Source organism: Mustelus asterias, unplaced genomic scaffold, assembly GCF_964213995.1.
Source record: "Mustelus asterias unplaced genomic scaffold, sMusAst1.hap1.1 HAP1_SCAFFOLD_600, whole genome shotgun sequence".
Classification (NCBI taxonomy): Eukaryota; Metazoa; Chordata; class Chondrichthyes; order Carcharhiniformes; family Triakidae; genus Mustelus; species Mustelus asterias.
In genome coordinates this window covers 132,501-245,000 of record NW_027590550.1, presented here as the reverse complement: position 1 = coordinate 245,000, position 112,500 = coordinate 132,501, and the positions used below count along the sequence as shown (strand labels likewise).

The 112,500-nt window shown below is 47.0% G+C and overlaps 1 protein-coding gene across 2 annotated transcripts; it reads right to left on the bottom strand.

The window, feature by feature from the left end:
- Nucleotides 1-4,685: 4,685 nt before the first annotated feature.
- On the bottom strand, nt 4,686-64,664 carry LOC144487119 (RNA-binding protein Musashi homolog 1-like). Of its 2 annotated transcripts, none has more exons than XM_078205178.1 (7): nt 64,569-64,664; nt 57,499-57,539; nt 57,018-57,099; nt 56,737-56,821; nt 42,268-42,309; nt 4,857-4,949; nt 4,686-4,753 (listed from the first exon to the last, which is right to left on the bottom strand). In XM_078205178.1, exons 2-7 carry the CDS (start codon nt 57,533-57,535, stop codon nt 4,739-4,741), a joined length of 354 nt encoding a protein of 117 aa, XP_078061304.1. In that variant the 5' UTR covers nt 57,536-57,539; nt 64,569-64,664; the 3' UTR covers nt 4,686-4,738. The 2 variants fall into 2 exon arrangements, with proteins under 2 accessions (XP_078061304.1, XP_078061303.1); XM_078205177.1 differs by lacking the exon at nt 64,569-64,664 and adding an exon at nt 57,846-58,143.
- Between the last annotated feature and the right edge of the window lie 47,836 nt (nt 64,665-112,500).

Sequence of the window (112,500 nt, the reverse complement as noted above, 5' to 3'; positions counted from 1 at the left end):
CACACACACACAGAATGACACACACACACAGAATGACACACACACACAGAATGACACACACACACAGAATGACACACACACACAGAATGACACACACACACAGAATGACACACACACACAGAATGACACACACACACAGAATGACACACACACACAGAATGACACACACACACAGAATGACACACACACACAGAATGACACACACACACAGAATGACACACACACACAGAATGACACACACACACAGAATGACACACACACACAGAATGACACACACACACAGAATGACACACACACACAGAATGACACACACACACAGAATGACACACACACACAGAATGACACACACACACAGAATGACACACACACAGAGAATGACACACACACAGAGAATGACACACACACAGAGAATGACACACACACAGAGAATGACACACACACAGAGAATGACACACACACAGAGAATGACACACACACAGAGAATGACACACACACAGAGAATGACACACACACAGAGAATGACACACACACAGAGAATGACACACACACAGAGAATGACACACACACAGAGAATGACACACACACAGAGAATGACACACACACAGAGAATGACACACACACAGAGAATGACACACACACAGAGAATGACACACACACAGAGAATGACACACACACAGAGAATGACACACACACAGAGAATGACACACACACAGAGAATGACACACACACAGAGAATGACACACTCACACACACAGAGAGACACACACACTCACACACACAGAGAGACACACACACACACACACAGAGACAGAGAGGGGGAAAGAGAGACACAGAGAGAGAGACATACAGACACAGAGAGACATACAGACACAGAGAGAGAGATATACAGACACAGAGAGAGAGAGAGAGACATACAGACACAGAGAGAGAGAGACATACAGACACAGAGAGAGACATACAGACACAGAGAGAGAGAGACATACAGACACAGAGAGAGAGAGACATACAGACACAGAGAGAGAGAGACATACAGACACAGAGAGAGAGAGACATACAGACACAGAGAGAGAGAGACATACAGACACAGAGAGAGAGAGAGACATACAGACACAGAGAGAGAGAGAGACATACAGACACAGAGAGAGAGAGAGACATACAGACACAGAGAGAGAGAGAGACATACAGACACAGAGAGAGAGGGAGACATACAGACACAGAGAGAGAGACATACAGACACAGAGAGAGAGACATACAGACACAGAGAGAGAGACATACAGACACAGAGAGAGAGACATACAGACACAGAGAGAGAGACATACAGACACAGAGAGAGAGACATACAGACACAGAGAGAGAGACATACAGACACAGAGAGAGAGACATACAGACACAGAGAGAGAGACATACAGACACAGAGAGAGAGACATACAGACACAGAGAGAGAGACATACAGACACAGAGAGAGACATACAGACACAGAGAGAGACATACAGACACAGAGAGAGACATACAGACACAGAGAGAGACATACAGACACAGAGAGACATACAGACACAGAGAGAGACATACAGACACAGAGAGAGACATACAGACACAGAGAGAGACATACAGACACAGAGAGAGACATACAGACACAGAGAGACATCTACTGCAACTCAGCCCCTCATATTGAACTCAAAAGGGATAAAAAGTGAAAAAGCAGCAACTGAGAAACAGAGAGCTTGTTTTTATTGAAAATCATCCCAGCCCTGACTAAACACACAGTATTGAGTACAACACCCATACCTCTGAAATATGAGAAGCGGACAAAGAACTTGTGCTTTTTGTTCCTCGATGTTTTGAGAGGAATTGCAGTAAATTGTTCCCCCCAATGTTCCTATCCCGCTGCAATCTAAATGCCACGGCATTGATCCTCTCTCTGGTACTTTACCAGACTCTGCCCTTGCGGCCACATAGCTCATCACTGACAGGCTCCTCTCCAGGTCATCAGCAACCAAGGTGAAGATATGGTCATCGACCAAAATAAACTGGGGACTACGTCTCTCACAAAGGTTAAAACTAGAAGATTGAAGATTAGGATTTAAATCATTTTAAGTTCTGTCCGGGGCTCTGAAGAATGGGTCAGCCTCCACAACCTTCAGAAAGGATGTTGAAAAACTGAGAAACAGACAAACCATTTTCCGTCGATCGCTACTTCTATTGAAAATGTAAACGCACACGTAAAGAACACACTTACGATTTTTCTACAAACAGCGGGAATCTTCCCCTTAGCTCTCATTCAAACCGCAGTTTGATTATCTCTCAGCTTTTCTTGTTCGTTGTGTGAGAAGTGAAAAATTTTTTTTTGGAAACAGGAATTTAAAAACACTCCTGAAAAGACTAGAACGAGAACAAGGAAAGCAGCAAACAACATTTTTGAGTGAAATTCTAACCAAAACTAAAGCTAAAATGTCACTAGAGTCTGTGAACGAAAATTACTAGACTAGAACTAAGACTACAGTTTCTTCCAGAGAGTATGGAGACTAAAACTTGAGGCTCACAAACTATGGACTAAAACGTAAATGATTTCTAGGACTAAGACATTAACTGTCCTTCACTACCTCACCTAAATGGTCATTTCTACCAGAGGCAGCTATGCCAAGCTTTGCCAAGCTGCCTCTGGCTCCGGTTGCTGTGGAAACCATCCGGAATGTTAGGGGAAGGAAGGCCAGTGGATTCCACAGCAGCCGAAACAGGAACAACAACTGCACAGGGAGCCGCTGGCTATTGGGCACCCCCCTTCCCCTCCTGGATGGAGTGAATTGGCCATGTGGTCAAGGCGGTTGGGACTGAAACTTACCCTGTCCTTGGAAAAAAAATTCCAAACCCACACTTGCTGCCTGTGTGGTGGGGTGCTGGCTCAGCAGTGGTAGCACTGGGCAACTTCTCTCTCTCCCTGGCAGAGACTGAGGCCAACTGCAGCCTCATTATTACTGGCTAAACCCCCCTCCTGTTCTGCAATACCTCACTGAACCCCACCGTCAAGAGGGGCAACTGGGGAAGGACGAGCAATCCTTCGTCATTGGCTATGACTGCCTGCACTCCCATGGTGACCGACGGTCAGTACGGACCTGGATGAGTCTGACAGGTCATCTTGCCGATGGGTGGCTCATTGTTGACGTGCTGGCCACAATCATCTGTCCGCTAACACCAAAGGCATTAAATCATTAAGTCACCCAGCGAATTGCGAAGCCCAACTCAAATTGCAAAGAAACAAGGCCGCATTTCCAGATGGGCAGCCCGCTACCCGAGTCCTGTTCACCCATCAGGCCTCGTGCATCATCTCGAGCACCTCATAAATTATCCAGTGTTTGAAACACCTTATTCAGGAGAGGCGAGGGGGAGCGTAGGAGGGCACGCTGAATGGGCCTCAGGCCACTGTGATTTAGTAAGTCACCAGCACAGATCATACAGGAGGAGGATGCAGTTTCATCTCACTGGCACACAAACCCATGCTTTCCAAGCTGCTCCCGGCAAAATTGCCGAGACCCTCAACCCCACTTTCAAATCATCTTCGCGGCACTCAACCTCCTCCAGCCATATGCTCCCGGGTGCACATGCTTTCGTTCTCTGCACCGCCCTCAATAAACAAGTCAATGTTTGGGCCCCTTCCCTCGGGAACATGTTTCATGAATCCCTGTACTGTAATACACAACCTCTTCCAAATCCTGCTCCCTCCCACCCACACAACCTGCCCTCTCTCGACTGCATTTTCAACATCTGGCCTGTTTGAAGGCATCTTCATTTGTGCTCGGGGGGGGGGATGATTACAGAATTGAGAGGGATAGCTGATTTAAACTTGGGTTGTAAAGAAAATTGTGGAAATGAGAAGAGTTCAGCCAAACACAAATTTAGCTACGACATCACTCAACGGAAGAAACTGGAGTTTCAAGTGGTATGTGTTCCATTTATTGGCCTGGTGCAATTGACTTGAGCATTAAGTTTCTTTTTATAAACCTCCCTCAAATAAATGTCAGTCCAGCCCTACAGCAGGGTCTCGGAAGAAAGGGAGCCCTGAGACTTTAATCTGACAAAAGGATTTACTATTCCTTTTGTTGGTTCTCTGGAGCGACACAAAAGAGCCCAGCAATCCATTGTTAAATCTCATGATACCCACGTTCCCATTGGCCAACAGGCAAGTGTTCACAGCCCCTAATTTGTATCCAAAAGCTGTCCGAGGCGCCATGGAAACCAAGGAGATTAGGAGTGGCTGACCAATCGGGACGGGACGGCGGCTGAGGGGTGGACAGTCATCCCAGACAGTTGAAGGTTAAGTCTGAGTGGCAGCAATTCTACTTGTGCCCATTGCTTTCGCATTCCCCTGGAGAGCGCGCAGGAGAGTTTGCCTATTCTCCTGTCACTTCTGACCGGCTTGCGTGCCAGCGCTGAATTGAGCCCCGAACAAAAGAACCTGTCTGTGACTGCTCCCTCTCGTTCTGTCACCATGGTGACCGTGGCACCAACAGGGAAGGTTGGGCGGGAGGGGAGGGGGATTGGGGGTGGGGGGGTGGTTGTGTGCGGTTGGGGGGGGAGGAGGCTGAGTTTGGTGGGGGGGGGGGGGGGGGAGGAAGTGGCGGCAGCGGCTCTGAATGCAGCTGCTCAATACACAACACTAAAAACGACAAGCACCAAGACCCTTTCTTCTCACCTTATTCTGGGGGTGGGGAGGAGGGGGGCCCACTGCACAGAAACTTCATGCTTAACCTGGAAAAATCTGCAGCAAGAGAAAACGGCATGACCCAGATTCGAGGACGGATGTGAACAAAAAAAAAAAAATAATGAATGCAAGACGCAGCCAAGGCTCGCGTTTCACTCACCTTTCCAAACTGGTCGAAATACTGCTTGACATCCTCCACTGTGGTATTTACAGATAATCCGCCCACAAAGATCTTCTTTGTTCTGGTCACCATCTATTGGAAAGCAAATGGATTCCAGTTAAAGTGGCCATGCTTCTCACCGAACTGCCCGGAAAATCAGCCCATACTATCCAACACAGTAAAAGACACACCAACAATCAAGACTGCAAACACACAGTTCTCTTGCCAGCAACCGTGCTGGCATAGCCAACAAGGAAAGGAAGAATTTGCCTCTGTATGTTTTCATATACATATGTGTCAATTAAATACTTTTGAAATGTGGTCACTGTTGTAATGCAAGAACCTTGACAGTCAATTTGCACAAAGCAAGGTCACACAAACAGCAATGAGATCATCTGCTTCAGTGGCAATGTTGGTTGCGGGATAAATATTTCCTTTTATGACCACCCGAAGGGGGCAAGTGAGGCCTCAGTTTAATATCTCAGCCCAAAAGGTTCCCCCTCTGACAGTGCAGCAAGAGGAGAGGGTCAGGCACAGGTAATTACATCCCCTCCAATAGCCACAATATAATGTGCCACCAGTATTAACCCGACAATGTCAGAAAACCCAGGATACCTCAATGGCCTGAAGGTAGGGATGGGGGAAATGGAAGGAAAAAAAAACAGCACAGGCTCCTGCTATGTGATCATTCCTGGCACATGCTTGTCTGGATGCTGGGTGGGTGGCTTGGCCACGAGAATCCCATTGGCCAAATAGCTGTATAACATGTCAAGATTGGCCACAGTAACATAGAAACCCTACAGTGCAGAAGGAGGCCATTCAGCCCATCGAGTCTGCACCGACCACAATCCCACCCAGGCCCCACCCCCACATATTTACCCGCTAATCCCTCTAACCTACACATCCCAGGACTCTAAGGGGCAATTTTTAACCTGGCCAATCAACCTAACCCGCACATCTTTGGACTGTGGGAGGAAACCGGAGCACCCGGAGGAAACCCACGCAGACACGAGGAGAATGTGCAAACTCCACACAGACAGTGACCCGAGCCGGGAATCGAACCCGGGACCCTGGAGCTGTGAAGCAGCAGTGCTGACCACTGTGCTACCGTGCCGCCCGTCCTGACACACGTCGAGAATCAGAGAATCTCTATGGTGCAGAAAGCAGCCATTCGACTCATCGAGTCTGCACTGACAACAATCCCACCCAGGCCCTATTCCCGTAACCTCACGTATTTACCCTGCTGGCCCCCCCTTGACACCAAGGGGCAATTTAGCATGATCAATCCACCTAACCTACACATCACAGTCCAAAAATGTGCAGGTTAGGTGGATTGGCCGTGCTAAATTGACCCTAGTGTCAGGGGGATTAGCAGGATAAATATGTGAGGTTACAGGAATAGGGCCTGGGTGGGATTATGGTTGGTGCAGACTCAATGGGTCGAATGGCCTCCTTCTGCACTGTAGGGATATGATCTTTCGAGTGTGGCAGGAAACCGGAGCACCTGGAGGAAAGCCACACAGAGACAGGGACAATGTGCAGACTCCACACAGACAGTGACCCGAGGCAGGAATCGAACCCAGATCCCTTACGCTTTGAGACAGCAGTGCTAACCACTGTGCCACCGGGCAGCCCGATCAGGAACCCCAATTTCGGCAGAGACGGCGTGAGTAGATTTTCTTTCTGAAACCGTTAAGACAGCAGCAGCCCCAGCTGCGCAGATCCCTCTCTGACTCGCTCCGTAGTGGAGAGACACAGGAGAGCCCCGCCATGCCCTCTCCCTTCCCCCGGTACACACTGTAACCTTTCATCAGTTATTAGATAAGAGAAACTGGGAGTGGGGAACCGAATTCTGGCAAATTTCCTTTCATTTGAAAATAAATAAAATACAAAGCAGCATGATACGAGAGAATGCATCAAAAATTAACACAATCATCAATTAGCACATGAAAACTGTTCTCTTGCTGAGCAGAGATGAATCAGTAGACACTTTCCACTGAAAAGCTATTTAGATGGAAATTTATCATTTAGGAGGGCAAGTGCTGAGCCCTCTTTCTAACACAAGGCCACATTAAAGGCTTGTGCACATTTTGCTCCATTTTACTTCAGATTTCAGGAGAGTCAAGCCCAGACACTGTCCGTGTGTGTTCACAACGCATCACAGCCTTCTCCACCTCCATGGGACAGGACGGTGGGGGGGGGACGGGGGGGGGGTGATGTTTCAGCAGAATGGGGACCAAAGCACCGTGTGCAAGGGGCACGCTCACCGGACTGTCTGACAAGGAGACCACATGACAAGGCTCTAGGACTGGCTCCTCCTCCACAATCAGGCATCTCTCTCTTCCCCCTTCCTCCCCCCCGTGCGGCTCCAATATCCATCGCTTCTCGTTTGCTTTGCAATGCCACATTCGGCACAGGGGCTTGTCCTGGGCACTGGGAGATTAACGGCAGCATTACGGAGCCTTAAATCTACACTTAATAGGATGGAGGGTTATAGGTAGGCCTAAAAGGTAGGGATATGTTCGGCACAACTTGTGGGGCCGAAGGGCCTGTTTTGTGCTGTAGTGTTTCTATGTTTCTTTCTTTCTATGTTTCTAAATGAGGTGCAGGAGGTTTGCAGGTTCGATCCCAAGCCCACCCCGAATTGGCCGATCTCCAAACACACTAGGCCTCGGCACCTCAGGGTTAAGGAAGTGGGGAGGCAAAATCAGCCAGGTATCCTCCTCTGCCCCATCTGGTAACTACTGCTGTAGATAGATTTAGTTGATATTCTCAGGTAAAAGCCTACACACAGATAATAGGGCCTCAGGCCAAGTGATGGTGGAGAGCTGTCACCCCACTCGCCTCGTACCTCAACAAGGAGGTAATGAGAGTTCAATTTCTTCAGGAGCACTTTCAGGTTTAGACCAGGTGCTGCACAAAGTCAGAGCACCTCAGGTCTCATCATCTTGACTGAACTTCAGGCCAATTTTAAAAATCCCAAATAAATTAATTTCAGACCGCATGCCTCATCGACCACGGCCTGAGGGCACGTCCGCAGGGCAAGGGGGCAGTATGGGCAGCACATTGTGGTGTCCGGGGAATGGGGCAAGCACTTCAGCCCCATCAGGCTCCACAGGAATTTTGTTGCACCATGTCTCAGTGGTAGTACTCGACTCCGAGTCAGAGAATTGTGGTTCAAGTCCCACAGCCGAGACTGAGCAATAACTCTGACGGACACTTCACTGCAGCCCTGCATTGATAAGAGGAACTGTCTTTTGATTGAAATATTAACCAAGCCCTATTGTCCACTCAGGTGAACTTAAAATCATAGAATCCCTGCAGTGCAGGAGGCCGCCATTTGGCCCATCGAGCCTACGCTGACAACAATCCCACCCAGGCCTATCCCCGTAACCCCACACATTTATCCTGCTAATCCCCCTGACACTAAGGGGCAATTTATCATGGCCAATCAACCTAACCCACACATCTTTGGACTGTGGGAAGAAACCGGAGCATTTGGAGGAAACCCACACAGACACGGGGAGAACGTGCAGACTCTGCACAGACAGTGACCCAAGCCGAGAATCGAACCCAGGTTCCTGGCACTGTGAGGCAGCAATGCTAACCACTGTGCCACCGTGTCGCATTGCACTATTTTGGAGGAGATTAGGGTGGTTTGCTATTTCTTAATTCAGCACCTAAAACAGGCAACCTGGTCTTCACATTATAGTGTTGAGATCTTGCTGGATGCAATTTAGCTACCACTTTTTCCATGTACATCAGTGACTACAAACATACATGATTTGCTGTAAACCACTTTGGATTAGCTGGAGGTCATGAAAAGCGCTTCACATGTGCAAATTCTTTCCTTTTTATTCAAAAGAGAAAACAATCTTTTAGTGACACAGAATCAGCAGCAGGGTAGGCCCAGAGCATTTTCCAGTCCACACAATCCATTTGATAAACCAAACGACCTAACTTTGGGGCTGGCTTCTTTCATGCGCCCTTGGACAGCAGGGTCTCTGAGACAGACATGGCAAGACTTAATTTATATTCCAATATCTCCAGGAGACAATGCTAGGAAAAATCGACAAGAGATCAAACTTGTTATCTCGCTAAGATCTGTGCCCAGTGTAATCTGGACCCGGTGACCTGAGAGGATTTCCTGTTTGAAACCAAAAACCACACAGCTAAGGGTCAGTGGACAGGCACGCACACTTATGTTCATTGCAGAAGCGGTCTGTCTTGGTTTCCCATTTTCTTGCTGATATCAAGCAGTAGCTGCAGCTTTCAACTACATCACTTCAATACAAGGCAGCCCTATCGCAGGGAGTGGGTCAAAAAATACAAAAGGGAAAAACAAACACAAACTCAGGCTTTGAGCTGAAAAATTCAAACTCCTGTCGTATGTGTAACTACACGGAGTGATGTTCTGGATGAAAGGGAGCACGACTACCAAGAAGGAAAGAACACAAACAGAAGACAGGAAGTTTCTTTTCAAAATAATTCCCCTTTCAGGCCCAGAGAAATGTATGGCAGGAGAACACTGTCAAAAGAAAGGATGGTGCTTGCTATTCTGGGACTGCGCATGGTGTTCATCAATGACACGTCCTGTCGTGGCGTTCAGTCTCAACATCAGGACAGTAAACAGCCACTGCTCCTGTAGATCTACTGGGTCCGTGAGGGAAACACATTGATCTCTTGGACTGTCTGACTTACACTGCCATACCTGACCCAAGTTGCCCTTATCCAGGTGTTGCCCGAGATAGTGTTGCACCGTCTTTCAGATGTGGCAGCGAGCCATCTGCCCTCTCAGCCAGACATAAAAATCCCAACACATGATTTAAGAAAAGTTGGGGAGTTCTGTCCCGGCCAATATTTACTCTCAACCAACAGCTATCATTCTGTCATTATCATAGAATCACAGAATCCCTACAATGTAGGAGGAGGCCACTCGAGTCTGTACCCACCACAATCCCACCCAGACCCTATCCCTGTATCCTCACATATTTACCCTGCTAGTCCCCCTGACACTAAGGGGCAATTTTCCATGGCCAATCCACCTAACCCACACATCTTTGGAGTGTGGGAGGAAACCCACACAGACACGGAGCGAACCTGCACACTCCACACAGTCACCCGAGGCCAGAATTGAACCCAGGTCTCTGGCGCTGTGAGGCAGTAGTGCTAACCCACTGTGCCACCTTGGCGCTCTAAAATCATAGAATAGAATCCCTACAGTGCAAAAGGAGGCCATTCGGCCCATCAAGTCTGTACCGAACACAATCCTACCCAGGCCCTATCTCCGCAACCCCATGCATTCACCCTGCTAATCCCCCGACATTAGGGTCCATTTAGTATTATCACGTGGCTGCTTGTGGGATCGTGCTGTGCGCAAACCCATTGCTATAATTCCTGCAGTCCAATAGGTGATATATTGGTTGCAAAGCACTCAGATATCCTACGGTTGTGAATGGCCTTATGTAAATGCAAATCTCTCTCTCTCCTTACTGCATGGAAGATGTTGATGTTGTACTGCAGGGGGAACGGCTGACATTCTCAGGAGCATCCTAGGCTATGGTATAAACACAGATAGTAAGGTCGGCAGCCTTCCTTGGTAATTTTGATTCATATTTAACCTCAGGTGACTATGAAGCAGGGTAGATAAGGCAATAGGACACTGGCACAGGGAGATGGGGTTAAGTGATCCCATGGCAATTTTTAAACATCGGGAGGAGTTGTCCTCAAGTCCTACACTTCCTCCCAAATCGACCCCATCAGAGACAAATTAACCAGTCTTTCATCTTGCTTGCTGTTTCTGGGAACTCCAGTGCATGAAAAATGACTAATGAACTTGCCTGCAAAACAGCAGTGAAAACCTTCAAAACTAATTATTTGACAGCAAGGATGCAAACGCCGCTGTTGTCTATAAACTCTGGACTCCTGAAGGATCCAGGGGATAGGCTGTACATGGTGGGTGAGGTGGGAACAAGAAGATCGAAGGGCTTGCTGACCTTGGTTGGTGATGGAGTTATTAGTTTCATCAGTTTTGTACCAACCCTCACTCCTCAGTTCTGGTATTAAACAAATTGCTGTGGAACAAGAAATTAGTGCTCTTTGAGTGGCTTAGGGGCAAAGATCAAATGAACCAAGGGAAATCATCTCCCTCCCTCAAGGAAGGATTGATTATGATTCACAGAAGCTTTTTTTTCCCAGCTATTTCGCACCAATAATTTCCTCTCTGTTCTGCTCCTGCTACCTTTGACTCCATGTTGATACATCATTTATTCATCATTTATGCATCAAGCTCGATATTTAGGGGCAACAAGGCATTTGACTGGGGGCAGCATCCAATCCTATTCATATCTATCTACCTGCTAAGAAACACTACGAAGATCACTTAATTACACCTGCTTCCAGCTCATGCCTCAAAACAAATGTTTGTTTTCTTTCCTATTTCAAGTCTCAGCCATGCTATCCTCAGCTTCAGCCCCCAAATTCCACAGGATACAAACACCAACTCATCCAAACTTTTGGCCTCTATATCCTGTCCTCCTCACACTTGCTCACCCCTATTCACTCCCTGCCACCAACACACTGATATTAGAGTTCCTACACTCATTATAGAAGGTTCCTCCACATACACACTAACCATCCTGCTTCTACAACCTCCATGCTTCCAACCTACGCTTCAACCTCTGGGCCCCGGTGAATTCCCACCCCCATGCCCCCACTCTCCCCTTTCTAATGGCAGAGCCTTCAGCCATTCAACCCGGTGTTCTGAAACTTCCTACCAAAATCCCACCTTGCTTCTCCCATAGATTGCTAGAGCCTGCTTTTGGCTTGCCGAACACAAGAAGCCAACAGATAGGAAACGTTCAGTTGACCCATCGAGTCTCTAACTTGTCCATCATTGCTCAGTGTCCATTACTCCCTGGTGAAACAGACGTTCATGTTAAGGCACTCTATGTAGCTGGTGCTGGGTCTCAGGCTGGTGACAAATGGCATCTACTTCATTGGGAAAGGGAGATGCAATCAGGAATGCCTCATCACAATCCTGCAAGAGGGCATCAGGTGAAGGTAGGATTAGATTCTGCTGCAATGACCATCCATTCCTCTCTCCATTTCCCCCCACACAATTCATTCGCACCCCCCCCCCCCCCCCAATCCAAGAACCCTCTTGCCCCCAAATCTCCCCATGGCAAAATATCCCAACAGCGATACCTTCTCAGCAAAGATGCGGGCATTCGCGTGAACTACCCGGTAACGACCAGTAAAGCATTGGCACCTTCAGGTGAAAGTTAGTGAAAAAGAGAGGGGGGAAAAAAAACAAAACTTAGGTTTTCTGTCCCTCCATCCACTCAACTGCACAGTGGCACAATGGTTAGCTTTGCTGACTCACAGCGTCAGGAACCAGGTTCAATTCCGGCCTTGGGTGACAGAGTTTGCACGTTCTCCCCGTGTCTGCGTGGGTTTACTCCGAGTAATCCAGTTTCCTCTCAGTCAAAAGGTGTGCTGGTTAGGTGGATTGGCCAAGCTAAATTGACCTTTAGGTGTCCCAACATGTGCAGTTTGGATGGATTAGCCATGGTAAAATGTGTGGGGTTACAGGGATAGGGCAGGGGAGTGCACCTGGGTAAGAAACTCTGTCAGAGAGTCGGTGCAGATTTGATGGGCCGAATGGCCTCTTCTGCACTGTACAGATTCTATTCTGTGATAAATGATACCAGTGTCATACCAAAGTCCGACAGCTTGTCGTGAGAACCCAAGATCAGATTGCAGTGAGAAGGTGAATTTTAAAAGAGCAGGAATGTGATATGGAAAGGATAAATTCATAAACTAGGTTTCATTCACAGGTTTCAAGGCTTTATCCTAACAAGTCTATTTGATGTGTCAAGGAATGCCTAGGAGGGGTTGGAGCCTGTGGCCACTGAACAGATCTGCTGAAAGAGAGACATCCCTCACTCTCAGGCCACAAGCGAGAAGGAGATTTATAGGAGGATGCAGACTGATATAGCAGAAACAAGAGTCAACGAGAAAACAACACCATTCTTTCAAGAGCAAAATAAATGCCTTTAAAACTGGAAGCAAGATAAACCAGAATGCCAAAAATCCACTTTTCCAAGTAATCCTGCCTTCACTAATATAAACACCACATTGCGTTAGGGAACTGGAGCTGGAGCTGGATGAACTTCGGATCATTCGGGAGGCAGAGGTGGTCATAGATAGAAGCTTCAGGGATGTAGTTACTCCGAAGAATGAAGGTAGATGGGTGACGGTGAGAGGGACTGGGAGGAAGCAGTCAGTGCGGGGATCCCCTGTGGTCATTCCCCTCGGCAACAAGTATACCACTTTGGATACTGTTGAGGGGGACGACCTACCAGTGGTAAGCCACGGTGACCGGATCTCCAGCACCGAGTCCGTCCCTGTGGCTCAGAAGGGAAGGGGGGAGAGCAGGAGAGCAATAGCTATTGGGGACTCGATAGTTAGAGGGACAGATAGGAGGTTCTGTGGCAGCGAAAAAGACTCACGGATGGTACGTTGCCTCCCGGGTGCCAGGGTCCGTGATGTCTCGGACTGTGTTTTCAGGATCCTTAAGGGGGAGGGGGAACAGTCACAAGTTGTGATACACATCGGTACCAACGACATAGGTAAGAGAAGGGACAGGGATTTAAAACAGGAATTTAGGGAGCTAGGGTGGAAGCTGAGAGCCAGGACGAACCATGTTGTCATCTCTGGTTTGTTGCCGGTGCCACGTGCTAGCGAGTTGAGGAACAGGGAGAGAGTGCAGTTAAACATGTGGTTGGAGGGATGGTGTAGGAGGGAGGGTTTCAGTTACGTGGATAATTGGAGCACATTCTGGGGAAGGTGGGACCTGTACAAACAGGACGGTTTGCAACTGAACCAGGGGGGCACCAATATCCTGGGAGGGAAATTTGCTACGGCTCTTCAGGGGGGTTTAAACTAATTTGTCAGGGGGATGGGAAAACGAGCTGTAGTCCAGAAGCCAGTGTTGAGTGTAGTGAGGCACTGAGGAGGGTATCAAGGTTGCAGGAGTGTACCGGCAGACAGGAAGGTGGGTTGAAGTGTGTCTACTTCAATGCAAGGAGCATCCGGAATAAGGTAGGTGAACTTGGAGTGTGGATTGGTACTTGGGACTACAATGTTACGGAGACATGGTTAGAACAGGGACAGGAATGGTTGTTGGAAGTTCCGGGGTATAGATATTTCAGTAAGACTAGGGAAGGTGGTAAAAGAGGTGGAGGAGTAGCATTGTTAATCAAGGATAGTTTAACGGCTGCAGAAATGCAGTTCGAGGGGGATCTGCCTACTGAGGTAATATGGGCTGAAGTTAGAAATAGGAAAGGAGCAGTCACATTGTTAGGAGTTTTCTATAGGCCCCCAAATAGTAATAGAGATGTGGAGGAAGAAATTGCAAAGCAGATTATGGATAGGTGTGGAGGTCACAGGGTAGTTGTCATGGGTGACTTTAACTTTCCAAATATTGATTGGAACCTTTATAGGTCGAATAGTTCGGATGGGGCAGTTTTTGTACAGTGTGTACAGGAGGGTTTCCTGACACAATATGTGGATAGGCCGACAAGAGGTGGGGCTACATTGGATTTGGTACTGGGTAATGAACCGGGCCAAGTGTTAGATTTGTTTGTGGGAGAGCACTTTGGAAATAGTGACCACAATTTGGTGTCTTTCATTATTGCAATGGAGAGGGATAGGGCAATATGGCAGGGTAAGGTTTACAATTGGGGGAGAGGTAATTATGATGCGATTAGGCAAGAATTAGAGAGCATAAGATGGGAACAGAAACTGTCTGGGAAAGGCAGAAATGAAAAGTGGAGCTTGTTCAAGAAACAAATACTGCGTGTCCTTGATAGGTATGTCCCTGTCAGGCAGGAAGGAAAAGGCCGAGTGAGGGAACCATGGTTCACAACAGAGGTTGAATGTCTTGTCAAGAGGAAAAAGGAAGCATATGTAAGGATGAGAAAACAAGGTTCAGTTGGGTCACTTGAGGGTTACAAGGTAGCAAGGAATGATCTTAAAAAAGGGGCTTAGGAGAGCCAGGCGGGGGCATGAGAAGTCCTTGGCCGGTCGGATCAAGGAAAACCCCAAGGCTTTTTACTCTTATGTGAGAAATAAAAGAATGGCCAGGGTGAGGTTAGGGCCGGTCAAGGATAGTAGTGGGAACTTGTGTATGGAGTCAGTAGAGATAGGAGAGGCGATGAAAAATACTTTTCTTCAGTGTTCACCAAGGAGAGGGGCCATGTTTTTGAGGATGAGAGTGTGATACAGACTGATAGGCTGGAGGAGGTAGATGTTCTGAGGGAAGATGTATTAGCAATTCTGAAAAACCTGAGGGTCGCTAAGTCCCCTGGGCCAGATGGAATATATCCTAGGATTCTTTGGGAGGCAAGGGATGAGATTGCAGAGCTTTGGTTTTGATCTTTGGGTCCTCACTGTCCACGGGGATAGTGCCAGAGGACTGGAGAGTGGCGAATGTTGTTCCTCTGTTCAAGAAAGGAAATAGGAGTGACCCTGGTAATTATAGGCCGGTTAGTCTTACTTCGGTGGTCGGTAAGTTAATGGAAAAGGTCCTGAGGGATAGGATTTATGACCATTTGGAAAGATGCAGCTTAATCCGGGATAGTCAACACGGATTCGTGAAGGGTAAGTCATGCCTCACAAATTTGATTGAATTCTTTGAGGAGGTAACTAAGTGTGTAGATGAAGATAGAGCAGTTGATGTCGTATACATGGATTTTAGTAAGACGTTTGATAATGTTCCCCATGGTCGGCTCATGAAGCGAGGAGTGTGGGATAGAGGGAAATTTGGCCGATTGGGTAAGTAACTGGCTATCTGATCGAAGACAGAAGGTGGTGGTGGATGGAAAATTTTCAGACTGGAGACCAGTTACCAGCGGTGTACCACAGGGATCAGTGCTGGGTCCTCTGCTATTTGTGATTTTTATCAATGACTTGGGGGAGGGGGCTGAAGGGTGGGTCAGTAAATTTGCTGATGACACCAAGATTGGTGGAGTAGTGGATGAGGTGGAAGGCTGTTGTAGGCTGCAAAGAGACATTGATAGGATGCAGAGCTGGGCCGAAAAATGGCAGATGGAGTTTAACCCTGATGAGTGCGAGGTGATTCGTTTTGGTAGGACAAATTTGAATGCGGATTACAGGGTCAACAGCAGGGTTCTGAGGAATGTGGAGGAACAGAGAGAAATTGGGGTTCATATCCCCAGGTCTCTGAAGGTTGCCACTCAAGTGGATAGAGCCATGAAGGCGGCCTATAGTGTGTTAGCGTTTATTAACAGGGGGTTTGAGTTTAAGAGCCGTGGGGTTATGCTGCAACTGTACAGGACCTTGGTGAGACCACATTTGGAATATTGTGTGCAGTTCTGGTCACCTCACTATAAGAAGGATGTGGACGCATTGGAAAGAGTGCAGAGGAGATTTACCAGGATCCTGCCTGGTTTGGAGGGTAGGTCTTATGAGGAAAGGTTGAGGGAGCTAGGGCTTTTCTCTTTAGAGCGGAGGAGGATGAGAGGCGACTTAATAGAGGTTTATAAGATGATGAGGGGGATAGATAGATAGAGTGGACATTCAGAGACTATTTCCTCGGGTGGATGTAGCTGTTACTAGGGGGCATAACTATAAGGTTCATGGTGGGAGATATAGGAGGGATGTCCGAGGTAGGTTCTTTACACAGAGTGGTTGGGGTGTGGAATGGACTGCCTGCAGTGATAGTGGAGTCGGACACTTTAGGAACTTTCAAGCAGTTATTGGATAGCCACATGGAGCACACAGAATGATAGGGAGTGGGATAGCTTGATCTTGGTTTCGGACAAAGCTCGACACGACATCGAGGGCCGAAGGGCCTGTACTGTGCTGTACTGTTCTATGTTATAACAACACATGCCAACCCAGAAAGCGAGCAAAAACTGAATTAGTAACCCCTCTACCCCAAAAATAAAGCAGCTAACAACTCGGCCCAAAACACAACCAATGAAAAGGAGCAAGTATGCTGAAAGTGCGGTGGGACACAGGCTTGTTAATTAAGCTGCTTAGAATCCAACATTCTTTGACTTGCTTCAAAGGGGAGAAATTATCATTCAGTTCATGATAACCTACAAGGGAATACAAGGATTGAAGGCGCAAGAATTATTTTCAAAGATGAGGCCTGGCAGTTCGCAAAGGTATTTCAGCTCTTTGCCATGCCACACCCCCCATGCCACCCTGCTACATCCCACCCCCCCCCCAAATGTACCTTCTGTAGCCCAGCTAACACCAATGTTCACAGTAACAACCTTCTCACCATCTAGACTTTTTACTTTCTATTTTGGTGGCCGCTACTGCGTGTGACTGAATTTAGCTTGTGTTCTGTGGGTGAAATGCCTACTGCCCTCTCGGCATGGTGGCACAGTGGTGAGCACTGCTGCCTCACAGCGCCAGGGATCTGGGTTCAATTCCTGGCTTGGGTTACTGTTTGTGCAAACTTTGCACGTTCTGCCCGTGTCTGCGTGGGTTTCCTCCCACAGTGCGAAAGAGGTGCTGTCTCGGTGCAATGGCCAAGCTAAATTCTCCCTCAATATATCCGAACAGGCGCCAGAGTGTGGCAACTGGGGGATTTTCACAGTAACTTCATCGCGGTGTTAACGTAAGCCTACTTGTGACACTGATAAATAAACTTCAGCAGCTTTTATGCAGTTACAGCAGGAGGAGGATATAGGCATCCTGGAACACCTGGGGAGGGCGGGGGGCAGCCCAATCATAATTTCCAGCCACAACAAACAGAAACATAGATGAGAGGAGGCAGCCATTTGGCCCTTCGAGCCTGCTCCGCCATTCATCACGATCAGGGCTGACTGTCCAACTCATTAGCTTAATCCTGCTTTCTCCCCATAACCTTTGATCCCATTCGCCCCAACAAAACACATAGTAACTCAAAGCACTGACTGCCGATAGCAAACATCTGTCGAACACGCTACACCCTTCATCAGGACACACAATCTGGGCTGGAGTGCAATTAAATCATAGAACGAACACCTCAGGCAGCGGCCATTCCAGCCCATCCTACCTCTGCTGGTTCTACGTAGGAGTTATCCATTTGGGCAAACCCCCTTGCTCTTTTCCCACGCTCCACAGTAAAGTTGCCGGCCGAGCAGAGATACAGTTAGAGTTTTGCAGACCTTGCAATTTAAAAAGTGCACAGAATATCGCTTCAGATGGCGCTTAAAATAGTTGAGAGCTTGTTACACACGTGCAAGGGAAGGACCTGCAATAGATCTAGGAATGGAGAGTTGTGCCGCTAAATCTGTTACCAACCAACATGATTTGAAGTTCGTGCAACTGGGATTTGAAAGTTCTGCTCGTGACTTTTGACAACAAATTCTGAATAATGTAGGTAGGTGGGTGTCGTGTCTGAATTACTTTGGAGTGTCGGTTGTAAGCTTAAGGAGAACTTCCTTCCTGAATGAAGCAGGCTGACCTCTGCCCTCACCTTCCCCACCCCCACCCTCTGTCGAACATCCTCCAAATGGACTCACTCCCCCCTCCCCCACTGCAACCCCTCTGACCACTCGGGAAAAGTCCTTCAGCTTTGCAATTGGGGCGGGGGGGGGGGGGGGGATCAACTCCTGTTGTTTAATTAGAAATGCAATTACCAATGCACTGTGGCTGCAGTGTATGCCATTGAAGGAGACATACTTTACAACAGTTCAAAACAAGTTACTTAGACTACCTTTTCCTCCCCTGCAAGCTTTGTCACAAAAGGATAAGAACAGTAATGTCATGGGAGTGGCCATTACCTCTTAATGCGCACACCATCCGCCCTGACTTGGACATAACTCATACCAGGCTCTCATCCCTACCAAACACCATCAGGCCAACATCAACTAGGACTGTCTCACGGCAACTAGGAGGGGGGGGGGTCGCAATAAATGTGGCTGAGCCAGCATTGTCCACATCTGGGGTGGGGGAGAGGGGTGGATGGACTTTTGTTAAGAGAAAACAGGACAACATCCTCGGTGGGTTGCAACACTCTCACCTCTTGTCACAAAGTCGTGGGTTCAAGCACCACTCCAGAGACCCAAGCACAGAGTCCAGGCCGACACTACTGTGCAACACTGAGGGAGGGAGTGCTGGCGTTTGGGTGAAACAGACTGCCCCTTCTGCCCTCACAGGTGGGTGTGAAAATTCCCATAGCTATTCAAAGGACGTCTTTCATCCTTCAGCCAACAGCATTCAAACAAACAAACAAAAAAATAGGCTAACTCATCATTGGTCTTATTAATGCTTGCGGTTGCCAAGTTTACCTCTAACACAATAATTGCTACACTCAAGCTATTTTATAAGCTGTGAGGGGGTGTCCCACTGTATAAATACATATTTTTGCCGATAACCTTGCCCGTGGCTGGGATTCTCTGGTGCCACTGCAGTGAATGGCGTTTTGGCTGAGTGCCAGATTCTCCATTCTCACTGGCAGTGGGGCAGGAAAGGATGAGATCAGAGAATCCCGTCCTTTTGTCGTTAGTGCGCGAAACTGGAGAGTACTTCTCGAGAGGAGAAGATAAACAAGCTACTTTTTCTGCTCACTGTGCTCTCTTACTGAAAAATACATGCACCCAAATCAGGAGATAGAACCTTCCAAATTTGCTGTTCAGTGCACAGCTGCCATTTTGGGTCTCCAAATGCAAGTTGCCCGCACTCAAGAGATTGGGTTACTTGGTAATCCCCTACTTAAAAAGGTAGTTGTTTGTTTTAAAATACTCCTTTTCTTAAAAAAAAGAGAAAAGCTATTCACGCTTTGCTTTGTTTGAGTTTCAAGTTCCTAGTGACTCACCAGTTTGCGAAGTTGCTGAGGAGCCTGATGGAATCAGACTAGCGAGTGTACGTTACAAGTCTTTGTGATGTAAGCAAATAGACCTCACCTGACTGACTGAGTGGAGGAGGACACTGCAAAATGGGTCGAGTTGGCTTTTTAAAAATCACTAGGCCCATAACAATTCTGTAAAATACTTGTTTTAACATCATAATCATTATTTTAAATTGAGTGCTTCAATCATCCCAATAGCTGACTTAATTTAATGCTACTTCTGTGAGTGCACAACCACCGACTAGTGTCAGTGGGCAAATGCTATTTTTATTGCAGGAGATTTTAACCAAAGGTTTGGAAATCATGATTCCATCTGTTTTTCTGCCGAGAAAAAGCTTTGCTTCTGATATACAAAGGGCTGCTATTCTCTCTATATTTACAGTGTCTGAATAAGTCCATTTTTATTCAATTTTAAAACCAGGACTTTGGGGATTGCATTCTTCAATTCTGCTTTCCTATATATACACACATATATTCTACGAAAACCAAAAGCGTTTGCCACAAACCCACTCCATTTAGTTGACATTTCACTGGCACTTTTCTTTCAGTGAATCAATGCTTTATTGTGACAGGACAAACATTTATTTTCACCTTTAAGTCAAGAAGCGTGAAATAATATTAGGCTCAAAATATAGAGATGTAACAGTGAACTAACAGTCAGCTGATCATTCCCCATCCACAGGGTGGGGAAAAATAGAAGCAGTTCCATAACAGCATCTCACACATTTGTCACATTCTTTCACCAATACTGAAAGACCAAAAGCAACCGTCACTGGCAAGGTGCATTAAACATTGAAGCTTTTGGAGGTCATTTCTATTCCATTTGTAATGTACATGAGATCCTCTCTCTCTCTCATCATATTTGGCACACACTTTTCTGAAGCTGTGTTACTCCTTCAGTGCTACAACCAACCAGGCTCTGGTTTACTTTCCTGCTGTCCTTTTGAATCTGGTTTTAGTGGGACAATGGGCACACGGGGCGATTAATGTGTGATTTCTTAACCCACAAAACTACAGGGTTCAAAAGCAACTCTGGAGAGCAATAAAATAAAAGCTTCCTCTATCTGCTGACCGCACACAGGTCCCATGCAGAGTTTTGAACAGTCTCAAACCTATGTATTACATCCTGAAAAAAAAAAATTGAGAGTTAAGACATTGAGGCAGAGTTTTATTTTGAGGCTGGTGGTGCCATGGGAGTCTCTCATACAAACACTGGGTTGGACAAAATATTCTATTCCACAACCTGATGACAAAACAATCCACCAAAGAAGAGATCTGGTTTTACCAGCATGGACAAAGGAGTGCGGAATTAAAACTGGTGGCATCATTGTTATGCAAATACGAGCCAGTTCAATTTTTAAGTGTGTGCAATAATCAGAGAAACACAAATCCCAGATGTTCTGAGCAGTTCAGATCACTAAATGTCGCGATTTAATCTCTGGTCTGTGTTGTGTCAGCCGGTATCAGTGGGTCCTGCTGCCTCACCAAGAACAAAAGCCTGAATACCAGAGGGCCACCAGCACTTACGGAACTGTACCCCAGTGTGCCTGGCTGTCTTCACTGCAGACAGGGCCAGAGAAGAAATGCTGGAAGGGGGGGAAAATCACCAGCTTGTGATCCAGAACCAGAAACAAATGGGTGATTCTTCCAATCCAGCACTGTCGCTCCTTCTCTCCCAAGCTGAGTTTACCAGAAATAATCTTCATATTATCCTGGTCTCTCCAGCCCAACACAATAGGGCTGGAGCAATAGGACCATGCTGCTACCAACCGAGCATTTGGGGGGCATGGGGGAAGAGAAACAACACAGGAGGATGGGGAGAGGAATAGCTAGCAGGTCAACACAACTTTCAGGACAGAACAAGGTTTCTGCTAACATGCAGTGTCGCACTTCAGCGCACTCCCTGCTATGGAATAGGACATCCTCCCATTCAATTCCCCCCGACCCCCCGCAACACACTCCAACCTTCCCCCACGCCCCCGTCATACCCCTTAAGAGTAGGTTTCAAGGTAGAATTCAGACTTCCCCCACAGAGACAAGGGAGAAACAAACCAACCAGCTGGACGTATCAACATCTCCACATAGTTCCAAACACAGAGTAAAGGAGCAGCATCATTAGTGAAGCTCTGGAAACAAGTCAGAGAGCTCTCTCAGCACAGTGCTGTCAGGAGACCCAAAGAGGAAAGGAGCTAAGCAGCATTACTACATTGGAAGCATCCAGTGGGGAGACCACTGCTTCCCTCAGCAAGCTCCCTGCCACCAAAATAACACTGCCCGTATCAGCAACTTCCAGTGCAGTGCATGCCAGGAATGGGCAACAAATGCTGGCCCTAGCCAGCGACGCCCACATTCTGAGAGAGAATAAACCAATGCTGCAGGGACCAAATCTTTCAGCATCACTGTCTCCCCCATCTCATTGTGCAAATCCCAGAATGGTCCCCAGCTCTTTATTCTTGGCTGTGCCACTTCTATTACGTGAGTGTGTTGATAAGAGATGTCCAAAACAATAACAAATATTATTCAAATAAATGAATATTTTGTTGATAGAAGCACGAATGTTGGAGGGTCCTTGACCCACTGATACAAAGGGACCATTGATGAGGCACTCATGCATGTTTATGTACTAATCACACTGAGGGCTGGTTCCTTGCCTATCATTTCTCCCTCTCCACAAATGAATTTCCTTCATTTAATTAAATTTTCACCGTTCTTTTCTGTAGCTCCGTTCTTCATGTCTTCCTACACAGAGTATTCAGCCACAAGCAGCTTCATATTAGAATCTGATCCCCTCCTTACCCAAGGGCCACAAATGCCTCCCAACAACTGGAGACCCAGGCAGCGGTGGTCCACCTGATGTGAATTCATAAACCAGGAGAGCAGGAACTTCCCTGTGGTCCAGGAGGGAAAGAACATCCACTGGACCTTGGCACATCAAATGAGCAAACAAAACAGCTATAGCGGCACAAACACCAATCTAGAAGCAGATAACTGCATCTAAGAGCACAAGGGTGCAGAAAGCCACGAGGGAGAGGGAAAACGAAAGCACAGGTGAACACAGAAAGGGAGCCAAGACACAGGGAGAAACAGGAAGGGAGAATAGTCCACTTATGCAAGCCTGACACAAACAGATGTCTTATCCACAGATTACCCTAGCTAACCTGCAAGGCACACCAAGGCAGCTGGGGAGACACAATCTGCTCCATCTAGGATCAACCACTGCTCTGTACTTAAAGGACATAGGTACGTTGCCTAAAAATAGAATCTAAGGCACTTCCTGGTGCACTGTGCATTAAGTAAGCACAGTGCTTAGCGGTACGCTGATATCAAGCTGAATGACATTATGAATATTCAATGATCATTTCAATAATTGATACAACTATTCTATTACAAATCTAATCAGCTGCACAGTCGGCAGTGCCAGCCTTTTGACAACTCGTTCTTTGAAGTTCCCCAAACATGGAGATGAACGTTTTATTCCTGGTTTTCGAGCAGCAGCTCAGTTCTGCTCTCATCTCCACCTGCCCTAGCCTGACATCACCCATAAATACCGGCAGTCCACTTTAACCTCACACAGGTAGCTCTTCCTCAACCTCGACAATGCTACTGGAGGCTATTTGACCATGTGGGGCGTCACTGCTAGGCCAAATCAGGTCCTCAATCTGATATTGTTATGTATATATCCCAGCTGTGGTCACTGGATAACTATCAGAAAGGGGAAACAGCAACTAAATTACTTTTATCTTCCACTGCACTTCCCTCTGAAGCCTGAAAAAGCGCACCAAAGTATTACATTTCAATCCAACTCAGAGATCTGTTTTCCTTATCATTGAGCAAGCAGTCTCCTCCCAGGTTTCCTACCAACACCTTGAAGAACATTGTGTAGAATGTTAATAGTTGGTTGTTGTTAAAGACACACAGGAAATGGATATTGTTCGACTAAGGACTGAGGACACAGTCTGTTACCCCTGTAAGAGGGGACTGTTATTTATTTTCATTTGTTTAGTTGTTGCTCTCGAGAGCATGAAGAGAGTCACTTGGAAGGCTGGGTTAGCAGTTAGGAGGCAGAGATCTGTGATGCTGGACCCTGTGAATAAGTCTACTAACAAGGATCCTGAGTGGCTTGGATCCACGGAAGAATGCCAGCAATTCCCCATTCAGACTTTAATCTCAATAAATCTTGTTCAGCCTTCCATCCAATGCAGTTGAGATTCCACCTCTAAACACTAGCATAGAGGTACAAAATATAATTAAGGTGGCTAATGGAATGTTGGCCTTTTCTTCAAGGGTCTAGAAAAGCGTGTGCTTTTTATGCCGCAGTTGTATAAAGTTCGGGTTAAACCTCAGTTAAAGTACTGAGTTTAGTTCTGGACACTGCATTTCAGGGAGGACATATCTATTGGCCTTGGGGGGTAAGGTATGCAGTAATTTTGTTTTTAATTCATTTGTGGGATATGGGGCATCGCTGGCTGGCCAGCATTTATTGCCCATCCCTGGTTGCCTTTATTCAGAGGGCAGACTAGACCAGACCAGGTAAGGACGGTAGATTTCCTTCCCTAAAAGGACATTAGTGAACCAGGTGGGTTTTTCTAACAATCGACAATGGTTTCATGGTCATCAGTAGATTCTTAATTCCAGATTTTAAATTGAATTCAAATTCCACCATCTGCTGTGGCGGGATTCAAACCAGAGTACTTAGAGCGTTAGCGGAGTTTCTGGATTAATAGTCCAGCGATAATACCAATAGGCCATCGCCTCCCCATCTGAAAGGGTTAAATTATGAGGACGAGGTTTATAGACTAGGATTGAACTCCCTTTAATATAGACGATTAAGAGGTGATCCAATTAAGGTATTGAAGATGATTACAAGAGTTGATAATGTATGTGGGGAGAAATTATTTCCTTTGGTGGGGGAATCTAGAACAAGGAGACATAACTTCAAAATCAGAGCCAGGTCAGTCAGGGGTAATGCCAAGAAGCACAACTTCACACCAAGAGTTTTGGAAATCCAAGAAGCTGTGGAGGCTGAGTCAATGGAAAAATTCAAAAGCGAGATTGATAGATTTATGTTTGGTAAGTCCATCAAAGGATTTAGAACAAAGAGAGGTAAAGAGATACAGGGAGGTACAACCATGATCTAATTAAATGGCAGAGCAGGCTCAAGAGGCTGAACTGCCCATTCCTCCTCCCATATCCATTCCTACGATTGCATGGGGGAAACTATGGGCCCAGATCACATTCTCCATGATGCCACTCCAAAACATTGTCCTATGTTTTCAGCAACCGTTGCATCCAATTCCAAATCACCAAAATACCAAAGCTATTAACCAACTGGAGCTTCCAATTCACTACAACATAAATGTACCATCAAATTAATCGTACCCAGATAGCAGAATATTTGAGAGTTAAAGACATCATGCTGCATTTACAATGACTCTCTCCAAGCATAGCATTCTCACCACTGAGTCAGGAGGTCATGGGTTCAAGCTCCACTCAAAGAGCCTTCAATACATAATCTAGCCTGATACACCAGAGAACTGGAAGAGATGTTGGCCAGAATGTTACCACCATTCACGCCAGGGGGTTTTCCTATCCCGCTGCAGTGAACGGAGATTTGGCTGGGCAACGGGAGTGGTGTGAACGGCCGGTAAGATCTCGCCCATTGTCTTTCTAATGAGACATTAAAGCAAGGCACCACCAGCCTTCTCCAGGGGCCACACATCTTCCTCGGTGCTATTTTGAAGGCCAATGAGTTCTACCCCATCCTAGTCAATATACATCACCCAACAAAACAATCTCATCTGAATGTTGCTTGTGGAGTCTTGCTGTGCATAAACTGGCTGCTCTGTTTGTTACAACAGTGACCATACTTCAAAAGTACTTAACTGGCTGTAAGGCACTTTGAACATTTTGAGATTTGTGAAAGGTTCTACATAAATCCAAGTCTTTCTTTTCTCTCATGATATACGATTATTGCAATAAGCATCTGAGGCAATGTACTGTTTTTTTGGCTCTTTGCTCTCACTGAAGACACAAAATTTAAAGGCACAACTTTTATACTGTGTCTATTGCACTGCCAGTCTATGTGAACAGCCCAACAGTGTGGGAAACAGTGAAACAAGGCTGAGTGGAGGATGATGAGAAAGGAATGATGAATGGAATGCCACTGTTTATTTTACCTTGCTTCCCATGGCAACCAATATTGAGCTCAGCACGTCCATAAAGGTTAAGGATGTTGGAAGCACCATTAATCTCCCATTCAATCCTCTTGGATGTGACTAGACAATGAATTCTCCAAATGATTCAAGCTCCCTTGCGCCCGACACCCACCCCCAACAGTCTTTCCGCTCCCAAAACCACTGTTTTCTTTTCCCTACAGTAGCCCCAATGTGGAAACTCAGGACCCTATATCCACCAACTCCAATATGCCTCTTCAATGAGGCCACAATTTCCTTGACAAATTACAAAGTTACCCCGTGCTCAGCTAAAAAGGACTCGGATTCCTAGGCAGCCACGGTCAGCTTTCCCCAAGTTCACTAGGTTTTGACAGTCCATTCTAATGGCTCCCTCTTGAGCTGTGAAGCAAAATGAACTGAAGTGCTGCCAAAATATAATTTTACAATCATATACATTTCAAAATGTGGGAGGTTCCAAAGAAACCAAATGGAAGCAGCTAGCATTCCTCCCACCTTCCCCCCCCCCCCCCAGTCATTCCCTGGTTTCCAGTCCGTTGCCAGCAGAGAGGATGTCATAATGTGTGCTTCACGTGTGCTGTAAATAGTCACAGATGTCACTGAGCCAGATTAAGCCATAGCGGCTTTTGATATGAATCAGCCCAGCCAACCACAAATCGATGCACTTAAAGACTCACAATCAGGGCAAACGGCAGCCAAACGCACACATGCAAGCCAAACGGCACGCTAAACGCCACTGATTATTAAGATTTTATGAAATTTATCTCGTTACCAGCACTGTCCCCGAATGTAAAGTCACCATCACTGGTCAGTGTCCATTGTTTATGGAGATTTTAATTATGCCCCCTGTACTCCATTCTCAAGAATTATTCCTCAGTTTTCCCCCACACTACCTCCCCCTTCTGCCCCAGGTCTTCCCCCCACTGTTACTTTATTAAACAGACACAGGAGGTAGAAACTCACTTCACTGCCATCCAAGCTAACAGAACGGGGCTGTGTGTGTGTGTGTGTGTGTGTGTGTGTGTGTGTGTGTGTGTGTGTGTGTGTGTGAGTGTGAGTGAGAGAGAGTGGGGTGGGGGGGTAATGTATAACCTTCCTTGTCTGTACACCAGGCAGTATATTTACTCACTGAAGGAAGAGAGACTCATCACTTTCACTCTGATTACCCTCAGTAATGACTCATTACTGCGAACTGACCTCACTCTTCGCTTTCCTACCAAGTACAGTGAGACTCACTGTCTCTTCGAATGAAACAGCCCAGGAAGAATTAATAGATACAGCCCCACAGGAAAGCACAGTTGCTGCAGTCATACAATGCGGCTGTCAAGGTGGTTTTACAGTGAAGAGCTGCTGACAGCAGACACACAGGTTACCCCCTCCGCCCCCCCCCACCCCACCCACACCCTGCTGTTGACAGCACTGACATATATAAAAAAGGGCCTGACCTGCAAAGATCCAATGCATAAAAGCCCTGTGAAAATACCTGTAGTTTAAGCTGAAAGCAAAGTGCAAGACTCTCTTCCTTTCAGCAAAAAGAATGTTCAGTCCTCCGGAGTGGGAAGCAAGGCAAATGGAGCAAAACATCTCTGTTTGAGCACTGCTCCTCAGCTAGAGATTTTATTATAAAAGGAAAAGCATCACTCCAGGCATAGTGGGAACATTCTCTCACTTGAGTCATGCGTTTAAGACCTATTCCAGAGATTTGAACAGTCTACACTGACAGTGCACAGCCTCCATTTACCTCCTCTTTTCCGGTTGTGCTTTATAAACTTAAAAGAAATAAGCTGAGACAGAGAGAGAGACAGAGAGAGAGACAGAGAGAGAGACAGAGAGAGAGACAGAGAGAGAGACAGAGAGAGAGACAGAGAGAGAGACAGAGAGAGAGACAGAGAGAGAGACAGAGAGAGAGACAGAGAGAGAGACAGAGAGAGAGACAGAGAGAGACAGAGAGAGAGACAGAGAGAGAGACAGACAGAGAGACAGAGAGAGAGACAGAGAGAGAGACAGAGAGAGAGACAGAGAGAGAGACAGAGAGAGAGACAGAGAGAGAGACAGACAGAGAGACAGACAGAGAGACAGAGAGAGAGACAGAGAGAGAGACAGACAGAGAGACAGAGAGAGAGACAGAGAGAGAGACAGAGAGAGAGACAGACAGAGAGACAGACAGAGAGACAGAGAGAGAGACAGAGAGAGAGACAGAGAGAGAGACAGACAGAGAGACAGACAGAGAGACAGACAGAGAGACAGACAGAGAGACAGACAGAGAGACAGACAGAGAGACAGACAGAGAGACAGACAGAGAGACAGACAGAGACAGACAGAGAGACAGACAGAGAGACAGACAGAGAGACAGACAGAGAGACAGACAGAGAGACAGACAGAGAGACAGACAGAGAGACAGACAGAGAGAGAGACAAGAGAGAGAAGGAGAGAGAGAAGAGAGAGAGAGAAATGTCAACGTTTTTACCATCCCAATTTAATTTCTTTAAAAGTGACTTGAATTTTGAAAGCAAACAGTCCCTTAAGGGTAGACAGATATGAAAGCAGGACCAGGAAGGAAAGAGGGAAATTGGTTTAAGGGGTCTCAGGCTCTTTGCCATTGTCCCTGGGAGGGGAGTAACGGTTAAAAGGTGAAAGCAGTGACAGTGGAACAAAGGAAGAGAGAACCACATTTTCCCCCACATCATTCTTTCTCCACCCTCACTCCTCCACCCCGCCCCCCAAAATGAATGAGGGAGCACAGATTTATTGTCATTGGCTGAATGCAGCAAAGGCGACTCGCGGGAAAACTTTCTCGCAGCCTCCGGCTGCACTGCCTGAGAGGAGGCAGCTTCAATCGAGATATCGCAAGGAAATTAGACTGTTGTCTGAAAAGGAAGAACTTGCAGGGCTATGGGCAGAAGACAGGGGAACAGAACTAGGTGAACTACTCATTGGGAGAGCCAGTGCAGACACGATGGGTCGAGTGGCCTCCCCTCCTTCTGCGCTGTAACAATTCTGACATTCTACGAATCCTGCAGTACGGGAGACTCAAAGAATAAGCACAGAGGTAGTGTTACTGGACTAGCAATCCAGATGCAGACACAAGCTCAAATCCCACCACGCCAGGTGGGGAGAATTTAAATTCTATCAACGAATCTGGAATTTAAATAAACAAGTCTCAGTGACAGCTGCCATGAAACTACTGGATTGCCGTAAATAGCCGTCGGACTGCCTCACATCCTTTAGGATGGGGAAATCTGCCATCCTTACCTGGACTGGTGTACAACACAGGACTCTGGACCCACAGCAATGGGGCTGACTCTTCACTGCCTTCCGAAAACGGACTAGCAAAATTGTATCAAACAGCAACAGAGTAAAGCACTGTAGGGTATACCTTTATCAAATGAACTATGGTGGCTCACCACCACTTCTCAAAGAACTATTAGGGATGGGCAATAAACGCTCACATCCCATGTTTATATAAATCTGTGGGACACAAGCAAGTGCTCTCAACTATATTTTTTTATTCATTTGTGGGACATGGGTGTCCCTGGCTGGGCCAGCATTTATTACCCATCCCCTAGTTGCCCTTGTTCAGAGGGCAGTTGAGAGTCACATGTAGGCCAGACCAGGTAAAGATGGCAGATTTCCTTCCCTAAAAAGGCCATTAGCGAACCAGATGGGTTTTTCCAACAATCGACAATGGTTTCACGGTCATCAGTAGATTCTTAATTCCAGATATTTTTTTATTGAACTCAAATTTCACCATCTGCCACGGCAGGATTCGAACCCGGGTCCCCAGAGCATTAGCTGAGTTTCTAGATTAACGGTCTAGCGACAATATCACTAGGCCATCACCTCCCTCTAATTCATAGGACCCCAATGGTTGCGGGTTCTCCCTCCCAAGGAATGAGGGTTTCTGATTGAAACACATCAGCACAGCATGTACGACAGCTCGTACAATAACGTAGACTGTGGGCATGCTTACAATGCCAGTCACATCCATCAAGGTTCACATCTGGGCAAGACACGGGAGGGGGTGGGGTTGCTATGAAACCATCCCCCCAGCAAGTGTCAGCACCTCAAGATGGGGAGGAGAGAAAATGAGGCAGCGACATATCCGCATTTTTAAACATGCAGCCCCAGTTAAAAATGAGAGAAGCAGTGGACTGGGAACAACTTCAACAAAGGTCTGCAAATACAGACACAGAAGAAGCTATCAATAATGAAGATCAAAGGGACGTGGGGTGGAAAGAGAGAGAGAGAGAGAGATGAACACTTTAGCATTATACACAGGCTGGTGGTTTGCTTTGTTTCCTATTTGAAAGCTCAGCCAAACAGTAACTTGCCCTGGGGCTAGTTGGCAAGTGGAAATTTCCATCCCGAGACATAGGTCCAGGACCCCAATTCCAAATCAGCACTCAGATGGTCTTTAAATTGAAGTATCTCATTCAGAGCGAGGAGGGGAGGGGGGGGGGGGGGGGGGGGGGGGGTGTGTGTGTGTGTGTGGGGGGGGGAATGCCAGCCTCCACAGCTGGGCTCTGAATAGAACAGCACTCCGCAACATCAAAAGAAATAGAAGAACGCAGTAATCCTCATTTATGAATTCCAGAATCCAATTTCCTCTCTCGTCTTTCAAGTTCCCTCAAACAATAGCTGCCTTGGTCCAAGTAAAGCACAGCTTCATTCTCATCTGAAGCAAAGGCAGATCTGCATGCAGCCATTAAAAGTCTGCCCATGACCATCGTCAGCGAGCCAGACATACTTCACCCTCATCAAAACCCCAGGCCCCTCTCCACCTGTGCACAATGCCAACCTTCGCCAAACTATTGCCACTAATGGGATGGCATCACGAACACCCCCCCCCCCCCAACTCATCCGTACTCTCAGAACTGAAGGTGGGACACTCCAGGGCACAGTCAAGAGACTGAAACCCAACTAAAGTCAAAACGCCAGCTGGGGTTTTGAAAAGATTAAACCCCACAAGTTGGGAGGGGGGCGGGGGGGTGGAATGGCAAGTGCATGCATGTGGGAACTTGAATGATACATGAGGGAGGTTGGGAGGAGGAGGCTCTTGTGGTGCAATAAACACCAGCATAGACCAGTTGGACTGAATGGCCTGTTCCTGTGCTGTTAATTCTGTGTAATGCTGTGTAAATGAGCTCATTCCCATCTTCACAACATCCGCTCAAGTACTTTCCAGCTTTTAATTGTAGCGCGACCCCAGCTGGTCGCCCCCTCCCTGTCTCACCGTAATCTTGCCTCAGAGTCACAAGGTTCCAGGTCCAAGTCTCGAACACAAAAATCAAGGCCAACACTCCAGTGCAGCACTGAAGGAGTTTTGCACTGTCGGGGGTGTTGTATTTTGGAAATGCTATTAAACAGAGGTCTCTCGTGTAGACGTAGAGGATCCCACTCACGCATTTTGAACAGCTGTGGATTTCCCCTCCCCCAAGCCCATCGGCCCTGGCCAATATTTTTTATTTCTCGATTTTCACCACAAGAAACACAATAGCTGGTCATCAGCATTTGCTGCTTGTGAGAGCCTGTCGTGTGTAAATTGGCTGCTGCACTTCCTGTATTACAGCAGTGACTACACTTCAAAAAGTTCAGCACTGACTGCACGACGCATCGAGACATCCGGTGGTTGTGCAAAGCCAACAGCGGGCCTGGCCATGTTCAGATCATTCATCAGTGGGAAGGAGGCTTGTATGGAGCATAAACACCAGTCAAGGCTAGCTGGGTCAAATGATTTGTTTCTGTACGGTAGGCACTCTGTAATGCAGACCAAGCTCTGACCTTTCTGCTCTGTATGCAGCTTTGATTTGGACTCGCTAGGTGTCAGCCACCATCATGATCCAAACATTGACCCGTAGCAAGAGGAGAGAAACGTAAACCCTTACACCAGCATAAGCCTATATATAGGACTGAGCCAAGAACACACTGCATGCTATTAGCTTACCAATTGAGAGTGCTGTCATCAGGATTTCAGTAAAAGGTACAGCGATCAATAATAAATTTTCATGTGTCATACCCAACCAACTGCAAGAACATTCATAACTCCAAGATTTTTGTCCTTCCAATCTTGGACAGTCTGTGAGGAGCACTATGAACTGCACAATGCCAGGATAGAATACTGGCACTCTCAGGTTTGTGAACAGTTGTGGTGAATTGAGCATCCCACATGAAGGTTACAGACACAACATTTAAAGTTTGAGCAACTTTTCCTACACAGAAGAAAAGCAGTGGCAACACTGGGTTAAGAAACACCCACAGTATCATAGAATCCTACAGTGCAGAAGGAGGCCATTCAGACCATCGAGTCTTCATCGACTACAATCCCACCCAGGTCCTATCCCCATAACCCCACGCATTTATCCTAGCTAGTCCCCCTGACACCAAGGGACAATTTAACATGGCCAATCCACCTAACCCGCACATCTTTGGAGTGTGGAAGGAAACTGGAGCAACTGGAGAAAACCCTTGCAGACACGGGAATAATGTGCAAACTCCACACAGACAGTGACCCAAGCCGGGAATCGAACCCGGGTCCCTGGCGCTGTGAGGCAGCAGTGCTAACCACTGTGCCATCGTGCCACCCGTCATCAGCCATGTTTACTCAGGTCACTGACCAAATTATCTAGTGTGTTACCAAACTGTACCCCACAGTAAATCCCCTGAGAAACCTAATGTGTGTGGTGCACAACACTTCACATGCCTCTTCAGTTTAAGGACATAGAAACATAGAAACCCTACAGTACGGAAAGAGGCCATTCGGCCCATCGAGTCTGCACCGACCACAAACCCAACCAGGCCCGACCCCCATATCCCTACATATTTACCCACTAATCCCTCTAACCTACGCATCTCAGGATACAAAGGGCATTTTTTTTAGCATGGCCAATCAACCTAACCCGCACAACTTTGGACTGTGGGAGGAAACCGGAGCACCCGGAGGAAACCCACGCAGACACGAGGAGAATGTGCAAACTCCACACAGACAGTGACCAAGCCGGGAATCGAACCCAGGTCGGAGCTGTGAAGCAGCAGTGCTAACCACTGTGCTACCGTGCCGCCCCAAGGACTGATGCCTCTCTGCAAGCTTGCAATCCATTTCTGGATTTCACAATGGACGATTTAATCTTGGATCTGAAGCCTCCGGGCAGGCCGCTTCCTCTTTTAACATTCCTCACTCCTTTGGAACAAGTGCCTCAACTTTCAATCAGCCTCTTGTCAACCCAGTCCCTGCAGAGATTTGAAACTCGTGGTGACAGAGAAGCCTGGGGCTGGAAACCAGTCCTTCCAATTTTATGGTTCAACTCACCATCTGGGTAACATGCAGGCCAGGAGGATTTCCGTGAGGGCACGGAAAGGAGAGGGTCATCAGAAACTCTCTACCGATGGTCAGTAAAAGTGCTTCATGGCTGCACCACATTGACCAAAGATGCAAGCTAAATCATGATTCTATACCCAACCTTAACCAAGGCCTTGGTGAGCACAGTGCCACTGGATTTCTAAGTTATTTTGAGAGAGTGAAGCAAAAGCAAACGGAATTCCTGCTGGACAGAGCATGCACAGATGCCAGGTGAAGGCCAATTAGGCCCCAGCTTTATTACAGAGCCCAAGGTGAAACAGTCCCAATGACATTCACTGGGCCCACCCAGGAGAATGATCATGCTTGCAAGGGAACAGGGGTTGTCCATTACCTGTACAATGCTAGTCAATGAGTCAGCATCCTTGGAGCAAGATTATAGGGTAAAAGAGAGTAGAAAGACAGAGCAGTTGTGATGAGTTGAGGTCAGGACTGGCCAAAACGCCAGAGAGAGAGATGTGAAGTGTCGATGACTGGGTGACAGGAAGATGGGAGATAGGAGAGAAGAGCCTCAAAGAAAGAAAGGAAATGAGGAATTGAGGGTTTAGTTCTGCAGTGCCATCAAAATGCACATCGACCTGACCGAGGGAATCTAGGTTACGCAAATACAAGAGATTCCAAAATCACAGTCTCAGATCCTTTGGTCTGATGAAGTCAACTTGTAGCCATCAACTTGAAGTCAGGGCGTCATGGTGATAGAATGGTTAGCACCTCAGTGCCAGGGACCCGGGTTCAGTTCCTGGCTTGGGTCACTGTTTGTGTGGCGTTTGCACGTTCTCCCCATGTCTGCATGGGTATCTTCCGGGTGCACCGGTTTCCTCCCACAGTCCGAAAGACATACTGGTCAGGTGCACTGGCCATGCTAAATTTTCCCTCAATGTACCCGAACAGGCGCCCAAGTCTGGTGACTAGGGAATTTTCACAGTAACTTCATTGCAGTGTTAATGTAAGCCTACTTGTGACTAATAAATAAGCTTTACTTATTGATGATTCTGCCTGCTGCTAGTCGGCTGTAGAGAGGATGTAGTGGCTGGCGCTATTCGAAGGACAAAGTATGAGTTGGCACACAGCAAGTGAAGGTTGTCCAGTGGAATCTGAAGACTGAGGAGGAGTGGAGAGTCAACCATCAGTCAGAGGTTGATCCAAGGACCCAGTGGAAGAGTGTGACGGCCAGCAGCATAGAGTAGTGAGCACCAGAGGAGTGAAGGCTGTGGACCAAGAGCAATGCAGCCAAGAGCACCAGGGGAGGTGAAGGATATGTTCACGGGGTCCAAAGAATATTTAGGAGGAGGCACAGAGCAAGTATAAGATCAGGCTCGAAGAGCTGGTTTAACCCAGTCTAGCAAAAGCATTCTGAAAGACAAGTGGAGTGGAGTAGAGCAACATCACCTGCCATAGGCAGCATGCAGACAGCAGCAAGACAGAGGATGACAGGAGAAGGATCCAGCAGCAGGAATGGATTAGAAGCAATTCAGCGCAGAGTGAAAAGATGCAGCATTGGAAGGGAAATGCAGCCCATAGGAGCAAACTAGGCAGCAGGGAAAAACCGAGCTATCAACAACTCAACCAACAATAATTGGGGGGTGGGAGGGGTGAGTCTTCTAAAAGTGTTCCATACAGATGCCAGACTCGGCCAAGTGACTGACACATCCAGGTCTTCTTTAGCTCGACTGACAGCTGAGGCCATCAATTTATTCAGAAAAGTTCACAGATATACAATGTGTTTTGGCACACAGAGGAGCCAAGTTAAACTGAATAGCTGATTACACTGGTATGCAGAGGCTGAGGTGGGTGTTCAAGACACATTTTTATAAAAGAAAATCAGAGACCCGAGCACAAAATCTAAGCTGCCACCCAGTGCAGTAGTCCAATGTTGGCCTGTTGCGTATCCCTGATTTTAAAATCATTCCATCACTGGTGATTGTGCCTTCAGCCAAGTCGAGCCAAAGCTTTGGAATTCGCTCCCTAACCTTTCTGTCTCTTTGTCCTTTATGACACTACTTAAAACCAACCCCCTTGACCAAGCTTTTGGTCACCGGTCTTTAATATCTGCTTTAATGGCTCAGAGTCAAATATTTTTGATAACACTCCTAGGACACGTTAGGATGTTTTATTGCATTAAAGAGACTTTATAAATTGCAGGTTAGTGTGCTGAGCGGGTGCTGCACTGTCATAAGTGCTGTCTTCCGGAGTTGTTAAACCAAGTATGTGCTCTCAGGTGAACGTAAACATAGAAACAAGAAGGGGTAGGCCATTCGGCCCTTCGAGCCTGTTCTGCCATTCGAGCCTGCTCTGCCATTCATTACGATCATGGCTGATCATCAAATTCAATATCCTGATCCCCCCTTTTCCCCAAATCCTTTGATCCCTTTAGCCCCAAGAGCTATATCGAATTTCTTCTTGAAAACAGAATCAGTAAAAATCACATGGGACCATTCGAAAGAGGTGCACAGGAGTTCTCTCTCATCTCCTGGCCAAACACCATGAGGTCTTATCTTCTGTAGTAAACTTTTATGCGGCAACTTATTGAATGCCTTTTGCAAATCCAAATACACCACAGCTACTGGTTCAACATCCTCAAAGAACGTTGTTAAATTTGACAAACATTATTTACCTTCCACAAAACCATGCTGACCCACTGCTGAAAGGTAAGATTAGGCTGGGTAGCTCTTCATCAACCGTCAAAGACACAATGGGCTGAATGGCCTCCTTCTGTGGTCATAAACTTTCTATGATTTTGATGAAATATTTATCCCTCAGTCAAAAATCACAAAACATGATCTGGTCATCACATTGCCATTTGAGAGATCATACAGTGTGAAAGCTGACTGCTCCATTTCCTACCTGCACTTCAGAAGTACTTCAGTGGCTGCAAAGCGCATTTGGGTGTCTCAAGGTCTTGAAGGGTTCTATCTAAATGCAGGCGCTTTGGGTGAAATTTTGTCAATAGCACACCGTTCCCAAAAGTGGAACTAGAAGTTGGCACCGCTTCTGCTCTCTTGTTTTTCACTTTCCCCACACAAACACTATTAAAATTTAAAGTGTCAGCAATGTGCACAGGGGACGTGTGATTCTTCGGTGGGGGAACATTTTCAGTGGTGAATCCTGCCATCGGCTGACAATGCAGCAGTTACAGGTGGACTAGTCTCCTGGACAATCAGGGAGGCTCTGCATCATAGCTGCCCAACTCCAGTGCCACCAACACTAGAATTAACAGTTACTTGTTTTAAAAAACAAATTTAAACCTCTCTCGTCAATATTTTGACCTTATTTGTGTGTGCATCATTGTTATTTGTTGAGACTAGCTTAGATGGAGAGATTTAAAAGTACTGGCACACTTTGTGGTTCACACGCAATGATAGTTACAGGGGAATTAGGGACATTTCCTTTATTGTGGAAGAAACAATGTTATGTTTTTGTGTTCACTCTATGTTGACTGTTCATGTTGGTGTCAAGTGTTGTAGTTGCCAGTGTGTGGGATATTACAGAGCTTGTAGGCTCAGCTGGCCCTCTCTCCTATGCATTGTAAAGGAGGTTGTCCAAGATCACACTCAGCAGGGATAACTAAAATGTTGTAGGTGATCTCGGAACCCTGCAAGGACTCTGCCAGCCAACACCCCGAGAGGGACCCACGTTTGAACAGCAATGACGCTGCTCTTTTGGGCCCTTCATTTTCTTACCTTGACTGACTGCAACCCCATCACACCCTGGACTCCAGACCCATCCATGCCTCCGATAGGTGAGGCAAGGGGATCAGACTATACACCACACGGAATGAAAAAAAAACAACACCTGGAAGCACTGAAGGTGTAATAAAGATTTACAAGGATGATACCAAAACAACGAGGTAATAAACATTAGCTCAGGCTGAGGTTCTTTTCCCTGGAAAACAGAAGGTGACCTAATGGGGTCTTTAAGATAATGAAAAGCTTAACGGTGTATATGCAAAGAAGATACTTCCATTTGTGGGATGACCCAAAAACCAGGGAGCATACTTAGAACTTGGTCACAAATAAATCCAATAAGAAATTCAACAGAAATTTATTTACTGAAGCGCGGGGTGTTAAAATGTAGAACTTGCTACCAAAACTAGTGGATGCACAATGGTGGCAGGGTCAGATTCAGCCGTGATGTCCAAACGCAAGTCCCTCACCAGCTCTACACACTACGCATGAGCAGCTGTGCAGCAGCCTGTGAAAGCCACCATCTACTACTGCTGAAGTACCTGTCTCATAATGCTCATCGGCCTGGAGGCCTCATTAAATTTAGAGGTCCTCACATCATGTCACCTTCACATTGTGCAACTGGACTCAGAGGAGTCCTTGGCTTAATGGTGAAAATAAACATCGGGGCTCCAGATTTCAGCCTAGTTCACAAACTCTCCTCTTTTCTCATCAACCTTCTTCTATCGTATTCTGAAAATGTCGGCCAATTTCAACTTTAGTCTGCAGGCAATGGGTTCATGTCCCATTCCAGAGACTTCAGCGCAATCTCGTCCGACATTTCAGTGCAGTACTGAGGGAGCAGCATGTGAAAGATCCCATGGAACCATTTCAAAATCAACACAGTTATGTCCTGGACTACATTTATACTTCAACCAACACCATTAAAAAAAAAAGAAACAACATTTAAAGAAAAGCAAAATGCTGCGGATGCTGGAAATCTGAAATAAAAACAGAACACTTTGGATAAACTCAGCAGGTCTGGCAACATCTGTGAAGAGAGAATCAGAGTTACCGTTTTGAATCCGTATGACTCTTCTTCAGAACTGAAGAGGGAAGAAATGTGATGGGAGTCATACGGACATGAAATGTTAATTCTGATTTCTCTCTCCACAGATGCTGATGAACCTACTGAGTCTTTTCAGCATTTTCTTTTTTTATTACAACAGATCTCAGTGTTTGTGATTTTTTTAAGCTGCGTACACATTGGCCACTGGGTTTGCCTGCATGAAGGAGAGATTTCTTATCTTTGGGATTTTCTGCCCCAGCAGGCTTTGGATGCAGTCAGTATTCAAAGCCTATTGGAGTCTTCAGGATAAAGGGAATATGGGGCTAGGAGGGGAAAGTGGAGTTAATGTAGAAGACCATAGCCTTATGGACTGGTGGAGCTGGCTCATAGGGCCATATGGCCTATCCCTGGTGACTATATTACAAAACTAATTAATTGGTCGTAACGCACTTTGAGATTTTGAGAATGTGAAAGATATGTAAAAAGTTCCCTTTCTTTCAGGACCACATCCCCTGTCCCCACAATCGGATCAATGAGAGGATACCTTGATTCAGCAGTCACGCCAACCCCATCCCTCCCAAACCTAGCACTGGTTCACTGTTCAACCACAGGTGGCACCAGGGCAGTGCTCCATCCAGTCCTTATGCAACACCCATGGATACACGTTCCCAGCAGGGGCTGTGGACTAAAACCTACAAGGAATCTAAATTCATGCTCAGCTCTCTAACCCAGGGATGTAGTGAGCAAATGTAGCAGCAACCCTAGCAGTCCCCTGGCTGAAGCCAGTGTTTTGTTATTTATATGGTCACATCCTTAAGATGCTAAAACACTCCCAGCACCCTGGACAGGTTGCATGATCAAACAAAACCGGACACTGAGCCACAAAGATGTTGGGATGGATGACCAATAAAAGGCTTTAAGGGAATATGGGGCTAGGAGGGGAAAGTGGAGTTAATGTAGAAGACCATAGCCTTATGGACTGGTGGAGCTGGCTCATAGGGCCACATGGCCTATCCCTGGTGACTATATTACAAAACTAATTAATTGGTCATAACGCACTTTGAGATTTTTGTTTAAGGCTTTAAAAGGCTTTTTAAAAATGCCTTAAAAAGGAGGAAAGATGGAGAAAGGTAAAGAAGCTTTGGCAGCTGAATTTACAGCCAATGGAAAACAGGGATACAATGCTTTTGGGGACATAGTATCTAATCAATGTTTGTATGCAAGGTTACGCAACGTACTAGCATGCTGGGTTATTGCAGGAGTATCCATCAGATGTCAGCAAGCAGTAGCTTTTATGACAAAGTCTTCAGTAAACATGTAATTTTATTACCAATTGATGAAAAACTGCAACTGAAAACTGTTTCTGGTGAAAAGTGTGGAGATCAAGGATGCTATTGTCATCATTTGCACCTTGAGCTATGATCTGAAATGCACTGTCTGAAAAGACAATGGAAGCAGATTCAGTAACTTTCAAAACAGAATTGAATAAATACTTGAAAGGGAAACTTGTACAGGGCGATGGTGAAACAGTGCATAGGCGCAAGAGGCAAACTGGCTGCCCTCTTTTGTAGAGACCCAGATAGTTATTGAAGTATAGAGAGGGAGCAAAATGGTAGGTACAGTTCCTCGAGTCTTATGTTATTGGTCTTCCTATTGAATTGATGAGCCTGAACCTTGAAGAGACTTCCCCTATGCCCCTCCACCCCTGGATTACAAACTGTGACATATTGAAAATGCCCCTTTGTTACCTGGTGCGCAGCACAAGAATCAAGTGGCAAGTTCTTGGTGTTCAGCCACACAGCTGTGGCAGCTAAGCCACCACTTTAGTATGGGCGACATGTCACAAGGAGCTTGTAAGCAGCTTCCGAAAACGCTTATCAGCAATTAGCCACCAGCGTATTAAGGTAGAGAGAGGGTCCCTACAGAGCAGCAGAGCAAACAAACTCAAATGCAATTTGACTGGAAACAAAATGAGAGAATTAAATTACGCAAGCCCCTTTCCAAGTCAGCGAGGTCTCAATGCAAGCAGTGGTAACCAGTCTTACAATGAAATAGCACACAGTGCCAACTCTCACTGAGTACAATGCCAGGGGGCCTTTTAAAACCAACATCGCGTTTCCATAACCTCAGAAATCTACAGCTTGCAAGTTTCACAAATTAGAATGTACAAAAATCATCAATGGTGAGAAGGTGACCTTTCTTACAATTGAAGCTCATCCCTACTCAACTTTTGTCATCCATCCATCCAGCTTCATTTTGTCCAGAAAGGCAAAATCAGGAGCAATGCAAAACCTGCTGCCAGCCTGTTATCATCCACCTAATACCGCCAAGATCGGCTCTCTACCAAATAGACCCAGCAGGTTGTTTCACATATTTATCATTCTTTGAAAGAGCAAACTTTTTTTCTACAATATTGCTGCTCCATATGCCTCATGGACCTCTTCCACACTCCTGCCACAACTCCTCAGGGCACCAGCAGACGCAACAGGAAAATGGTCATGCTGCAAAGCCAGGTTTTACTGGCCGACCGCACACCCCCTCGATTACGTGTCACACAAAGTTAATGAACAGTTACTAAACTCAGGCCAGGGAAGAGGATATTTACTGGGGAGTGCCAATAACTGTTTGTAATTAAATTAAGCTGTCAAATACCATGTTCTGCTGCATTGGTGAAGTGGGAAAAGGGGGCAGGACATATCCAATCGCATTAGTTACTCCTGAAGGTGTTGACTGATATGGAGGAACAGTTCCACAAGTACTGACGGACCTTCCGCATCCTACTCAAGTAGCACTCTTCCTGTGCAGCCTTGGCCAGGGTATCTATCCTTTTGAAAAACACCATGAATTTCCCCATCCACTGGAGGTTGTCAAATTCATTGCAGAAACCCTGGTCTCAGGGTTACGTGGTGTCAGAGGAATCACAGCGGACAACAAACCTGTGCCCACATGGTATCTGTCCCCATGAACTGCCCACCAGAGCTTACTGGACAACAACCAGAAGCTCACATCATGTACCTTTTGAGCTGCAACTTCAAATCTGATGATCTTAACCATGAACTGTGTTTTTATTATGCTTTCTGAGCGATTTCTACAAGTTGCATAATGATCATGGACCATCCAGGCGACTGTAAGCATTCAGGAAAGCAGACCATTTTTGACATACTAATTATTGTAGCCTATACTATTGAGCCAAGAAGCACTCTAGACAGAAAGGCTCAGCACCTCACCACACAGTGCATTCACCCACAAGTCAAGCAGTGGTTTTCAAACCAAGTAGCCATCAATGGACCAGGTATAGAAACTTCACCCAGGCTTATAGACATCACATTGGCTCAATTAATCATTGCATTCCTGACCTGCTAATTGGTATCAATTCTTTCCCTTTAGCATGGAGCCCAAGCTTAAGGATTCCCCTCCCCAGCTCACCTTCTGTTATCTTATTACAGCTGAAATTAACAACCTCTTTCTGCACTGGGAAAAGAATTGATCAATTATGTGCCAAAACACACTACACTGAAAACCAGGTTTGTTTAAACATTCAGCCAGGTCAAAGTACTGGTCACATTGGATTCTGTTTTTGGTCTTTCTTCCAACTAGCTGGGTGGAGCTAGTGATGCAACAGTACTGACCTGAAATGTTAACTCAGATTCTCACTCCACAGCTGCTGCCAGATCTGCCAAGCACTTCCAACATTTTTTGTCTTTAAATCACAGCGCCGCTTGGATCACTCCTACTTCACTAGTTCCCTTGACGAAAGTTGTGGTCAATTCAGAAAATGAAGACCACATGGGTCCATTTTGGTAGCGGAGGTCATCAATGGGGGCGGGGGGGGCTAGAATTTGGTGGCATTGGAGGAACCCCCAGACCTCAGGCGTGAAGCCTCCCATGGTGATGGACATTGAAGGCTCAGAGACATGGAGTGACAATGGGATGACATCTCAGAACAGAAAAAGGAAGAGAGAAGTGGGAGGGGGGGGGGGGGGGGGGGGGGGGGGGGAGAGAGAGAGAGAGAGAGAGAGAAGAGAGAGAGAGGGAGAGAAGAGAGGGAATCAGAGTTATACCCCCTGACAACTATGTTTCACCCGCTTGGTGCTCTGCAGCTGTTGTATCAACACAATCCTTTGGTGGTTGGGAAAACTGGGACACGTGGAAATGTGATATCACTCAGCCAATCCCTTCGTTATAGTCTCTAAACAAGGTCAGAAGAAAAAAAAATACACATACACTAAGAAAGCAAGCCAGCGCTCATAAGGCTCTTACCTTTGGTTGCGCTCGACGTGGAAAAGCCACTTTAGGATCAATCTGTATGGAAGGAAAATACAACAAAAATTAAACATGCAGTTGGGAGGTGCTGCAAGAATCACGCTGCAAAACAAGAGAAATGGAAGTTCCTCTCTGTCAGCAAAATAAATGGAATCATGACCCCATTAAAAAGCTATTGCAAAACGGTTCCTGGCTAATGTAACCTGATGTCAGCTGAATGCAGCGTCCTCTAAAATGCAGAATACAGAGAAGCTGATTTTCTCCCCCAGTAGGTAATGTCACAAATGTACCCTCTGGTTTGTCACACGCGAGTGTTAATAGTGAAAACATAGAACATAACAGCGCAGTACAGGCCCTTCGGCCCTCGATGTTGCGCCGAGGTTATCATAAGGCTGAGGTAGTGAAATCACCGTCCTCACCCGACACCTACGGCCCAAGAATGTCATGAGCCACGTAGAACAGGTCCTCCATCATCCATGGGGTGGAGTGGATGGGAAGAGACTATTAAATAGTCTTAAAACTAATGTTACCTTGGCTTCCATGTCTGGAATTTTAATGTAGAAATCATGTAACCATACAAACCCAGAAGGCCTTTCAGCCCTTCAGGTCTGTGGCAGTTCTTTGGTGGGACAATCCAGAGCTAATCCCACAGACTCCCCAGTTTCCACAGTAAGTTCATTGCAGTGAGAGTGTAAGCCTGCTGGTGACTAATAAATAAACTTTAAACATCTTTCTCAGTTTCTAATAATTATGCACTATTCCCCAAATAAATGAAATGGTCTCTGCCTCAACTGCTCTCTGCAACAAAAATGTTCAATATTTTCAACTTTTCTTTCTCTGCCACTTATATAGAAATCATAGAAATCATAGAAACCCTACAGTGCAGAAGGAGGCCATTCGGCCCATCGAGTCTGCACCGACCACAATCCCACCCAGGCCTTACTCCCACATATTTACCCGCTAACCCTCTAACCTACACATCCCAGGACTCTAAGGGGCAATTTTTAACCTGGCCAATCAACCTAACCCGCACATCTTTGGACTGTGGGAGGACACCGGAGCACCCGGAGGAAACCCACGCAGACACGAGGAGAATGTGCAAACTCCACACAGACAGTGACCCGAGCCGGGAATCGAACCCGGGACCCTGGAGCTGTGAAGCAGCAGTGCTAACCACTGTGCTACCGTGCCACCCATATATATACTTTTCTCTCAATCACTTATATACATACACTCTGCTCCTTAGTTGAGGATGTGTAGAGGCTCTCACTGTTGCTGTGAGTGAGTGCATAATACCAACTGGGATTGGGTTGGATGATACAAAGAATGAAACATGAGTAATGATCGACACCAGCCACTGTCCACCCACCACTTCCCTCAATCCATGCAAAGTTCCAAAACTACATCAACTGGAATGAGTCACATCAGCCTTCATGGAATTGGCACATCAATCCATCGGAAAAATTCTCCAAGATGGGTGCATCGCCACTGACCTTCATTCTTCAACAGTCTTGCTGCAAATTACATGCGTGCAGGAGCTCCGTTCTCTCATTTTCACTCCCGCAAATATTGCACTTACAGCCACATCACTGTGCATGGCAGGCATGCTCTCCTATCCAGTTACATGCAGTAGATACCATAACCCTACAGCCACTGCTAATATAGCATGCCTTGTTCACCACCCACCCCATCAATTCCCATTCATGGCCAAGCACTCAGCTGCCTTGGCCCCAAGTTCTGAAATCCTCTCCCTCCACCTCTCCCCTCTCCTATTTAAAAATCCTCCTTAAAATCTACCTCTTTAATAAAGATTTTAAGTTACCTGCCCTACTTTTTTGTGGCTTGGCTCAATGTCAAGTCTTATTCTGAGGCAGCTTGGGACACTGTACAAGATTAAGGCACTATACATTTGCAAGCTGTAATGACACTACTAAAGTCTTGCTTTTTGATGAGGGTTGGAAATGCAGAGGGCTTCAGTGGATGAAGAACACTCGACACCAATGCCCAGTGTCAAACTGTTGGCATGGGATATCCCAAGAAGCCACCTCTGCATCAAATGACTTTTCGATCACAGATATGTTGATGTGAGGATACAGGGCATGGGGAGGCAGGGGTTGGCAAATGAAGTGACAGTGGGTCATTACTTAGTTGCAATCAAAGCAATGTGGATCCCTAATCACAGGGAGCTGGTCCTGAAACAACCAGGAAAAAGGGTCAGGGTTTTATTCTGAACTAGCAAAGAAAACTTGCAGCTGGATTTATCAAATCAATACGATAAGTTCTCCCCGTGTCTGTGCTTATGGCTAAACAACAAAAGGACCCTGTGCTGTTATATAACACCACATACTGCCCCGTGATTCGGGCAATACAGGAAATCCACTGGTATTTTTAAAATAGCTCCATGGGCAAGAGGCCTATCTGATTTGATCCTGGCCTCTTATGAGCCAGAATTCAATACTCAGCAGCTGCCAGCTAGTTGAGGCGCATCTACAGAATTTTACGTCTTCCTATCAAGATTCTGCTTCGTCAAGAGAGGAAGGACAAGCCATGGATTATCTCAACTTTCTTTTCCATGAAACAACTTTCTATATTCACAACCAGCTGCAGAGTGTAATAGTTGCCGGACAACCTATTTATTCAACTTGCTCTTGGTACCAGACAGAATGACTCAATGAACATATTTAATTCAAAAATAACCTGCCAAACAGTTTGTATGTACGTCAGTTCAGGGAAAAACAGTGTCTCACGATGTTCCCACAAGTCAAGCCATCTCACCAGAACTTTCAATGTGTAGGCACGGGGCCCACCGTGTTCCCTGTCAAAAATCAGAGACACCTCCACACGGAGCCTGGTTCCTGCATTCCTCAAGTCTCCAGTCAGGAATTTCTTAGTCAGAAGTGAGAAATTCCTGACAAGACTTGCGCGCTTAAAAGGTCAGTATTTGAAGGGGCTGCGAGGGACATCCACTTTCAGTTGTGTCTACAGTGACCTGGAACATAAACCTGCCTGACTTTATTTTCCATGACTTGCTCAAACAGACCCTTGCTGTTTGTCATTTTCATAAATGACCTGGATGAGGAAGTGGAGGGATGGGTTGGTAAGTTTGCTGACGACATCAAGGTAGGTGGTGTTGTGGATAGTTTGGAGGGATGTCAGAAGTTGCAGCGAGACATAGATAGAATGCAAGACTGGGCGGAGAAGTGGCAGATGGACTTCAACCCGGATAAGTGTGTGGTGATCCATTTTGGCAGATCCAATGGGATGAAGCAGCAGTATAATATGAAGGGTACCATTCTTAGCAGTGTAGAGGATCAGAAGGACCTTGGGGTCCGGGTCCATAGGACTCTTAAATCGGCCTCGCAGGTGGAGGATGCGGTCAAGAAGGCGTACGGCGTACTGGCCTTCATTAATCGAGGGATTGAGTTTAGGAGTCGGGAGATAATGCTGCAGCTTTATAGGACCCTGGTTAGACCCCACTTGGAGTACTGCGCGCAGTTCTGGTCACCTCATTACAGGAAAGATGTTGAAGCCATTGAAAGGGTGCAGAGGAGATTTACAAGGATGTTGCCTGGATTGGGGGGCATGCCTTATGAGGATAGGTTGAGGGAGCTTGGTCTCTTCTCCCTGGAGAGACGAAGGATGAGAGGTGACCTGATAGAGGTTTACAAGATGTTGAGAGGTCTGGATAGGGTAGACTCTCGGAGGCTATTTCCAAGGGCTGAAATGGGGGTAGGTACAGAGGAGATGTCAGGGGTAAGTTTTTCACTCAGAGGGTGGTGGGTGAGTGGAATCGGCTGACGTCGGTGGTGGTGGAGGCAAACTCGTTGGGGTCTTTTAAGAGACTTCTGGATGAGTACATGGGATTTAATGGGATTGAGGGCTATAGATAGGCCTAGAGGTGGGGATGTGATCGGCGCAACTTGTGGGCCGAAGGGCCTGTTTGTGCTGTGGCTTTCTATGTTCTATGTTCTATGTGTTCAAACCCCACTCTTGTAGCGAGTTAGCTGACCTCAGTAGGTCTAAAATGGGACACTACAGCTGGTCTCAGACACAAGAGCAGGCTATTCAGTCTCTCGAGCTTGTTCAAGAAACCCTAATCTAATGGAATCGGAGAATAAGGGTCCATGGTCCCCCAGCTATTGTCTAATGAGGCGTGCCAAGAATAACCAATAGAAACTCTAGATTCATCTGTTCTTTCAAATTACTGTGCTTCTAACCAATAACCTTTGCCTACCGCACACTGCCAAGTTGCTTGTGGGCAATCTGGTTGGCATTTTGTACAGAGCCGAGCACAATGAAGTAGGGTCAAATTAATGGATGGCATCGTGCTTCAGACACAGCGAGGCAGGACAATCAGGGCAGAAAGAGGACACTAGGAATGGGAGTTTACCGAGGTTATCACCAGCAGCATCCAAAAGATAGTAATTTCCTTAATTCATGGGCAGCACAGCTGCCTCACAGCTCTAGGGACCGGGTTCGATTCCCAATTTGGGTGACTGTCTATGCGGAGTTTGCACGTTCTCCCAGTGTCTGTGCGCTATTTTCCTCCAGGTGCTTCGGTTTCCTCCCACAGTCCAAAGATGTGTAGGTTGATTGGCTATGCTAAATTGCCCCTTTAGTGTCCCAAAATGTGTTGGTTAGATGGATTAGCCATGGGAAAGCTGTGGGGGAGTTATTAGTCATGGTAAAGGAGTGGGTAAATAGGGTGGGGCGGGGGGGGAGGGAGGGGGGGAGGAGTGTGCGGGAAAGAGAGCCTGGGTAAGATACTCTGTCAGAGTCGATGCACACTCGATGGGCCGAAAGGCCCTCTTCTGTAGGGATTCTATGATTCAATAAGGAACAGCAACCACTAATGAATAACCAACAGTAAAAATGGAGTCACCAAAGGAAAGCTTCCTCTTCACACCCACTCACTCCAATGGGTTACCAATAATATGGGGTTTAGGGCCTGGTTCAGTTCACATCCTGTGTTAGTCTGCCTGACTTGACGATGGTTAAAAAAAAGTTACATCAAAATTTCCAGTTATATAGATTATAGTGGGTGCATGATTAGATTTTAAACCTGTATAATAAATAAACTTAACTTTGCATATTTTTGATTTCATCATTCAAAAATATAACTAAATATCACAAGCATTGCGAGATTCTTTCACACACATGAAAATAATTTGTTGAATACCCTGACACTTATGTATTATCTGAAGATTATTTCCTGAATTGCCAACTACCTTAGGTTAAGCGGGCCCTAAGGCATTGAAGCCTACAAAATTGAGTATCTGTAAAAGAGGAACATCTCTCAATGCTCAATGGTGCAATACTGAGAAAGGCTTTTTAAGTTGGTGAAGCTGGTCATTCACCTCTAACCTCGAGTTCCCAACCCTTCTCGATGCAGCGCTCCCTCGGTACTGCACTGGAGATTATGCAAACAACTATCCAGTCAATTTATGGGAATAAAGTAATAAATACACATGTTTAATTATCGAACTAAATTTTGAGCGGCACGGTGGCACAATGATTAGCACTGCTGCCTCACAGCGCCACTGACCCGGGTTCAAATCCAGCCTTGGGTGACTGTCTGCACGTTCTCCCCGTGTCTGCGTGGGTTTCCTCCAGGCACTCCGGTTTCCTCCCACAGTCTAAAGATGTGCAGTCTAGGTTGATTGGCCGTGGTAAATTGCCCCTTAGTGTCCAAAGATGTGTATGTTAGGGGGATTAGTGGGGTAAATAGGTGGAGTTACAGGGAGAGGGCCTGTGTAAGATGCCCTGTCAAGAGAGTCGGTGCAGACTCAATGGGTCGAATGGCCTTCTTCTGCACTGTAGGAATTCTATCTTGCACAGAGGGAAAAAAAAGTGTTGTATTCCGGGGGATCAGTAGGAATTTTATAAGAGGGTAGGGGTATCACAAAAGCAAAAAACTTGAGACACCCTAAATGAGTTACTAGCTAATATATACCTCAGCTCAATTTACCCAGCTTTGCTTCAAATCTATTACCTAATAACACTATCAATCTCAATGCTCCAATTGACACAGCGTCCTTTGGGAGGGGCAGGGTTGAAGAGAAAGTTGAACAAGATTTCCCCAACTCTCACGTGTGAAGAAGTGATGCCTAATTTCACTTCTGAATGGCTTGTCTCCAATTTTAAGGTACACACCCCCCCCCGCAACCAAAAAGTAGTCAAGTATGAGTCAACCCATGCTTCTGCTGCTGTCCACTCTCTGCTGACCACTGCACAAGTGTGGACATTAAGTGAGAACAAAGGGCAGGATTCGGCAGACACCCACTGCCTGGGCTTGCGCATGAAGTGAAATCACTTGGGCGAGTCAGCTCGTGGGCAAAGTAAGACAGCAGCGTGTTAAGAGTCAGGATGTAAAGCAGCAAATTTTCCAAAATATTAAATGTCTGTCCTGCGTGTTGTCCCACAATGCAATCTTGACAATGTGTAGTGAGCCTTGGGATGGTCAAGAGTTAATGAAATGACACAACGGTAGCAGCAAAAAGTCCGAGAAAGTGCCGAAGCTAAACCAGTTTGCATCACATTCAGTAACGGACACACTTTTTTTTTTAAATCTCAAAATTAAATTAAAAAAGCCTTTATGCCTGCAATGCCTCATCAGCAAAACAAAAGCAATCTGCTATCTCAAACTTAGGTGGAGGTCTCGCTGATTACTGTTAAGCTCAGCTCGTTAAAACCAACAGATTTTGAGCTCCTGGCATTTGAAATAGGATTTATTTTTTCCTTTGGATGAAGAAACTATTTATTAGCTTTCACTGTGTTACCATAGGCACAAAGAACTGGTCAAAATACCCAGGAGAGCCCATCGTCCCTGAAGCCATTTCACCTTAAAAACTAGGAAGTTGCGGTTGCCAGGATTGGCACTGTTCTGGTTTTATACTGGTGCCGTGCCCGGTAGTTTGTGGACCGATAAAAGTCTGGCACTCAGGTCTACAAATTCTCAAAGAATCAATTGTTGGATAACTAGATAGATTTCTCCTGGAATCCTGAACTGTGCTAGTGAAACAACAAGCTTACAATTGTCTTTAAACACAATCGTATGAAACAGAAATCTGGGTGTGCTGAAAAAGAACTGTTCAATAGAATGGTTTCAATGTAAAAATAGCTTTTGTAGGTCAAACAGAAAGGAGATTAGATCCTATTAAAAGGGCAGAATCTGAGTCAGATGAATCTACCAATTTTTAATCAATGGAAATCCATATTGTATCTACGTTTCTTACAAACATGTAAGAATTGGGTTTTAAAAATACAATTAGGGTAACCCCCTGAACATTCCCCCCACCCCAGTTTCCAAAATCTTTGAGTCTTTTACTGAAGGACGGTTCCATAGACGGTACTTCACCCAAGGCCATTATTTGTGTGTGAGCCTCAAAGATCCAAAGGATGGCACAAATCTTCCTAATCCTGTTCTCACCAAGTGTCCAGTAGAGGATGCAACAGAGCAAACAGAAGCCGATTGCTTCCCACCCCACTTTCCCCTCCGCCCCCACCCCCCGCAACCTAGGAATGCTGTGGCCGACTGTAGAATCTACAAGACTCTCCCCAAATCCCAAGATCTCCAAACTCAGCATTGACCTTGGGTTGAACCAGGGACCTCACACAGCTGCAAGGCTATAGGACAGAGTCTTCGATTTGCCTCCATAATCTTAATTCAAACTGGATTGCCGTGCACAACGGACTACAAACAGGTCTCTGGAAGGTTCAAAATGTTGATTTAATAAGATCTCAAGTGGAGGAAAAGGTCTGCATTGCAGCCTCCACCATTCAGGATGAGGAGGAATAGAAGTGCAAGGTGTCTAAAGGCTCAATCTGCACTTCTCCTCCTAATCCAACCCCCAGTCATTGGACAGCCTAATCATTAAACTGGCTCTGGTATCAGATAGAGTGAATCAATGAACGTTTATGTAACATTTGTTATTTTTTTTAAATGCTAAACAATTTCAATACCCACCAGCCCACAGAAAATACAAACATACATCTACATTTTAAAATAATCATGCAGAGATTTTCAAAACAATTCCACAGATCATTCCAGGTCACTTCATTATCAAGCAAACAAAGGCTCACGTCGACTTCCATTGATACACACTGCGCCATTTTTGTAGCCTCAGGTTTAGGTCAGTTGCAATACAATTTATCGATGCTCTATAAGTCATATGAAAATTAATCCAGATGCAACACACTGATGATCCTGACGCAGTGAAATACAACTCATGTTGCCACTTCAGCCAAGACGATGCATTATTTTTCCCTTTGACTGTTTTTTTCCTCATATATCATCAGGTGGTGTGGAGAGCTGTCCCAAGTCTACACTGAGTTCATGGTGGGATTACAAATGACAGGGAAGAGAGAGTTGAACAGGGCTCCCCTGTTGCAAGGGAATGGCTGTGTGGACATTCAATGAGGTGGAGGGACAGTGGTTTAGTGAGGCTGAAGTGGTTTCGGGAGCCTCAACACCGACTCTATATACATGAAGCCCCATAGCCACAGAAACCTCATGCTGATTCCCATCTACCCCACCTCTCTTAAGCTGATGAATCAATATTCCTTCCTGTCAAATGCCTGAGTGTATCCTGAGCAGGGACTTCAATGCCCATCACTGAGAATGGCTCAACAGTCCCACCACTGACCAAACAGGCTGAGCCCTGAAGGACGGATGAGAGAAGCAACACAAGGAGAAAAATTGCTTGACTTTATCATCAGTCATCCAACTATCCCAGATCCATCTGTCAATGACTGCACTGGTAGAAGTGACCAGAACACAGTACTTATGGAGGCCCTGGCTTCACATTAAAGATTCTCTATTGTGCAGTGTGGCAATACCACCTTACTAAATGTAATTAACAGATCTAGCTACTCAACAATGAATACCTGCGAGTTATTTTCGTTCTTGGGATGCGAATGCCACTGGCAAGGTCAACATTTGTTCCCCAACCCTAGTTGCCCTTGAACTGAGAGGCTCACTAGGCCATTTCAGGAGAGTCAACCACATTGCCGTGGTACTGGAGTCACATGTAGGTCAGATCAGTTTAGGACAGCAGATTTCCTCTCCTGAAGGACATCAGTGAAGCAGATGAGTTTTTGCATCAATCCGGGAGTTTTCATAACTATATAAAGAGACTGGCATTTCATTCTAGGCGCATTAATCAATTGAATTTAAATTTCTCCAGCTACTATGTTGAGATCTGAATTCATGTCTCAGGAGCATTTATCCAAACCTCTCAGTAGATTAGTAACATTACCACTGTGCTACCATAATGCATTCCTCCATTAATGTGGAGATGCCGGCGTTGGACTGGGGTAAACACAGTAAGAGTTTTAACAACACCAGGTTAAAGTCCAACAGGTTTATTTGGTAGCAAATGCCATTGGCTGTGGACTTGCGGAATCTCACTGGCTGTCCTGTCTGGAGACAATGCACATCTCTTTAACCTGTGCTTAATGCTATCTCCACTCACATTGTCTGTACCTTTAAGACCTGGTTGGCTGTAGAGATTTGCATTCTAATCAGTATTCTGTAACTTGATTTTGTGTCTCTGTATGCCCTGTTTGAGAGCAGATCTCCACTCCATCTGACGAAGGAGCAGCGCTCTGAAAGCTAATGGCATTTTCTACCAAATAAACTTGTTGGACTTTAACCTGGTGTTGTTAAAACTCTTACTGTGTTTCCTCCATTAAGCCAGAGTTTCAACAAAGAGTAGAGAATCCACGTCAGAGCAAGGCTAGCTGGCATTCTGTGCCCATCCCTAATTCCCTTTGAACTGAGAGGCTTACTAGGCCATTTCAGAGGCTATTAACCACATTGCTGTGGGTGTGGAGTCACATAGGAGCAGGAGGAGCAGTAGGCCATTCAGCCTGTTGAGCCTGTTTTGACACTCAAACAGATTACGACTGATCATCTACCTCTACACTATTTTTCCCCACTATCTCCATTTGCCTAGATGTCAATGGTATCCAGAAATTTCGGTCTTGTACGTGCTCAATGATTGAACTTCCACACGTAGGCCAGACCAGGTAAGGATGGCATGTTTGCTTCCTTAAGGAACATTAGAGAAGCAGATGGGTTTTTGCAACAATTCACGATATCACGGTCACCAGTTTCATTATTGAGTTATTAACTGAGTTCCATCAGCTATCGTGGTGGGATTTGTCATAGCCTTGCAAATTTTCTTTTTCAGATAATGATCCAATTTCCTCTGGAATTCTGGAGGGAATTGGTTCATTGTCAGAGGAAAAATTGCAGGGCTATGGGGAAAAAAAACATGGGAGAATCTCTGGATGAATTGCTCTTACAGACAGCCAGCAAAACATGACAGGCTGAATAGCCTTCGTGTGAGCTGTAATCACTCTATAATTCTATGAACCCCTGTCCCCCAGGCCATTAGCCTGGGCTTCTGGATTACTAATCCAGTGACAATACCACTACACCACCATCTCCACTGATACAAAATGCACCTGAACCCATCCAGGTTTCGGCTAAATAATTGGCAAGTAGCATTCACACCACAAAAGATGTCAGGCAGAGAGTCGTGCCACCACCCTATTGACATTCTAGTATTACCACTGCCAATCACCCACCCCACCATCAAAAATACCTTGGGGTCAGCACAGATCAGAAACTCAACAGGATCAGCCACATGAATACCAATGGCTACTAGCAGGCGTGAGGCTGGATATTCTGCTGTGCCTGACTCACTATCTCTCTGCCACCAAGGTGCAAGTCAGCAATGTGATGAAACACTCGCCACTTGCCGGAATGCGTACAGCTGCAACACCACCACCCAGAACAAAGCCCATTTCACTGGCAACCCATCCATTAGCTTAAATATCCACTTCCTCAACCACCGGCACATCAAGTCTGCTAAGTGCACCAAGGCTCACCAAGGCTTCTTTGATAATATCTCCCACACCCAGAAGAATAACGACAAGTAGACAGATGGGAACGCCATCTTCAAGTCACACATCACAGAACCAGTACGCTGCAGAAGGAGGCCATTTGGTCCATCATGTCTGCACCGGGCCTTCAAATGAGCATTATGGCTTAGTGTCATTCCCCTGCCTTTTGTTTCTATTCAAGTAATCATCTAACGCCCTCTTGAATGTCTCAATTGAATCTGCTGCCATCACACTTCCAGGCAGTGCATTCCAGGCTCGAACCACTCGCTGAGAGAAAAAGTTTTTTCTCGCATTACATTTGCTTCTTTTGCAAATCAGCTTAAATCTGTGCCCTCTCATTCTTCATCCTTTTACGAGCGGCAAGTTTCTCCTGATCTACTCTGTCCAGCCCCTTCAAGATTTTGAACATCTCTATCAAATCTCCTCTCCGCCTTCCTTCCAAGGAGAACAGTCCCAATCTATTCTCATAACTGAAGTTTCTCATCTCCAGAACCATTCTTGTAAACGTCCTCTGCACTCTCTCCAATGCATTCACGTCCTTCTTACAGTGTGACGCTCAGAGCTGAACACAATATTCCAGCTGAGGTCTAACTAGTGTCTTGTATAAATTCAGTATAACCTCCTTGCTCTTGTACTCTATGCCCCTATTGATAAAGCCCAGAATACTATATGCTTTATTAACTTCTCTCTCCACCTGTCCTGCCACCTTCAATGATATCTGCATATATACACCCAGGTCCCTCTGCTCCAGCACACCATTCAGAATTTTACCCCATATTTAATATTGTTTCTCCATGTTCCTCCTACTAAAAGATGCATCACCTCACTTCTCCGCAGTGAACTTCCTCTACCACCCAACTGCCCACTCCACCTTGTCTTTCTCTTTTTGAAGTTCTACACTGTCTGTCTCACAGTTTGTACTGCTTCCAAGTTTCATCTTCGGCCTTGGAAGTATGTCACCATCTCTTCAATGTTGCCAGGTCAAAATAGAATCATAGAAACCTTACAGTGCAGAAACAGGCCATTTGGCCCATGAGTCTGCACCGGCTCTGTCAGAGCATCCCACCCAAACCCTATCCCCATGTATTTACCTTGCTAATCCCCGCTAACCTACACATCTTTGGCCATGCTAAAATTGCCCCTTCATGTCCTGTCATCTTACCCACCCATCTTTGGACTGTGGGAGGAAAACAGAGCACCCAGAGACAACCCATGCAGACACGGGGAGAACGCGCAGACTCCACACAGTGACCGAAGGCCAGAATTGAACCCGGGTCCCTGATGCTATGAGCAGCAGTGCTAGCCACTGTGCCACCGCGTAGCCCCTATGCCTTCCTACCTAATAGTGATGTGGGTGTACCTACACCACAGACTGCAAAATAGTACAAGGTAACAGATCACTACCATCTTCTCAAGGACGATAAATACTGTTTTATCAGCAACACCGTCAGAAAGCACCCCATAGGCAACAAGTCCACTTGCATGCATCTTCAAAAAATATGCATAAACATTCCCCATTGAATGAACCACTGAAGGTCACCTAGTGATGGAGGAACCATATCCTAGTAAGCAGTCAGTGGAGGGGAAACTAAACACAAAGCTTACAAATTTATTTTTCATTTCCTGGGTTCTCACACTAACTCTAGGCACAAGGCTGAGTCCAGGACCTTGTCACAGGTCATGTCAGTACTACCATGTTTCACTGCCTTCTGGCACAACCCAGTAACTCATCACAAGTCCTCCTTAACAGTTAACTTTCCCTAGCTGAACACAAGCCTTACTTTTTTTCTGGCAACTTAGTAACTGCTATGCTCAAGTTGATTTTCTACCAGAACTAAAACTAGTTTATTCGTGGATCCACCAAGGTGGTCACTGCTGAGTTAAACTGAACTCAGATTCGGTGGCCTAGCCCAAGTAACTTGATAGCAAACAATTAAAATCAAGTACCCGGGCCAGAAAGAGAGGATACCAGAAAGTCTCAAGATCCTAATGATTACCTTGGAAGCCCAGTTGGAAAGCACATGTCTGTGGATGAGGACGTCATATAAATGTCATCTGTCATTCAACAACCCAGCTCACACATGAAGAATTGTTACTTGGGCAAAATACTTGATGATGGCTGGCATCTGCCTTGGCAGGGCAGGTCAGAGCGAGTGAACAAGTGGCCTCAGTTGTGATGATCTGAAAGGCTGCTGGAAGTGGATAGAGAATTGAACCTATTCTTGGAAAAGGAAATATTTCTTGGAAAAGGAAATATTTCTTGGAAAAAAGGAAAAGGACAGGGTGTGGGACAATACGAATAGCTCTTTCAAAGAGTGACGTAGGCGCAGTGGGCCAAATGGCCTCCTTCTGCATTGTATCATCTCATGGTCTATATACTACACATATCAGTTTGACACTGCTATCCTATAGGCATCGTTCTACGCAATAGTCCACTCTGGAAGGCCAATGAATTCTCTGATCTTTATTAACACAGAAAAATGTGAGATAACTGGCCCAGAAACCATAATACTCAGGAAAAGGAAAACAGATGATAAAGGGATAGAATTTGTAATATCCTTCTTACCACTCCCCACCCCCTCCCAATCACCTCGACGGGTCATCCTCAATAAACTGAAAAAGCAGTGAACCGTTGAGCCGATTTAGAAGCAAGGCCGTCACTAAGTAGATTAGTGAATAAGAGTGTAAAACACGGTGTGAAAGAAAGGGGGGAGAATGTGACCTGGGGAAGAGAAAGACAGAAACTAAATCACAAATGCACTCCAAATCCACCCTATTGGGCATTCCGCACTGATCTACTTGCTGCCAGGAGACAATCTCCAGTCCCAGTTTAATCATCCCTGCTACACACAGACCTTGCCCTGCATCCTGATAAAAAAAACCTGTACAACACAATAAAAATGAAATAAATCCCTGCGCTGGAGTCATGATAGCACTTCACAGATCCCTAATAAACAGGTCTTTACAAAAGGAAACAGGTTTCCATTCCCCTCCCAGTCCAAGAAAGTCGGTCATCTTGTTAATATCACTAAGTACTGGTCTGATGAATGAATGCTGACCTATTTAAGATTCCCACTCCCCCCCCCCCCCCCCCCGCCAGCAGCCCCTGTTGCCTTGCCAACGATCGCCGTGGGAACGCTCAGGCACTCTTCTTTCTTTCTCTCCAACACCCCCCACCGCCCCCCCCTCCCTCCCAATCCTAAGTTTCTCTCTCTCCCTTTCTGGATTTTACACACTGTACTATTTAACCAGCTGGATCTCTCAGTGTGGGAAACTTGGGACAAACATGCGTGGATTGTAAAGCAAACACATGACGTGGGGCTCAGTGTCTCTCGTCTTTGCAAGACTCAAGAATGAGAGGAAAAAAAGGAGGGGGGGGGGGCTATGTAAATCTCAGAAACCTGCCCTGTGTCTGTGGCCATCTCTGTTGTGTACCAGCAATCTGTGCTACTGTGCATCAATCTTACTTACACAACTATATGAAAATTACTTGCATTTCATTTGAAGAGGGGGGGGGGGGGGGGGGGAGAGAATTGAAAACACAAAGTGACCTACCGTCTTAGAATCTAGCTCATGCCTCGGTTGTGCGAGAACTTTATCTACGCCCGTTTGGTCAACAAAAGTGACAAATCCGAACCCTCTGAAAAAAGCAGAGAAAAAAAATAGAAAGGGAGCAATCCACAATTTTTTTTTAAAAGTCTTCTACAAGGATCAATAAAAAGATACATCGTGTAACAATCACCTATTTTAGAACACCAAAATTAAACATTCCCCGAAGTTTGCGAAGAAACAGTGTTTCCAAGTAGCAAGTAAGGCAAGATAGTCAGCTCCCTCACCTTGACCGTTTTGTAACAGGATCCCGCATCACCATGCACTCCTTCACATCTCCAAATTTACAGAAATATTCCTTAAGACCTTCTGTTAGAGCAGGGAGGGGGGGGGGGAATAGAAAAATAAATAAATAAGAGCAAAGCAGACCTTGTGAGAACACCTCAAAAAAAACTATTTACAATTCAATTCAAAATTTTAAAAAACTACGTATAGATGCACTAGGGATCCCCAGATTAAATTTTAAAAATTGCTAGACTGACACACACACAAACACCCGTCTGTCAAAGGCAGAGAGTGTGATTCCTGCTCAATACTAAAAGCTACAAGGTTTCAGAATGCAATCACAACGATGTATATACGCACACCAAGAGAGAATTTTAAAAAAAATAATAATCGCACACAGTAAGTATTTGGATTGAATTTCAGCAGAAGTTTTTTTTTATATTTTAAAAAAAAAGTTGGGAGGTGTATCAGGACCTGCCTTACCTTGCGTGGTTTGCCAGCTCAGTCCCCCGACGAACATTTTGCTAAAAAAATATGAAGAGAGAGAGGGGAAAAAAAAGACAAAGACAGAACTCAGACATGGGATTCGGCCATGTTGGCACCTCACACACACATTTAAAAAGAAAAAAAAGTAAGTTGGGCCGTTAACCCAAAGCACCTTTTTTTCCCAGAAAGTCAACACTACAGTTTAAAATCTGAGGAGATTAGCTATTTTTTTTCTTCTTTTCCTCTCAACATTAACAAGCAAATGTATTTTTTTTTCGTTATTTTTCTCTTTTCAGAAAGCTGAATTTATATTTTAAAAATGAATTGGATTTGAGCTCCTGTACCAGGGATCGTGCTGAGAGTCTGCACTGAGCACCGAGTTGGCTTGGTTAGCGTCCGCCTCCATGAGCTTCCAGTCCCAGCCAAGGCGAGAAGGAAGGGCGGCCCGCTCAAGCAGAGGTGGGGGGATGCACACAGGGGAGGGGAGTAAAAGGGGGGGCGGGGGGTTGGGGGGGGGGGGAAAATAGAAGCGAGAGGATCGTCAGTGGCGGGCGGGCGGCAGGCAGGCAGGGAGAGAGGGAAGGGGCAGCCCGGCCGAGTGGCTCCTCATGACCCGGCCTGAACCCCCTCCCCCTTCTCCCCGCCTGGGCCCCGCCCCCTTTCTCCCCGCCGCCGGGAAGGGGCGTGGCCTCCGGGGGGGAGGGGGGAAGGGGGCGGCGAGGGTGGGTGGGGGTGCCCCATAGCCCCGCCCCCTCCCCCCGTCTCCCGGGGCAACCTGTGATGTAACAATGGGCAAGAGCGCGCCCTCAAAGTTGCAACTTTTATTTTATTGTTGGATTATTTTCCTCTCCACGTGGGTTGGATATAAGGCTGGATTTTCATAGAAATAGGATGTTTCTTTCTATATATATATCGCCCTCCTCTTTTAATAGAAAAAGGATGTTACTTTCTATATATATCTCAGGAAATGGACAATATCCAGGTACAATGGCATCTGTATCCAACAATAACTGTTACATTTACACATCAGCTACCCGAGATGTTACTCTTCCCATACTCTGTGTGTCTAAGGTGGTAGGGGTGGCGGGGGGGAGAGTTGCTTTCTTTTATGGTTAATAAGTCAGACCCATCTCTGGGCATTTCTTTAATTACTGGCGGTAAGGCTTATTCAAGTGTCGTCCTGTGGGTGGTCCATTGCTACTTGCAGATGGAGAGAGAGGAAGGGGTGGCACCTCCTGTATTGGTCAGTTAGAATGACCCTCCCCCCCCACATCCCATCCCTCCTCCCCCCCCTCTCCCACCCCCATCCCATACCATCCCTTCCCATCCTTCTGCCACCCCGCCTCCCCGCGAGAGAATTAGCCTCTAGACTTCTTCTCCCGGTCGATTCGGTAGGAGTGGGTATTTTTGAAGTACAAAGACAAACTGAAGTGGCAGATTCCCCCCCCCCCCCCCCCCCCCCAAAGATAATAACGTTTTACCGCAGCACAAGCATTGGTCACTCTCCTGTATTCATACTCGCCCGTATCCAAACCCTCCAGAACAAAGTCCGATTGATAACCTGCCTCCACTGCCCCATGTTCATATATATGTCACTGCTAGGGTTTATTTTTAAAAAGCAAACATGAGAATGGCTTTTATCTTCATACGATTGCGGAAGTGTGTTTTGAATGTTCAGGTACCCTGCTTGCCCGAGCGTCTATGAATTTTCCGTGTATAATGGTTGCAATTAAATTTCTACGGAATCTTTACACGTGGCATCTCACTCATTACACAGTAATGGGGAGACTGGCTTTTGAAACCGTTCGCGATTTGAAAGGTGAAAGGGATGCTGAGTGCATTAAATTTCAAAACTGCAACCACGACGATCCTAAACCGTGAAGGACCGGCCTCGGATGAAACAACCCATAACACTCAGGAGTATATATATATATTTCAACACACTTTCCTATCTGCGTTACGGATTATATTTAAACCAGGGCGTTGTATTATGGAAATGCCTCAATTTTATGATCCCTGTGACCGGTTGTGTGTTCCCGGCAGTTCCCCAGGAAAAGCTTTGTTTTGCAGGAAGGTTTAACTGCTGTTTATTTATTGTTAACTGAGCGAGATAGAATTTGACTTTCAGTCGGCGCAGTGTCATCTGAAGATATAAACACTCGAGACCTTGCGAAAAGTTAAAGCGATAGATATTCCAATCGAGCATCGTCTCAAAGATGTACAGCTGACCTCATTTTGTCATCTTCACTTTCAACAAAAAAAAACTTAGAAAAACGATCTGGGTGTTTACAAAAAAAAAAGGTATTTCGGTTTACACTAATCAATGGCACATGATGGCTGATAAAACAAATCTCTGCCCCTGTCTAGCTCATTTGGAAAGGTCACTCTTAGGAAGGTAATCAGCTAAAAGTAGTTGTAGGACCGCAGACTAAATAGGATTCACACCAGCGCTCGTCTCACCGGATATAAAGAAAGGATAGTCATGTAAATGATCCGATAGCGGTAGTTCCGGGTGCCCTTCACCTTTTTAATAGGTGACCATTTGGAGCATTCCACTCATTCAAGTCTTTTGACAGAATGCGCACTATTGTTCAAACAAGGAGCGGTTTATTTATAATAAATTCACAGCCCCTGGGGTGGGAAGAGGGGTCGAAGACGGACACACACACAGACACACTAAGCTTTGGAACTTGTCAACGGCCGTTATGTTAGAGAGGGGCAGAAATGCTTCCACATGCTTTGGCCAATCGTTTACAAAAGAGTGGGGAGAGAGAGAGAGAGTACCAACAAGGCGGACGAAAGGACGGAGCAATTTAAAGTTTACACATGTGCAACAAAGAGGCAGAGGACAAACCATCAAAATGTAACCTGGGGCTGTGCGCCACAGATGTGGAGAGAGAGAGAGAGAGAGCAAGCGGCAGTTCAGAGAATGCTTCCCTCCCCTTACAGGCCATATGTCAAAATAATGTTTCGCCCCTCTGCAAGCTTAAAAGATTATTTAAATTTTGCACACCAGGGCAGTTTGTTTATTTATTTTCCAAATCAGTGCTGTGTCCTTCCGGATTCAATTGTACCTTTCAACCTGATTTGTGTTTTGTTGGCAGGCTGCTGGCGGATTGCAGGAGGTTCGTTGGGGAGAGTGGAGTGGGTTGAAAAGTGTTTTTGTATTTTAACCGTGGGGCGGTAAGACAGCCCCTCATTCCGCCCAGTTTGACCACATCGCTTCACCAAACTGTGTTGGCGCACATTAAGGATTAAGGGTCACATGGCCAATGTAAAAGCGTGAACCCACTATATTGATTTACTTGCATAACTCGAAAGCTGCCTTCAGAAACACGAGGCCAAATCAGAATGAACTGCAAAGCCCAACAGTAATGAATAACACCCTCTAAAATAGGTCTTCCTAGATGTTCTCAATTCTTTTTACCATATTCCAATACATCCTCAAGTGCCTTCAGTTTTCAGAGGCAATAATTTGATGCATTCTAATTTATTTTGTGCTTCACTGAGGGAGAATGTGGAGGTTTACCCGAGCAGATGGAATTCACTTTGGTTCCATTGATACACATTGAATTTGATCTCCTTCCACTGTTTATATTCACCTTTGCCCCAAACACTGGACGGTGTCAGATTACAAGCAGATGTATGCATTGCGTGTGTGAATGTGCAGGGGAATGGGTGAGAGGAGTGTTGGGGGAGGATTCAGACCCAGGTGTTTACTTCTGTCAGATATCATTTTGTCCCATCCTTGGTTTAACATCCCGTGGCATTCTTTAATATTTGCAGTTTCCCTCCTTTACGGGAGGATGCCATCTTGTACTGTGTCATTGGCCTGGCTGTACCTTGTTCAAGTGACCACTGAAAGAATGTGCATTTGCCTAGCGCCTTTTGCACCCCCAGGAGCTCTCAGTGTGCCTCACAGACAACTAAGTACTTGTTGAAGATACGGGAAACTCACAAAATTAATGGACAGGGAAAAGGACCAGCTGGACCCCAGCCCTTCCCCACATCCATAGCTGGAGTGTCATGATTAGACATGATTAGCCCAGGCACAACCATATAGCCTGATGGAGATACAATATAAACAGACAACAACTCCGAGCCAAAGAGGGAAAAGAACATCTGAAAAATCCAATTCAGGCAATTGAAAATTGTCAGCTCATCGCCAGAACGGCGCGGTGGCACAGTGGTTAGCACTGCTGTCTCCTCGTGTCTGCGTGGGTTTCCTCCGGGTGCTCCAGTTTCCTCCCACAGTCCAAAGATGTGCGGGTTAGGTTGATTGGCTATGCTAAAATTGCCCCTTAGTGTCCTGAGATGCGTAGGTTAGAGGGATTAGCGGGTAAAATATGTAGGGATATGGGGGTAGGGCCTGGGTGGGATTGTGGTCGGTGCAGACTCGATGGGCCAGATGGCCTCTTTCTGCACTGTAGGGTTTCTAAGCTTTCCAACTGTTCCATCTCACAGCACCAGGGACCCAATTCAATTCCCGCCTTCGGTCACTGCTTGTGTGGAGTTTGCATGTTCTCCCCGTGTCTGCGTGGGTTTCCTCCAGGTGCTCTGGTTTCCTCCCACAGTCCAAAGATGTGCAGGCCATGCTAAAATTGCCCCTTAGGTTAGAGTGGAATAGTTAGGTGAATACGGTGGAGTTTACTGTGATAGGATCTGGGTGGGTTGCTCCAGCAGAGAGTCAGTGCAGACCCGATGGGCCGAATGGCCTCTTTCTGTGCTGTGGGGTTTCTACGATCTTTATCTGTTTTATGGTGTTTGTTGAGGGGTGAATGTTGGCCAGGACATCAGGGAGAATTCCCCTGTTCCAATAGTGTCACAGGACAATCATCTGAGAGGGCAGTGAAGCCTCAATTTCGGACCTCATCTGAAGGCACCATCAACTGCAGCAGTCACTCAGCACTGAACTCACTCACCAATCTGAACTATATATTCAAGTTGCAGGAGTTAGACTTGAAGCCACAATCTTTGGATTCTAAAGTGAGAGCTCTTGCCCCTAAACCAAGCGTACAGGCGTTCTGTACAGGCACACACAAGCTATCAGAGAATAAGGAGCATCACCGCCAATCATTATGCAAGATTGCAGAGACCACCGAGACCCAAATTTCCCCTCCTTACAGCAGGGCCATTGACCTGATTCCCACTGCCATCTCTTTTGAGATCAGTTAACTCAGCACTCACAGAGATGTGTACAAAATTATGAGGGACATAGATAGATAGGAAGATAGGGGTCAATAACCAGGGGGCATAGATTTAAGATCAGGGGCTGGAGACTTAGAGGGGATTTGAAGGAAAAACCTTTTCAGTGGTGGGAATCTGGAACTCACTGCCTATCGGGGCGGGAACACTCACAACATTGAAGAAGCATTTAAATGAGCACTTGAAACACCACAGCATACAAGGCCATGGACCAAGTGCTGGAAAATGGGATTAGAATAGATAGGTGCTTGATGGCCAGGACAGACATGATGGGCTGAAAGGCCTGCACCAGGCTGCTCTCTTATGCACCAAGTCCCATGCAGGAAGGGTAGTAAGTGTAAAAATGACAATTTTAGCATCTTAACAGAGAAACTAGAAGCAGGAGTAGGCCATTTGACCCTTCGAGCTTGCTCTGCCATTCACCTTGATCATGGCTGATCATCGAATTCAATATCCTGATCCCCCCTTCCTCCCATATCCCTTGATCCCTTTAGCCCCAAGAGCTATAGAATCTTGTTTTACTTTTGCTACATCTGAATCCAGGAAGTACATTTACTGTCTGTCATCATCAAGCCACACTCAATGGTCATCCCAGATGAAACAACACCATTTGTACCGGTCATTTTAACATCCTTGGGAATGTGTTCTGTGCAATGATGATCAGAACGTTCCAGTTTACTGCAGGTTTCTCCTGTAACATTTTTACAACTTTGATTGTTTTTCACACACACGTGACCAGATACTTTGATCCATGTTCTTAAAGAAAGACTTGCACTTATATAGCGCCTTTCACAACCGCAGGGCATCCTAAAGTGTTTAATGGCCAAATGAGTTACTTGATAAAGCTTTCCTCCTTATCAGCAGTGACTCATAGCCTCTGTCATTGTGGGCCTGCAGTCAGCCCACAAGACATCTCTCCCTAATTCTTTCTGCCCGTTGCTCTCCCTGCTTTTCACTCACTTCACCCTGCAACCTTCTCCCAGTCTGCAGATGTTTCTCTTTCCCCCCCTCTGCTCCCAAATCCCTGGAAAATTAAGCGGGCTGTATAACGAACAGGTAGCCGATCCACTGCAATCTGTTTTGTGCCCACACTCCCACACACAAAATCATAGAATCCCTGCAGTGCAGAAGGAGGCCATTCGGTCCATCGAGTCTGCACTGACCACAATCCCACTCAGGCGCTATCCCCATAACCCCACGTATTTACCCTAGCTAGTCCCCCTGACACTAAGGGGCAATTTTAGCACGGCCAATCAACCTGACCCGCACATCTTTGGATTGTGGGAGGAAACCGGAGCACCCGGAGGAAACCCACGTAGACACGGGGAGATCGTGCAGACTCCGCACAGACAGTGACCCAAGCCGGGAATTGAACCCGGGTCCCGGGCACTGTGAGGCAGCAGTGCTAACCACTGTGCCACCGTGCTGCCTAAAAGTTGAAAGAGAATCAGAAAATCATGCAAGGAGGGCATTTATTCTATTGGGCTTGTACCAAAAGAGCTATCCAATGAGTCCCACACTCCTGCTCTTTCCTCATAGACCTGCAGTTTGTTTCCCTCTTCAAACATATTCCCAATTCCCTTTTGGAATATGCTGTTGAATATATTCCCACCACGCCTTCAGGCAGTACACTGTGTATATTTTAACTATTGGGGCAGCGAATCTGGGGAGTGCCCTAAGCAGCTCTCTCTACCTGCTTTCTTTCCCTCATTTGAATATAATCAGCGAGTGACCTACCCCAGATAAACACCCCAGAGCAGCTAGCTGGATTTAACTTGTCGCAGTTATCAGCCACTTTGGTGGCTGGCCTCACGGTGTGGTGGACAGCTCCAAACCCCGCAGAGAACTCATTTAAAACTTACCTTTCCTGGGCCTCTGGGGCTGTACCTCAAATGAAACTGGTGAGAGAGAACACCATAACAGACTGTGGCCTTTACTGTCCTAAACTGACGATCGAGATCTTGTGCCCATCATAGGACCTGATTTGTCTATTAATAGGAACCTACCACCAGGAACATGAGGGCTGCCCAATGACAGGTTCCATGTCAAAATAGCAACAGCCAGTGTCTCAACATTAACAACAGCTTACATTTATATAGCACCTAATGGAATGACCCAAAGTGCTTCACAGGAACATTATAAAACAAAGTTTGACACCAAACCATATAAGGAGATATTCAGTCAGATGACCAAAAGCTTGGTTAAAGAGGTAAGTTTTAAGGAGTGTCCTAAAGGGGGAAAATAATGTAGAGAGGCACAGAGGTGTAGGAAGGATATTCCAGAGCTTAGGGCCAAGACAAATGAAAGCACAGCCAGCAATGATGGAGTGTTGAAAACCAAGGATGCAAAAGAGGCCAAGATTAGAGGTGTGCAGATGCCTCAGAGGGTTGTAGGTTTAGGGGAACTAGAGAGGGGAGAGGGCATGGAGGGATTTGAAAACAAGGATGTGAGTGAGAAACGCAAGATCTCTACTACCTAGAAAGACAAGGGCAGCAGATGTTTGGGAACACAACCATAGAACGGGCTGAAGGGCCTGTTCCTGTGCTGCACTGCAAAGCTACAGTTTAGAAAAAGGTCATTCAGCCTATTGTGTCTGCGCCAGCCAAAAAAAAGGAAAAAGAAACTAGCCACTCACCATCTGCAAGTCCCTTATCAAGCCAGTCACCTTCCTGACTTGGAAATATATCACCATTCCTTCCCTGTCGCTGGGTCAAAATTCTGGAGCTCCCTTCCTAACAGCACTGTGGGTGTACCTACACCACATAGACAGTAGCATTTCAAGAAGGCGGCTCACCAGCACCTTCTCAAGGGCACTGAGGGATGGGTAATGAATGCTGGCCCAGCATTAAAAAATAATTTTTAAAAATCGAGTCATTGCGGGACCGGGAGCCAATGTAGGACGGAAAGCACAGGGATGACAGAGGAATGGGCCTTGGTCGAGTTAAGACACAGAGGTTTGAATGACTTTAAACTTATGGAGGCTAGAATGTGGGAGGCAAAGCAAGAAATGTGTTCGAATAGTCAATCTCGAGGTAACAAAGACATGGATGAGGGTTTCTGCATAAAATGAGCTGAGAAGGTTGAAATCGGGCCTTGTTACAGAGGCAGAAAATGATAGTCCTGGTGCTGGGACAAATATGAGATGGGAAACTCATTTTGTGATCACCAAATGTAACACCAAGGCTGCGGATAGACTGGCTTGATGTCGGACAGTTGCCACGGGGAGGATTGGAGTTGGTAGTTAGGGAGTGGAATGTGGAGCAGGCTCCAAAAGCACTGGCTAGTAACAGGACAGTAAGCCTGTCAATCCAATCTTATGGCTGTAACTGCTCTGCTAGCACTAACAGTTAGAATTGCCTGCCTAACTCTCAGGTTTCCAGCGTTCATGTATCTCTCTTCCTCTTACTTTCACACACACTGTCTCTTTGTTATGTTCACCATTCTCCTGCTTTTCCCAATCTCTTGAAGATAGCTGTTGATACTAAAACACTACACTTCACCTTTCTTATTACCATCAACAGCTATAGAGGAAATTACTGACAACACAAGAACTCTTACCTCAGTCACAATGCTTGTTTGTGTTTTATAGCACATGTTATCAGCTTCTGTCCCACACTCAATTACATTGGTTGCTCTTCCAGCAGACCAGATTGTAGATGTATTTCCTGGTGTGGCATCGAAACACACAAACCATAGGCCACCAGTTTGATTCTTGGATACGCACTGAGAGAGGTGATCTCAGTGGGGCGGCGAGGGGTGGGGAGGGGAGAAGGGGTGATGTGGAGGGAGTTTTGGAGGGAGGGGAGAGAGGGTGTGGGGGAGGGGGGGTTGTACTGACATGTCACATTGGAAGGAGAGGTTGTGGTCATCAGCCTGGGTCGGAACTCCTGACTGAGGGATCTGGTGGCCTGGCTGGAAAACACACAGCTGAGGTTCTCGGCTGTAGTGAGGAGTGAGTTTGGATAGCGTTTCCATGACACCCTCCACTTCTCCCCCCCCCAACCCCCCTCCCCACCCACTACCCCCCACCACCAGCACAGCCCTCACCCCGCAGAAATCGACAGCCTTTAACCATTCACTGTGGCTCAGTGGTTAGCACTGCTGCCTCACAGCTTCAGGGACCCGGGTTTGATTCCCGGCTTGGGTCACTGTCTGTGTGGAGTCTGCACGTTCTCCCCGTGTCTGTGTGGGTTTTCTCCGGGTGCTCCAGTTTTCTCTCACAGTCCGAAAGACGTGCTGGTTAGGTGCATTGGCCATGCCAAATTCTCCCTCAGTGTTACCCGAACAGGCGCCAGAGTGTGGCGACTAGGGGATTTTCACAGTAACTTCATTGCAGTGTAAAAAAAACTCTTGAACCAGAAGGTGAGGAACACATCACCATGTCTGAGTCTCTAACTAAAGCTACTGAGAAGTTTACTCATGCCGGATACAGTTCCCTAAGTTCTCTACTTGCTGTTGGGTACAATTCCATGAGATCTTTAACTCATGTTTGGTACAGTTCCAGGAGTTCTCTAACTTGTGTTCCGACTGTTAAACACGGGGAGAACGTGCAGATTCCGCACAGTTGACCCAAACCGGGAATCGAACCCTGGTCCCTGGTGCTGTGAGGCAGCAGTGCTAAGTTGTAACTACTTGCTCCCCTGAAATGGAGATCATACTTTGTCCCGAGTGGAACATATCGCATCTAGTAAATCCACAGAGAATAGATGCATATTGGTAGTGCCAAGCTTAGGAGTGTGCGCATTTTTGGAGTTGAACCAATGAAAACCACACAACCAGCACAGAGCATGATTAATAAATCTCCTGCTTATTGTCCAACAGGGACCACTATACCCATGAAGGCCTCAGCCTAGATAATCCTGAGCTAGAATAGCAGCCCCTGCACATGGTTTAACCCTCCAGGTGACTAGTTGATCATAGAGGTGTCCTGGCATACAATGAGCCTGTTTGTTTCAAATACTGGATCACCAAGTTGGGTACAGAGGGTCAGAGCAGAATTAAGAATTCTTAGGACCCTGGCTACCAATCAACATTCTGCCCCCTGCCCAAAACCAACCTCCATTCTATGCCAATCTACTAAACTATTTCATAAAATACATTAAGATACAGGCCTGTAGAATATTTATATGTTGCATTAAAGCAAACCAAATGATATGCTACAATTCATATTTGCAAGGTTCCCCAGGAGGCCAGGTAGTAATCTGCCCCTGCAGAAGGTTGATGGTTGATGTAGATCTGAACTTCCATCACCCAACTGTGACACTTTGGTGCCACCGTGCTTGTTTCCACTCACACCTCTCCCCCCCACTCCCCTGAGGAGGATAGACACACCGAAGGAATGGCCAATTGGTTTGGAACCCACAGAAATATACCCAAGCTGAGGTAGAGAAAACATGGAACTGTACCCAAAGCAAGTTAAAGAACTCATGGAACTGTGTCTAAAACGAGTTAAAGAACTCATGGGACTGGACTTAACATGAGTTAAAGATCTCATGAAATTGTACCAAACAGCAGGTAGAGAACTAAGGGAACTGTACCCAACATGAGTTTAAAAAACTCATGGAACTTTACCTATTCTGATTTTAGGAAGGACAGACAGAAAGGAAATGGTGGTGAAGTTGCATTGTTGATTAAAGAAGATATTGATACAATATTCAGGAAATGTATTAGCACAGACGATGTGGAATCCTTATAGGTTGAGTTAAGAAATACCAGGGGGCATAAAACATTTGTGGGGATGGTTTACAGACCACCAAACTGCAGTAGTAATGTTAGGAATAGCATTAGAAAGGAAATCGGAGATGCATGTGTTAAAGGAACATCCGTGATTATGGGTGACTTTAATCTGCATATAGATTGGGAGAATCAAATTAGTCACAGTACAATAGAGGAGGAATTTCTGGAGTGTATATGGGATTGTTTTCTGGATGAGTACGTTGAGGAACCAACAAGGGAACAGACCATCTTGGACTGCGTATTGTGCAATGAGAAAGGATTAGTTCACAATCTAGTTGTGAAAGAACCCTTAGGCATGAGTGACCCTTAGGCATGATAAAAATTTTTGTCAAGGTGAATAGTTGGGTAATTGATTCTGAGACCTGGGTCCTGAATCTCAGTAAATGGTATGAGACATGAATTGGCCATGATGGACTGGGAAACATTACTGAAAGGAAGGACAGTGAACAGGCAATGGCAGGCTTTCAAGGAACGAATAGGTGAACTCCAGCAGTTGTTTATTCCCATTTGGCGTAAGAGTGGAAAGGGACCTGTGGTCAAACCGTGGCTTACAAGGGAAATTAGAGATAGTATTAGATTCAAAGCAGAAGCATACAAATTGGCAAGAAAAAGCAATAGACCCGAGGATTGGAAGCAGTTTAAATTCAGCAAAGGAGGACAAAGGGATTGATTAAGAATGGGAAAATAGAATATGAAAGTAAGCTAGTGGGGAACATAAAAACTGACTTTAAAAGTTTCTATAGGTATGTAAAGAGAAAAAGATTGAACAAAATGAATGTAGGCACCTTACAGTCAGAAACGGGAGAATTCATAACAGGGAACAAAGAAATGGCTGTGGAACTAAATTCGTACTTTGCTTCTGTCTTCACAAAGGAAGACATGAATAATGTACCATAAGTTCTGAGAGAAACAAGTTTTAGTGAAGAGCTGAAGGAAATCAGTATTAGTAGAGAAATGGTTTGGGGGAAAGTGATGGGATTGAAGGTGAATAAATCTCCAGGTCCTGATAATTTTCATCCCAGAGTACTTAAGAGAAAGCAGGGAACTATAGACCAGTGAGCCTAACATTGGTACTGGGGAAGTTGCTAGAGTCTATTCTCAAGAATTTCATAACTCAGCATTTGGAAGGCAGTCGTATAATCAGACAAAGTCAGCGTGGATTTACAAAGGGGAAATCATGCTTGACGAATCTATTGGAATTCATTAAGAATGTAATGAGTAAAGTTGACCAGGGAGAACCAGTGGATGTGGTTTATTTAGACTTTCAGAAGTCTTTTGACAAGGTCTCACAAAGCAGAGTACGATGTAAAGTTAAAGCGCATGGGATTGCGGGTAGTGTCTCGAGATGGATGGAAAGCTGTTTAGCAGATAGGAAGCAAAGAGTTGGCATAAACGGGTCTTTTTCTGATTAGCAGGCAGACTAGTGGGGTACCATAGGGATCAGTGCTAGGACCCCAACTATTCACATTACATATTAATGATTTAGAAGAGTGAACTACATGTATTATCTACAAATTTGCAGATGATACTAAGTTGGGTGGGAGGGTGAGTTGTGAGGAGAATGTAAAGATGTGAGTTGGACAGGCTGACTGAGTGGGCTTATGCATGGCAGATGCAGTATAATGTGGATAAATGTGAGGTTATCCACTTCGGTAGCAATAATAGGAAGCAGGTTATTATTTGAAAGCATGTAAATTGAGAGAGGTGGACACTCAGTGAGAACTTGGTGTCCTTGTGCATCAGTCATTGAAAGTAAGCGCACAGGTAGCAGACAGTAAAGAAGGCAAACGTGTGTTGGCTTTCACAGTTAGAGGATTTGAGTATCGGAATAAGGATATTTTACTGCAATTGTGTAGGAGTTAGACAAGGTAGATTCAGAAGTAATGTTCCCGATGGTGGGCGAATCCAGAACTAGGAATCATAGTTTGAGGATAAGAGGTAAACCTTTTAGGACTGAGGAGAGGAGGAATTTCTTCAGCCAGAGTGTGGTGAATCTGTGGAATTCACTACCACAGAAAGTAGTTGAAGTCAAAACATTGTGTGATTTCAAGAAGAAATTAGATATAGCTTTTGGGGATAAAGGGATTAAAGGATATGTGGGGAAGGCAGGAACAGGATATTGAATTTGATGATCAGCCATGATAGAACTGTACCTAACACAAGTTAAATAACTCATGGAACTGTACCGAACATGGGGTAGATAACTCATGGAGTTGTTCCCAACACAAGTTAAATAACTCATGGAACTGTACCTAACACAAGTTAAAGAACTCATGGAACTGTACCTAACATGGGGTAGAGAACTCATGGAATTGTACCCAACACAAGTTAAAGAACTCATGGGACTGTTCCCAACACAAGTTAACGAACTCATGGAAAAGTACGCAACATAAATTAGTATCTGCTGGGGAGTAAAATCAATGATGAATTATATGTAATAAATCCTTTTTGAATTTTATAACAACTGATAAATCTATGTGTTTTTTCTGAGTTGTTTGCACTGTGATTTCAAACAACAAATGAAACGCTGCTGCATACAGAGGGAAAGTGATGCAGAGAGACAGTGATACCTCTCGTTGTTGTCAGTTGGGGGAAGAACTCTGCATTGAGCTACGCCTCAGCGTGCCAGGAACACTGCTTTGTTTATGTCTCAGCAGTCAGGCAAGTATAAACGCTTGCATTTCACACTTTGCCGGGTTGCTTATGGTTAATGAAGGCGTTCCCTTCTCTTTTGCAAAGCTTTCTTTTGTTACCTTTCACTTGAGACTGCCTGCTTTGTTTCGAAGCCCTGATACACCCAAGCAAGCTGCACACTCAACAAGGACTTTGACATGGCATTGGGACCATTCCATCTTGCAGAATGTTCAAACATCAACAGGCAAAATGCCGAAAAGGAAAGCAAAATATAATGTTTGAGTCTAATGTTAGTGCTCCACTCTCCACAATGTGTTATTGGAAATGTTTTCATCATGGCTCATCATGCACTCCTGAAAGCGATTTGTAGCCTACTTAGGTCTTCCAATCTTAAAGGCCATAAAGGAAGATACCAAACTGTTATCAGTGTTTCTGTTATCACTTATCAGGAAGCTTTGTCATCCTATGTGGTCTTTAGAAGTGTTTGGCTATGGATTCCCATCATTGCTTTTACACTTTGAGTGGCTGAATGATAAAGATGAAGAGTTCAAGTTAGGTTCCTGCGCTATGGGAGTTACTGCAAACAGGTATCAGCTCTAGGTGAGTGGTAACACTTTTTTTCTGCATCAAAAGACTGTTCCATCCAATTCCACTCCAGAGTTAATGTACTTCGCTGACACTCCACCACAGCATTAAGGACGTTGTTGTTTGTAGGAGACATTAAGCTGAGGCTTTGCCTCCCCTTTTAGATGGAAGATCGCATGAAGATGAGCAGGATTTCTCCTGACGCCCTGGCCAATATTCATCCCGCAACCAAAAAAGCACAGAATTATCAGCTGTTTATGGCGGCTCACTAATTGCTGCCCTACATTGCAACAGTAACTACATTTCAAAAGACTTAGGGCGGGATTTTCCAGCCACATTCACCCCAAGACTGGAAAATCCTGCCCGAAGTCAATGCACCTTTGCATGATCCGTCCTCGCCTGCTACCATTCCAGTGGCGGGCGAGACGGGAAAATTCCACCCTTAGTGTGGCGTGACAGACTTTGGGACATCCTGAGCTCCTGAAAGTGGTTATATAAATGCAAGTTCTTTATTTCTTTCTTGATGTTGGTCTCAGCCAGGCAAGTCAGCCAGGCTTCCCATTCCTGATTATTATCCAGTGACCTCTGCTGGGAATATAGGGGAATATGCTGGGAAATGTAGGGATATGTCCCCCAGTAAGAAGTCACCACCTTGTGAGGAGGAAGACTGGAGAGACAATTGGCAAGAAAATTCATCGACGATTTTTAAAAAAACATCATCCACGGTGTGGAGTTTTACAGCTAACACCTCTGAGTGGGTAACTCCACAATGTCTTATGGACCAAGATGATTGAAGGTTTTTTAAAAAAATATTTGTTCACAGGATGCGGGGGTGGGCACGGTAGCACAGTGGTTAGCACTGCTGCTTCACAGCTCCAGGGTCCTGGGTTCGATTCCCGGCTCGGGTCACTGTCTGTGTGGAGTTTGCACATTCTCCTCGTGTCTGCGTGGGTTTCCTCCAGGTGCTCCGGTTTCCTCCCACAGTCCAAAGATGTGTGGGTTAGGTTGATTGGCCAGGTTAAAAATTGCCCCTTAGAGTCCTGAGATGCGTAGGTTAGAGGGATTAGCAGGTAAATATGTGGGGGTAGGGCCTGGGTGGGATTGTGGTCGGTGCAGACTCGATGGGCCGAATGGCCTCCTTCTGCACTGTAGGGTTTCTATGATTTCTATGATGTGGGCGTTGCTGGATGGGCCAGCATTTATTGGCCACCCCTAATTTCCCGTGAGAAGGTGGTGATGAGACGCCTTCTTTAACTGCTGCAGTCCACATGCTGTCGGCACTGGCCCACTGTTGGGATGGTCTCCACTGGGGTGAAAGTGGGAATATTATAATGGTTCGACATCCCGGTCTGAAAATTAGCCAGGTTGGTTGCTCCTAATCTTGAAAGGTGCTATATAAATGTAAGCTCCCTCTTTTCTTCCATCAATGACTCCTTGCTGTAAGCAAATAGATGGATATGATGAGAACAGGCTCTGGCTTAGCTGTGATAACTATTATGGTTGAACAGCCTGCTAACATTCACGGTCTGAGATCAAAGAAGAAATGTGGCCACAAAGAGCTGCCGACACCTACATGGAGTCATACAGCACAGAAAAGGCCATTCGGCCCATTGAATCTGCACCGACAATAACTACCACTAAAGCCGCACTAATCCCATTTTCCAGCACTTGCCACATATCCTTGAATGTTATGATGTTTCAAGTGCTCATCCAAATACTTCTTAAAGGTTGTAAGGTTTCCGGCCTCCACTACTTTCTCAGGTAGTGCATTCCAGATTCCTACCACCCTCTGAGTAAAAAACTGTTTTCTCAAATCTCCTCTGAATCGCTTGCCCCTCACCCTAAAACTATGCCCCTTCATGATTGACCCCTCAACCAAAGCAAACAGCTGCTCCCTATTCACCCTCTCTATACCCCTCATAATCTTATACATCTCAATCTTGTCCCCCCACCCCCGCCTTCTTTGCTCTAGAGAAAACACTCCAAGCCTATCCAGTCTCTCCTTGTAGCTCCAATGCTCCATCCCAGGCAACATCCTGGTGAATCTCCTCTGTAGCCCCTCTAGTGTAATCACATCCTTCCTATAGAAAAGGCCCGGTATATCACGGTAGCACAGTGGTAGGGCGGCACGGTAGCACAGTGGTAGGGTGGCACGGTAGCACAGTGGTTAGCACTGCTGCTTCACAGCTCCAGGGTCCCGGGTTCGATTCCCGGCTCGGGTCACTGTCTGTGTGGAGTTTGCACATTCTCCTCGTGTCTGCGTGGGTTTCCTCCGGGTGCTCCGGTTTCCTCCCACAGTCCAAAGATGTGCGGGTTAGGTTGATTGGCCAGGTTAAAAATTGCCCCTTAGTATCCTGAGATGCGTAGGTTAGTGGGATTAGCGGGTAAATATGTGGGGGTAGGGCCTGGGTGGGATTGTAGTCGGTGCAGACTCGATGGGCCGAATGGCCTCCTTCTGCACTGTAGGGTTTCTATGATTCTATAGTGAGGTGACCAGAACTGCACACACTACTCCAGCTGTGGCCTAGCCAATGTTATGTACAACTCCAACATTACCTCCTTACTCTTATGTTCTATGCCATGACTGATAAAGGCAAGTGTCCCATATGCCTTCTTAACTATCTTATTCTCCTGTTCTGCCGCATTCTGTGGATCTGTGAATAAGTACCCCAAGATCCAGCTGTTCCGCTGGGCTTCCTAGTGTCCTGCCATTCATTAAATACAGGAGAGAAACAATGAAAAAACGAAAGACTTTTAAAAGTGAACAGGAAGAAAGGAAACCTTTAGTGAGAGGAAGCAGATCAGAGATTTGTGTGGGAAAGGCAGACTTGGGGAAAATAATTGTTGTTGGCAGTGTATTATCTCTTAGGTGCAGTGCCAAGAGTAAACAGTGTGTAGTGGTTTCCCTCGCCTACAACATCTGCTGTCAGGGACAGAGGTAGTCTAAATAATCACCGGGTTACAGTGACTGACCCGACTGAAATAGGTCACAATCAGTCTTCTACTGTGAAGGAATCCAGCACCTACAGTAGTCGAGTTCCAGCAGTTGTCAGGACAGACAGTGCTTCTCAAAGCAGAATAAGATCTTGGCAAGTTCTTGTGGTAAAGTTGAATCTCACTGCAGTAGGTTAACGAGACTCCATTTGTAAGTCTGAGATCGCTGTGCCAAGAGAGGAAAGAAGCTTCTAAAGTTGCTCAGTCGCCTAGTTGAGTTTTCAGGTTTGCTGATACTTTTTTAACCTTCCCATCTTCCATGTTTTCACTCACCTTCTCCCTTCCCCCCCCTTTTTTGGTAGAGTTTCTGCATCCAGACTCCACTGCAGAATTCTCAGCTGAGGCAACCCCTCCCCACCACCATCCCACCCCCGACACCCTCACCATCACCTCTCGTGGCCTCACTTTAGACATTCCAGTTTAAAGTTTATTTATTAGTGTCACAAGTAGGCTTACGTTAACACTGCAATGAAGTTACTGTGAAAATCCCCTCATCGTCACACTCCGGCACCTGTTCGGGTACACTGAGGAGGAATTTAGCATGGCTAATCCCCCTAACCAACACGTCTTTCGGACTGTGGGAGGAAACCGGAGCACCTGGAGTAAACCCACGCGGACACAGGGAGAACGTGCAGACTCCACACAGACGGTGACCCAAGCTGGGAATTGAACCCGGGTCCCTGGCACTGTGAGGCAGCAGTGCTAACCACTGTGCCACCATGTTGTGATGCAGTCGTGTACCCCACAAAGCAGCCAAAAGTTCAACTCCCATTCTGTGATGTTGGTGGATCAAAGCCAGAGTGGCTGAGTTATCTGACCAGGGAGGGGGCCCTAGGATAATTCCTTGCTCTGCAGTGATGGCTCTTTGGTGGATATGTAGGGACCTTAGGTTACAATCAAATCAGGCTTGCCGCGATTCTTCCTTGACAGAAATGAAGGTGTTTGCACAGCTCTCAGTTCCACTCTCAGTTCCCCAGATAAAGAATCAGTCCATACTCACTGAACTGCCATGGCCACTGGGGCAGGTCAGAATCTGCGTATTCAGCAGCAAGCAACTCACTTCCAGACTCCCCTAAGCTTCCCAAACATCTACAAGGCCAAATGTCAGGAGTGTGATGGAATACTCTCCACTTGCCTGGAAGAGGAAACAAGGAGCGAAGGCCTCACCATGCCAACTGGATAGTGAGGACAGCAGCTGCTGTAATGCATGGCGGTGTGGGGTGGATGTTGAGGCTTGGCCACCCTCCAGCCGCTGCACCACATCGGGATGAGAGGGGATGTTAGAGTGCAAAGATGGATAACATTGCGAACTCTCCCGCTCTCTCTTTCTCTGGCTCTGTTTTCCTTGTCCTCACAGACTGAGGATGGATTTTGGACTGGAGTCATTTCGGGTAGCAGCGTTCCTGATCACTGACGCCGAGGCAACTAAGCACCAGGGCCAAACCAGGCATGACCCTACACCACAGGAGCCGGAACCCGAAGCTCCGGGGGCTGCTGCAGAGGCTCAAAGGTCAGCCGCCCATCAGGCTGAGGAGGGGGCAAGAAGGCAGCGAGACCAGAGACCCCGGGTCTACAGGGGACACTGGCATTTTGAGGAGCTGTCGGACCTCATGTGCCACAGAAGATTACACAGCAACTGTGCCAGGTTCTCAATCAACTGGGAACCGAGAGGAGGAGGAGGACACCCACTCCCAAGGTCACCATCACCCTTGGTTTCTTTGCCACTGGATCTTTCCAGGGAGCAAGGGGGACCTGTGCGGAATCTCACAATCATCATGCACAGCTGCATCCACCAGGTCACGGATGCCTTTTATGCCCGGGCATCAGATTACATCAGCTTCAACCTGGACAATGCCCATCAGGATGCCCGGGTTGCAGTGTTCAGTGCCATCGCCGGGATGGCCCTGGCCCTGGGGGCGCTCAATGGCACACATATCACCCTACAAGCACCATCTCATCATGGAGTGCCCTACATTAACAGGAAGGTGTTCCACTCCCCAAATGGTGTGTGACCACCAGCTGAATATCATGCATGTCTGTGCCTGTTATCCTGGGAATGTGCACAATCCCTTCATCCTGGAAATTTGGAGGTGCCTGGCGCCTTTGAGGGTCTCTGTCGGATGAGGGGTTGGCTAGTGGAGGATAGCGGTTACCCGCTGAGGTTGTGGCTAATGATGCCTGTGTGGAGACCACAGACCGAGGCAGAGGACCGAGGTTACAATGAGGCTTACTTTGCCACCAGGAATGTTATCGAGCAGTGCATAGGCATAGGCTCTCTAGAGATGTGGTTCAGACGCTTGCTGTGTGCTCCACAACTGGCACAGCAGTGGAGCGACATGGTGACGGAGGAGAGAAGGAACAGGTGGTCTCAGAGACCAGGAAGACAGCTGGAGATAGGAGAGTCGTCCACAGTGAATTAGTTTTAATTGTGAAAGTATACATTTGGTGCCCCTTTCTCCATAACTAACACATCTATACTTCACCTGTACCAACTCAGTGCTCCTGCAACTTCTTAAATTTGAGGCCTCCCACTCCTTCTAGGTGTTCCCCAAGTCTGCACATTCGAAGTGGAGGCGGCCTGCTGCTTTCCATACCCCCTGGCCTCTGATGCCCTGGGCAGGCAGCCTCTGGAGGGCCTGGACCTAGAGGGGACCGACCTAGTTTCAGGTGTCCCTGTTCTTTCTGATTCCCACTAGATGTGCCAATGTCAGGAGAAGGGGGGATTCAGAAGGACTGGAGAATGCTAAAGTGCCCCCAGGGGAAAGCCCCAGGCTGTGCTCCAGCACTTCCTCCTCACTCGGGGTGCCTGGTGACCCCCAGGTCACTCCATTGAACGGAGGGATGGCTGGAGTGAACTCCAGATGCCTCAACATCATCTGGCGATGCCAACCCTGAAGGCCCTCCCATAGTCTGAGCTATGTGGGCAATGCCCTCAGCCATGGTCTGGTGTGACTGGACCAAGCTCTTGAGCACCGCTGAAATGTCCATCTGGGCTTTTGACATGCCTATAAGAACGCTGGACATGCTGTCTTGGCCCTCAGCGGTGGACAGCACAGAGTGAGCCAGGCCTTGGACATCATCAGTTATTGCTCTTGGCCCAGGCTCTCCACTGCGGCTGCCTCCTTTGCAGTGTTGGCCTGGGTTGCACACATTGCTGGACCATCTCACGAAAGAATGCTTCTGGACTCTTCCAGACTGCCTTGCAGTTGTAGGAAAGTCTGAGACACCTCCTCCTGATAAGCATGGCTTTGCTTCTGCATCTGTAGCTGTGCTGGGGTGAACTTTTCCAGAGGAAAAGACCGTAAGGAATACAAAAGCTCGCGAATGTAGCCCACTCCATCACACAAACCAGCCTCCCATCCATTGACTCTGTCTACACTCCCGCTGCCTCGGCAAAGCAGCCAGCATAACATTGGCTGTGCATCGCTGGGGGTGGGTTGGGCGTGTCAGACATATAGAGAGATTTTTGGGGTCGGACAGAGAGAGGACATGTCCCCTTTTCTTCGTGCTCTGCCACTTTTCTTTCAGCTCACGTCCAACCCTTGTTGCTCCCCGTGATGCCTTGCCTTTATCCTGTGGCTTGTTGTCTTCTTGCCTCCTGGGCCTTTTTCTTATATATTATATATTATTATCCGTGTTAGTTTTTTCTTGTGTGGGGTGGTGTGTGGGGGGTACTGTACTGTGGCAGAAGAGAAGGGATGGGGGGTGCGGGGAAGGACAAAGGGAAACAGGGTGATGGTCTGCTTCTGTCATATCTTAGGTGGTTGCGGAGAGGTGGTTGTTGAGGTGGTGTGTGTTAGGAGGAGAGGGCTGCTAGGTTGGGTGTTTACGTGTTTCCGGGTGCTGGGATGGATGTCCAAGCAGTGTATATGTTGGAGAGTTGTTTTTTTGGGGGGTTTCTTGGCTGGGGAGGTCTCTGTTGCTGAGTCAGATTCTGCTTTTTTCTGGGAGGGGGAAATATTTTGTTAGTGGGTGGGCTATTGATGGGGTAGTAGGTGGGCTACTGGGGGTGGGGGGAGCAAGAGGTATGTTAATACATGTGGCAATAATAAATCAAGTCAAATCAAAAGGATCGATACCTGCCTTGGGGTCAGCTTTTTCCAGCCAGCCAGCAGTTCTCTGCATGACTGCTCGCCTGGTGTTTCCAACTTGCACCCAGTGCATAGCATCAGTTGTGTGGTACTCACCAGAAAGTGCCCCAGAAGCCTGACCACTGATAACGGCACAGTGGCACAGTGGTTGGCACTGCTGCCTCACAGCGCCAGGGACCTGGGTTCAATTCCTGGCTTGGGTCACTGTCTGTGTGGAGTTTGCACATTCTCCCCGTGTCTGCGTGGGTTTCCTCCGGGTGCTCCCCTTTCTTCCCACAGTCCAAAATTGTGCAGGTCAGGTTGATTGGCCATGATAAATTATCCCTTAGTGTCGGGGGCCTAGCTAGGCTAAATATGTGGGACTACAGGGATAGGGGCTGGGTGGGATTGTTGTCGGTGCAGACGCGATGGGCCGAATGACCTCCTTCTGCACTGTAGGATTCTATGATTCTATGAACACTTCTCAACCCTTCCAGCCTCAGTAAGGCAGCAATGGTTGATTGTCATCAGGGGTTCTGGCTTTGCTGGCAGGTTTCTGCTGCCTTCACCTACCCACTATGAAACATCAGATACCATGACTTTGCTTCTTCTATTTGCATACCATTATCACAGACCCCAATCTCTGAACGTGTATCACATGCCACAGTGGAATCCAGCAGTGGAGCCCAGAATTGGGAATGGATCTCGAACCAACTCCACCCCCCCCCCCCCCCTCCCATATCTGCAGGCCTCAGGAAGAATATATGAGTCTGGGAGGGAATGGGGAATAGCTTCATCAGAATGATACCTGGGTTGAAAGGGTTTACATGGGGGGACATGTTGCATACTGGGCTTGTAATCCTTTGAGTTTAGAAGATGAAGGTTGATATATCTGCGGTGTTTAGGTGCTTAAAGGATCTGATATGTCTTCAGTCTCTGTTGGAAGAACGTAAGAATTAGGAGCAGGGGTGAATCTAGACAGCTGTGCTGCCTGCCCAGTGGAGTTGAAACCACAATCAGATCAGCCATGATGGTGGACCAGACTCAAGGGGCTGAATGGCCTACTCCTGCTCCTGAGTCCTATGTTCCTCAGGGTAGAAACATAGAAACATAGAAGATAAGAGCAGGAGGAGGTCATTTGGCCCTTCGAGCCTGCTCCGCCATTCATCACAATCATGGCTGATCATCCAACTCAATAGGCTGATCCTGCTTTCTCCACATAACCTTTGATCCCATTCGCCCCAACTGCTATATCCAGCCGCCTCTTGAATATATTCAATGTTTTGGCATCAGCTATTTCCTGTGGTAATGAATTCCACAGGATCACCACTCTTTGGGTGAAGAAATGTCTCCTCATCTCTGTCTTAAATGGTCTACCCCGAATCCTCAGACTGTGACCCTTGGTTCTGGACACCCCCACCATCGGGAACATCCTTCCTGCATCTAGTCTGAGGTCACGTACCAACCGACTCAAGAACAGCTTCTTCCCTGCTGCTGTCAGACTTTTGAACGGACTTATCTTGCATTAAGTTGATCTTTCTCTACACCCTAGCTATGACTGTAACACTACATTCTGCACTCTCTCGTTTCCTTCTCTATGAATGGTATGTTTTGTCTGTATAGCGCGCAAGAAACAATACTTTTCACTGTATGTTAATACATGTGACAATAATAAATCAAACCAAATCAGATCAAAATCAAAATCAAATCTACCCTGTCTAATCCTGTTAGAATTTTATAAGTCTCTATGAGATTACCCCCTCATTCGTCTGAACTCCAGCGAAAACAATCCTAACCTAGTCAATCAAGGGGCCATTTGGCCCATTGAATCTGTTTTGCCATTTGATAAAATCATGTTTTTTTTTTACTTATTCACTCAAGGGATGTGGGCTTCACTGGCTGGGCCAGAATTTATTATGTGGAGATGCCGGCGTTGGACTGGGGTAAGCACAGTAAGAAGTCTCACAACACCAGGTTAAAGTCCAACAGGTTTATTTGGTAGCACAAGCCACAAGCTTTCTGAATGCTGCCCCTTCATCAGGTAAGTGGGAGTTCTGTTCACAAACAGGGCATATAAAGACACAAACTCAATTTAAAAAAATAATGGTTGGAATGCGAGTCTTTATAGGTAATCAAGTTTTAAAGGTACAGACAATGTGAGTGGAGAGAGGGCTAAGCACAGGTTAAAGAGATGTGTATTGTCTCCAGCCAGGACTGTTAGTGAGATTTTGCAAGCCCAGGCAAGTCGTGGGGGTTACAGATAGTGTGACATGAACCAAGATCCCGGTTGAGGTCGTCCTCATGTGTGCGGAACTTGGCTATCAGTCTCTGCTCAGCAACTCTGCGTTGTCATGTGTCGTGAAGGCTGCCTTGGAGAATGCTCACCCGAAGATCAGAGGCCGAATGCCCGTGACCGCTGAAGTGTTCCCCAACAGGAAGAGAACACTCTTGCCTGGTGATTGTCGAGCGGTGTTCATTCATCCGTTGTCGTAGCGTCTTCATGGTCTCCCCAATGTACCATGCCTCGGGACATCCTTTCCTGCAGCGTATCAGGTAGACAACGTTGGCCGAGTTGCAAGAGTACGTACCGTGTACCTGGTGGATGATGTTCTTACGTGAGATGATGACATCTGTGTCGATGATCCGGCACGTCTTGCAGTGGTTGCTGTGGCAGGGTTGTGTGGTGTCGTGGTCACTGTTCTCCTGAAGGCTGGGTAGTTTGCTGCGGACAATGGTCTGTTTGAGGTTGTGCGGTTGTTTGAAGGCAAGAAGTAGGGGTGTGGGGATGGCCTTGATGAGATGTTCGTCTTCATCAATGACATTTTGAAGGCTCCCGAGAAGATGTCGTAGCTTCTCCGCTCCGCATTTATTGCCCACTCTTCATTGCCCTCGAGAAGGTGGTGGTGAGCTGCCTTCTTGAACTGCGGCGGTCCATGTGGTGTAGATACACCCACTGTGCTGATCAGGTTGTGGTCTCAACTTCACTTTTGTACCCCTCCCCCGCAACCCCCTCCCCATCCATAACTTTGTGAATCAAAAATCTGTCTCACTCAGCCTTGAATACACTCAATGACCCAGCTTGGGGTAGAGAATTCCACAGATTAACGACCCCCTGAAAGGAAAAGGCTTCTCTTTATCTCAATCTTCAATGGGAGACCCCAAACATTTAAATTGTGTGCCCTGGTTCTAGCCTCCCCCACCAGGGGGACCATCCTCTCAGTATCCACCCTATCAAGCCCACTGAGGATTTCATATGTTTTAATAAAATCACCTCTCATTCTTCTAAACTCTAGGCCTAACCTGTTCAACGTAGCCTCCGAAGGAAACCCCTTCGTCCCAGGAAGCAGTCAAGTGAACCTTCTCTGAACTTAATACAATTATATACTTTCTTAAGTAAGGGCACCAAAACTGTACACAATACTCCAGATGCGATCCCACCAATGCCCTGTACAGCTGCGGTAAAACTTTCCGACCTTTATATTCCATTCACCTTGCAATAAACAACAACATTCCATTTGCCTTCCGAATCACTCGCTGTACCTGCACATTGACCTTTTTAGATCCATACATCAGGATGTCCATATCCCTCTGTACCATTGAATTCTGCAATGTCCCTCCATTTAAAGAGTATATTTTTCTATTCTTCCTGCGAAAGATTCACGTCTTCCCACATTATACTCCATCTGCTAATTTCTTTGCCCACTCACGTAACTTGTCTATATCTTCCTGTGGAATGTTTTGTACTCTTGACAACTTACTTTCCTACCTATCTTTGTGCTGCCCATCAACTATTTTAGCCACCGTACATTCAGCCCCTTAATCCAAGTCATTGATATAGATTGTAAATAGTTGAGTACTGATCCCCGCAGCACTCCACTGGTAACATCTTGCCAACCCGAAAATGATCCATTTATCCCTGCTCTGTGCTTTAGAGGAAGGGGAGATTTACCAGTGTAATATCAGGGATAAGGAACTTCAGTCCTGTGAAGAGATTAGCAAAGTTGGGATCGTTCACTTTCGAGCAGTGAAGGTTAAGGAAAGATTTAACCAAAAGTGTTCAAAATGATGAAGGGTGGAGTATAATAAATAAGGAGGAAGTGTTTCCGTTGACAGGAGGGTGCTGATTTAAGATCATTGTAAAACAACCAGAGGGAAAATGAGGAGCAAAACCTCTTATACAACAAGTCGGTGCGATCTGCCAACACCGGAAACTTTAAAAAAAGAGAATTAGATAAATGCTAAAAAGAAAAGTAACGGTACGGAATGGAGAAAGGGACAGGAGGACTAATTGGGATAGCTCTTTCAAAGAGCTGACACCAACATGATGGGCCAAATGGCCTGCATCTGCTAGAACGGCATTTTTCAAAGTGGGGGTCATGACCTGCTCATGGGTCATGGGGATGTTGAAAATGGGTCACCAGATACCCTGTTTGTAAAAATGCAGAATGTTCTGTGATCCTGTTCAAAACATGGCAAGATATTCCGTGATCCTGTTCAAAACACGGCGAGATATTCCGTGATCCTGTTCAAAACATGGCGAGATATTCCGTGATCCTGTTCAAAACATGGCGAGATATTCCGTGATCCTGTTCAAAACATGGTGAGATATTCCGTGATCCTGTTCAAAACATGGCGAGATATTCCATGATCCTGTTCAAAACATGGCGAGATATTCCGTGATCCTGTTCAAAACATGGCGAGATGTTCCATGATCCTGTTCGAAAGAAAAGCGGGATGTTCTGTTTACAGCGCGCTTTTTGTAGAAGGCGGAATGACAATGAGGATCTCTCGACTCAGATGATGACATAGTCAGCTTGAAGAGAAAAGAGTTTCCTATTGCTGATACAATTCAAGTTGCATGCGCTTTATGAAAGAAAGAGATAAGAAGGTGAATTTTTAAATGTACAGTAAATCCCATTTCCATTGCCACTGTAGCAGCAGTACTGCTGCTTGCCTGGTCAGTGGGTCAGGAGGGGCGGCCATTTTGTCAAAAGAGTTTGAAAACCCCTGTGCTAGAAGATTCTATGTGCAAGGGGGAAAACTGTAAAGAGTCAAAGCAAGTGTGCACACCATCAAATAATCCCCGGGTAGGTGTTCAAATGTACATTTCCAGTGTCAAGCTTCACTCCACTGGGAGTATATATCGGGAATGTGCTCATCCATAAGTTTCCATCCACAATTTGTGAAATTATCACTTCTTTGTAACTTCACAGAACTGTGAACTTACTTGTTATCTTGCTTGTGAGAGTCTAAAATAACAACACAAGGCTACATCGTTCTGCGGGAGGAGACGGGACACTCGAGTTATGCACATGGGGTATAGTTCTGGGGGGACTCTGCAGAGTCTGGAGTGGCGGATCAGATCAGAATGGATTCCTCCCCACCCTATCCCTCCGCCGGAGAGGCTGGGGAGACTGGGGAGTGGGGGTGTGGTTGGTTTGCCATTACACTTTAAACGGGGCCCTCTCCAGGTCTGCTGTCACTGTCAGCCTCTATCCCAGCAGGCTCCAAGGCTGCCTGGCAACCCAGATGCTAGCAGGATGCAGTGTCAGCTGCAGCTGATGTCACCCTGTTGGCATCTGCTCATCTGTGCTAAGCCCAGCAAGCCAGTGGGAGCTGCCTTGTTATGAGGAGCAGCGTATTCAGTGGGTACGGTTGTGGGGGAGGGGGGGGGGTTAGCGGGAGGAGGAGGGGGGGAGGTGGGATATGGAAGTACTACAAAGACCTGTCCTGCAGACACAGGTGCCAGGCCAATGCGGAGTGGGGGAGGGGAGAGCTTCATTATTTCCATTGTTTGGAGGAATTAGGTCATTAGCCCATAATTAATCGGGTGCTGCTGTCATACTGATAGGTGACTGGCTGCAACAACCACTTCTCCCCCGAAGAATCACTCCTTACTGACATGGATTCTACAAACTGGTGACAGATTAAGAGTGCATTCCATTTCGAACAAATCACGGTGCGCGCCTAAGCTTTAAATTGATTGGGATTAAAGGGGCCACTGTCCAAATATCCACTGCACCACCTAACGGGAGGCAGTGAACCACACAGATCGGGGGGAGGGGGGCGCTTTCACAGGCCTGATGCTCCATCGATTAGAAATACTGTGTGTTCCTCCACCCACAGCAACAACAACTGGCGTCTATAAAGTGCCTACAACATCCAAAAGGACGTCACACAAAGGTAACGGAGAGAAAGCTTCAAGGCCAATGTCTGAAGAAGCAAAGACGACATGAGGAAGATTTCTCCCGCGCAGCGAGTGGTGAGGATCTGGAACGTGCTGCCCAAGCGTGTGGCAAAGGCAGATCCAATCATGGCTCTCAAGAGAATTGGATAATTATCGGAGGGAAAACAATGGGCAAGGAAAGGAATTTGGTGAATTGCTCTTGCAGAGGGCTAGCACAGACACAAGGGGTCAAATGGCCTGCTTCCTGTGCTCTAACCATTCAATGACTTTCATTTAGGTAACATCTTGGACCAAATATTTCAATGCACCTTTTACAGCCAATGAAATATTTTTGAAATGAAGCCACTGGCGGAATTTTCTGGCCCTTTTCTGGAGGCGGGGCGGCTCGCCATTGGTTGCCCGCAAAATCCAAATCCATAGAACCATACATTCCCATCAGCGCAGAAAGAGGCCATTCAGCCCATCGAGTTTGCATCGACTCTCCAAAACAGCAACCCACCCACCCACCTCCACACCCCTATCCTCCCCCAGCCCCACCCTATCCCCATAACCCTGTGCATTTCCCATGACCAATCCACCTAACATACCCATCCCTGGATACTAAGGGGCAATTTACCGTGACCAATCTACCTAACCTGCACATCTTTGGAGTCATGATGTGGAGATGCCAGCGTTGGACTGGGGTGAGCACAGTAGGAAGTCTCACAACGCCAGGTTAAACTCCATCTTTGGGCTGTGGGAGGAAACCGGAGCACCTGGAGGAAACCCACGCTGACATGGGGAAAACATGCAAACGCCACACAGACAGGGATCTCCCAGACCCACTGATGTCTATGTGATAATACATGGTTCGCCAGTCCCGCTGCCAGGGAAGCTGCCCTGGGTGGTTGCCTTCAGCGGGACTGGAAGATCCCGCTAGCGAGAAGGACGAGAAAACCCACCCACTGTTGTAATGTAGGAAAGGTAGCAGCCAAATGAGTGCACAGCAAGCTCCCACAATGTGATAATGACCAGATAATCTGTTTTGGTGATGTTGATTGAGGAATGAACACTAGGGAACAAGAAGGACACCAGCGATAACTCTCCCCTGCTTTTCTTCAATATAGTGCCATGGGATCATTTACACCCCCTGAGAGGGCTAACGGGGTCTCAGTTTGATATCTCAACTGAAAGATGGGTATTTAACCATAGTCCATTCGAGAGAGAAAATAGCTTGAGGGACACCATTCTGCAAGCATGGGGAAAGCCTACATCAACTAAAAGACAGCACCTCTGACAATGCAGTACTCCCCCATTACTGCGTTTTCTCGGAATTTTCCTATCCCGCACACCACGGGAATCGGAGCAGGCAGGACACAGATTATGTAAGGGTCCATTGACCTCAGGTGGGATTTTCTGATCTTGGGGCAAACACGGCGGGAAAATCCCGCCCCATGGAGTTGGACTTGAACTCACAATCTTCTGACTCAAAGGGTCTTCCGTTCTCGGCGGCTGTCTCACTTGTTGCCTGAGAAAGTGGCGAGGCTCCCTCTGATTCTGAGGAGGAAGGCCCTGCTGTATCTTCTGCCCACCAGGCAGTTAAGTGGACAGCGGCAGGGCTTCCTACAGAATGAGGCTCCTGCCTGCCAGCCAAGAGTTGCCAAACATTCAGAGGCCAGCAGCTCTTGCACTTGGCAACGCCACGGAAGAGGGCATGGATGCTGCTTGAACAACACTCCCCCACCCTCCCCCCCAGTGGGGGGGGGAGCCTCATGGCGTTGTGCTTGGGGAGGAATGAGTGGGTGGGCATCAGCAACCATCTCCCTGCCCCGTATCACAGCAGTGCTGTAGCAAGGGCAAAAAAGGGATTGGAGAAATTCAGACATATAGTTGTGTAAAAGATGATACAGATATGCAAGATGATGATGTATTTAAGGACTTTGGAGTTGAAAGAGAGCTCAGAGAGGCTGGGAGGTCAGAGAGCTGAGAAACTAGAGAAAGACATAACTTTAAAGTAAGCTTGAGATGTCCATAAAGACAGGGGGGGGGGAGGATTGGAGCCCATGTTAGCTGCCAACGTAAATGGCAACATGGGCCCAATATCTTGCAGCAGTCAGGAAATGAGATTCTTGCTGGCAAGATCTCATTTCCCAATTTTCCACACCCCTCACCCGTAACATAACGAGGTTCCTGCCCAGAAAGAACAGGAACGTAATTTCAATAAATGTTAATAAATTTACATTTTATTAGAGGGATTCCCTGCATTGTGGAAAGGGTCAAGAGCTTCAAGCTTTTAGGTGCCCAGATCACCAACAACCTGTCCTGGTCCCCCCATGCTGACGCTATAGTTAAGAAAGCCCACCAACGCCTCTAATTTCTCAGAAGACTAAGGAAATTTGGCATGTCAGCTACAACTCTCACCAACTTTTACAGATGCACCATAGAAAGCATTCTTTCTGGTTGTATCACAGCTTGGTATGGCTCCTGCTCTGCCCAAGACCGCGAGAAACTACAAAAGGTCGTGAATGTAGCCCAGTCCATCAGGCAAACCAGCCTCCCATCCACTGACTCTGTCTACACTTCCCGCTGCCTCAGCAAAGCAGGCAGCATAATTAAGGACCCCCTGCACCCCGGACATTCTCTCTTCCACCTTCTTCTCTCGGAAAAAAGATACAAAAGTGTGAGGTCGCCAACCAACTCAAGAACAGCTTCTTCCCTGCTGCTGTCAGACTTTTAAATGGACTTAACTCGCATTAAATTGATCTTTCTCTACACCCTAGCTATGACTGTAACACATTCTGCACTCTCTCCTTTCCTTCTCTATGAATGGTATGCTTTGTCTCTATAGCGCGCAAGAAACAATACTTTTCACCGTAAACTAATAAATGTGACAATAATAAATCAAATCAAATCAAAAATGTGTTCCCCCCTCATCGAATAGCCATATCCCGCTGACGTGACTTCACAACTTGAATCAGTCGAGGGGAACACGCCGGGGAGTGTGGTGGGTGACGCCAAGGCGAGTATAACCTCCGGGGGAAAGGGCCGTGCCCGGTCAGTGCTCTGGCACCACTCCCTGGCACTGCCAGCCTGGCAGTGTTAATCTGGCACAACCCTGGCACAAAATGCTCTAAACTCTGGAGAGAAAACACAGCTGTGCAGCTGGAGAGCTTCCGCCAGTTTCCTCACCTCAGCCAGAACTCTGTGCACTGAGGGGAAGATTCCGCCCAAGGTCTAAGTATCGAAGAGGCAGCAGAGTGAATGAGCAGCGAGGGCCTCCCCTCTTTGTCAGCCATAAAAATCCACAATGAAATGTGTTCAGGTCTGTCTCAACCCAGTTTCTGCTGTGCATGAAGTTTAAGTTTATTGATTAGTGTCACAAGTAGGCTTACATTAACACTGCCATGAAGTTACTGTAAAAATCCCCTAGTCACCACACTCCGGCGCCTGTTTGGGTACACTGAGGGAGAATTTAACATGACCAATGCACCTAACCAGCACGTCTTTCAGACTGTGGGAGGAAACTGGAGCACCCATAGAAAACCCACGCAGACACGGGGAGAACGTGCAGACTCCACACAGACAGTGACCCAAGCCGGGAATTGAACCCGGGCCCCTGGCGCTGTGAGGCAGCAGTGCTAACCACTGTGCCACCCTGCTGCCTTAATAATTGGAGCTTATTTGTATGATGTAGACAACCTCACCTCTAGAGCCAGTTTCGGAAATAGGAAGATCGTGCTGATGGAATCTCAATTGGGTCAAGGCTAGAGAGACTAGAGGGAACTTCCTTCTTCAACTCTCTGCCCAGTGACAGACCCGACCCATGGCACCGTGACCTCCATGATGGGTGCAATCCCATTTTTACAGGCATGTTGTAGCCTGGAGCTATGGACAGTGACAGAAGAGGCAACAATTTATTTTCATCATGTAGCTGACCAGGAATCTAGAGGGAGCTTTACTCTGCATTTAAACCCATGTTATGTCTGACCTGGAAGCGCCTGAGATTGAAATGAGGCTAAAACAAAAATATGCTGGGAGAGAAACTTGTATTTTGGGTGCTGTGAAGGTCTGAACAGGTTAAACAGAGCATTGAATATCCAGAACTGTTCCGCTCATTACTGATGATGGGTTTCGAATAATATATCTTTACTGGATCTTAATTAATTTACTGAAAGTTGGCAACCCTCCACAACAACATGCCAGTTCATGACTGGCCCGATTGTCTTTCCACCTCCTTAACATTACAGCACTTTTACCAGTAACTCCATTGGCTGGAAGAGATGATTTCAACTTGGCATGCAGTCTATCAATGCTTCAACAATGCTGCCCATCCACTGAATTGCCTCAATTATCTTGTTCTTAATCTCGGTCATTTTCTGATGCCCGTTTTGAAACTTCCTGTTATCTCAATGAATTTGCACCCCCCCCCTCCCCTCGCACCCCCCCCCCCCCCCCCCCCCGCACCTCATTTTGTCCCCTAAAATCTAACTTATGCCAGGATATGTCTATCGTGGGGGAGCTCCAGGGATCCCATGACAACACAAAATGGTGAAAAGTTTAAACATGCCGAACCTCCATCTCGTAACCATTAGGAACTGGATGTTTCCCTAGCTCAGTGGAGAGATATAGTTAGGCCAGAATGGCAATAACTACTTGACTACACTCTCAGAGAATAGCCTGGAGTGAGTCCTGGTGAATATTTCACTTATTAACTCGAGGCAACCATGGCAACCCTAGCGCCAACGTTAATGAGGTAACTTCTGGGCACAAATCAGGTTCAAGTACAATGATTGTGAGGTGCGTTGAAGGCTATGGGTGGGGTGGGAATGGTGAAGACAGGGAGAGGGGAAAGGCTGGGAAACAGGAGAGAAGAATTGGGCAGGGAAGGTGTGAGGAAGTGGTGGGAAAGGTTGAAGCCGGATGGGAAAAGGGGAGGAAACACAACAGCAACATTTCCTGCTCCCATCTGCTCCCCTTCTTTGTGTTTCTGTATCCATTTCTTGCACCAAGCTTTCCCATAAAAGTTTCCTAATTTCACATTTATAATGGAAACTTTTTATGTAAACGCATCATGCTGCAGTTACACCCTCCTGCCAGATGTGATGCAGTAGTTTTGTTTTGCAGAGTTGCAACAAGTTCTACTTTGCTAAGCGCTATTAGACAATCACAACAGTGCAGAAGGAGGCCATTCGGCCCATCGAGTCTGCACCGACCACAATCCCACCCAGGCCCGACTCCCATAATCCCCATGCATTTACCCTGCTAATCCCCCTGACACTAGCATGGCCAATCCACCTAACCCGCACATCTTTGGACTGTGGGAGGAAACCGGAGCACCCAAAGGAAACCCACGCAGACACGGGGAGAACGTGCAGACTCCACACGTACAGTGACGCAAGGTTGGAATTGAACCTGGGACCCTGGCTGGCGCTGTGAGGTACTAGTGCTAACCACTGTGCCACCATGCCACCAATAGTCAGTTTAGTCAAAGAATGCTGTAAAATTAAGGACAGACTGTGCATGAAGGGAACTGAAAAATTTCTGTCCAATCATCCTCTGCCCTCTAAACCACCTTTCACCCAAAGGGCAGCTCAGGAAGATCTTTGTACTTGAAGCTGATTTGTGCCCAGAAATTATTTCATGAATATTGACGCTAGAGTTGCCATGGTTGGCTGAATAACCTTCAGTTAAAGTGAAATATTCACCAGGACCACCCCCAGGCTATTCGCTGAGAGTGTAATCAAGTAGTTGTTGCCATTCTGGCCTAACTATACCTCTCCACTGTGCTAGGGAAACATCCAGTTCCTAACGGTCAGAGGAGAAGGATGTAACAGGAAGAGGATAGTAGAAGAGGGGAGATAGAAAAAGCAGGATAGGAAGAGAGCGAGGAGGTAGAAGAGGATAGGAGATGTGGAGAATGGAAATGGGGCAAGAAAGGGATAAGAAGGGGCAGGAATGGGGAGACTGGAAAAAGTGACAAAATTGTCAGAGATCCATCCAACTTCCCACTATCATCAGGTCGGAAGTGGGGATGTTCACTGATGATTGCACAATGTTGAGCACCATTCACAATTGCTCACATACTGTAGCAGTCTGTCTCCATATGAAACAAGACCTGGACAACATTCAGGCTTGGGCTGATAAGTGATAAGTAACATTCACGCCACAGAGGTTCTCTCCTAAAAGAGAGAATCTAACCATCTTCCCTACATATTCAATGGCGTTACCTACACTGAATTCCCAACACCCAGGGGTCACCATTGACTAGATACTAAACTGGTCCAGCCATATAAATACTGTGGTTAGAAGAGTACTTCAGAGGCTAGGAATTCTGCGGAGAGTAACTCACCTCCTGACTCCCCAAAACCACCAACAAGCACAAGTCAGGAATGTGATGGATTATTTTCCACTTGCCTGGAAGAGTCAAGCTCCAACAACACTCAAGAAGCATGACACCATCATAGGTCGGCACAGTGGTTAGCACTGCTGCCTCACAGCGCCAGGGACTCGGGCTTGATTCCCGGCTTGGTACACCAGCTGTGCAGAGTCTGTACGTTCTCCCCGTGTCTGCCTGGGTTTCCTCCGGGTGCTTCAGTTTTCTCCCACACTCCAAAAGACGTGCTGGTTAGGTGCATCGGCCACGCTAAATTCCCCCTCAGTGTATCTGAACAGGTGCTGGAGTGTGGCGACTAGGGGATTTTCACAGTAACTTCATTGCAGTGTTAATGTAAACCTACTTGTGACACTATTACATAAACTTTAAACTATCCAGGGCAAAGCAGACTGATTGATCAGTAATGGCAGCACAGTGCCAGGGACCCGGGTTCAATTCAATTCCAGCCTCGGGTGGTTATCTGTGTGCACATTCTCGCACAGTCCGAAAGACTTGCTGGTTAAGTGGATTGGCCATACTAAATTGCCCTTTAGTGTCCCAAGATATATCTGTTAGGTGGATTAGCCATGGTAAATGTGTGCGGTTACAGGGATAAGTAAAGTTAAAGTTTATTTATTAGTTGCAAGTAGGCTAACATTAACACTGCAATGTAGCCACTGTGAAAATCCCCCAGTTGCCACACTCCGGCGCCTGTTCAGGTACACTGAGGGAGAATTTAGCATGGCCAATGCATCTAACCAGCACGTCTTTCAGACTGTGGGAGAAAACTGGAGCACCCGGAGGAAACCCACGCAGACACAGGGAGAACGTGCAGGCTCCAGAGTCGGTGCCGATTCATTGGGCCAAATGGTCTTGTTCTGCACTGTAGGAATTCTATGAAGTTAAACTATTAGGAAGACTTTTGAAGAGTATTTGACTTCTTTGGGGTTAAAAACATTAGTTTAGCCAAACTAGTTAAGAAATACAGTAAAACTCCACTCCTCCCTCCCCCCCTGCAACCATTCCCCTCCCCCCTCGCGCTCCCCTCCCTCCTCGCGCCCCCCCCCTCACGCCTCCCCCTCAGCCATTCTCCATGATAAGAAATCATAGAAACCCTACAGTACAGAAAGAGGCCATTCGGCCCATCGAGTCTGCACCGACCACAATCCCACCCAGGCCCTACCCCCATATCCCTACATATTTACCCACTAATCCCTCTAACCTACACATCCCAGGACACTAAGGGCAATTTTTAGCATGGCCAATCAACCTAACCGGCACATCTTTGGACTGTGGGAGGAAACCGGAGCACCCGGAGGAAACCCACGCAGACACGAGGAGAATGTGCAAACTCCACACAGACAGTGACCCAAGCCAGGAATCGAACCCAGGTCCCCGGAGCTGTGAAGCAGCACTGCTAACCACTGTGCTACCGTGCCGCCTTATATGGGCTCTTTGAAAAAGCTACCCCTGATGTCTCCAGCTCTGGAGAGATATTTTCAATACTTCCCTCTTACATTGAGAGTCACTGAAGTGGCCTTAGTCTTGCCCTTCACTTTCCCCCATCTCTCTATTGATTATCCCACTGAGAGTCTTTATAACCCATGATTTTGAATGAGAGTTAGGGGCAATGGCTTCTATTCCCAATTGAGGGAGATTGTGGTCTTTAGACTTCATCCAAATCAGAGGGGTTCCCAAACTCTGGTCATTCACCATCCCTACTGAGACTTTAAAAACTCTTTCATGTGACCTTGTCATCGCTGGCAAGGCCACCGTTTGTTGGCCATCCCTAATTGCTCTTGATAAGGTGATCGTCAGCTGCCTTCTTGGACAGATGCAGTCCATATGCTGTAAGTACACCCACAGTGCTGTTAGGAAGAGAGAGTGAGAATGTTGACCCAGTGACAGTGAAGGAAAGGTGATATCGTTTGAAGTCAGAATGGTGTGTAGCTTGGAGGGGAACCAACAAGTGGTGGTGTTCCCATGTCAGCAGTCCTCGCCCAGATGACAGAGGTCATGGGTTTGGAAGGTGCTGTTGAAAGAGCCTTGGTGAGTTGCTGCGGTGCATCTTGTATATCATACTCGCTGCTGCCACTGTGTGTCGGTGATGGAGGGAGTGAATGTTTAGTTTGACATTTGCATAGTATGGTGTCCTATTTGCAACCATCCTGTCAGTCCTCCCCCACCCTCCCCTGCCTCCATCTCTGAGATTTCTGTCGCTAATAAACAAAAACATTGGAAGAAAATGGAGGAAAAAAACACATCATTTTAATGTCCATATGATTTTTCTTCTGGGTCACCGCAGCAATTTCTGGAGACTCCAGGGAAATCCTGAATGGTTGACAATCCTATATCTCACTCTTCCTAAATGAGAGCTGTAAACCTTTGGACAGGAACAGGGGTGGTGCGGGGTGAGGTTGGCAAGAAGGCTGTTAGAATGAGTTGTAGTTCGTGATGACTGGAAGTGAAGGTCACCTCCAGACAAATGTGACGTAATGCATTTTGGAAGGTCTAATACAGATAGGAAATATACAGTAAATGGCAGAACCCTTAAAGGTATTGATAGGCAAAGGGATCTGGGTGTACAGGTACACAGGTCACTGAAAATGGCAATGCAGGTGGAGAAGGTAGTCAAGAAGGCATACGGCATGCTTGCCTTCATCGGCCGGGGTATTGAGTTTAAAAATTGGCAAGTCATGTTGCAGCTTTATAGAACCTTAGTTAGGCCGCACTTGGAATATAGTGTTCAATTCTGGTCATCACACTACCAGAAGGATGTGGAGGCTTTGGAGAGGGTACAGAAAAGATTTACCAGGATGTTGCCTGGTATGGAGGGCATTAGCTATGAGGAGAGGTTGGAGAAACTTGGTTTGTTCTCACTGGAGCGATGGAGGTTGAGGGGAGACCTGATAGAAGTCTACAAGATTATGAGAGGCATGGACAGAGTGGATAGTCAGAAGCTTTTTCTCAGGGTGGAAGAGTCAATTACTAGGGGGCATAGGTTTAAGGTGTGAGGGTCAAGGTTTAAAGGAGATGTACATGGCAGATTTTTTACACAGAGAGTAGTGGGTGCCTGGAACTCGTTGCCGGGGGAAGGTAGTGGAAGCGGATACGGTAGTGACTTTTAAGGTGTGTTTTGACAAGTACACGAATAGGATGGGAATAGAGGGATATGGTCTCCGGAAGGATAGGGGGTTTTAGTTAAGTCGGGCAGTATGGTCAGTGCAGGCTTGGAGAGCCAAAGGGCCAGTTCCTGTGCTGTAATTTTCTTTGTTCTTTGTAAGGTCGGCAAGGAGAGAATTGGGGAAATCGAGTATCAAGGGGCAAAGATTGTGATTTTTGGAGCAGTGGGAAGAACAGAGTAAACATCTAACCAGGTGTAAGAAAGTTGTCTTGACAATGCATCAGATAATGGAATCAGCGGTACGTTAAGTAACATCACCTCTGGATGTAGCCAGTGGACATTAGTTCCCAAGATGGTCTCTGTCCCTGGACTGGGTAGGAACAAATAGTGTTCAGCGACTGTTTTTTTTATTCATTCATGGGACATGGGCGTCGCTGGCTGGCCAGCATTTACTGCCCATCCCTTGTTGCCCTTGTTCAGAGGGCAGTTGAGAGTCAACCACATTGCTGTGGCTCTGGAGTCACATGTAGACCAGACCCGACCAGGTAAGGATGGTAGATTTCCTTCCCTAAAGGACAATTAGTGAACCAGATGGGTTTTTCTGACAATCGACAATGGTTTCATGGTCAGCAGCAGATTCTTCATTTCAGATATTTATTATTGGTTTCCTATAAGAGGTACTCAGGGATAAATTGTATGTGAATGGATGAAAGGACATAAAATGAAGTCAAATAATTTATTGACAATCACTGTCTGGGGTCACATACACAGAATTACAAAGGGGTGGCACAGTGGTTAGCGCTGTTACCTCATTGCGCCAGGGACCCAGGTTCGATTCCCAGCTTGGCTCACTGTCTGTGTGGAGTTTGCACGTTCTCCCCATGTCCGGATGCGCCGGTTTCCTCCCACAGTCTGAAAGACGTGCTGGTTAGGTGCATTGGCCATGCTAAATTCTCCCTCAGTGTACCCGAACAGGCGCCAGAATGTGGCGACTAGGGGATTTTCACAGTAACTTCATTGCTGTGTTAATGTAAGCCTACTTGTGACAATAATAAATAATAAAAAAAGAATGTACAGCATCAAACAGGCCATTCGGCACAACAGATCCTTACTGGTGTTAATGATCCACACAAACCTCCACGCAATGTATTTCAGTTCGCCCTATAAACAGATGCAATTATTATGTCCCTTCTGTATATCCCTAGCTGCCCCTCACATGCATTTATATTATTCACCTCAACCACTCCCTGTGCTAGCGAGGTCCAAATTCTTATCAACCTCTTGAGCAGAGAGGTTTCTTCATGTTGGGTTTATTACTGATTATTTTATATGATGCAATCTCTAGTTTTGGACCCTGCCACAAGTGGAAATAGCTTTTTTCGAATTCTTCCACAGGATGTGAGTGTTGCTGGCAAGGCTGGCATTTGTTGCTCATCGCCATTGTCTTTGAAAAGATTGCGGTGGTCATCCCACCTTGTCAATCTTTCTGACTAAAACAATTAAACTCAATCAAGTTAACTGAGGGATAAATCAAAAAGGGGCGGCTCCCAAAAGGGGGGGAACCACCCGAAACAAAAAACAAAGAGGAAAGGAACTTAAAACATCAAATTAAAATGTGATTAAAGGAGTCAATAATACACTCCAGCCCCTGCGGTGCCCAGTGGGCACGGTAGGCACCAACAGTGCCCTCAGACACCGCATGCTTTACTCTGCAGGAGCACCCGGCTGCGAAGGTAGCCACAGTAGAGGGGTAGATAGTGGGTCAGGTGACCCCCTCGGTCTCCCGCTGCCTGGACCTGTTAATGGTGAGGTTACACTTTGTCTACATCTAGACTGTGATAATCTCTCCAGGGCCAGTCTTGCGATGTCACCGCTTTTTTTTAATGTAAAGAAAACGCTGCATCTGCGCTTAGAGCAACACAATTCCTGCGCTCTGGGCCCACAACACACAGTCCAGCCTGTGAGCGCGCGTTCTAAATTCCCACTGCTCACATCTCATTGGGCAAGCTCCCACTCGCTCAGTCGGGAAACTCGTACACCCTGAGGTCCAGGGGAAGATCTGTTAACGATCCTGCATTTCCTTCATGGCCACTATAACAGCCCAACCCCCTCAGCCTCACAGCTCCCCCAGTACCCCCTGTGGGAGAGTTCTTTCTGCCGCTTGGCAAACGGTCGAAGGTCAGTTAGGATCGACGCTGGATCTGGTGGTGGGAACCAAAACAGGAAGCTTTGTTTCTGGAGAGCGTGCCGAGGGGTCACTGACACGGTTTTCCCTTCAGGTTTTGTCTAACTCCTGCTCCCTCAGCTTCCATCTCTGAGTCCATTTCCTCATCGCCTGGAGGGATGGGCACCTGGTCAGTTTTGAACTGTTTCTCTGCACTGCCAGCGGCCGTTTTCACAGCCGGTAATATAGCCTGCTCTGGGGCAGACCCCCTGCTCTGGGGTGGACCCCCTGCTGTGGGGTGGACCCCTGCTCTGGGGTGGATCCCCTGCTCTGGGGTGGACTCCCTGCTCTGGGGTGGACCCCCTGCTCTGGGGTGGACCCCCTGCTGTGGGGTGGACCCCTGCTCTGAGGTGGATCCCCTGCTCTGGGGTGGACTCCCTGCTCTGGGGTGGACCCCCTGCTCTGGGGTGGACCCCCTGCTCTGAGGTGGATCCCTTGCTCTGGGGTGGAGTCCCTGCTCTGGGGTGGACCCCCTGCTCTGGGGCACAGTTCCTGCTCTGGGGCGGACTCCCTGCTCTGGGGCGGACTCCCTGCTCTGGGGTGGACGCCCTGCTCTGGGGCACAGTCCCTGCTCTGGGGCACAGTCCCTGCTCTGGGGCACAGTTCCTGCTCTGGGGCACAGTTCCTGCTCTGGGGCACAGTTCCTGCTCTGGGGTGGACTCCCTGCTCTGGGGTGGACCCCCCGCTCTGGGGCACAGTCCCTGCTCTGGGGCACAGTTCCTGCTCTGGGGCACAGTTCCTGCTCTGGGGCGGACTCCCTGCTCTGGGGCACAGTTCCTGCTCTGGGGCGCACCCCCTGCTCTGGGGTGGACTCCCTGCTCTGAGGTGCACTCCCTGCACTGTCTTACCAAGTCCATGATGTCCCAGATCACCAGACGTAGCTCCTGGCCAACATTTTGATATCCCAGGGTGGCCATTATGCAGTTCCATAAGTATGAGAATGCTGCCCTGGGCAAGGGACAACTACTCGGGGCCCCCAGAGAATTATTCTGGCCTCAACGCTAAGCTGGTCCTTCTTAGTCAGACACAGCTTCATCTCTTCTGAGGATTGTCCTTGGAGTCATTCAGGATCATATACCTTATTTTGGATATGGTTGGATCTGTTTGCATCCAGGCCCTAATTTGCTTTGCGGACACCAGTAAGATCTCTAAAAAATTCAAAGTCATTATGACTTCTTCCAACACTGGCAGAGAAGCTGTTCTTATGGGCAGTGCAAGGTGGCTCACCTCATCAGTGTTGGCTATTGGGATTCCAGGACTGTATTCATAAGCTGTGAGTAAGAGGGCCCAATGCTGTATTCAGGCGAAGGCAATGGAGGGATGGCTTTATCCTCCTTAAAAAGCCCTAGTAACTATTATGAAGTATCTGCCATAGACGTACTGATGGAACTTTTTTACATCAAAAACGAACACCAACCCTTCTTTCTCGGTTAATGAGCACCTTCGCCCGGTATCTGAGTGGGTCCTGGATGCGTATGCTATAAGTCTTTCCATTCCATCTTTCCAGTGATACGAAAGTACCGCTTCGATCCTGTAAGGGAAAGCATCACACCTGAGGAAGAGTTCCTTCTCTGAGTCAAAATTGGCCAACAAATTGGGTGACAGAAACTGTTGTTTAACGTTGAAAGCCACAGCCTGAGCAGACTCCTAAGACCATTTTTGATACTTCTGCAGCAGGGTGTGCAAGGGAGTCAGTAAGATGGCCAAGTTCGGGATGAATTCCCCATAGTAGTTTACTAATCCAAGAAAGGATTTTAACTCTGGTATTTTTTGGATCCACCCGACCACCCAAACTGGCCATTTCACTTGCCTGGAAGACACATTTTTCCCTCTTTCGGCACACCCCTGCTCTCCAAAATCTCCTGAAGACATCTTTTCCAGGTATGCCAAGTGCTCTTGCTGCGAAGTTGTCTTGACCAAGACGTTGTCTAAGTATACCGCCACTTTGGGTAATCTCTGGAGTATGTCCTCCATCGTCTATTGGAATATGGCACATACCGATGAAAGCTCGAAGGGCAGGTGAGATTATTCATATAAGCCCCTGTGCGTATTGATCATAATAGATTTCTGGGATGCCTCATCCAGTTTGAGTTGTAGATAAACATAGCTCATATCCAGCTTAGTAATGCTGTACAGATCATCGATCCTAGGCATAGGGTATCTATTCAACTTGAGTCCCGATTAGCCGTTAACTTAGAATCTCCACAGATGAGGACTGACTTGTCTGGCTTATGGACAGGGACGATGAGTGTGGTCCACACTGTAAACTGTACGGGTCTAGACCTTCCAGGCGTCTGAATTCCGTCTCCACTTTTTCCAGTCGGGAGTAAGGAACAGGTCTTGCTGTATAGTATTTAGCTGAGGCATCTGGGTCAACATAAATTTTGGCTTGGACCCCTCTTATTTTCTGAGGTCCTTCCTGAACAACTTCAGGGTATCTGCTGATGACTTCATACAGAGTTCTCACGCCTAGCTGGAACCAGTTCAGCCTGATTCGCTGGAACCAATCTCTCCCTCACCCCCATACAACCATGAGTGTGAGTCGGCTGATTATTGTCCGTAGGTCACTGGGGTCATTGTGATGCCCCTAATTCTTAATGGTTCCCCCATTAAGTGGCTAGTCTGGCCTTCATGTTTTGTAAGTTCAGGAGTTGTATACCGCTTTGAAGATGATCATATGTCTACTCCCCAATAACGAAAACTGCAGCTCCCATATCCACCGCCATTTTCAATGGGTGACCATTTACCAGCAGTTCCATCTTTATTGGGGTGACCTTGGGTGTAATTCAGTTGCATTGTTTCTTGTTCTGGCAGTGGATGTATCTGTAAGTTTCGGGCCAGGACTGGCGTTAGCCTTTTCCTAGAGCAACACGCGTTTTATCTGCTCCTGTAACTGTGCCTGGCTGAGCTATTTGGCTGTGCCTACAATAGTGCTTCGTCTGGCATTTGGAACCTTCCAGAATATGTCCCCACCATATTTGGGGATGTCATTGCACATGAGCTTGGCTTTGATACTGTTAAGGAAACTCTGACATCTTACTTACACAGGCACCCTCAGTTGAGGAACGGTCGCTGTTACTCGAGGCCCCTCTCTCTAACCAGAGAATATTACTTTGAGATTCCCCTTGTCACTCTTGAGCCCCTTTTTCTACATTTTACAGTGATAAAACTATTTCAATAGCTTTCTTTTAAGTCCAGGTCAGGTTCTGCCAATAGCTTTTGGGGTGACATGGTGGCCACAGTGGTTAGCACTGCTGCCTCACAATGCCAGGGACCCGGGTTTGATTCCCGGTTTGGGTCATTGTCTGTGTGGAGTTTGCACATTCTCCCCATGTCTGCGTGGGTTTCCTCCGGGTGCTCCGGTTTCCTCCCACAGTCCAAAAATGTGTTGGTTAGGTGGATTGGCCATGTTAAACTGTCCGTTAGTGTCAGGGGGATTACAGGATAAATATGTGGGGTGACGCGGATAGGGCCTGGGTGGGATCATTGTCAGTGCAGGAGCAATAGGCCGCATGGCCTTCTGCACTGTGGGATTCTATGATTTTTTTTTGGATGATCAAGTTGTTTATTCTACACACCAATCTGTCTCGCAACATTTCATTCAGGGACGACCCGAATTCACAATATTCTGCCAATTTTCATAATCTGGCCAAAAATTCAGTAGCAGGTTCCCCAGGCGTTCTCCCTGTAGTATTAAAGCAATATCTCTGGAGCATGACAGAGGCGTTAAATCATAATGTTTTTTTAACCAGGTCTACGAGTTCATTCATTCAAAGATGTGCGGGTTAGGTTGATTGGCCATGCTAAAAAAAAAATTGCCCTTAGTGTCCTGAGATGTGTAGGTTAGAGGGATTAGTGGATAAATATGTAGGGATATGGGGGTAGGGCCTGGGTGGGATTGTGGTCGGTGCAGACTCGATGGGCCGAATGGCCTCTTTCTGTACTGTAAGGTTTCTATGATTTCATTAAAAGTCTTTGAATCAGGGTAGTTGTTAGGTCAGGCTTTTTATCACCACGTTGAATGTCACAGTGGTTAGCACTGCTGCCTCACAATGCCAGGGACCCGGGTTTGATTCCCGGTTTGGGTCATTGTCTGTGTGGAGTTTGCACATTCTCCCCATGTCTGCGTGGGTTTCCGCATGCTGTCAGTAAGATCACTTGCTGTTTCTCATCTCCCTCAATATAATTTGCCTGGGGAAGGAGCACATGTGCTCCATATGCAGGCCCAGTCTTCCATGTTTATGTCGCAGGGTTCGAGTTTACCAAAGAGAGGCATTTTCTTTTTCTTATCGGAGAGGACAGCTGTTTGTGCCCAAGGATCCAGGAGGAGGAGAAAAGAAAATTCTGTTTACTCTTGTCGCCAGTGTGACAGTCTCTCCAAGGCCAGTCTTCGGGAGTCACACTGCTTTATTTAACATAAAGAAAAGGCCACGCCCACACGTCCTGAGCTCCAGACTATGACAACACACGGTCCAGGCTGGGAGCGCGGGTTTTAAACTCCCGCTGCTCTTTCCTTTCTCATTGGGCAAACTGCCACTCACTCAATACGGAAACTCATACTTCCCAATCCCATGGGGAGATCTATTGATAATCCCTCATGTCCTTTGTCGCCACTGTAACATACGCTATCAAAGCCTTTCATAATTTTGAAGGCCCTGTTTAAGGTCATGTTTAAGTCTTCTCTTTCATGGAGCCAGACTCAGTCTGTTCAGCCATCCCTGATTGTGGTGGCCTCTCGGTTCCTTGACGTACCTCTATATCTACCTGTGCGGGACGCACCCATAGGTGAGGGTCCAAAAAGGTGCTGGCAGCTGACGAATTGTATTCCACAAACTCTGCAGGAGGGGGGAAAGAAGCCTCCGGTGGGAGATGTAGTCACTTTGACCCCCAGCGTAGACTCTAACATGGAATGTTGGACTCAGGGCCCATTCACACAGATTACTCTGTGAACAAACGCTCACTGTAGCCAGGGCTGTTTGTGAGGGGAGCGGTGACAGGCGTGTTTACTTACTCGCGCTGTTTGTTCGAGCTTCCGGAATCTGAGCCAAGCGACAGGAGCCAAAAACCACTCAGAGGCTGGGAACTGAGGCCTGTTATTTTGCATAAACCCACGGTCTCCTGCCCTTGAATTTTAATTTCTGCAGCAGTGTGGAAAGCGATGGCAGATTATTGCAGCTGAGTAGCTTCCCCAGCGCCTTCCAATCACCCGAATGCTGCTGTGGGTCAGACTTTAGGATGCAGATCTCTCCTTTCACGTTCCAATGTTTCCTCGACTGTAGTGGAAGTGCCAGACCCATGATGATAATTGGCCCAAATGGCCACATTCTTCAGGGTCGATCTCTGGGAAAGTTCAGGAGGGGAGAGGACAGACAGCGGCTGAAGGCAATGGTCTCTTGCTGTTTGACATTGAGCTGCTGCCCCCCCCCCACCCAATACCCCCCCCCCCCGCCCCCACTCACCGCCCCGCCCCCCCATCAATGCCCCTCTCACTGATTTAGGACAGGAAACTGGTGGAGGGGGGGGATGGTTGTTACATCCACTTGCTCGTTCGATTCCCTCCTCGAGTTCAAATTTGAATCAATCTTCGAATCACAGAATCCATCGGATATTGATCATCAGTCGAAACCCTGGCTGATTTCTTTTTGGTCTGGAGGTGCTGAGACTAAATGAAACGCTGTTTCGAATAAAACTCGGATCATATAGGACAAAGAGGCCTTGGTGGAAATTGGTAAAGGGCAAGTCAGTTCAGGACGGAGTCACACAAACTGTTTAATCCCTGGAATTGTTTTCTGGAAGGACAATGGAGGCAAAACCTGGAGAATTATTCCAGAGGCAGTGGACCGGTTCACATGGATTTCTATGGAAAGAAGAGTTGAATGTGCCTTCACCTGCCTTTGCCATTTAGTTTCGTTTATTTAGTCACAAGTAGGCTTACATTAACACTGCAATGAAGTTACTGTGAAAATCCCTGAGTCGCCACACTCCGGCGCCTGTTCGGGTACACTGAGGGAGAATGTAGCATGGCCAATGCACCTAACCAGCACGTCTTTTGGACTGTGGGAGGAAACCAGAGCATCCGGAGTAAACCCACGCAGACATGGGGAGAACGTGCAGACTCCACACAGACAGTGACCCAAGCTGGGGATGGAATCCGGGTCCCTGGCACTGTGAGGCAGTAGTGCTAACCATTATGCCACCATGCCGTCCATTTGCATGGTTCGGTACTTGGCTTGTAATGTATTGACTTTATTCATTCATGGGATGTGGACATTGCTGACTCGGCCAGCAGTTATAGCCCTTGAGAAGGTGGTGGTGAGCTGCCTTTTCCATCCGCTGCAGTCCATGCAGTAGGTACACCCACCGTGCTGTTAGGGAGGGAGTTCCACTTTGGAATAAGTTGAACATCGTGGTATGTTTTCTGCTGGAATGAGTGGGCCTCAAGCTGAAGGACTTATTTAGCTGCACTTCCTCCCAACGAGTTTATTCATGAAGTGGCTAAGCGTTACAAACAAAAAGATCTCTGGTGCAGAGAGCTCTGTCTCCGCATTCAGCTAACTGGTCTCAGGCACGGCTGTGACTGCGAGGCCTCTTGGATTAAGTGGGGGAGGGGGGGGGGCGTGGAATATTGAGCCTGATCCTGTGTCATTCCTGCGTCGCTCAATGCCCCTCCAAAAATAACTTGCCAAGTGTCCAGGCTCACACACAAGAAACCCCCTAACTCAGGTCAAGTTCTGGAGGGTGACCACCGGCCAACTTGAAGAGGTCCGAAGAGGGTGGGAAGAAAAGCAACAATGGTGCTGTAATCATCCTCCAGTCCAGGACAGAACACACTGGAACATTCATTATTGGCACAGTACTGTACTGGTGTTAGTACATGATCCATTTGTACCTTGAAGTGAATTAGACTTGATTTGATCTGACAGTGCTCAGCCATGCTTAGTCAAAGTTGGTCTCTTATGATTTCCCACAGGCGGTCACATGATGAGCCAAGCCGGTGTTAGCACGTTACACAAACACTGGCACAGAAACAGGCTGCTTTCCCAAGGACTGAATTTGCGATTGGTTTAATCCAGGAAAGCATCCTGAGTAAATCCAACCGCAGCCGGCTTTCTGGGTAGGAAAATTCCACTTCCAATTCAAATTCCACCTTTGATCATCCCTAAAAACCGAAGCAAGTCGAAAGCGAGGTCTGCGTGATCACCTCTCCATTGCTCCAGCCCGGATCTTATAGTCTGCGACCTGCTGGAATTTTCCGGCTCTTTCCCAAGCCCCGACAGCTACCCGTTCCACCCAAAGATAACCCTTTTTCCAAATGCATTTATTTCCCCTTTTCAACCTCTTCCCGATTCACAGTTTTCTCCCTCCTCTGTCAAAGACTTTCTCGGGGTTTTTCTGTGCTCCCGTTCCTTGCCCGTCACCTGATTAAAATGAACCGGTGGAAAATGGTGTGTTGGTGGGGATGGGCACCTCAGCGGGAGCCCCTGGCTCATTGTGCATGCGCTGGGGTGCAGAAGAGCCAGTTTTGAGCCATAGTCTAGTCTCTTGCTCGTGTAGACTGTTGACACGTGTGTGACTCTGATCGATGAGTGTGGGCTGACTAGTTGACCTTGGTGGGTAATGAGGTGGGTCTCCTCATCCACGCTGCATTTTGAGCTTCTTGATCGTAACAAGACTTGCGTTTCCCACTGGATCACATTGAAACATTGAAAGGTGCTTCCTACATTTAACTACCGGAGTTACGCAGCAAACGCAGCACATATTCTACACCACCAACACCTCAGTGACAACAATGAACAGAATGCACAGTGGCACAGTGGTTAGCACTACTGCCTCACAGCCCCAGGGCCCTGGGTTCAATTCCAGCCTTGGGTCACTGTCGTGTGGAGTTTGCACATTCTCCCCGTGTCTGCTTGGGTTTCCTCCGGGTGCTCCGGTTTCCTCCCAGAGTCCAAAGATGTGCAGGTTAGGTTGATTGGCCGTGGAAAATTGCTCCTTAATGTCAGGGGGATTAGCAGGGTAGATATGTGGGGTTTCGGTGTTAGGGCCTGGGTGGGATTGTGGTCGGTGTAGACTCGATGGGCCAAATGGCCTCCTTCTGCACTGTAGGGATTCTATGGACTTGTTTTTTCATTCTGGGGAGGTGGGCATTTTAGGCAAAGCCAGTTTTACTGACATTCCAAAGAGAAGGTGTCTGTGGATGGTGGAAGGTGTCAGCCCCTCCTTAACTGTCGGCAGAGTGAAGGCAGCGGTGCCATTATGACAAGAGTTCCAGGATTTTTACCCCACGCCACTGAAGGAATGACAATGTTTATCCAAGTTGTCAGAGTGGTGCATGAATTATTTAAGTTTTATTAGAGTCACAAGTAGGCTTACATTAACACTGCAGTGAAGTTACTGTGAAGAGCCCCTAGTCGCCACACCCCGGTGCCTGTTCAGGTACACTGAGGGAGAATTTAGCATGGCCAATGCACCTAACCAGACACGGGGAGAACGTGCAGTCTCCACACAGACAGTGACCCAAACCAGGAATCGAACCCGGGTCCCTGACGCTGTGTGGCAGCAGTGCTAACCACCATGCCACCAATTGGAGGAGAACTGTGAGGTAGTGGTGTCCCCAGGCACCTTTTGCCCTCGTCCTTCTAGGTGGCGGAGGTCACGGGATTGGTAGGTGCTGCAGAGCGTCCTGAGGGTACAGTATACCCTTTGGGTACAGAATACCTATGAGTATAGTATACACTGTAGCCACCCAGGATTTCACAACCCAACCTATTCTGCAACATAACAACAACAACAATGACATGGTAAAGCATCCCAAGGTATTTCACAGAAGCGATAATCAAACAAATGTTTTACTTTGAGCCACATAAGAAGATAATCATAGAGGTAACCAACAACTTGGCAGCATCAAGGAGCATCTTAAAGAAGGGGGAACCAGAAGGCCTAAATAGGGCAATGAAAACTGGAGACCTAGCTAAACGTTCACATTATATATCAATGGTTTGGAAGAGTGAACTAACTGTATTATCTCCAAATTTGCAGATGATATAAAGTTGGGTGGAAGGGTGAGCTGTGAGGAGGATGCAGAGATGATTCAGTGTGATTTGGATAGGCTGGGTGAGTGGGCATTTGCATGGCAGATGCAGTATAATGTGGATAAATGTGAGGTTATCCATTTCAGTAGCAATAATAGGAAGGCAGATTATCATTTGAATAGGTGTAAATTGAGAGAGGTGTATACTCAGCGAGAGCTTGGTGAATAAGTCACTGAAAGTAAGTGCGCAGGTACAGCAGGCAGTAAAGAAGACAAATGGTATGTTGGCCTTCATAGCGAGAGGATTTGAGTATAGAAATAGAGATGTTTTAATGTAATTGTATAGGGTGCTGGTGAGGCCACACTTGGAGTACTGTGTGCAGTTTTGGTGTCCTTATCTGAGGAAGGATGTCCTTCTATGGAGGGAGTACAGTGAAGGTTTACCAGGCTGATCCTGGGATGGCAGGTCTGTCATATGAGGAAAGACGAAGTCATTCAGGACTATATTCACTGGAGCTTAGAAGAGTGAGAAGGGATCTCATAGAAACTTATAAAATTCAATCAGGGTTAGACAGGATAGATTCAGGGAGAATGTTTCCGATGGTGGGGGAGTCCAGAACTAGGGGTCGTAGTTTGAGGATAAGGGGTAAACCTTTTAGGACTGAGGTGAGGAGAAATTTGGCAGCAATATGGTGGAATGGTGGCGCAGTGGTTAGCACTGCTGCCTCACAACGCCAGGGACCCGGGTTTGATTCCCGGCTTGGGTCACTGTCTTTGCGAAGTCTGCACATTCTCCCCGTGTCTGCGTGGGTTTCCTCCGGGTGCTCTGGTTTCCTCCCACAGTCCGAAAGACGTGCTGGTTAGGTGCATTGGTCGTGCTAAATTCTCCCTCAGTGAACCCGAACAGGCGCCGGAGTGTGGCGACTCAGGAATTTTCACAGTAACTTCATTGCCTTGTTAATTTCTTGCCTACTTGTGACACTAATAAATAAATTTAAATTTAATTCCAGTTGTACATTCCACAGCGTCACAACTCTCTGGGCCCGATTTTACCATCAAGTTGCGCCCGTTTGCGAAAACCTGGTAAAGTCGGGCGTGAGGCGAGTAGCGTGATCCGTGCCCACCCCCGTGCCAGTTCCCCCTTTCCCAAGGCCCGAAAATGGCTGCGATCGGGACTGCGCCCGAAACGGGTGTGACAGCCATTTAAATGCATTTGCATACATTTAAATTGCCTTAATGGGCTGCATGTCCAACCTTCCCGGCACTTCCCCCTTTATCACTGCGTTCGCCCATCCAGAAGCGGCGCAAAACGGACATGCTCCACAAAAGTCTGATTCGGGCGCTCCAGTTAGTGAGGAGGTAGGTGTTGGACGTCTCTGCTTGAGATCGGTGGGGCGGCTAGGGGGGGTGGGGGGGTCTGTGTGGAGTTTGCACATTCTCCCCGTGTCTGCGTGGGTTTCCTCCGGGTGCTCTGGTTTCCTCCCACAGTCCAAAAATGTGTGGGTTAGGTTGATTGGCTATGCTAAATTGATCCTAGTGTCAGGGGATTAGCAGGGTAAATGTGTGAGGTTGTAGGAGTGCTGCCTGGGTGGGATTGTGGTCGGTGCAGATGCAATGGGCCGAATGGCCTCATCCTGCACTGTAGGGATTCTATTCCTTCCCTAAAGGACATTAGCAAACCAGGTGGGTTTTTACAATAATCCATGGTAGCAGTCATGGTCGCCATTACTGAGGCTGGTTTTATACAGCAGATTTTATTTTTAATTAATTAAATTTGAGCTTTACCAACTGCCGTGTTGAGATTTGAACCCAGGTCCCTGCCTGGGGCTCGGGATTATGAATTCAATGGCATGATGGGTCTAAGGATCTCTTTTATGTGCTGTAAAAATCTATGAGCGGGATTCTCTGATCTCATCCAGGGCCACTCCACTGCCAGCAAGAATGCAGAGTTTGGCACTAAGCCAAAGCTTCATTCACTGCAGCGGCACCCGAGAATCCCAGCAATGGATGAGGTCTGAGGTTTCAGTAAATGACTTTATAACTCTGTTACCACAAAGTGATCCTCTCCCCCGAGACGGAAAATTCCCTTAAGGAACAGTAAAAAGATATTGAAGGTTTTGTCGTTTACAAAATGTCTTATTTTGCATCCTGCGGTAGCGCTGTTGGTAAAAGCATACCCTGAAGTAGATGGTTCTTGGTTGGATTCCTGGCAGATGCTGAGTGCTACAAACTGGCTTCAGTCAGGCTAGGGTTAGCGGCGATGCTGCCACAGTTGTGTAACCTGGCAGAAGGCACTGCCTGGTCTAATACATATGGCCAATAACGTGCAGCAGGTTGGTGAACACCCTGTGAAACGGCACCTCAGCTCAAATCAAAGGAGAGAAATCAGGGCCGTTAACACAAAATGTTCACACAAGACTGGACTGGGGAACTGGTTCCTGAAGATAAGCTTTCACCTTTGAGACCTGGGTTCAGATCCAGCTCCAAAAGACACCTTTCCTAAATAAGCTGGAGTGGTCCCAACCCCTGTCCACAGAGGGTGTGCTCCCATCTCTGCCCACAGGGGGCGTGCTCCCATCTCTGCCCACAGGGGGAATGATCCCACCTCTGCCCACAGGGGGAATGATCCCACCTCTGCCCACAGGGGGCGTTGTCCCACCTCTGCCCACAGGGGGAATGATCCCACCTCTGCCCACAGGGGGCGTGCTCCCACCTCTGCCCACAGGGGGCGTGCTCCCACCTCTGCCCACAGGGGGAATGATCCCACCTCTGCCCACAGAGGGAATGATCCCACCTCTGCCCACAGGGGGCGTGCTCCCACCTCTGCCCACAGGGGGAATGATCCCATCTCTGCCCACAGGGGGAATGATCCCACCTCTGCCCACAGGGGGCGTGCTCCCACCTCTGCCCACAGGGGGAATGATCCCATCTCTGCCCACAGGGGGAATGATCCCACCTCTGCCCACAGGGGGAATGATCCCACCTCTGCCCACAGGGGGCATGATCCCACCTCTGCCCACAGGGGGAATGATCCCACCTCTGCCCACAGGGGGAATGATCCCACCTCTGCCCACAGGGGGAATGATCCCACCTCTGCCCACAGGGGGCGTCGTCCCACCTCTGCCCACAGGGGGAATGATCCCACCTCTGCCCACAGGGGGAATGATCCCACCTCTGCCCACAGGGGGCGTGCTCCCACCTCTGCCCACAGGGGGAATGATCCCACCTCTGCCCACAGGGGGCGTGCTCCCACCTCTGCCCACAGAGGTTGTGGTCCCACAGCACAAAACTATTACAATTCTGCATAAATTGACAATCTTGCACACCATGGTGAGACTGAGGTGGAAATTAAAAGTGCCACAATAATACTGGAGTTGAGGATGACCAACAGAAGTGGGATCAGAGTAGCGGAAGGTTTATTTGTCACTTCCCCATGCTGTACTTGACCTTTGACATACTGTGTGGCCCGACAAGGTCAGGACACAAGGGTCTATGATTTCTGTGCTATTGTTCGCCATTTATGATGGCATTGCTTGTGAAAATAATTTCAGCTTTGAAGAAGGGACTGGTGCAGTTTGTGGGGTCCTTGAAGATTGGCGAGACTAAAATATAAAGTTGGCGATCAGCAAACTCACTGCAAACCGCACTTCAGAAAGTCAAGTGGCAAGATTCAGAAAGTGGGCCGGTGTCAAGTTTTTTGTTGCCTAACAGTCGAATGTGGGTTTGCGCCGAAGGAGGTTGGGTTGGGAAGAACTCTGCTATCTCTGAATTGCCCATCATGAATCGGGGAAGGCAATCCAAGTCTTCCTCAATATAAGTAAACAAAACCCTTGCATTTATTAACACCTCTGAGAGCAACTCCCAACCCCATTAACCTCCAACACCTAGAAAAACAAAGGCCACAGCTGCAGGAGAACACCAACATCTCCAAGTTCCCTTTCCAATTCACACACCATCCCGATTTGGAAATACCTCGCTCTTCGTACAGCAACACTGGGTCAGAATCTGGGAACTCCCTTTTGAACAGCACCGTGGGAGATGCTGTATCACATGGATGGGGGAGGTTCACTTCTATCCTCTTAAGGGATGACTAGAGATGTCCGGTAAAATGTCAGCGACACCCACAACCCCAGAATGAATATATATTTGGGGTGGCATGGTGGCAGAGTGGTTAGCACACTGCTGCCTGACAGCGCCGGAGACCCAGATTCAATTCCAGCCTCGGGTCACTGTCTGTGCGGAGTCTGCACATTCTCCCTGTGTCTGTGTGGGTTTCCTCCGGGTGCTCCGATTTCCTCCCTCAGTCTAAAGATGTGCGGGTTTGGTGGATTGGCCATGTTAATTGCCCCTTAGTGTCAGGGGGACTAGCAGGATAAATAAAAGTAACGTTTATTTACTGGGCAACAACTAGGCTTACATTACCACCGCAATGAAGTTACGGTGAAAATCCCCTAGTCGCCCTGTTCAGGTACACTGAGGAAGAATTTATATGTGGGGTGACAGGGATAGGGCCTGGGTGGGATTGCAGTCGGTGCAGACTCGATGGGCCGAATAGCCTCCTTCTGCGCTGTAGGGATTCTATCACGATATTGAAATATCTCAAAGTGCTTCATACAATGAATTATCTTTTGCAGTGCAGGGTATAATTGAAGGTTATTGTGACTAAAACCGAGGCAAACTGTTGAATTAAGTTTCCACAACTTCATGTATTCTGCCCAGATCAATCTGGAATGTTAAATTTCCGAAAGGACAGTGAACAGCACACTTGTGTCGACAGCTTTTTATTTATTCTACCCAATTTAACAGAGACTTATTTTAGTGTGGGAATTCGTCTGCGTGGAAGCTTTCCATTGGCTTCCCAGGTCTCATGTGGCTTACACCAGAGAATTGATGTTTTTCAGAGTATGGAGGAGTCACCTGGGAGCCGCACTGTGCCCAGACCCCAATAGGCCCTAATCCCAAATGTGTGACACAATTTTAGATCTGGCTTTGAGGCTGCTCTGTGGGACACTGCAATCTGTTTTTAATGAGTAGAATCATCATACACAGTCCCACGAGCTCTCAGCCATCGGCAGTTATCTCTATTACTTGTTTGATTGGGCAATTTTGCTATTGTTGACACAATGAGACTCCTCGTTGGCACCTGTGGAGACAGCTCAGTAACGGAAGAACTCGCTGACACTCTCGATGTTGCTCTGAATTCTTGTGCTTTGCACAATTCCAGTGAGAACTGGTGCCCCCCCCCCCCTCTCTGTTGATGCCAGTTACCTGCTGATCTCCCAGAGGGCATTCTCCATCAACAACAGCACGGTGAGTGACGTCAGCCAGGATCTCATTGGATGGCGGGACGCAACAGGCTCGAGGGGCTAAATGGCTGACTGAATGGCACCGCCACAAGTTGTTGTTGTAACATCACGCCATCGCAAGTTGTTGTTGCAATACTGCGCCAGCACAAGTTTTTGTTGTAATTCTGCACTGCCACATGTTGCTGTAGTATTACCGCTCCACTGCAAGTTGTTGTTGTGTAGAATCATAGAAGGAGGCCATTCAGCCCATCGGGTCTGCACCAAGTCCCCGACAAAGCATCTTACCCAGGCCCACCGCCTAACCTATCCCCGTAAACCCGCACATTTAACCCGCTAATCACCCTAACCTAGACATTCCCTGACACCCAGGGTCAGTCCCCCTAACCGGCACATCTTTCGACTGTGGGAGGAAATCGGAGCATCCAGAGGAAACCCACGCAGAGATGGGGAGAACGTGCAATCCCCACACAGACAGTGACCTGAGGCCGGAATTGAACCCGGGTCCCTGGCGCTGTGAGGCAGCAGTGCCAACCACTGTGCCACTGTGTTGTAACACCACACTGTTACAAGTTGTTGCTGTAACGCACCACCACAAGTTGTTGTTGTAATACTGTGCTCCTGTCCCGATGGCCGAGCTCCATCAGCCAAAGAGGCTCAATCCTTGGTCTGTTGCTGACTTAGTTGACCTCGGTCAGAGCTGGAGGTGGGGAGAAGATCAGCAAAGGGTTCTTGCTGCCGACTGCTGGATCGCAGCCCCTGCTAGAGTGTCAGCTCAGGGTCTATCAGCTGAGCGTGGAATCCAGCTCCACAATGTCTGTCTCTCAATTACCTCTGCTGACACTGACATCTCAAGACATGTGCTTGGAAAATAGTCACCTGGATGGGGTACCAAAGGCAGCTGGTGTCCATTGATCCTTATGCTGAAGGGGTTTCTGCTTTCCTTGCCCTCTTGTTCCTTGTTCCTCTTTGGTCCCAATGGCAGACAGTGAGCTGAATGTATAGCACACTTGCATTGGCTGAAACCATTCCACATGGCTGCATCACCCTAACAAAGGAGGCATTAACATTTAGGAAAAGCATAGTAAAGGCTACACCCATGCTCAATAATAAATCACAGTGCACTATTAAAAAAAATAAAGTAAAAGTTTATTTATTAGTCGCAAGTAGGTTTACATTAACACTGCAAAGAAGTTACTGTGAAAATCCCCGAGTCGCCGCACTCTGATGCCTGTTCGGGTACACTGAGGGAGAATTTAACACGGCCAATACACCTAACCAGCACATCTTTCGGACTGTGGGAGGAAACCGCACCACCCGGAGGAAACCCACGCAGACACGGGGAGAACGTGCAGACTCCGCACAGACAGTAACCCAAGCCGGGAATCAAATCCGGATCCATGGCGCTGTGAGGCAGCAGTGCTAACCACTGTGCCACCATGCCATAGGAATGGCATCACTGCATTCCTAGACTGAGTTGAGTTCGCTTGTCACCCAGGATCAGCAGCACGAACAGAGAGTGAATCTCAGTTCCCCTTCCCCCCCACCCCCACC

Bases quoted from the DNA above. Each gene is read 5' to 3' on its own strand.
- LOC144487119 (XM_078205177.1), bottom strand. From the start codon at position 57,907: ATGGAGGCGGACGCTAACCAAGCCAACTCGGTGCTCAGTGCAGACTCT. The intron at 57,100-57,498 runs GTAAGGCAGGTC...CTGCTCTAACAG, and splicing joins GAGCTGGCAAACCACGCAAG to AAGGTCTTAAGGAATATTTC. The intron at 42,310-56,736 runs GTAGGTCACTTT...CCTTCCATACAG, and splicing joins ATGAGCTAGATTCTAAGACG to ATTGATCCTAAAGTGGCTTT.